This window comes from Rissa tridactyla, chromosome 1, assembly GCF_028500815.1.
Source record: "Rissa tridactyla isolate bRisTri1 chromosome 1, bRisTri1.patW.cur.20221130, whole genome shotgun sequence".
Lineage (NCBI taxonomy): Eukaryota > Metazoa > Chordata > Aves > Charadriiformes > Laridae > Rissa > Rissa tridactyla.
The window spans coordinates 215131958-215274163 of record NC_071466.1 but is presented as its reverse complement, the minus strand read 5'-3'; the positions used below and the strand labels follow the sequence as shown (position 1 = coordinate 215274163).

General features: G+C 46.2%; 3 protein-coding genes and 1 long non-coding RNA gene across 15 annotated transcripts; 3 read left to right on the top strand and 1 right to left on the bottom strand.

Annotated features, from left to right (window-relative positions):
• The first annotated feature begins 38045 nt into the window (after window positions 1-38045).
• LOC128902959 (uncharacterized) lies at window positions 38046-45297 on the top strand. 2 transcript variants are annotated; one of them, XR_008463921.1, is made up of 5 exons: window positions 38046-39064; window positions 39192-40896; window positions 41001-41370; window positions 41601-41798; window positions 42559-45297. It is a non-coding gene; the product is annotated as an uncharacterized LOC128902959 (long non-coding RNA). The 2 variants fall into 2 exon arrangements; XR_008463922.1 differs by lacking the exon at window positions 42559-45297 and having other exon boundaries at window positions 39192-39276; window positions 41601-42545.
• A 43062-nt stretch (window positions 45298-88359) lies between these two features.
• LOC128904325 (endonuclease domain-containing 1 protein-like) lies at window positions 88360-92703 on the top strand. Its single transcript, XM_054188462.1, has 2 exons — window positions 88360-88664; window positions 90789-92703. Exons 1-2 carry the CDS (start codon window positions 88380-88382, stop codon window positions 91332-91334), a joined length of 831 nt encoding a protein of 276 aa, XP_054044437.1. The 5' UTR covers window positions 88360-88379; the 3' UTR covers window positions 91335-92703.
• Window positions 92704-95246: 2543 nt separating this feature from the next.
• LOC128902840 (endonuclease domain-containing 1 protein-like) lies at window positions 95247-117586 on the top strand. 6 transcript variants are annotated; one of them, XM_054186492.1, is made up of 5 exons: window positions 95247-95314; window positions 95390-95477; window positions 100776-101096; window positions 113443-113763; window positions 115838-117586. In XM_054186492.1, exons 3-5 carry the CDS (start codon window positions 100812-100814, stop codon window positions 116381-116383), a joined length of 1152 nt encoding a protein of 383 aa, XP_054042467.1. In that variant the 5' UTR covers window positions 95247-95314; window positions 95390-95477; window positions 100776-100811; the 3' UTR covers window positions 116384-117586. The 6 variants fall into 6 exon arrangements, with proteins under 6 accessions (XP_054042467.1, XP_054042476.1, XP_054042452.1 ...); XM_054186477.1 differs by having other exon boundaries at window positions 95263-95477; XM_054186483.1 differs by lacking the exons at window positions 95247-95314; window positions 95390-95477 and adding an exon at window positions 96922-97009.
• A 5770-nt stretch (window positions 117587-123356) lies between these two features.
• LOC128904194 (interleukin-2 receptor subunit alpha-like) lies at window positions 123357-141770 on the bottom strand. 6 transcript variants are annotated; one of them, XM_054188188.1, is made up of 8 exons: window positions 141446-141770; window positions 131061-131243; window positions 130717-130839; window positions 130081-130299; window positions 128610-128651; window positions 127616-127663; window positions 126632-126695; window positions 123357-125574 (listed from the first exon to the last, which is right to left on the bottom strand). In XM_054188188.1, the coding sequence occupies exons 1-7, from the start codon at window positions 141504-141506 to the stop codon at window positions 126652-126654; spliced, it is 720 nt and encodes a 239-aa protein (XP_054044163.1). In that variant the 5' UTR covers window positions 141507-141770; the 3' UTR covers window positions 123357-125574; window positions 126632-126651. The 6 variants fall into 6 exon arrangements, with proteins under 6 accessions (XP_054044163.1, XP_054044162.1, XP_054044159.1 ...); XM_054188187.1 differs by having other exon boundaries at window positions 123357-123621; window positions 131061-131246; window positions 141446-141767; XM_054188184.1 differs by having other exon boundaries at window positions 123357-125727; window positions 131061-131246; window positions 141446-141766.
• Between the last annotated feature and the right edge of the window lie 436 nt (window positions 141771-142206).

The following is a 142206-nucleotide window of genomic DNA, read 5'->3' as shown; positions in this document are numbered from 1 at the left end:
TGATAGGTCCTTATCTGACAAAGCATTTTAGGCATGTGAGTAATCCACGTGAAATTAAAATGGGGCTTTAATTTTTAGTAACATTTATTTTTTAAATCCCTCTGTGAACTGAAAGAACAACAATAAAACAATTATCCAAATTTTATAGGCCTTCTAAAAAAACACATTTCCTGACTTCATGTTTAGACATAGCAGACTGACTTCAAAAAGCCGTGAGTATTCCCAGTGAAGAGTGAGGGCCATTATTGCTGAATTTGAGTGATACTTGAAATGAAAATAATGTGACTCCAACGATGGACTTGAGAAGGAAGTGGGAGACTGAACTTTTCGTGTACCTCCTGGAGCTAAGGAGGACAGGAGAGAGTAATTCCTGGGTATCTGCTGAGGCTGGTGGAGGGACATGGCTACACTTACTGAAGGAAAGAAATACATGACAAGTCTCAGAAATACCCAGCGAATTTGGAAGAGGAGGAATTCAGATAAGCCCCTTGAAAAGCAGGAAGTTGTGTTTGTTACAATTGGGGCTTGCTGTGAGTTGCAGTTCTCGGCACCGCTTGGCACAGTGGCTCGGCCGAGGAGAATCTTGGCACAAGCTGGGCTTGACCAGGAAATGGTTTTCTCTGCCCCTTCGCACCGAGGGGGAGGCAGCTTCGCTTCCCTTTGAAGGCACACCTGGAGAGGGTGGTATTAAAAATTGTTCTGCTTGAGCAAGTTCATAAAAATTGGTCCGGGTGACAAAAAAATGTTTTTCAGCTTTGCCCTGAGCAGCCTCTTCCTTTGAAGTTATTGTAGCTTCGTTGTACGATGTTTGCATTTCTGGAGTAATGCTGTGATACTGGAGTAATGCTGAGATACTGTGGATCTCCAACACACGCATTTACAAGGCAGCCTCTATGTAAGAGAGAACTCCCAGGAGGTGAGATTCAAAGTTTTATGTAAAAATGAAGACCCCGCTCCCAAAACGAGATGTACAAGGTAGAAAGAATCTTATTTATTCCAATGGGTTTAGTCTGTATTTACCTGTGCAATCTCAGTCACTTTCAAATTTTAATAACTCTTTCTTTCCAATTCAAGCTTGATCTGCAGAGGAGTTTTGCTTCCTGTTCTCTTATCCCATTGCTGGAGTGGAAGGAAAGAGGCTATCTAAAACTCTGGATTATGACTTAATTGTGGGGTCAAATAGGGGCAAAGGGGTGCAGCTGAGACACAATGGAAGGTTTTAACCTTACACTGATTGTCGTGGTAGCTAGTAAAAAGAGGCTCTGAATCAAAGCTTCATTAAAATGTATTTTCAGGTGTTGGTGTAAGTTGGACCTGTAATATGGAGCAAAAGTGACTGAGGGATGAACAGTGTAGAAGAGACTTGAATATCTAATGTCTGAGACTCTCCTAGCCAGCAGAAATACACAGACAGCGTTTCGGTAGCATCTTTTTATTTTGGTTTATTGGATTATTTATTTATTTATTCTTTTTCCTTCTAATTGTATCTCTTTCCCAGCTGTCTGATTTGGGGAAATGTGTCCTATCGTGGAGTTTCATTTGCAGGACAGCGGGGTTTATGTTTATTTAAGGTTTCAGCGCGCAGTACTTATTTATTAGGGAGTGTAGCAATAGGACAAGAGGTGATGGCTTCAAATGGAAAGAGGGTAGATTTAGACCAAGTATTGGGAAGAAATTCTTTACGGTGAGGGTGGTGAGACCCTGGCCCAGTTGCCTGGAGAAGCTGTGGCTGCCCCGTCCCTGGAGGTGTCCAAGGCCAGGCTGGATGGGGCTTTGAGCAACCTGGTCTGGTGGGAGGTGTCCCTGCCCGTGGCAGGGGGTGGGAACTGGATGATCTTTAAAGTCTTTTCCAGCTGAAACCGTTTTGTTATTCAATGACTCTGATCTTCCATGGACAGTTGATCACAGCAGCTTGTTACTTGGCTCAAAGGTACAGCAAGAATAGGGCTGGCTAAAGAGAGTGGTGATGTGGAAACAGGTATCTGCCCTGTAGTTAGAGCAGCTTATACTTCTTACCGTGCAACTGTAGCAGGCAGCTGCAGAAACAGTGCTGGATAATAGCAATGCCGTGTTGTTAACAAGGTGTTCTGCAATTAAAAGGCAAATGTCCCTTCAGACCTCCACGTCTTCCCTGTGAAACTGCTGTTGCCGTTACACAGGAGGTGTTGAGGCACAGGGGGTTTTAGGGAATCCTCTGCGACCTCAGAATAAATGTTCCAACTGCGTGTAGTGGCATTGAGCGGTTGGGGTGGAAAGCCAGCACTCCGGCGACGCGGAGCCCGCGGTTATCTTTGAGAGTTATTCTGTTATTTCAGCACACCACTTGTTTTCTCTGTGCATTAGCCTCCTTTTCTTGCAAAGTAAATCTCAGGGATTCAGTCTATAACTGTGACTGAGGAGAAAAAAAAAAACAACACAAAAAAAAAACCAGCACAGCGATGTCAGGATGGGAAAGTGGGTTCAGCTGAGCCCCGTGTTACTCTTAAATACAAAAGTAGCATGAAAGATTGCTCTCAGATACAAACAGGTGCTGAGAGTCCACCAAGTCCATGTGGCTGTTGGAGACCGGCGTAAAATATAGCTCCTTCAAGCACCTTTGACTCTGAATAACAAGATTTGCCAGAGGTGTCACAGAATTGAATGAAGACTTCAGTTTCTCCTGCGTTGGTGCGGAGGGAGATTGGATGCAGCCGTAGCTGTCAGCTATGGGAAATGCTAAATTAGAATTGCAGGTAGGTAGGTGGATAAACAGGGACAAAAGCTGTAATTGCTGACTGCCGCTGGGAAAGCACCCTGGTGCTCTCCAGGCCTCCTGGTGCAGCGGTGTGATGCCAGCCAACTGCAGAGGAGCCGCAGTTGGGTGCCAGCGATTCATATCCATTTTGCGGAGCAGTGTTGAGATCTGTAGATGATACAACTGCTAAGTGTTGTTATGAATGATTCAGAACTTCTGGCTCCTCTTTCCATACACGGATCATCAGACCGTCTTTCTCTGCCATTTCAAAGTAATTGTCTGAATGACCTGAGTATCTTCGAAGTAGCTTGAATTTTTGTTCAGGCGCTGGCTTTAGAAATGAAATCTTTCATCTGATACACTTAACGTTAATTTTGCTTCTTTAATGGGATTCTCTTTACCCAAATTTACATGATTCAGCTTGCAGTCTGTTGGATATGCTCTTCTCTTCCAGTGATAAATTTGCCTGAGCATCTCCCAGTATGTGTTGAGAAACACGTAGGTAGCTGTTTGTGTGCCATCCACTTCCACAGGCGGATAAACAATGAGGGGTTTGTTTGATTGTCGCTCGAACAATACTCGAGAAAAGCTCCGTCCCGCCTGGCTGTCAGTTCTGTTGTTGTACTTTGCTCTTGGTGACATCATTGGTGGCAGCTAAATGAAGTGTATGAATTGTTAGATGCTCTTTGACCAAGGATGTTGACTTTTCCTGACAACAAATCGTATACAGCCGGTTCTGCAGAAGAAGCCGCTGATATACCGTAATACAGTAATTTAGTTACAAGTATTGGTGAGAGCGGAGTGGATCTGTTCATGTAGATGGGAGGTAAATGATTAAATGACAACTAAAAGCCGTATGAATTATGTTTTCGAGGTCTGAGTCTGCATCGGCAGCAAAGAGCTCTGAAATCAAAAACCCTCTCTTAGCACGGCGAGCAGCGCTGCGTTACGGGATTGCCTCTGCTTGCAGGTCCAGCACAGACAGATTGCAGCTGGCTGTAGCCAGGCTGGTACCATGGCCCCTGGACATACAATCAAGGGTTCTTCCGTAGAAGTGATCTCTTTGGTCTCTCCAGTTTCTTCAGAAAGCTGTTTATATACATGCAGTTGTTCTGCTGAGGAGGAGATGAGCAAGGGCAATGAGGTCAAGGAAGCACTTGGCTGCTAACTCTTCTTCTGCTGAGAACAAGTCTGACTGGTCAGGGAGTTTCCGGATAATGTAACTCAAACGGAGCAATTCTGCAGAGGCCAGAGCAACGTCACAAGTATCAAACTCTACTCATTAATGCCTGCATCCTTGTAGTTGTCCTTGGGACCCATCCTCTTTGCGGTCAGCTTCCCCATAGAGGGAGAGCTTGGCCCGTGATGCTGTGCTCTAGAGGCACTGCTTCAGCAACACCCACTTTATCTTCTTCCCAAGAAGATCTCCTTCCGTGACAGTGTCTTCTCCAGAAATGTAAATCTGAGGCAGTAAACGTGCTGTGTGTGGTATCGAGGTGGAGACTTACTGGTTAACCTAAGTGGGAAATACAGTCCAGAGCTGGTAGTGCACTTTGAACATCTTGCCCTTAACCATAAGATTTATTCTTCCTTCCTCATAAACATCCTTTTATTAAAGTAAAAGGATATTGCATGATGAAATCCACTTTCTGCTCTTTATGTTGCTGGGTTTGCTTTCAAGTTATTTAAGAGTGTGAAAATGGATCAGTTCATTTCCCTTTTGCGCTTTGGCCCAAATTCTTGGTCCACCTCTCAGGTATTAGTCTAGTGCTGCAAAATTTTGTTTGCAAATTTGAACGAGAGGGTTCTTGAATAGGAATGTTAAAAGGCAACACTCTTACTTGTGTTTTTCCACTTCACTAAGTAGATAAAGAAAAGCCCCCACAATAAGTCGTTTTCAAAAAGCTCTCATTTTCCATATTGCTTTTTGCAGTAGCTTAAAGCAGCGTTTGTGAATTGATACCTGTGACAGGGCTGAGAAGTTCCCAGCTTCCCTTCTCTGAGGGAAAACATCACAAGTAACTCTCTGGACTAAGTCAGATGAATCATGTCATGGAAGTGACAGTTTCTTTGCACTGACCGTAAGGGGATTCCCTGTGGCCAACTCGCATTCGAACATCTCTGCTGCAGGTATGTGAATAGAAGTGAGGTGAAATCCCACTTGTCAAGTCTCCTTTGCTCTTCGAGTTGGGACACAGTGTATTGGGGATTTCATTGGCTTAGGAGAAAAATCTAGAACAGAATTCCAAGGATTTTTATTTATAGGTATCTGCCATATTTTTTTCCCCACCACATTTTGCAGTGGAGTTTGTAATTATGCTGAGAAACAAATCCATCTGTGGGAGTACTTGTGGTTCTCATTTAAAAGCTGTCAAAATACACGGCAGGTGCATATTTGGGAGAGGTTCAGTGTCATCCAGTGGAAACGTGCGTTTTGGGACAGCCTACAGCTGTTCCTTCCCATAGCTCCATCAACAGAGCTTAAATGCTGGTAATTGCCGTAGCCCCCCCCCAAACTGCTGCCGTCTCTGCATTGGTGTGTCCTCATAGGAGTAGGAGCTGCATCCAAAGTGCAGGCCCAGAGGGACATAAAAGATTCAGGTTAAGTTATTGCATCATTATGCTTGAGATCAGTTTCTCTGGAGTTGTTTGTACATTGAAAGTAGAGGCCTTGCTGGAATATTTCAGCGGGATACTACTGACGTGCGTTGATGCCTACAGACTCCCCTTGGCAGACTCTGTAGACGTCAACACAGAAGTGTACTCTGGTGCATTTGGAGGAATATTTGCCCAGCAGGTTTATACTATGTAAACATGAATATGTAAATAAACAAATAGTTGCCAGACTGATGGATGGGCAAAGAGCAGAATTCCTAAATAGCAAGCTAGGATGGATGGTGCTACTGCAAGCTTTCTTGTGCTGCCTCAGGAGTGCATTTTGGTCCTCTGGTGAAGCTGGTGATGGTGAGGGCAGTTCAGTGTCTCTCTGACATTTAGTTCAGGGCATCTTTACTGAGCTAAATCCTACAGAAGAGAAGGAAATCGAGGTGCTGGAGCGTGTCCAGAGAAGGGCAGCAGAGCTGGTGAGGGGTCCGGAGCACAAGTCTTGTGAGGAGCGGCTGAGGGAGCTGGGGGTGTTCAGCCTGGAGAGAAGGAGGCTGAGGGGAGACCTTCTCACTCTCTGCAACTACCTGAAAGGAGGGTGTAGCCAGGGGGAGTCGGTCTCTGTTCCCAAGTTAACAGGCGATAGGACACGAGGAAACGGCTGCAAGTTGCACCAGGGGTGGCTTAGATTGGATATTAGGAAAATTTTTTACACTGAAAGGGTTGTCAAGCATTGGAAGAGGCTGCCCAGGGAAGTGGTGGAGTCACCATCCCTGGAGGTATTTAAAAGATGGGTGGATAGGCATAGTGCTTAGAGATACGGTTTAGTGCTGGTTTTTGTCAGAGTTGGGTTGATGGTTGGACTCAATGATCTCGAAGGCCCCTTCCAAACTAGGCAATTTTATGATTATGTGAAAACTTTTTCCCACAGTAAGATTTTCTTTCGTGGGAGGTGGAAGATGGTATTTCTTCTTCCATCCAGACAAGCAGTGCTCTTTGCCATTGCCCTTGGGGTCTGTCAACAGCACTTCTTTCCTCTTCCAGTTTAAATTGACAGTTTTTCCATTGACACTAGTGCCAGGTCCAAGGACTGAGTCGGGTGTTGAAGCGCTCGTAGTAGATTGTTAATCCTCATCTATTGAAATTGCACACACAGGGAATGTGGGGTGCGATGCCATGACAAGTACCGTCTCTGAGCGCCCGCGATCGTTACGTTGGTGCTGAACCGACTTGTTCTTTTTTGAGGGAATGTTGGTTGGGGCGGATACGTGCTTGTGCTAATGCACTTTTAAAGTGGGTCGAGTTAAATTAAGGAACTGGCAGCGAGAACAAGCAAGAAGCCTAAAGGAAGCCGTGCTGCCAAACGCTGGCACCCCTGCCCAGGCCAGTATAACCGGGGCACAGCTAGGTACACTCCAAAACGTGTCCAGCACAGGAGGTGACTTGCCCGTGAAGCTGACTCAGTGGGTCGTGGGCTGCTCCGTGTTTACTTATCTGCCGTGGGATGCAAAGCGCTGGACCTTTTTGGAAAAGCTAGATCTTGCAATGGCGAAACATGATGCTGGGGGTTGGCTAAATCTTCCCCCGTTGCGTGGTTGTGCCCTGAATGCTCTTCCCTCCCGTCACTTCGTGCCAGTGATGGGTTGGAGAGGTTGCGAATGGGTTTTGCGTCTGTTGAGCTCTCGGTGATCCGCAGAGAGCAGAGCATTGCTCAGCTTGCGGTTAAAGGCGGCATCGTGCCTCCGAAGGTTCAGCTCTCACCCTCCTTTCCCATTTTCCTCTTGTCTCCACTCCGCTCCCACAGGAGCTCTCTCCAGGCGTAGTTACCAGGGCTACGCCAGGATTGCAGAAGCGCTGGAGCTCGGGATACCTTGCAGTCCTGCTCTCAGCTCGCTGACTTTCATTACCTTCCCACACGGGCACATTTTTACATGCCGTTGTCCTCGTATCTCCGTTCTTTGGCTCTTGAGATAGCATTTTACCTGTATTTTTCCATCCCAGGCGAGGCTAGCAGGATAAACATGGGGTGATGCAAAGACTTTGCTGTGATTTCACCTAGATGGCAGGAGTTTCAAACGTGCCATCTAGTGGTACGAACTAAGAGCACTCAAAATAAAGGAAATCCCCCCCCCCCCAATCCACCCTCCTCCCAATACTTGTTATTTCTGAAATGCTCCCTTGTTTTCGACAGAAAATGAATATTTATGGGCCCTGCTACCCTGTCGGGTTTTCTGAGTGCTGGGGAACTGAGCTCTTCAAGGATTTGTTAATCAGAAGGAGGAACAGGGAATTTTTTAGTCTGTTCTGTGAAGTATACGCTAAACTTAAGAGGTTGTACCTTCATACCGAGAAAACAGAGTTCATGCTGGTATTGCCTCCCCTTTGAGGAACTGAATCAACTTTGCAAACAAAATAAACCTGAAGGTTAAAACACCTTTGCTTTAGGGAGGAGGGGAGAAGGAAGGCAACAATAACGTGTTTGTCTGTAGCCATGCAACAATTCATCAACAGAGCCCTGCGGTGAGATGCCCTGCATCTGGGGATCAGCGCTGGGACATACACCACCCCAGACGGTAACCTGAAGTACTTCCAGCTTCCTCTCGGCTAAAGAAGCCTGCACCAAAATTGCAGGAAGGATTCAAAATCTTTTTAAAAACCTACATTCATCACCAAGATAAGAATAGGCCTTACAATGAGGAGTGTTAAGAGGCATGAGGTTATACCACGATTTGGCGTGTGTGTGCGGTGAATTACGGTCTGAATTAAATCTGTCTTGGGTGTTTGTCTTTGCTGTTATCTTCAGTTCAAGCTCTGGCACAGAATTTAAGTTGCTCAGGTTGATGTTTATGTGTGCTTGCTGTTCCTAGGATTTTTACCTAGAGGTCATCATGTCCTTTTCTTTTATTACCAAGAAACTTGCTTGCTGTTTGCGCTGGATTATGTGATCCATCTGTTGTAGCTACCAGAGTAAGTCAGGAGAGCAGCTCTGTACTGCCTCGCACGCCCCTCGTGTCATCCTTTTTGTGCCAGCGTTAGAATTCAGCCGTTCCTATCAGCTCCCACAGCTCCGGACCTTCTTCGTGCACGCTGTTTGTGTGCAGGCCCGTGAGACGAAAGCTAAAAAAAACCCTGGAATTGCCAACACTGGAATTACAAACTTAAAAGCAAGACGGAAGATGCCTGTAGAAGGAATAAGAAGAGTTAAACATCTAAGAATGGCCAGCAAGCTAAGTAGGAAGAAAAAAAGCGTGCCAGTATTAAATGCTACAAGTGTAGCTGCTGAAATGCAGAAAGAGGATTAAGAAAAGAAATCGAAACCTCGACTTCCAAATGCCCAGAGAAGTCCTTTCCTCTGTAGGGTAAGGGTCAAGCTGCTCTTGCATATTCGCTCGCTCTGAATCTTTTATGTCTTTGTGAGCAGCGGCATGATTCAGAAAGAGGGATGAGAGGTCACCGCTCGGTTCATAAACGCGTAGTATCAAAATTACAGCACTCTGTAGGCTGTGGGGACGGGAGGAGACAGCAGAATATGTCTCCCACTTCCCCGGTAAGAGCCTCAGCACTTGGAAGATGCAGAAGGGTGAGTGGCATCTCTGACCGTATTTTCCAAGGAAAATCGTGGTGTAGTGCGTTGTGCTGGACTGACGTTGTGGACCCCTCTGAAAAGTGAGGCCGAGGTACCTACACGATCAGTCCTATAATGTTTTAATCTTAAGCGAGAGCAGGTTTGGTTTAGTCCTTGAATTGCCTCTGGGTGGTAGCGCAAAATGGGACGTGGCCGAGGGGGGAAAAGCCCTGGCGTTATCGATGAAGTGCTGTGGGAAGTGCCCATGCTAATCAGGTGGAGACTGATTAATTTATTTGGATGCAGACACCTAAATGACACCGAAGTGGGTGTTTTTTGTCTCACTGGCTCTGCGTGTACTAACTGAGCCCACTCAGGGAGCTGTACTGGTCTCCCAGCCCACGTTAAGATGTTTTTAGCCCCAGCAGGCTCCCTGCACCGACGCCACGTGGCGCTTGGACCACGCCTCTGCCATGTGAAGGTGGTGTTCACAAACCTTTCGTTTTTGTTTGGTGGGGTGGGTTCTTCTTCATTTTAAAGCGCCTGAAGGAAGACCAGCCTGATGCTACGGTTTATCAGTTCGGTGTTTTTATTCCCAGAGTAGCAAGAGCTTGAGTTTTAAGAGCTGGTCACGGCTCTTGGTTCTAAAGGCTGAGTTGGAGGTCGGTGTGGCTTGGTGGTGCCCGGTGGTCCTGGAAAGCGTGGATTGTGCTGGAGCGGTGTCAGAGGGCTGGGTGAGGCTGTGGGAACCAAACCTGGTACGGGCTTACAGGTTCTGCGTCCTCGCGAGGGTTTCTGGAGTGAGTTATCCCTGCAAGGACATCCCTCCCAGCAGAAGCCACAGGAATAAGCTTAACACGGATGTACCGCGGACCACGGTTCAGAAAGCTTCTTATTTATTGGAGTGGATGTACCTGCCAGGGGAGTGATTTGTTCAGAAGGACAAAAATACCAACAACATACTTGGAAAAAAACAGCGTCGAAAAGTTTCCATCATGCATTTGAAAACGGTTGCCTTTTGAGTGTTTGTTGTTCTATTGTTCTGGATTTTGTTTTGTTTTTTTTTTTTTTTTTTAACAGAAGTTAAATCAGACTCAGGCAAGGGAGGCAGATGAGGGATTCCAGCAACTACATGATTTTTCTTTTAAGGAGTGTGATGCTTTTATACCAAAAAAAGGCAGATGCTTTTTACCTGTCATCTTTCCTTTTGGCTGAGTAGGTTTTGATTTTTATGGCAGGAAATATTTGACTGTTTGTACCAGTGGGATGCAGCATTTGACTTTATAGCTGCAAAGCAGGTCTTTTATTAGTAAAACTTAATGTATAACAGGATAATTCCGTTGCACCTACTACTATACGGGCTTGATTTTGTACAAAATAAGTTTCTACTTCCTTGAAGGCCTTATATAAGCCTTTACTGGGAACGAATCCAGCACGTTCGATCACAATAAAGGAGCTGCTTCAGAACGAGCTCATCTTTAGAAATAGTCGTAAACAGGTTTATATATAGGACCTGATGTTACACACAAAACTTGCTGAAGAAACATTTTCCCAAGAACCGGTGGTTTTAATATATGCTGTGGGGAGCCTGCTCGAGCCGATTCATGAGCAAACCTGGTGTTGTAATTCCACGCAAGGTTTAAAAACACGAGAACATCTCTCGAATCCTTATCTGCTGAAGGGGCTGCGTGTTGAATGGCTCTTTGCTGTAAGAAAGGCATTAGATAAAAAGGCTTGGAAACTTCGGCTGGCATCCTACGTATGCAAGTGCAGGTGCCGTACACGTTATATTTGGATTTCGGGGTTTTTTCAGATCCATTTCGAGTCGATGGGTAGCAGCCTTATCTGGTTTGATCCCTGGCTTTCATCACCCGATGATTATACATGAGCTCCATCAGCCCCCTCTCACCCACAGTGCCTGCAGCTGAGCATCAGCGCCTTTGGGAACAATAAAGGGCTGTGGTTCGGGAGTTTCTTTCCTTTCCGAATTGGGCAGGACCCGGAATTATTCCTTCGCAGAGCTCACCCATCAGACTTGTGCCTTGAAGAGATAACACTTAACGTCCGAGCAGCGTGAGGATTGGATTTAGGGAGCTTTGTGTCCGCTTTACATTCAGCGTCCTTGGTCGTGTGCTCTCGTGGAGTTTGGGATAGGTACGGGGCGAAACATGGGAAGACTCCAGCCTTTGTGCTTGATTCTTAAGGATAATTTGCCGTTTTGTTCCTCGCCTCCTTCCTAATGAGCTGAATTGTTAAAATATGTTAATGGCAGGAGACACATGAGAAAGGATGAAGCAATAAACTGACACGTTGAATAATTAGATCATCTCCTGCGCAGGAAAAAAAGTCAAGTACGAAACAGGAACAAGAACTGCCTCCCTCCCCCACTGTAAAGGCACCAGATCTGGCTCTTTCTGCATGCAGAAGCAGGTTAGACAATTAAATCTCTAGCATTAATTAATTTCTGTGGAATTCCGGAAGATTCAAAGTGTCGTGAACATTCCGTGTCTTCTATTCGTCTGCTATTTTTTGGGAGAAGTTGGGAGTCTCGTTTTGGAGGGCTGAATTCATGAGCTGCGTAATTTGTGATGAAACAAAAAAAAAAAAAAAAGACTGTTGCTGGACTGAATTTGTAAATACTGTAGTGGTTAATCGGGTCTTCTCAGGAAAATCCTTGTGAATTTTGTCCTGAATATATAGCTGGATAAAGGGAGTTTCCTAAAGAAGCACAGGACATTGTGAAAGCCTTTCTGGTAATGTTTGGCGTTTTGGCAAAGCAGTGCTGCGTATTTCTTAAAAGATTTATTTCTTTGGAATAATAACTGCTTAATAATCAGTAAGATCCCAGCCCTGCGCGAAGCTGTGCCGGCGGGGGGGGCTGTGACCATGCTCAGCCTTTACTTACATGAGTAAGCATTCCCGGGAGTTAAGTTTACTTGTTTGATAAACATAACACTTCGCTTTTGTTCTCTTATTTAATCACTTCCTTCGAAGAGTTAACTTCCTAAGCAGCCACAGATTAGTTCTCTCAGTTCTTTTAATTATTTTTCTTGTCACGCACAGTGAAGGTCTAGTGTTTGTGAAATGTCTTTTTTTTTTTATTTTTTTTTGTCCCCCCCCCTTCCATGGCAGCTTCAGTGATGCTGGCGTTGAAAACCCAGCCGAAACGCTCTCCGTCTGCGATCCTGTCTCTCTTTTTTTTTTTTTTTTTTAACAGAGTTCCACCTTTTTTGAATGTTAGTGCTACAGAATAGAACAGCTTTCCTTCAGGGTGATTTGCGTCCTCCGGAATTTTGGATTCCTCTACGGGGTACGGGAGAGGCTGGAGCAATGGGCTTCCACGTGCTCGCTGCTGAGTAATTTCCTTTTGTATCGCTGACAGGTGACTCAAAGCAGGAGCCAGCAGATGGCTGCATCGTTACTGGTGGCCACAGCCTTACAAGATGAGTTTTGGAATTCCCATCAAAGTCGGGATTAGGCTCAGGATATGCCAGTGGCACAGAGGAGCCCGGGGGCAGCGTGGAAGAAGAGGAAATCATTCCTAGCGACTCATCTTGTGGTTGGGTGAGTCAGGGGTCTGCTGTTGGTGGTCAGAAAGGCACGTGGCTGACTACACCGTCTTTGTGTGCTCTGCAGGATGCAGACTGTCTCTGAAAATTAATTCTGCCCTTTTGATTTTTGTCCAGTGAGTTATTTCCAGAAAGGAATTACTGTATTTTCTGGAATTAGTATTGTGAAATACTTTTTTTTTTTTTTTTACAGTGGGCAAGTTTTCAGCTGGTGATTTATCAACAAAGTATTTTACAGGATCATTGTTAAAAACTCTTCTTTAAAAAAAAGAAATATATCCTGTGCGATAGGGAAAGTAAAAGCATCTCAGTTTCCAAACGATGAAGGAATAACCGAAAGAGCTAGTTCTTGGAATAGTAGCTCCATTGGCACTCGTTGGTGATTTCCTGTGCATTTGCTGCAAGAATCACTGGGTGATGTGAGTAGGTGGTACTAAAGGGTTATTACGAAACCAATTTTCAACCAGACGTTTTGAGTCATGGATCGGGAAGAGGGATAGCAGCTTCGGAGCTTTCTCTTTGTTCGAGCAGTGCGCCTGAAATGCACACGCAGGATATTCTGTGCTTGCCCGGAACAAGGCAGACTGGGGATAGGTCTGGTATTCCATGTAGTGTCCTCCTTCTTCCCACTCCATCACGGGGATGGGAAACGAGAACATGGGCTGAGAGCCGGCAGCAGCAGCGCAAGGTGCACGAGGAGCAGATTCCTGACTGTTTTTCGATTGTAAGTATTTTCTCCTCGTTTTTCCCCAGACGTGAGAGACAAAATGGAGTTGCGTCAGGACGGATGTCTGTGCCAAGACGAGGTGGTGGTTTGGAGCGGTTTGGTTCTGTTCTGGAAGCAGATGGGCTGCCACTGGCAGGAGACAGTTGGCGTCTCCATCAGAAAAAAAAAAAAAGGGGGTGTTTAAGGGAATTGGTCTGGCTCCTAAACCGAAGGAATTGTTGACCTACTGACTCAGTTATGAAGCATTAGGGAAGTAGTCTTACTGTGGTTTCTTTTGTTGGTGGCAGATTCAGAAGACGTTTGTGAGCGTACGGGTATGACTAGCAAAGAGAGACGGTTCTAGTACCTGCTGCCTGTGGGATTTATTTTGTGCCAGGAAGGAGCTGAGGTGCTGACTGCTGAATTACACCTAAACTTGATTTCTGATGCTTCTCCTGATAATGCATTGGTAAGTTTACGTACTTCTCGTTTTCAGCGCTAAGATGGTATCTGGCTAAATGTAATTGAAAGAAAGCTCTTTAACAGCTGTTAGAATGTGGCACGGTGCGGTTGTTTTTTCACTGAAGCAGCTTTTATAGAAGACACTGGCTGGCCTGCTGCAGTTCAGGAGTCTGTAAATAAGGGGGAAAACTTTGTTGATCGGGTCAACAAAAACAACTGGAAATTGCTGATCTCTCCCGCCTTTAACGTACAAACCTTTACCAACATTGGTACTAAGCAAAGAGGGTGGGCCAGCCCTCCGGCTTTGGGATCCTGTTGTCCTGGAGTCATGGCTACGCTGTGATTTTCCTGTTACACATTGCTGAATGAACAAGGCTTCGCTCTTCTTGAATTTCACATGAAAATCAGATGTCCGTCCCTGGAATTAAATCTAATGATACTTTTCCTAAAATATGCCTAGAATAGAAATGATGTTATTTTTAAGTGGTTCTGTAAATCCCAAGGAGAAAAGCTATCAATTAGTGGTTTCTCAGAAAACCCAGATCATTAACATACTATTGGCTAGAAGGAATCATGTTGGTTGATGGCGCTAGGTCTGGAAGTCGTGCTCCTGAATCTGCTGTCAACTCTGCCACTGGTTTGGGGAGGGATTTTTTGGAGGGGGAGCTTCTTGTGCAAGGCATTTATTCATAGTTGTCGATAAAATGAGGATAGTGATATTTAACTTCCCTTCAGTGCTTTACCAGCATTATCACCCTGTTTTCCTTTTAGAGAGGATGCTGATACGTGATGCTGTGGCTCTTGGATTTCGTTGTTTTGTAGGCGTAGATTATGAGAAGATGGGGAAAGCAGAATAGTGGTTACTGAACAGATCCTACAGGAAGGATGGGGAGGGACTCTCTATCAGGGAGTGTAATGATAGGATACGGGGTAATGGCCGCAGACTGAAAGAGGGTAGATTTAGATTGGATATCAGGAAGAAATTCTTCACGGTAAGGGTGGTGAGGCACTGGAGCAGGTTGCCCAGAGAAGCTGTGGCTGCCCCATCCCTGGAGGTGTTCAGGCCAGGCTGGATGGGGCTTTGAGCAGCCTGGTCTGGTGGGAGGTGTCCCTGCCCAGGGCAGGGGGGTGGAACTGGATGATCTTTAAGGTCCTTTCCAACCTGACCCGTTCTGTGACTTTAGCATGCTCTGTGACAGGTCCCCTCCAGACACCAGCTGTAGGAATTACTGACACTGTGTACTAACCCTCCACCATGAATGCGGGAATTCCCTGCTGCTCTTCTTCCCTGGGTGGGTGACACTGGGATGCAGTGAGATGCTCGCGGATGTTTTTTTTCCCCTCTTTTCCAAAACAGCAACCGAGAAGGCAGTCCGTACACCACGCGTCCCTGCGGAACTACAAATAAACCCGGCGGTTTGAAAAAAAAAAATAATAAATAAATAGGAAGGTTTAGCATTGTACTGGATTTCCTTTCCTTAAGTGCTTCCTTTGGATCTTGGGAGAAGAGCTCGGGAGCGGGGCGACTTTCTAGCGAGCAGTTGTACCAAAAGGCGTGGGAGGCAGGGTCAGGGAAGAGTCACTCGGTTGTTATGTGGGTGTGAAAAGCCTATGAAAAGGAAAGGGCGGAGGAAAATATTTTACTTGAATTAAACAAATAAAGGAGAATGTTCTATGAATTAGATATTTGATGTTAGATTTTTTTTTTGCCACGCATTTATGTGAATTAACTGCGTATCTTCTGAAAATCATTTATTTAACCATAAGCTTATCAAAATGTTCTCAGGAGGGACTTTTTTTAAAAAAAAAAAAAGGCAACAAAAACAAAAAAATCATTGTTTTCTTATCACTTCAGATAAAAAGAAAGGAAGTGGCAAATTTTTATAGCCCCTAGATTGTTAACTGTTAAACCTGTGTTGAAGCGGTGGATCAAATTTCCTCAGGCTTCCACTGGAGCAATTTCATTGACTAAGAAATCACAGGCAGGCCCGGTTGGAGGAGGAGGAGTCTTAGATCTTCATTTCGTAGTTGTGTACCCACCTGTGGGACACGGAAATCCCTGCTCTTGGAAATCACCTGTTTTGGGGAGCGGGCTGTTACCATTGATGCAGCGCACAGGGGTGTTCACACCCAAAATAATTGAAAAAAAAATCGTATTTTGAAATGGGATTACTTTTTTTATTCCATGTGTATGTTTGTAATATCTTCATTTCCTTGCGGTTTTTAAAATGTCGCCTAATACGATAGAATCTAAAATACATGGTGTAGAGGTTACATTTTTCCATGGGTTTTGTGATTATTCTGACAGAAAAGCAGCACATGGAGGCAGGTTTAATAGCAGTTTCTCTCCGAAGCAGAAAACGGCTTATTAAGTTAGTGAAGGACTTGATTTTGTCAAAAAACAAGCCAAAAACCCCTTTTATCACAAATGGTAGCATTTTAAACACAAGCCATAAATTGCATATAAGGAAAACACTTAACACAATCTGAAATCAGATATTGAGGTGCGTAGTATGGTGTTTTCTACTAACCCAACACAATGTTTGTTGGTTTAGGTCTACGCAGCGTCTTCGTAGCGTTCATTTGTGCTGATTTCTGAGGGATTCCCACGTGAAGGTTCGCAGGCAAGCTACAGAGAATTGGTCGGCTTTTTCTCATTGTTTGTTTTGTAAATTTTTCGAAGTTCTTTATGGCCCACAGCTATCCAAAATGCAGACTTTGCAGCTGAGGTTTGCATACAAAATGTTAAGCTCAAAATTGAACCCGGAAAAGAGGAGTGCTTCCTCTTCCGTTGTTCTACTAGAATGGTAATACTAACATATAAAAAAAATAATTTATTGAGCCAAATAAAAATGCGTGTTTTCCAGCAATGTGAGGTATGAATAGAAGCCATATTTGTATGTGTATTTTCAGGATAGAGTTTTGTGTGGTGATCTCTGGTGTCTGATTCGACGGTCTGATGACCATGAGTCAGCAATGTGACCTCGTGGCCAAGAAGGCCAATGGCATCCTGGGCTGCATCAAGAAGAGTGTGGCCAGCAGGTGGAGGGAGGTCATCCTCCCCCTCTACTCTGCCTTGGTGAGGCTGCACCTGGAGTGCTGTGTCCAGTTCTGGGCTCCCTGGTTCAAGAAGGACAGGGAACTGCTGGAGAGGGGACAGCAAAGGGCCACCAAGAGGATGAGGGGACTGGAACAACTCTCTTATGAAGAAAGGCTGAGGGATTTGGGTCTCTTCAGTCTGCAAAAAAGACAACTGAGGGGGGATCTTATCAACACTTATAAATCCTTAAAGGGTGGGTGTCAGGAGGATGGGGCCAGGCTCTTTTCAGTGGTGCCCAGAGACAGGACAAGAGGTAATGGGCACAAACTTGAGCATAGGAAGTTCCACCTAAACACGAGGAGGAACTTCTTTTCTTTGAGGGTGGCAGAACCCTGGCACAGGCTGCCCAGAGAGGTGATGGGGTCTCCGTCTCTGGAGACAATCAAACCCCACCTGGACGCGTTCCTGTGCAACCTGCTCTAAGACAACCCTGCTCTGGCAGGGGGTTGGACTAGATGATCTCCAGAGGTCCCTTCCAATCCTACTGTTCTATGATTCCCTCGCTTGTTTCCCATATGTCTGCTGGCAAACTGGGCTGTCTCTAGGCAGTGCTGCCATGCCAGGCTGGGACTTCAGGGAGTCACTGCTGCAGCAGACGGAAGTTACCAGGCGTTACTAACTTCTAATCAAACTTTGGGCACCCGAGTTGTAACTTTAAGGACCTAAGCGGCTACTGAAATTCCCCATATGACTTGTTATTACAGGCTCCTGTGAGAGAGTATATGCAGTTGTATTGCCAAAACATGAGGTTGGCATAAGTGAGTCATAACTATGAAGATCTCAGCTTTGCTCTTTGATTTACTTTTATCCACCAAAAATAAAGATATTTCCAAGAATACAGGTAGGTATATGCTGTTCTCGTGTTAGGGCAGAGCTCTCACTGGCTCTTAAGTGTATTTACATAGCTCATAAGATGTATTTTTCAAGCTTTAGTATAAAAGGAGCTGTGTATACGTTTTATCTAATCTTCAGTGCAGTAGGCATGAGCAATTCCTGGAGAAGGGACCAGAATATAGGGCTCTACCTGTTCTTCTGGGAATCTCTTTCTCATGGAGTCATACTTGCCCTCCAGTGCTTTCTCTTTATGGCTTTGTGCGTTTTGAATTCCTCCCTGCGCTGGCCCAGTTCCAGTGGGAGGGCAGAAAGCAACCTCAACCCAGGCTCCGCTTGCAGTCTGCTGGTTCCAGGACCTTGCAGGAGATGGGATCTGCAGGGCAGAAGGTGCCCGTCTTCCCAGGTGACCTCTTGCCATTGACTTACTATTTAAAGGTGACGGTATTAGCTTCTGTGGACGTGGTTTTGGATTGCTGTGATTGGTACATGTTGTCTTGCAGTTGACGTTTTAGTGTGACAAGTGCATACCCAGTAAATTGAACTGCTCTGCAGATTTCACATGCTGTTTCAAGGTTTGCTTCTTCAGCGGTCAGTGCTGATGACCATGTGGCCTTGGGGTGAACCAGCTCAATTTTTGCTGATCTTGTTGAAAACTAGATTTTTATTTTTTTTTTCCCTCTGTTTCTTTTCTATTGGGAAAACTAGAAATGACCCAACTCATTGCATAGCTGCTTGACTGTTCGTGTTGATGAGGAAGAAGCAGGAACCCAAGGCCACAAGCAAAGGAGGAGGTGGGACTGTCCCTTTCGGTGACACCTGCATGAAGTTCAGTTCCACTTGTTCGGGAAACCTCCCCTCCCCTCTCTCCTAATCACAGTGGAGCTCAGGGAAGAGCTAAGTTAACCTTGCTCTCCAAAATAAGCAGTCTGTTGGTTTTTAGTCTTCCCTGTTTTCCTTTGGCATCTGTATTTTAGGTGTCTACATTTAACTTAAGGATCTGTGTACGTTGAGTTGTTAGTGCACTACTTTCATATTTCCATTTTCTGTTCAGAGCCTAAGTACTTAAAAGTAGGATTAATATCATTGTATGATGGCAAAGAGGAGTCTGTCCTTTACTAAAATTTCTAGTCATCAATGTAAATAAATAGTATAAAAATAACACTTACAGAGCCTGATAGGCTCATGGCATTTATCAATTTGGCGTTTTTTCAAACGACATCGTGAATTGTTTTCCTGTTCATACTTTCCACAAAATTTGGCTTTGGCTGTAATCCCCCGGATCACACTCCATTCTAATCAGAGGCAGAGTGAAATGTCTTTGGCCAGGAAAAATACTGGCAAAACACCCTCAAACCCAACCTTTCCAGGAAGGTTTCAGGGCAGCAATGGCTCAGGCAGTGGCCTTCCAACAGACACAGCACGGTTCTTTACGTGGGGAAGGATTATCTTCTAAAATGCCTCTCTTTTCTACCCTTCTACTTCGGACTTTTTTTTCCCTTCTCCATTTTTCTTTTAATCTTCCTGATTCTTAAACTTCTTATTGCTGTAGTCCATTCTTCTCGTACTTGTGCTTTAAATGTAAAAGATGTGCTTGTGCCGTACATGTCTTTGCGCTTCCTTCTTTCTGCATGTATGCTTACCTAACAACTTGAAAATAGCAAACAAAGCGCGTGAGCTGAGAAACAATCTGTTTTTTAACCCTAAGGGAGGATTTTCTCAGCACACAAATCAAAAGTAAATAGTTAAAAATGCCGTGTAGTATAGATGCAGCTACACTAACTCTTACTTGCATGTATGAGTAAAGTTATTTGCGTGCATAAATGTTGACAAAGTTGAACTCTGTATTATCAAAAACGCTGTCAAAAGTTGACCCCGGGCGTTTTGCAAGAAGGATGATGATTGTCTCTTTAATTACTTAAACTCTGTTTTGCCTGTTTAGGAGAGCTACCCACAACTCTGTAATTACTGCGCGCCTGCCATTCAGATCAGGCGCTCTACTGGCAACGCAGCACACAACTTGGAGCGAGAGTGGGGTGGCGTAGCTACGGCATCCAGCTCCAAGGGCCTCCTTTTAATTGAACACTTTGATTATCACACAATAATTAGACGATTGAGTTGCTACGAAGGTTTGCCAGCCCTCTGCTAAGCGCTCCTATGGAATTACAGAATCATAGATGTTAGAGATGGAAAGTGCATTAGATCATCCAGACCCTCTTCTTGCCAGTACATGTTTTCTGCTACATTTTTTTTTTTCTCTGCGGTTTATGGCTGGAGATACTCTAAGAACTTGGCCTTCCACTTCGATCTTCTGGAGTCTTTTCCACAAAGTTGGATGGCGAGTTTTTTCTTTGCCTGATATTTGCCCTAAATTTTTCCATTTCTTTGTTTCACCGTATTATTTCGAGTCTACGTTCTCATCTTTCAGTAATTCTCTCTGTGGTGTTAACAGCCTGTAAATATGAGCAGAATAGTATTATGTGCTCTTGAATATTAGATGTATCACTCAAGTGCTGCGACATCGTTTCTTCAGGATTTGGGAAAATTATACTGATTGAAGATAGGTTTTAAACTGAACTGCTAATACTATAATTTCTCAAGACACATATTTTATTCCAGTATAAGAGTGATCTGTTCTGGTGTCACTGGAGAAATTGTTGAAAATTAGCCAGAGAGGCCAGTTTTACTCAGAAATGAAAATGTTTTTATGTGGGGAAGTTATGCCAGTATAACTTAAGGGATTTTTAACTCTATTGTAGCATTTAAACACAGAGAAAGTGATATATGCAGGCGAGTCTGCAGAGGCATTACAGGGAAAATAAAACAATCACAGTTTTCCATTAGTGGTAGAAATAGTGGAAGTTGTAATGTAGTTATTTAAGTCTTTTTTTTTTTTTTTTCTTTCTTACCCAAGCTTTCCATTACCCTATCTTTCTCTCAAAGTTTCTTCACTTTGTAACTCGTTTCTTTTTATAGTTTCACTTGTTTTGGTGGGATTTGGGCGTTGCTTGTTTATTGTTTCTTCTTCAGGGCTTGGTCTTCGCTACCACAAGCCTCAGGCACTCCAGAGTTTTCCTTTTCCTTGACCACAAAGAGCTAAATCAATATCCCCCCAAAACAAATACTCTGTGGCCATAAAGAGGACTCTTTCTGCTGTCACCCCATGAGAAACAGGCTCGTTCACGTGTGAGCTGGCGCATGGCCGTGCTGGCCAGAGCCAGTTCCTTGGGAGCTGCCTATGGTCATGATCCAGCGCCTTTACCCCAGACCTCCTCCAGTGGCTGGAAAGCTGCCTGGTGGAAAAGAACCTGGGAGTGTTGGTCAACAGCTGGCTGAATATGAGCCAGCAGTGTGCCCAGGTGGCCAAGAAGGCCAGCAGCATCCTGGCCTGTGTCAGCAGGACTTAGGGCAGTGATCGTTGCCTCATACTCAGCACTGGTGAGGCCCCACCTCGAGGGCTGTGTCCAGTTTTGGGCCCCTCACTACAAGAAAGTGAGGTGCTGGAGCGTGTCCAGAGAAGGGCAACGGAGCTGGTGAGGGGTCTGGAGCACAAGTCTTGTGAGGAGCAGCTGAGGGAGCTGGGGGTGTTCAGCCTGGAGAGAAGGAGGCTGAGGGGAGACCTTCTCGCCCTCTGCAACTCCCTGAAAGGAGTGTGTAGCCAGGGGAGGTCGGTCTCTTCTCCCAAGGAACAAGCGATAGGACAAGAGGAAACGGCATCAAGTTGCTCCAGAGGAGGTTTAGATTGGATATTAGGAAAAACTTTTACACAGAAAGGGTTACGAAACATTGGAACAGGCTGCCCAGGGAAGTGGTGGAGTCACCATCCCTGGAGGTATTTAAAAGATGGGTAGCCGTGGCACTGAGGGATGCGGTTTAGTGGTGGCTTTGTCAGTGTTAGGTTGATGGTTGGACTTGATGATCTTAAAGGTCCCTTCCAGCCTAGACAATTCTATGATTCTATGGTTTCTGAACTATTACTACTGTCTTGCCTTTCGGAGTGCCACAAAGGATGAGAGGGTTGTGTTGCAAGCCTCCAAAGAAAGGTTTTTGCAGGGTGGGAGCGAGGGCGTGCGTTGCGTGCCTGCCTGGAAGCTGGCAAAGGCAGGGCCAGTGTCTACATTGTGTCAGAAGAAAGTGTTTCAGTCACTCAGAATGGATCCCAGGAGCCCGTTAGCATTGGTGTGGTGCGGAGAACTTGACCTTATGGAGCCTCATGGGCCTTGGAAGCTTGGGACGATAAACTGCCTTCAAGCCACTGGTAAGCTCGATGCAGGGTAGGGATGTTGATGAGAAGAGACAAGGATGGGCGTTTCTTAGGAGGTAAAATTACTATTAGTGAGTGGATTGAAGGTGTTTGAGGATCAAATTGTGTAACTGAACGGGGAGATGAATGAAAAGCATGTAAATGGGTGGGTTACTGAAGTGAGTAAGAGAAAATGTGAGTGGGCGGGTAATTAGACTGGCAAGTGAGAGAGGAGGTAGGAGTGGGTGAGTAGATGGGTAGGTATGTAGCGAAAAAGTTGGAACAGCGTTACAGGCCAACTCTGGGATGATACCTGAAGGACTGGTAACAGCCACCTTCCTCGAGGTGTGCAGAGAGGCCCGATGGTCAGCGCTGTTGCAGGGGCGAGCAGGCAGACCCTCCAGACCTCTGCTGTTCCCCACTGGTCGGTATCCAGCTCGTTTGCGTGGCACGTCGCTTACTTTGCCTAAACTTCAGTCTGTCTCTGCGTACAGTTAACAATAATCTGCACCTTGGCCAGACGATCGCATTTTGCTAATGTTCCTGCAGAAATACGGAAGGCTATAACTATTTTTTGCTGGGCTTTTTGGCTCTAACAAAGTCACAGAGAAAGCAGCTGAAGCACAACAGACACTTTTAGTCTGTCTGGAGTGTTGTGGTTTGTAGTGGGTATTCCCAAGAGGTGAAATGAGCTCAGAGCTGCAGATGGAAGTTTAACTGACAGAAAAAAGGTGCAAAGGTAATGGATACGCTGGGATTACAAATGCACAACATGTCAGAGTAAAGGCATCTCCCAGACTTGAAGATACTTTCATTTTAATGAATGAGACATGAAGGTAAGGTAATTTTAAGTCATTATCAAGTGTTGACTAACTGGGCTTTTATTGGGATCTTTTACTATAACTGCTGTAAGGCTGGACATAGTTCACCGTGATTAATACGTAACTGTTTTTAATTTACTGTGGCAGTTACAACCCTGGCTGTGACCTCTCTCCAGGCAGGTACAGTTGGGCTATTGTTTAAGGTAAAGGCTCTACTGTCCTGTTGAAGTTATATGAAGTTGTGCATGTTTCATTTTCAACGTTTGTTGTAATAGAGCAAGCTATTTTGAAGCCCAAATAGAAATGACTGACTGCTGCAGGAAGTTACAGGCTTTATCTTAGCTGACAAAAAGGAATAACTAATACACGGTGTTGTACTGAAAAATCCTACTTGAGACCAGGCCCTGCAGACTTTTTTTGGGTAAAGTGGGAGTTTTGCCTTGCCGGACCTACTTTTTGATGAAAACTACATTGTTTTGCCTGCACATGGTTATCAGCAGGATGAGGACCTGGTGTAGAGCATGGGGTTGTTCAGCCTGGAGAAGAGAAGGCTCTGGGGAGACCTTTTATAGTAGCCTTCCAGTACCTGAAGGGGGTCTACAGGAGAGATGAGGAGGGACTCTTGATCAGGGAGTGGAGCGATAGGACGAGGGATAACAGTTTTAAACTGAAAGAGGGGAGATTTAGATTGGATATTAGGAAGAAATTCTTTACTGTGAGGGTGGTGAGGCACTGGCCCAGGTTGCCCAGGGAAGTTGTCAATGCCCCATCCCTGGAGGTGTTCAAGGCCAGGCTGGATGGTGTTTTGAGCAGCCTGGTCTAGTGAGAGGTGTCCCTGCCCATGGCAGGGGGGTGGAACGAGATGATCCTTAAGGTCCCTTCCAACTCTAACCATTCTGTGATGCTAGTTTACGATCCTGCTGTGAGGAGCACCTTAACCCCACACTTGCCGTTGCGTTGTACATCGATGTGTTGTGTCAGTTGGGATGGTTGCACCTACATCATGCTCTGGAAGGAGATGTGAGATGCCAGCCCAGTGTTCCGGCATGTTTAATACCTCCTACCAACCCTGTGGTGTTCACGGCAGGTTTTCATTGCCAGGCAGAAGCCTGTAACACTGGGTTACGCGGCTGTCTGGAAAATCTGTCACAGTATTGGTAACTTCTAAAAGAATCTGTAACCCCTGAGTGAAATCTTCCTCATCTTGAATGTTGTCACCTGTTGCAAACTAAAATTCCTATAAGGCTTTGAATTGTAGCCAAGCCAGCTCATACAGTAGTCAGCATGTACTCTTATTTATCTGGGACAAATCCAGAAATCATTTGCTGTATTTAGGCAGATGTTTCCTACCGTTAAAGCAGAGCAAATCTCTTGCTGATGTTCAAATTCTGCAGTGAGTGTGCGAGGTAAGGCGCGGAGGAGCGTGTGGTTCTGTTTAATCCAAGCCTGTTGGGTTGTAGATCTGTCAAAGCCCCACATTTGCATTTCTTGCATAAGCCGAAATCCCGGTGGTGTTTACACAAGCTTTGTCGGTGCTGTAGGAGCTGCAGGAAGGGAATTGCTGCGTCAAAAACACCGCTCTTAGTTGCCATCTGTGGGATTGCACAGACACTGTGAGAATCTTTACAATTGCAATTCTAACTAGAAGTTTGTTGCTTGATATTAAAACATATCACAGCGGAGGGGCAGCATGCGTCCTCGATGGAAGTGCCGACGGTCGTAAGGTTCTGAGAATACACAGGAAAGAAAACCTTGAAGTTTCTCTTTTAATTAATTGTTTGCTTTTTGTCGGTGACGAGGTTACAAAGCATTCGTAATAAGCATGCTTCGTCTTTTTGCCATTTTTTTCCATATGGGTGTGTGCTTCCTTTTCATTATGTTGTTTTTCTTTCCTTTTTTTTTTTTTTAAAACACAGCCACTCCTTTCATTTTAAGAATAAGAAATGAGCTGCCTGCTGAGCAGAAAAAAAAAAAGTTTCCTAAACATTGCAATTCTGATCCTTTTAATCCTTTATTACCTGTAGGGGCAGGTGCAGGAAGCTACTACAGGAGAGGAGGTTCACTAACTTTTTCAAGGCTTGGGATTACACAATGGTGCAGTATGTTTAGACGCTACGGATAAAAGTTCAGAACAACATGGTCGAAAGGTGCGTTGCTCAGAAGTACCTCCCTTTTGCTTTCTTTCACTCCAGTTCTGCCCCAGAGAGTTCTCAGCCCTTCAGCTGGCATTTTAAACACAAAATTGAAACGGGCCGTCTGAAGTCTATACGTATTCTCTTATTTGTTTCCTGCTGTTTTAAAATAGATTTTATTTCTGGAGATACTTATCTACCTGGGCTGCTTCTGTTTGTTTGCTTGCTCAAGAGAAAGTGAAGGGAAAAACTCAATCTCAGTAAAGAGAAAGCAATTAATGCCGTTAGCTGTATTAGCTGTGTAATGCTGAGATAGCGTCTGTAGGAAAACAACCAGACGGCTTAAAGAAGAAGTAAGACTTTTTTTTTTATTTGGGTTGTTGGTTTTTTTTTTTTTTTTAGCATGCTGAAACCGTTTAAAATGCTGAAATGGGGGTAGGGCAAGGAGGGTGGTAAAAAATACATCACCCATCCCTTGTGATTCTGTGGTTTTGTCTGAAGGTCTTTTATTTTCCTCTCCCTACAATCAGCCATGCGTTTCGGTTGTGATCGCTGCCCTAAGACTGTAGCTGCCTGCAAGATGTCTCATTTGCCTAATGTTAAAAATACGTGTGTGTAATAACATTTTTGTAATGCTTCCCATCTGGAAGACATGTCACACACCTTTGTTTTGAGATTCATGGCACCCTTTTTAGTTTTATGGATGGAGATTCCTATACGTGGACTTGTTAGTGCACGGTTCTGGTCTGAAAAATAGTTCAAAGCAGCTTGTGATGTATTGTCAAAAATAAGTTTTCACTATTGGTCTGTCTTGCTCAGTCTAGTAGGACCAGTCCATTTGTGAGAGAATCATTTGTCTGCTTAAAAAAAGTTGTGGTTCATTTACTGGAAGAATAGCTAATCAGCTAATGCATAGGGAAGGATCTGAGGACCTTCTTCCTCCGATGGTTCAGGAGATATCTGGAAGCTTTAAGATTTTGATCTACAATTACATATACAGACCAAATCATGGCCGTATCATAGAGTGAGAATTTCTGTCAAAAATTATCTAAAAATAGTGCATCTATTAAAAAGTATGTACAAGTAATTGTCGTACTGCCATTCTTATTAGCAAAGCTACATTCTTTCTTGAATAAAGTTAATAAAATTGTGTCAAAGACCGGGATAACAATGGTATGAAGTAACCAGAGATTAACTTTTTCGCTCTCCAGATTTGTAACAGAAGTATTACTGCATAAGGAAGAAAAATAGCAGCTTTATGTGCTAGCGTGACTTTGGAAAAGGGACAGGGATTTACTGGGTTTACAGTATGTAGGAAAGCAGGCTTCTGAGCCGCTTGTGTACTTCAGTTATGTTTGATTATACTGCTTATATTTGCTGATATGTACCGATTAATAAATTTCCATTTTAAGTGTATAACCATCCTTTAAAAAATCAGATTTTTTTCAAAGTGCCAGGCAGCAGGCAGCACCTGTGTGCTTCGTTCCCGCTGGTGGTGACACCCTCTGGATGCTGAGCGCTTGGAAAATTTCACCCGCCCTTTGGGTAATTGATTGAAAGCTGAGTTTTTCCCATGATCCACGGTCAGCGGTGTAGAATAGGAGAAAACAGTCCAAATCTGCTATCTTCCAGGCTTGTTTTCTAAACTGTTACAAAATGTTTTCTTTTCGAATTGCTTCTAAAACACGACGATGCAAATTTGAACGCTCTCTGCAAATCTGACCCGTATTTATATCTGCGTGTTTGGAAGAAGCCCATGAAATTATTTCCATATTGTTTTCAGCAAATCTCCAGTTTATTATTCTGAGAAAATTTGATGCATCTGCAGCGTGCGCGATCTGGCTTTCTGATATGCAGATGCACAGCCTTGCATATCTAGTGAAATCAGTGTAGCAACTGCTTTTACAAACTACGTGACAATGTACAACCTCCTATCTGAGAAGCAGATCAGACTGAAATTGGGACTCGGTCCAAAAAATAAAATACTGCAATCAATCTACTTACTGTGTCAGCATTCAGATTCCTTTCTGTTCTATACACTGCAGGGAAAGGAAGTGGAAAATACACGCCAGCATCCAGAAACAGATTCCTGAGTCATGGAGGATGGCCGAGATGGGCGTTGTTAATAGGAGTTGCTTAAAGGTTCCCACTTTTGCGGACTCTGTATGGGGTAATAAGTGTTAAAGGCGATGTTCTAAGCCTGAGTGACACCAAGGAAGTCAGTAAGTGACACCGCGGATGCCATGTGACTTCCCTGTTTACGCTTAGCCCAGCTGTAAATGTATATGAAATAACAATGGCAGAATGAGCTGCTCATGTCGCAACATGGTCTATGATCCGCAGCCTTTAGAGCTGCCCCTTGGTACCAGCGGCGATTTGCAGTGTTCAGTCCCTCGGAAAACAATATTTAAACGCTGATGTGGTCAAACTGGGTTGACCTCTTGCTTAAGACCATGTGTTTACTTCCCCCCTGCCCTGCTGCTATTCTCAGCTGCTGGCTGGCACTTCTCATCTGGAATGGGTCCAGCAGAGGGCCACGAAGATGATCAGGGGAGCTGGAGCACCTCTGCTGTGAGGACAGGCTGAGAGAGTTGGGGTTGTTCAGCCTGGAGAAGAGAAGGCTCCGGGGAGACCTTACAGCGGCCTTTCCAGTACCTAAAGAGGGCTATAAAAAGGATGGGGAGGGACTCTATAAGGGAGTGGAGACATAGGATGAGGAGTAATGGTTTTAACTGAAAGAGGGGAGATTTAGATTAGGACATTAGGAAGAAATTCTTTACTGCGAGGGTGATGAGGCACTGGAACAGGTTGCCTGGAGAAGCTGTGGCTGCCCCATCCCTGGAGGTGTTCAAGACCAGGCTGGATGGGGCTTGGAGCAGCCTGGTCTAGTGGGAGGTGTCCCTGCCCATGGCAGGGGAGTTGGAACTAGATGATCTTTAAGGTCCCTTCCAACATAAACCGTTCCGTGATTGTATATCTCCAGTGAGCATCTCCTCCTCGGGCATGCTGCTGGTGGGCAGATGGGCTTCCTGATGCCTCCCTTTCACAGCTGCCTGGACTTACCCTTCTGTCCTAAGATTTGCTCGATCTCAAGAAAATTGCCCACCCATGCTACTGGGAGAGGAGGACCTGTACGCCCATGTAATGCTTCTCGCATCGCTGTAGGCAGCACTCAAGTGTTTAGCGTATACTGCGTAGCAGCAGGGTCATTTTGGGGTTATAACAGTAAATCTTTTAAAGGTAATCACACTTTAGAAGTGATTTAAGGACTCAAGTTTCTGGGTGAAAGCCAACTGCCGAGGTCTAATCTGCACCCTAAGGCTGGGCTGGTAAATCTGATGTGGCAGTTCTGCCTGCCTGTGGGTAGAGACACGGATATCAAAATACCTTTTCTGATAAAGAGCAGTGGGACCTTTAATATCCACAGTAAAACCAAAAGCATTTTAAAGGGTTTTAAAAATCATTATCGCACTGTAGATGTGCAGCAGACTCCATGGGTGGGATTTGGCTCTGATACAGAGATCCGACAGCATAATATATGTGCTCGTACATGTCTGCAAGTGCGTGAGGATGGGATTGAGTTGCCAGCACGTGGGTTTCTGCTGCCTTTGAGACACCTTAAGTTATTTGTGACATTCCCAAGAGGAGTTTTATGGGAGTTTTATGTGGGTCAGGCAGGATCCTGAACATCACCTAAAATGATGGGAGGCATAGGTGCTGTGTTCAGGCAACTAAATTTTCACGTAAGCATCCAAGCTCCTGTTGTAATTGCTGGAAATTCAATTTATCGCTGAAGTCCCGAGAGGATTCTGCTTACCCAGCAGCGGGCATTTACATTTGGTGGGCTGAAATGCTCTCTGGATGCTACTGCATCTCTAGCGATTAAATCACTGTTTCTTTTTTTCTCTGACACGTGAGGTGAAACAAATATGAATAATAAATAGTTTGAAATACAAACCAGCTTACATTCTTGCAGTGAACTTCTCAGAACTTGTAATAGTAAATGGAGATACCAAGAAACTTAATATTTCTGTGCAGCTGGAACCCTGTGCATCACATAAAATCATGAGACCCAAAGCCAGTAAGTTTTGATGAGTGTGATTACAACTTATTGCTTATACTTCCCATATATGTTTCAGTGTCATGAGCACATTTATTTACCCATTAAGCGTTTTTTTGGTAAATTAGAATTTTTGGTTATGTTTTGCCATGATTAACTAGTAAGTAGTGAGTTATTCTTTTAGGTAAGTAGGGGACAATTTATATTTTGAGCTAAAATACTAAGAAAATTGGGTTTCTGTTCTTAATTGCCAGTTTCTTTCTGTCTTTTATTGCATCTTCATTTAAAAAAATAATCAACAAGCCCATTGTGATGCTTTTGATTAGGCTTCAACAGAGATAATAAAAGTATAGTGTCCCTTTGTGAAAGGAGTTTTTAATTATTGTTAATTGTACTTGCTAGCTTTGTTTCTGAAGGGAAACGGAGGTGACCTCATCCTGAAAGTTGTCAGTCTCATGCTGGTGTCATTCACTGCCTGGAAAAGAGGTTGGTTTTTTGTTTCTTGTTGCTTTTTTTAATGAGGAGCTATCAGCTGGCCTGATGGGGCCCTGCAGCTCTGGAAACGCTGCCCAAACTCTGTGTCAGTGTAGCATGCTTGTTTCTGAAATCACAGAATGGTAGGGTTGGAAGGGACCTCTGGAGATCATCTAGTCCAACCCCCTGCCAGAACAGGGTCACCCAGAGCAGGTGGCACAGGAACATGTCCAGGCGGGTTTGGAATGTCTCCAGAGACGGAGACTCCACCACCTCTCTGGGCAGCCTGTGCCAGGGCTCTGCCACCCTCAAAGTAAAGAAGTTCTTTCTCATGGTTAGGTGGAACTTCCTATGCTCAAGTTTGTGCCCATTACCTCTTGTCCTGTTGCCGCGCATCACTGTGAAAGGATCCTGGCCCCATCCTCCTGACACCCACCTTCTAAGTATTTATAAGTGTTGATAAGGTCCCCCCTCAGTCGTCTCTTTTGCAGACTGAAGAGACCCAAATCCCTCAGCCTTTCTTCATAAGAGAGGTGTTCCAGTCCCCTAATCATCTTGGTGGCCCTCTGCTGTCCCCTCTCCAGCAGTTCCCTGTCCTTCTTGAACCAGGGAGCCCAGAACTGGACACAGCACTCCAGGTGCGGCCTCACCAGGGCAGAGTAGAGGGGGAGGATGACCTCCCTCCACCTGCTGGCCACACTCTTCTTGATGCACCGTAGGATGCCATTGGCCTTCTTGGCCACGAGGGCACAAAATGTTAAGCTCCAGAGCTGAGTTATATCTTAGGAGCTGGGGATGGGCAGAGTCCCCCACCTGTGGTCCATCTCCCCAGCACCAAAGACTTCGGGGAGAGGTGATGGAGTCCTTATAGAAGACAATTACCAAAGATTTGAGGGCTTATTCCTACTCTTTCATACTAACTAATCTAATAATCTTAGATGTTTTCATTGTCTATCCAAAGACTTGATTTCTTAACCCTTCACAGGCCTTGGCTTTGGCGTGTTCTTGTGAGGCCTGTGCTTCGTCTGTGCCTGGCTTTTAAAGAAATGCAAAGAGAATATTCCCTCACCCTCTGGAGTGCAAACTCTGCAGGGCAGTGGTGGCTTTAGGTGTGTTTGTGCAGGTGCCAACGTATTAGGACCAAGTGGTATTCAGTTGTGACCATAATGTAAAAGCCAAAATATTTATAATTGTTTCAGTTCATGGAACATCTCCATATGTCAGGAGAAGGATGAATAGGAGCGCTTTTTTGTCTCTCTTTACTATTTCGTACTTTTTAAGCTGTTACCTTGTTTAGTCTTACGTGTACCTTCTCTAAAATACTCTGAACTTTCCCGTTCCATTTCGGTTCATCCCGTGCCATCTGCCACGCTGTCTGCTACGTATTTCAGTCCTGACGAAAGTCCCCATTTCTCATCGTTTCCTCCGCACTCTTTCATAAGGATGATGTGACAAGCAAAGCTGGCAAGTTGTTCCCACCTTTGTTGCCAATTTTGTAGCAATGTAAAGAGGCAAATGCTGACACCCTGTGTCCTTAGAGGTATTTGAATACCTAAATCCCCGTGAAATTGTTAGCAGCGAGGCTCTTGAACATTCCTGAGGCTCTGGGCTGGGGTCTCCATTCAACTTTTGCTCAACCAGTCTCTCACTGACTTTAATTACTGCTTTTTTGTCTGTCTCAGATGTGTATTTAGAGCTGCGGATTCTTTCTTGGTGTTAAAACCATTGACTTGGAGGTAGACAGAGAGCAGAGTGCCAGAGTTCCCTCGACAAGGGAATAAGCATTCGGCTGTTTTGTTTTCCAGCCCTGGCCTGGAGAAGTCTTGTGAGGTCGATGGGCTTGGTGCATTTAATGGGGCTCCTCACCACTCGGCCAAAGGCGTTGGGAACCGTGGTCTGGAGCTCCCAGTTTTATCTCATTCCTTCGTTTTCTGCTGCTCATTATAAGACAGAATTCACATCTCGGTCATGTGAGATGTTACGGCTGTCTGAAATGGTTTTCATTCCGCGGCTCCCAGATTTTGTTTAGACAAAAGGAGTGGAAGTTTTCCTCAAGCAAGCCACATTTTTCAGTAAAAGCACTGAACACTGAACTCGGTTCACCTTACACCAACCTCATTCAGTCCTTCCTTTGCTATCTGTAATGTGGGAGTTACAAGCGCACCTTAATGTTCTGAAAACTGCAGTAGTTTATTAGCATTTCTGCAGTCTTACCGAAACACTTCTTAAATATAAATATACTCAAACCTGTTTATCTCCCAGGGATGAGTTTGGTACCTTGTTCTGCTGTGTTGTTTTTGTTTTTCCTTCTCCTTTTAAAAATTTGGGACTGTTCTCATCTTTGTATATTCTCCAAATCTGAGTTACCATACGAGATACTCAGCCTTCTGGTGGTGGACACAAAAAGGCATTTATAGGATGTAGTTTCTGAAATGGTGGGTACCGTGTTGGGTAGGAAGGTACGTCTGTATCGGCACTGAGTACAAGCTTCTTCATCCTGAACAGAAACGCAGGAGACTGAGTCTTGTATCTCATCCTCACAGACTACTTGTAGAAATTGTGGCCTTTCATAGTACTCCTTGAATCGTCGGACTGTGTGTTGTGTAGTTTAACTGCCGGATTTCAAAATGGGATAAAGAACCTGTTACCTGCCGATGTCAAAGGCGCTCCAGAAACGCAGATACCCACCTCTATTCAGAAGAAGAGAGTGGTTTCTTACAGAATCCGAGAATGGTTTGGGTTTGAAGGGACCTTAAAGATCATCTAGTTCCAACCCCCCTGCCCTGGCAGGGACACCTCCCACTAGACCAGGTTGCTCAAAACCCCATCCAGCCTGGCCTTGAACCCCTCCAGGGATGGGGCAGCCACAGCTTCTCTGGGCAACGTGTTGCAGTGCCTCATCATCCTCAGAGTAAAGAATTTCTTCCTAAAATCTCACCTAAATCTCCCCTCTTTCAGTTTAAAACTGTTACCCCTCGTTCTATCATTACGCTCCCTGATCAAGAGTCCCTCCCCAGCTTGCTGTAGATGTTGTTTAGGGACTGAAGGGGCTCTAAGGTCTCCCCAGAGCCTTCTCTTCCCCAGCTGAACGCCCCCAACTCTCTCAGCCTGTTCTCACAGCAGAGGGGCTCCAGTCCTCTGATCATCTTTGTGGCCTCCTCTGGGCCTGCTCCAACACGGCCATGTCCTTCCTGTGCTCAGGACTCCAAAGCTGGATGCAGTGCTCCAGGTGAGGTCTCGCCAGAGTGGAGTTAAAGGGGTAGAATCATCACCTCCCTTGCCCTGCTGTCCACCCATCTTTTGATGCAGCCCAGGATGCAGTTGGCTCTCTGTGCTGTGAGCACACGTTGCCGGCTCGCGTTGAGCTTCTCAGCACAAACCTGCCCCGTGGCAAACGCAGTGCAAAGCTGCATTCCCAAGTTTCTGCTAAATACCTTGTTTCCCTAGGGAGGACCGTTTTTTCAAGCGCAGGAGGAGCAGCAAGCGTGGCTGCTGGGGCAGCAGACGCAAAGCCCTGCCATGGGAGAGCAGGGTTTGTTTCTTGTCTTTCACATCTTCTCGACTTCCCGCGGCGCACCACCCTGCTTCTCGGCTGTGGGCACCGACAGCGTTTGGCATGAAGACAAAAGACATTCCAAGGACTGCCAGGCAGCGGCAAACCTAGCGCAGCTCCTTCTCTCGTTCCAGACAAGCTTTAGATGGCGGAGTTTGGGGGCACAGATTTCACATGGGCACAGCAAAGTCTTGATTTTAAAAAATAAAACAACTTACCCTGGGGCAGAAATAAATGACTGCAAGAATACCAGAGGATTGAGCAACATGCTAAAGACATGTTGTTTCCTTTAAGGATTCTGACTAGAAATGACGTCACTTAGATAGTTTGGATGTTTGTGAGCACTACAGGGCTTGGAAAGGGAAAGCAAATCGGAAAAACACTGGGAAGCTGAACAATTTGTTTTGTTTTATGACTCCCTGGTAGTTTAATGAGGGAGCTATTACTCATGCACTGTCACTGCACATCTAGAAAATTCCTCTGGGTTTAAAAACTGGCAGGAAAAAGTAGTTTCCTAAAAACCACTGAATTAATGAGATAAAGCCCATCGCTCAGGAGTCCCTAACAGGAAGGGTCAGAGGCGGAGTTGTGCAGGACTCACGGTGTGTTGGAAATCTTCTCCGCGGGGCGTTTCAAAGAGCAGATAGCGCCGGCGGGGGTTCAGAGAAGTGATGCAGGAGATGTGCTCAGCATCTCTCTTTCTGGATGCAGCTGTACGCATTTGGGGAGCGAAGAAAAGACGGGTTTGATGTGAGCATTGCAGACAGTCCTTCCCCTCCATTCCCTTGCATCCGAAAATATCTGGGACCGGGCTACTGCACCCCTCCTAAAGAGATGAGATTTAAAGAAAGGTTTTCTTACTCGTGGGCAATGGTACAAGGAAATATATTAGTAATATTGATACTTGAAGTGAGGGGAGATATGTATAACGAGAAGTAAGAGAGGTATTCATTGTGTGGGCGTAATTATACAGTTTTAAATTAATTTTCACAGTTTCATAATCTGTATTCCTCTGTCTGTCAGACTTCTGACTTCCTGCTTTGTGGGCCCACATTATTTTATAGGTCCGCGCTGTGCGGTTTACATATTTACTTCAGTTATTTTAGGTGTTTTAACCTATCCTGTCATATCCATACAGGATACAGATGATTCCTTATCTTAACTGGAAACCTAATAAAACTTCTGTGGCCCTCGGAAGCAGGGTGAATGAGACGAGTGCTGTTTCAGTTTGATGGTTTAGAGAGTACAGTGAAGAGAGGAACGCTCCAGTCTGGAAACGCAAGTGAATATATTCCTCACCAACCCCCTGACACAATTACCCCCTTGTAGCATAAGTTACTGTAATTTCTTTTGCAAAAAATGCAGATAAAGCAGAGGCTCTTAGGAGGGAAATGTGTAAGGAGTCTGTAATGTGTGATGTAATGATTACTAATAGAATTATCAAGCCACTGTAACAGTTCTGCTACAGTTTGTCTTAAATTACAGCACCTCAAATGTAATTCTAGACATTCCTTGTTTTATTTCAATGCTACGCTGTAATCTGAACCAACTTCGTCTTCTCTGTGTTACTGTCTTTGTAAGCACTTCCAAAATGCTTTTAATTATTCTTTTTTTCCCCCCCCCATGCGCAAACTTTAATCCAGAATATTACCAATTTTCCGGGGAAATACAGCAGCAGCACAGCAGAGGTTGTGTATTTTAAACTTCACATCAACGGGATGCTTAGCTGTGTCCCCCTGTACATGCAACGTAGTCTCTCTTTTGAAATACCCAGTATCAAGCTGGTTTTTAGGTTGGTTTTTTTTTTGGTTTTTTTTGGTTTTTTTTTTTTTAGAGCACTGGATGCCCAGTTTATGTCTCCATACTGGATTTTTGCCCTTGGGTGTGGAACTCACTGCCTGGGCCAGAATTAGGAAATACATCCTACATCTGCTGTGAAAAAGTGTTGGATTGCAAAGTAGAGCTTGGTTTTCAGCAGAGTGGGAATGGGACAGAATGAGGCTTGTATTGTGAAGGTGGCAGGGGTGCAAATGTGGTGTAATTTTCATTATTTCGGAGTTGATATAACCAGGATAGAGGGAGGCACTTCAGAGGGACCCCGTTTGCGATGCAGTAGACCGGGATTTGGACATCAGTCATTCTAAGGGCATGCACACTTGGCAGCAAGCAGAGGGGATCATAGAATCATAATAGAATCATAGAACGGTTTGGACTGGGAGGGACCTTAAAGATCATCTAGTTCCAACACCTCCCACTAGACCAGGTTGCTCAAAGCCACATCTAACCTGTTCTTGAACGCCTCCAGGGATGGGGCAGCCACGGCTTCTCTGGGAAACCTGGGCCAGTGTCTCACCACCCTCACAGTAAAGAATTTCTTCCTAATGTCCTAATCTAAATCTCCCCTCTTCCAGTTTAAAACTGTTCCCCCTCATCCTATCATTACACTCCCTGATCCAAGAGTCCCTCCCCAGCTTTCCTGTAGCCCCTTTACGTACTGGAAGGGGCTCTGAGGTCTCCCTGGAGCCTTCTCTTCTCCAGGCTGAACCCCCCCAACTCTCTCAGCCTGTCCTCACAGCCCAGGGGCTCCAGCCCTCGGATGCTCAGGTTATCTCTGAAAGAGCCTGTTGGGGTACCAGGAGCAGCGCGACAGTTGCAGAGGGGTGTTCAGCCTCACATGTTGGATCTCTGCTGCTTCAGTGGTCCAGGATGGTGTAAAGCTGAAGGCTGAGAAGACATAAAAAGGGGCTCTTCTGCTTTCTGGGTGGGTGCTTGAGCGTCCAGACTCTGATGGTGAAAACACTGGGAGATTCACGGTGCAACCTTGTTCTGGAAGGAGTGCTGAAGTTGGTACGGATTTTGGTGGGTTTTGAGCTCTCTGAGAGGACTTACCGTGTTCTTGGGTTGCTTTTTGCCTAAATGGATTTCAGCAGAGTCTAGGTGAGAAGCATGTTCCCTCGCTCCAGGTGGGACACCTTTGATTGCGAACAGCAGGTATCTAATATGGCATGTGCTGATGCCTAGGCAGCTCCTGAGTTGAGAGTTTTATCACTCTGGGCTCCAGGCACCTAAATTCTGCCAAAATTCAGGCAGAACAAAGACAGGCCGTATGCCTGGCACCTGCAGCCTCCCAGTCTCGTGGCACAGGACGCTCATTGGACATCCGTCTGCGGAGACAGCCATGTCGCGCTTGCTCAGCTGCGTCATCTGTCGTACAGAAAGGCTCCAGTCATGTGTGTTTTATGCTGATACAAGAAAAAAATTGGCTTGTTATTGATAGAACCCTAACTTAATTTTCCTGTTAATGAGGGCTTAATAGTAGTCTATTAACGTTATCATGGTTCAGCTGATTTCCCTTCTTGGCGAAGTGCGTGTCTGCCGCTGTTTTCTCTCCGTGCTGAAAGGAAGCCGCTCCAAGAGTCGGCGTTGCTGAGAGGCAGATCGTGTCTAAGAGGGTGCTACTCCCATCTTTGCACCTGTGTGCAGGTATACGTACGTAGTGCCTTCACATGACTATCAGGTTTTACATTTAAACGCTCTCCTTGGTTTTTTTTAAACCTTGTTTTGTCAAGGCCTTTGCAGCTGGCCTTATATAGCACATGTTTTATTATCCCAGTCATCACTTTGACCATTTTATCGTAGAATCATAGAATGATTTGGGTTGGAAGGGACCTTAAAGATCATCTTGTTCCAACCGCCTTCTGACCTTCACAGGTTATCCTTCTAACCTTCACAGTAGACAATTACGGGGATAATCCCGAGTGAATGTCCTTGGCCGGCGTTAAAACCTGAAAGAAATCCAAAGTAGTTCTGTGAAAGAGGAATCTCTTGATGAAACTATTTGCAAGGGACGGAAAGGGGGAGTACAAAGTGAAAACCCAGGCCAACTGCAGGGAAATGGCTGTGGGGACGCCATCGCGGGCTGGCAGCTGCCGCGTTCCTGCACGTGTCCTCTCGGACCTGTTTTACCCACAAAATTGTCGATGCAGAATGGTCAGCAGCGCTGAGCGGGGACCAGACCTCGCTGGCGCATCCTTGTTGCTATTTATGCTGTGTGTTATCTCAGCAAGTTCTGCATCTGACCGCGTTAGAATTTTATTTTCTGCCTTCACGTTCCCCTTTTCTCATCATGTCCAATAAATTAAATTGAATTCGCCAAATATTACAAAGTGACATCAGGATGTGCCTGTTAACAGAGTAGAATAAATGAATTATGTGCTGTGAACTAACTGAACCCATTTACTAATTGATGAATTAATTAAGTCGTGTCTGTTACAAATAGGAGAACTCGAATGCTGGCAGAATATCGAGCTAACTCTCTTCTTCCCTAACTCACTGGGGATTCTTTGGTTTTAGTTTTCTTTAGTCTAGTAACAGCCACATTTTTAAAAGCGGCAAGTTCCACCATTCATTTGTAATTCGGGGTTCTCCTCTGTGATTTTGTCCTACACCACTTCCAGGCTAACTTCTGCCTCTTTAAATTCAATTGAAAAGTTTCTAGTTGCTTTTTCTCAGCCAAATATTAGCCCCATGTCTTCATGCTGAACTTCCCCCCCACCCCCACTGGTCAAGCAATTGTCAGTCACGTTGTCGAGCTTGAGTTTTTATCTGACTGGGTGTCCATAATTCTGGTGGGGTTTTTTTGTGGTCTCTGTTAATCGTGCTCTTTAATGCACTTGTCAAAAGGTCTTTTACACAACGGCATCGTCTCTTAGCACGTTCTGCATCTTGTGTCTTCCAGATTTCCTCTGCAAGCGCATATTTGTGGCTGCCTCTGTGCAGTCGAGTTCCAGATCTGCGCCTCTGCGTGTGCATCATTTTCTTTCTCTCCTGCGATGTTTGCCTGACGTGTGCACGTGTGAATTGATAGCAATCAGCCGCAGCTCGGTACAGTTGCAACAGAAAGGAGCTTTCTCCCGTGCCAACCCTCTGTAAATACCACAAAAAATGCCTTTTTATTTAAGCCTCTATTTTAAAGCGATACCTTCCTGCAATGCCTGGAGTAGATAGGCCATCAGGCTGTTAATGTGCCTTTATATCAGGTTTTTATTGTCTCTTTATTCCTTATGTTTCCTCTTCCTTTATGTCTCTTCACTCTTCCTTGCCACAGGCAGTAAACTAGAAACCAGACCTCTCTTTTATTCTTCTTTCTTTTATTCTTTTTTTATACTTCTTTTTTTTTTTTATATGAAGCTCCTGGATCGATGTGTCTTGGTCCGTGACCAGGACTCTGCCCCGCTGATGTAGCTTTACGATACCTCCTTTGGAAATCACTGGGAAGGTAAATTTGTTCATAGCTTTAAATTTTCCACAGTTTCTCAGGTCCCAAAGAAAATCAGACTAGAAACAGAGCTTGACCCTTCTTGGTTTTAATGCTCAAATTCTGAGATACTGACCTCACCTCCTTCAAAAGATGGAGCCAATTATGGAGAGGAGACTAATAAAATCACAAGTAAGTTGCAGCAAAACGGATGTATGTATGTTAGATTTTTCTGATAGACAGGGACATATGCAACTAGAGTTGTTCAATAGCTGAGTAAATTAAAGCAAAAGCAACTCTGCAAAACAAAATTATTTTCAAAATCCAATAGCGAGTTTTCCCCAGCTCTTGCTTGGCTGTGTTTAATATGTGGAGCATGATGTTGTGGTCCTCTAATCAGTTCTATAATTGTCGCAGCGTATGCCGGCATCAGTATTTATTATTGAAGCACAATGTCTGGTTTTATCCTGACGATGCATTTTGTCCTGTAACAGTAGCCGAATACGCGAACTGAGTAGTAGAAGGAGTAAGGATCAGTAAATACTCAAAGCCGGGCATGGTCGGGTGGATGTAATCAATTCCAGCACTGCCAGACGCTCGCTGCTGGATCCAGATGGCAGAGAACCATCCTTGTCCATGGTCACCTTCACCATGCAGTGAAGGTCCCTCTCATCTCCCGGCTCTTCCAGTCTCCACCACGACTTACGGGCCGTTGTTCATTCCGTAAAATCTTTACGTAAATCTCTCGTCCCTCTCTCTTCAAAGCCGGGAGAAACAAGCTCTGTAATTAGGTGACATGGCCTGGCCTGGCCGAAAGATGCAGAAATGGGGGAGGATGTGTGACTGCTGGGAGAGGAACCCAGGGGAGCTGCGGCGGAGGCCTCCTGTGCAGCAGTGGCAAGCGTGGACCGGCTGCGTTCCTGTAACGCTCTTCCATTCTGTACTAAAAAGAGGTGGTGCAAAACGGTACCAAACTGGTAAAAATGTACCATAGCCGTGTGACCTTGTCCTGCTTTTATAAGGTGAAGCTAAAGGGGAAACGCAAACGTGCATTTAAACAAACCGTTTTATAAATTCCAGGTGCTGATCTCATGAGAGCGCCTTGCCAAAGGAAGAACACGTTGTTTGAGAGAGAAGCTATTTATAAACATGTGCAAACTGAAAGGTAAATCATTTCTGTAAACCGATTCATGAAGTGTGCTCTCTGCATCGATGATGTATCCTGATGTGAAGTACGTAGTGTAAGTGCATCTGGCCTGTATTGTATTTGTCGCTGTGCAGCACCGCTATCTGGGAAGTGGGTATCTTGAAAAACTCAATTTCTGATTCTGTGCTTCTTCAGCACAACAAAGAAGGGTTCAAAGGTGGTTTGTTTTGCTCTGAAAATATTTCTGGCTTGGGTTTGGGTGTTTTTTGCAGTGCTGTACGTGATGGGAGGAGTAAAGAGTATTTGTCTTCAGCTAAAAGATCCGCTGCAGTCTGTTTGTCAGGCGTGGGAATTCAGTTGGGATTAAAAACAATCGCACGTGGAGCGGTCTGATTGAATTTCCTCTCCTTCTTAATTGCTGTCTTTTTTTTTTTTTTTTTAATGTGCGATGATTTTAATTTCGCTTCCTTTGCAGTAATTGTGGAGTCTTTCAAAGCAGTCAGAATTTGAGTTTGTATTATACCGGGAAAGAAAGAAAAGAATACAGGAAAACAAATATTTTCATGTGTGGTTATTGTTAATTTTAAAAGACATGCAAGAACAATTCTTTCCAGGTCACCTTTCATCCTTTAACAGACAAACCAGCACGATTGTTTACGTAGCGATTTAAGTGAATCCAGTGCTGAAGATAAGCAGAGGGGCAAAAGAGTTACGAGCGCCTGGTTTTAAGAGCTCGCTTTTAGAGCCGTAAGTGGCCGCGATACGATGCGTGGCACAGGAATATCAACAGTAGGTGTCGTTTTTGAGCGCTTCATGACAGGGGCATTTCTGTTGAGCGCCGGGATTAGCGCTGCTATTGAAACTTTTATGTAACAGCAACGTTGCCAGGGTGGTTTCTAAAAATGATGCTCGTCGCTCTTCAGATTCCAAAAGCTTTAAGTCAGAAGAAATGTATTAAGCTGAAGAAATTTTTATTTTTTTTTTCCCTAATGATCATCGGTTTTCTCCCAGATCCCGGTGAGATACTTTTACATATATAAGATGGCAGTGGGAATGGAAAAAAATGGTTTTATAATGTAAGGATGTGGACAAGCAACAGTGAGTTCTATTGTGGGTGGCTACTTTGTTAGCGTACCTTAGAAAACAGCAGGGAATTATTATGTTGTTCATTATGGTTGTCCTGTACAGTTTCTAAAGCATAACATCTGATGCTTTTATCCAGCAAATTGTGATGCCTTGAAAGAAAAAAACAGTATTTCTGCCTCTGTTGCCCCAAAGTTCATTGTTTGACGGAAGAGCAGGCAGCTGCTCTGGTGATGGGCACGAGATGGGAACATGGACAGACATTGAGTAGCCGGGCTGGAGCCAGACTATTCCTGCTCCCCTACTGTGTCCCCATCGGAATTTGCCCCATCGGAATTTGGTGATGACCGATTTCAAGGGGTTAATGGGTTATTTTGTTGGGTTTTGGCCCAGATTCTCACAAATAAAGCAAAATAATCCTCGGGCAAAAAGGAGTGAGATACTCAAATTGCTGGTGTTCGTACAGGACTGCATCGGATTCTCTGCAGTGCAGCTTGCGCCTGTTGTGCTTGAATTTGGATGCACAGAAATCTCCCTCCTCCCGTACAAATTGAAGTCAGTTTTCAGTAATGCATAATTCATATACTAAAGCCTTTTGTTCACAAAAACATCTTACTGTTTTTTCCCCTAGCTTGATAAGCCTGCTTTTGTATTTTTAGGATTTCTGTTTCCTGCTAATCCCCAAAATCAGCCTGAAAAGGTTTTAAAACGGAGCTTTGGACAACTGAGACAACTTAGGCATCAAGGATATTGCTCTCTGCAGTAGGTGATTCTCCTGCACCTGATACTTCCCGATCCTTCCTCCACAAAGAATTATTTCCCGGTGGCATGGGGCGCACACCACTGCTGTGGGGTCTGCGTGTAGGTGGTCCGGGGCTCAAGGTAATCTGTCAGGAGGTTTGTAGACCAACTTAGATGTATCTTCCAAGGAGCGTCTACACACATCCTTCAGCATGAAACAGAGACAGCACTTTCTTTCGATGAATTTTGAAGCTCTAATCGAAAATTCATCCTTCCATAGGGAATGTGGTACGTGTATTCTAATGATGGAGTTAGTGATAAACCTTGATTGCCTGTTTTGACTGTAAATACACTCAAGTTCAGATTTTGAGGAGCAGTAACTTGGCTAAAAGCCCCTGTTAGAGGCTGGAGGAAGAGAAGAACGATTATGAAGTTGCATTTTAATTTATCTCTTTGAAGAATGCCACAAAGAGAGGACTAATTCAAACAGCTTTTGATATTTTTTTTTTTTCTTCCAGATTCTGAGGACAAACCTGTCAGTAACGAATTGTTCCAAAAATACATGGAGAAAATTGTACGTGGTGGAGGCTGGTTTTTCTGAGGTATATAGCGCATTGGTGTCCCTCCTTGGTATCAGCCAATGGTGTAAATACCTCACGTACCTTTCCTGTTAGAGGCTTTGAGAAGCTTCTGAAATTAAAACACGTACGTAACAGGTATGGATGTTTCACTAGTGGAAAATAATGCAAATAACGGTCTTTATTTGAGGGCTCTTTGCTTGTTCCAGAAAAATGTTCCCCAAATCGCTTCCTTGGTAGCTCTTTTCAGTACAGTGAACCAAAGCACAGGAAGGAAAGTGGAATCTGTGCAGTACTGTCATCAGTGTAGGGAATTTTGACAGTAATGGTTTGTCATGTCATTAATTTTCTTCTCCAAATGACCCCAATGCTTTTTCTTCTTACCTGTTTATGTCAAGTCCAGTGCAAACCTTCTGATCATATTAAACTCCAGCTGTGGAGGCTTTGTTTCTTGCACATTGTCAATTCCAAGATAACAGAATTGTTCAGCGAGAAAAATTTAACTGGAAAAATTCATGCAGCAGGCCAGCGGGGAAAGCTGGACCTTTTACAAAAACCTAGTAAAACTTGAGTAAGAATCTCAAAGTTTGGTGTATCGATTTTCTTGGGAAGGTTCAAGATCTCTGTTTCGTTGCAGGCTGAAACTTGTCTCAACTCCTCATGACCAGCTGAGCAAGGGAGATGAGATTTGATGCTACCTGAGGTGTAATTCCACAGTTCATGTCTTTTGCTAGTGCCAGCTTAATAAGCTTCTGCCTACCCCCGGCCATCATTTCCAGCCCAGCAGCAATGCGGTGCCATCGCTTTCCTCACCGTGTGGAAAACCAGATGACTGAAAATATCTCAGTCAAGAAAAGAAAACACTTTTTTTTTTTCTTTTTTTTTTTCTTTGAATTAGAATCATTTGAGTGAACTTGTTTATAGCCTGGCCTGCGGGCAGTTGTATGGGTGCGACTGGAGGTGACATGAGCTGAAGCATGGGAGGCAGCAGCGAGTGCTGGAGGGTGTCCCAACGTTAAATGATGTTGCTGTCAACAAAAGATCTGCTCTGGGACTATATCGTGGGTGAAGGAGTTTTCACTAGCCACAGTATTATTTATTGAACTGTTGCTTTTCATTTTATTGTATTTTATTAAGAAAGATTAACATCTTGCTTGGGCAGGTTGTTTTGTTTTTTTTCTTGAGGAGATAAACCCTGTCTGTGAGAAGTCAGTCAGCTCTGTGGACAGCCGTGAATGACAATAAAGTCTTGGCAAACACAGTAGGTATTTATTCAGCCTTGCAAATTAAAAACATTTTTCCTGCTTGTTTAGTGAAGGGAACAAAAAAAGACAAATTACATAGCGGATGAGCTCCCTTGATAGTTGGAATTCATTAAGCTGGTGGTGAAAACGCCGGGGGATTGATGGTGCAGAAAAATAAAAGATGAAGCAGCTTTTCCCCAATAGCTGTGGTTTAAGTTCAAGTTGAAAATGCCCAGGAAAAAAAAAAAAAAAAAATCCCTTAAAGACATCTGTAACTGACTTCACAGTCTCAATTTCTATCTTGGTAGGCAGTTCTTCCTCGCTGCAGTTAGCATTAATTGGTTTTTCACCTGACAGACAATTTCTTAATGGTTCCTCGATCTTCATCGTGCCATGGGGTACCTGCAGCAGCTCAGAAATGAGATACGTGGCCCAGCGCTAAGTAGGAAGTTCGCACAGTCGCTTCCCATGCTATAGCCCTTCCGTGAACAGAGGCTTTCCGCGGAGTTGTCAATCTGTCGTCTTTCCTCGGCTCTGTGTTTTATTAAAAAAAAAAAAAAAAAGGGGGAATTAAAGTTACAATAAGTTGAGCTGTTTGTCAGACGTACCGTACTCCCAGGCTATTGTCTGCAAATTACAGGCTGACTCGGGCTTTCAGCCTGTCGTAGATGGGTCGTAAAGCTGTCACAAGTAAAGCTCTACCAAAACCCATTTACACGGCTGCTGTTATGTCAGAGCACGAAAGGAAGCAAGAAGACTTTATTTTTTCACAATTTTCCCGTACAGTATCATTAGTCCAGTTGGAAGGCATTCCAGAGCGTTCCCAGAGATACTTTCTCTGGTTATCCCTGGGTTCATGGGATAAAGTGCCCACAGTTGTCACTTGCAGTGAACGCTGGGACCACAGTTCATGCGTTATTCTGAGCATTTAACGGCAGGAATTCATCGCTGGGAGAGAGGGGGTTACCTGATACGTGTCTGAATGCAGCTAAACCACCTGTAAATCACTAGAATTAATCGCCAGCAAAATAAAGGCATCGTACTCTAGTTTTGCAGTGGTTTAATCGCAGGCAAAACTTTACTCCTGTAACTAATCCCATTCATGTTAAATAAAAACAGGTGAATTATAAAGTATTTAAGATGAGGGCTTAAGCCCCTGACATGTCATTCCCATAATTTTCTCTGGAAGATTACAGAACAGCGTTAGTTTGTAACTACAGAAACAAAATGCAGTCAGAAACTCTTCCATCTAAAATGTCCATCTAAGTCTCTGAGTTCTGGGCTTGCTTTTCCTGTTTCCCAAGCTCTTGCTTTTCTGCTAAGTAGATGCATAAATGTAAAGACGTTATCTCCTCTTTCCTCTTCTTCCTTCCCAGTTAAACGAGACAATTGCTCTCAGCTTTTCTCATCATTAAATCTAGGAAGGACAGAATAGTCTGAGATCTGAAAGTGTTTTAAAACTTACAGGACCTAATTAGGAGGAGGCATCTTGGAGAAGTACAATAGCGCTCTATCCGCAGCTCATTTGTGTTTCCAGTTTAGACATGACACTTTACAGCCCTGATGCGAGAGTGTTTCTCATTATCTGTGTTCCAGAAACACGCGGAGTTATTACAAGTTTTGAAAGATGCTTTCTTCAAAAGTGCAAATGATAGTAAAGGGAAGAGTTTGCTCTCCGGATGGTCAGATGGGGAGATGCTGTGGTCGGTGCCCATTCTCGGGCTAATGGGAAAGGCCGAGCCGCGCGGCTGGACCTCAGCTTCAAATCCCGTCTATGTCACGACTGTAACTGTAAAAGATGCTGTAGCATGGTTTAGCCTTGCCGTGTCCAGGGAAGATGACGATTGTGAAGTGTTGCTGCTTTTTTTTGTTTCCCAGATGGACTGTCTCATGAAGATTTTCTTGGAGAGGAGCGTGTTAGTGATGCTGTTGACAGACACCCTCGTGGGAACTGTCCACACTAATCCGAGATTTCTCTCCTCTCTCTTCAGCCATCGAGAAGTTGGGTTTCTAGTCTGAACTAGTTGTTTTGGTTGTCGTTCTGGTAAACGAAGAGAGCGATGTATCTCTGGAGGTGATTAAACCTTAGAAACAGATGTAATAAATTAGGTTAAGGTTTTGACATGGTTTCCTGCCCCCTGAAGAGAAGGAGTTTAAGAATATTTGGCTGTCCTTAGGAGACGGCAGACGGGTTCATCTTGGGTGATGGTTGTTACGAAGTACAGTGAGCTTTCTCAGAACTTCCAGAGGCAGGTACAGTGCACACCGCGTGTCTTACACTGCAGGAGGGACCACGTGAGATGCTTCGCTCGTCTTGAATTACGCTACATCAAGGCAAAGAGTGATGCTTTTCCATGCCTTGAGGGAACAGTTTGGTCCTGCCTACACTTCAAAACTGCCTTTTTTTTTTTTTTTTTTTTTTTTTTTTTTTTTTTTTTTTCAACCGTGCTAATGCTTTGGCCTTTCTTGCTCCTGCATGGAAGGTTCCCAGCCAGCTGCGAGCCCGGGGAGACAGGCAGGAGCACAGCGCAGTCCTGCTGTTCCCAGCCAAGCTGCTTCCCGACTGCTCTGCTCCACGCAGACGCTTTCTGGACAGAAAATCTGCATAATAAATCCAACGCTGATGTGGCCTGGCATAGTTATAACTCTTCCAGTAACTAAAGCGACTGCCCAGCCTACACCATTTGGTTATTTTCCTTAAAACAATGTTGTCTTACGCCCGCACGGTGCGCGTTGTCTCGTGTGTCCCTTCTGCCCTGCCATCGAAACAAACTGTGCCCGTTGCGCCAGCACTGGTGCTTCAGGTAATTTCGTAGAATCATGGGATCATAGATTTGTTCTTTGCTGAGGGGCTGTGTTCTACCTATTGAACATTTCCCAGAACGTGTCACTGCGAGCACGGCTGAGCCTCGTAGTCTGTGCAAAGACTCCAACTTGCTTGACATGATTCTGCAGATGCGATTCGGCTATGTTTGTTCTGCCAGCTGAGATGAGAAGTTGCAGACAGGTTATAAAAAAATACATCTGTTTTGAAGGGAATAAATTGTCTAGAACACACTTCGGTAGCAGACTTCCAGGAAAAAACCCTGTGTCAGACTTCTTAGAAGTAGTGCTGGGACCAGGTGGTAAATGCCAGATCTGAATAGCCTGTAATTAATGAAATCCTTAAAGTTTAGGTTTGGGCACACGCCTTTTCTCTAACGCTGCAAATGCCACCTTAGGGAGAGCTGGCAGACAGGAGGGCTGATTTTCAGACTGTCCGCATGACCTTTTGAATGAATCTTCAACATTTAGGTATTAATACATAGCTTCTGTCACTCACCGCTATTTCTGCTGCTGCTGCTGTTAAAAGTAAGACCTATTAACATCTTGCAGGAGGCCTTTCGCACGCTGTTCTGCTGTCACTAGAGGGAGTTTGCAACAGTGATTTGTTTGGTGGTAGTTGAGCTCTGGACAGGCCTTAGCAGACACCATGTTTTAACAGAAGACGGTAACGAAAGTAGGATGGAGGTCCTTCTTTCCTGGTTAAACCCTCGTACGTGGTGTCCAAGCATGACTAAGAAAAATTCTTCAGAGCGACACTGCTGTAAGCAATTCTTTTTCTGTTGGTAGCACTATAACAGAAAACAGAAATGAACATTTGGTGACTCAAGCCAAAATCAAGGGTAAGAATAAGAAAAAAGCATCAAATATTTAATAGGAGGGGGAAAAAAAAAGATAAACCCCCAACTTGGACAGGTATTCTTCTGTGGCTCTTCCAATTTATTGTTACAGGAATATCATCCCAGTTAGAAACAAGCTCCCTCAGGAAGCTGGTTTCATATGGTGGTTTAGATTTAACTATTCATTGTCTAGCACCATTTGAAATCAGTGTTCTTGGAGGAAGAATGCCTGCCTTCTTCAGTGAAACAGATCCTCGGAAACCTCGGTGGAAAAGAAGAGAAGGTCAGGATCTTCTTTGCATGCTTCTGCTGCTGCTACAATTAGCTCCACCGCCCAACAAAGTCCCTCAGTGGGCTGGGGCTGCAGGGTCTGTGGCCCGGGTGACCCCTGGGAGAGCAATGCAATGTCTGATTTCAAAGGCAGAAATTTTGCTGTAACGCTGCCGGGCCGCAGCGTGTTCGTAGTATTTGTAGGTGGTGAACCAGAACGGCGGAAACAGAAGGGCTTGCGAGACAATAAACAATGCCAAAAAGCGTAATACGGAATTGCAGCACAATATTGACGGTGTTGATGGTAATGCACTGACGAGGAAATCTAGTCCAAACAACTAGTTTGTACGACATGATGAGGAATAAGGAAAGGAACGTCATTTACTCCACTTTCTTTTCAGCTCAAAGCCTGTTTGAGCCTTACGTAGATACGTTTTTATTAGTTCTTTACTGCCCTTGTATAAATATCATGCATCGTACAAGACATGCAGTAGAATTTAAAGCGGATAATTTTAAATTGAAGCACTAGAAGTTTTAGATGCTGTTTGCATCCCTGCTGTGTGTTTGCTTCTTCGTTGTGGCATGTTTGGCAGATCCGAATATGCATATTTATTTTGCGTGACTTAACTTTCCAGTGTTCGGGTTGCAAGTCGATAGCCTGATACGCCGGTTGTAGTTACTGGAAATGGCCGGCCCAGCCTCTGTGAGAATTGGACCACGCGGGGTAGGTCACGTTCTCCGAGGCTGCTGGAATTTGGAGAACTGGAAGCGTTTTAAGATTAGTTTTACAATATTAAAAGATGTGTGTAGCTCATGATTGATTTTGAAAGTTATCACCACCTAAATCTTTGTCGTCTTGTCAGCGTTTTAATAATATTTATAACATTTTTTTAGCAAATAATGTCACAGGTAATTAGCATTTATCACATATTTGGGGATACTCCAATGTGAAATACCATTCAGTACCACCCGGCATTTAACTCGTCATCCTTGCAGATCGCAGTAACCCCTTTAGAGGATGACTGATTTCTTTTGGTGTTCAGAGTCAATAATATTTTCTAGCACCATTTGAAATCGGTTATAGTGATTGGGGAATTGCTCCTTGTGAATCTTATACAAGAGGCTCCAAAGAGAATCTTTAATGGTATTGTCTGGGATCAAAAACCGGGAAGTGTATTATTTTAGTGAAGGGAATTGCTGAACGCAGAAATACTCCACGTTTAAGCTGTAGCGTTGTTAGGTGCTTTTGTATAGCTGGAGATTTTTTTAATATGAATATACAATGTCTATGAGATGGAGTATGTAAAATATGTAATATGAGGTCTTGATGTAGGTCGTCTGTGTAAAGGTGATGCTCAGAATGGTTTGGAAAGCCTTACAGCGCTGAGAGTGGAGATAAAGGGAGATGGTTTTCCCAATGTGAATAATCAGTATGGGCTTCAGACAGACAAAAAAAACCGCCCTGTTGGCTTAGTGACCTGGCTGTGAGGTATGAGGAAATAAAAAGCCAGCAGCAGGAGCCTTTCCAATCTCCAGTTCCTGTGCTCTGGACGTGCTGAAAGCGAGATCCTGTGAAAGATTTCATTGCCAGCCTGAGAGCTTTTTGCGTTCTCTCTTACACTGTTAACAGCCTAAGCCACAGAACTGAGTCATCTTCCCAAGGACGTTATAATATCGAAGAAGTTTTCTCTGAAAATTCAGCTCTTCAGAGAAACGGAACGAGCGAAGCAGAGCGGGACAGAGACGGAGAGTGGAAGCGTGGGTCGTGTCCTCAGTTGCAGCCGGATCTTATTATCCGTGAAGATAATTTCTGAAGATCATTCTTCAACCAGCTCGTCATACTACGTCCAGTTTTTTGGATCTAATTTTTGGAGCTAATAACACAGACCAACCTACAGCAAGCGCATCCCTGTAGCAGGGGATATTTTCCTAGATATACTGGGGAAAACAGGAATATACTGCTTTTCTCCACTTTTCTGTATGGGGAAACTAAAAAACCAGCTTCAGCCTGTAAACAACTGGAGCAGCTGTTGCATATTCAGAGGCGTTTCTAAGGTTCTTGGCAGCAAATTTATCTTTCTCTCCCCTCCCCCCCATTTCTCTGTGTTTCCATCACTGTATGCTCCCGTTACTTCTATTTCTTCGTAATTATGAAAGGATCAGACAATCACAAACCAAAAGAGACTTTATATGAAAAGTGGCTTCTTTCCAGTCTCTCACTTCCATCCCGTCGTGAAATCCACCCTCGTGATTTGGCTTTTTTAGGTTAGTGGGCGGTACTGTGTTTTAGTACAAAAGACTCTAGGTTAGCCCTTAAATTAATATAAAAATGATAAAAATACTGAAAATATAGAATGGCTAGCAGCGTATTTTTTGCAATACGATGCAGAGAGCTGATGTCTGCCCACATACGTATTTTGGCGGGGGGGGGGACAGATGTTCTTGTCGAGGTTAAAGCTATACAGAATAAAGTATTGCACTTTGGAAATGTGGTTTACAAGTAATCAGTGTGCTTTAAGTACATCCACAGCTTAAGTTGCTCCTGTACGGTCTGCAAAGTCCTCGAATGAGCAGATGGATCCCTGTGGAGTTCAGCTGCTCGGGCTGGGCTTGTCAAGGTAGGATCTAAACATCAAGACTGATTTAGAGAGAAAGGAAACTTGTTGGCACAAAATCTAATCTTAAAGTAAGAATCAATTACAAAGTAATACGAAGCGATCACACAAAAACAGATGAAGGAGATGATTGAAGTTTTAATTATTTCTGTTGAAAGGTAAGAGGTCTCTAAGCTGTCGTAGTTTTCTCTGTTTGCGCCACGTAGTGAGGAAAAAAAGGGAGGTGGCACGTGCTTGGGTCTGGTGAAGGGCTTTTCAGACGTGAGCCCTGTCGCTGGTGTGCCCGTGTGCTTACAGGGTTGTGTCCTCTGCCTTGTGGGGTCTTCCATCCAGCAGCAGGGAAAGAAAGGATGGAAGAAGGAAAGAAGGTGGGAAAGAATGAAGAAAAATACTTTGTGAAAACAGAAACATTGTACTGTAATATGTATGTGTAACGCGTTTCCTTTTTTTGGATGCTGTTTGCTCTCAGGACTTGGCCTTTTTAAAAAGTGAAGCTACTAGAAGACCGTCTTCCCTGTCACACAGCCAGATTTAGATACGAAACAGTGCTTCGGGAAATTGCACCGGTCTCTAAGTGCTAATCAGGTACCACAGTATGTAAGTTCACCTGTTTTTTTGCAAGTCGGGTCCATCCTGCTGCTTGATACCCTGCGGCAATTGTAAAATGTGATGTGCAAGGAGATTACTTGGTGGTCAGCAAAGTTTGTCTAGTTGCCAGTCTTCTGGAATGATGTTAAAATGAAATAAACACTTGGACTAAGCCAAAAATAGTGCGCGAAGTCAGCCGCTGCTCTAACTAAAAGGTCACTGATGGTGGGCTGAGAGGGGGAGAAGGATGATGTATACTGGGAAAGTTTTAATACAAAAATATTTTGGAAACGTCATGTAGTGTACCCTTTTTTGTTAATGAGGCATTAAACCAATTCATTTTACTACACCGAGCCTAAATTTCAATTGTCACATTAATTTGGCTCAAAATTCTGTGATCTTGCATCATAATCTCGAACTGTCTGGCTTCTGTGTAAGGGAGTTCTGTGAAATCCGTTGTATATTGGGAATCTGGGGAGCAAATACCCTGATCGTGTTGAATAGGAACTTGGGGTGATGGTGGAGAACTGCTTTGTCTTCGCAGCAAATAAATTGGGAGTCAGAACTAATTTGCAGCAGCTTCATCTTTATGTTAATTGATGAAACGCGCAGGCATGAAATGCTTATGAAAGAGTGGAACGGGAAGTAAGACAAAATTGAGATATTCTACAAGATGCTTCCTGATTTCTTCAAGCCAGTTTGAGACTTGGTCGCCAAAAATACCCTTGTGTGGGAGCTGTCGTGTCCTGAGCACACATTTCCAGTGCCACCATGGACAGCCGAGGTACAAGTAGAATAAATCCGAGCAGCGTGGCTTTTACTGCGGGCTGGCTGAGTCCAGCTGGGACCTTTGCTGAGTATGAAACAGCAGAGGCTTATGTTGGCAGAGCTTTGCTATGCTGTAAAACAGACTATTAAAGCTCACAGCGATTTAAAGATGCCAGGAGAGCAAATTCTTACTTGTTTGGGTAATCCTGACAAAAATAGCGTTATAATTTCCAGATATCTTCTTGGGTAAATCAGATGCGGTGAGGACAGCGAAGCAAACTTCAGCAAAGCAACCTTAGTGAAGCTGCCTTCGTGCATGAGAGGTTTTCGCTTCACAACGTGTCATTCCAGACAGCTGTACCCTTTGCAGAGAGCCGTCCTGTTTTCTGACAATGGTTCATCAAACTGGTGGCTCCTGTTCTGCAGTGGTGCCCGTCAGATGCTGCAAGTGCGTCTCTCCTTGAAAACATCCAGAGCTTTTGGGTTCCAGGTATAAAAGCTGGACCAGTTACATGCTCCCAGCTCTGCCGCTAAACAGGCAAGAGGATGCTCTAGATGTTCATACCGGTCAGTGTAGTGGTTGCAGACCTTTGCTCAGAAGCTATTCCCCATTCAGCTCCTTGAAATAAGAGGCAAGAAATTTTTTTTCCCCTCTGTCTTTCTCACCCTTCTCCTTTTGCTTTCCTACAACAGTCTATGGTGGGACGTGTGGCTGCCTTCTCTGCTACCCAGATTGACGTGTGTTTGAGTTGTTTTCTTTGCAGCTTTTATCTGTGCTGCCTTCTGGGATTCATGGTGTGTCTCGTCTCAAGATTTCCTCTCTGGAGAACCTCTTATGGCAGGAGGTGGGCTCCTCTTATGGCTTCAGTCCTGGGGGGGGTGTCCATAAAACCGGTTTCTCCTTGTGTCAAATAACTTTTTTTTTTAATGGGCACTTGCCATAAAAAGGAGAGGTGAGCCTTGGAATCACGAGGATTTGAGTTCAGTAGTTTGGTGCTAGCGGTGTTCACATGATTGCTGCAGAGGAGAGATTTTCTTGGGCTCTACCTTCCAAAGCAATTAATATCTCAAGGCCTACACATCTCACAGGCTGGATGCCAGTCCCTGAAGCCAGACGCTTGCGCTGCTTTGGAGCATCACAGCCTGCGATAAAGTGGTGGGAAGGGATGTCCAAGCATGATCTCCAAGCTCTGGAGGAGCCACCTACGGTCCAGTTTTTCAAGCAGTGCATTGCGGTGTAGAGCATAGGCATCACCAGGGAGCGTAAGGCATTTCTCTCGAATTCCTCGTTTCTTCAGATATCGTTACTTTTTGTACTACCGTAACATTACTGCATGCGGGGGCGTTAGCATAGAACCCAGTAGGATTTCATTATAATTAATGATTTTACTTGGAAGATACTCGAATGCCACTGTGCAGGATAACATTCTAAAACAGATCAGCAGCTGTAAAAGCCATAAGCACAGGTGAGTTAGCCAATCTTTTAATAGCCTCCAGAGGACTACAAAGTGATTTTTCTCAACTAGATTTGGCCGTTATTTAATCTTCAGTCTTGTCTGTCCTTAATGTGGAACAAATTAAGAGAAGAACGGCTTGATAGTCTCCCAAATCATTTTTCATTACTAGGAATAGCTTGGGCTGATGGGATTACCTGCTGAAAGGTGTCCAAATCCTTACAGATCAGAACCTGCTCAAAATCACAGCTGGGAAAACTTAAATTTCTCAGGAAATTCATGGAAATTATCACGGATTCCCAGGCTTTCAAATAAGCTGTCATGTAAAAGACTCTCCCATTGCATTTCCAGTGTGAGAACTGAAATCACAGCTGAAGCGTTCATGAAAGAAAGAGAAATTACCTTCAGTGCAAGTAAATTTGCGGATTTCACTGTGCAAATCAGAATGCCAGTTGGAGAACTTTTGAGTGAAATGATGGTGTTAAAAAAAAAAAAAAAAAAAAAAAAAAAAAAAAACGCTTTTTAGTTGAGATTAGCCTGGAAAAGACACTCATGAATAATTTATAAACCAGCCTGCCCACGGATGAGCGGCCGTACAGGAGCATGGCTACGTTTGTCACTGTATTGAGATGTTTTCTGGTAATCTTGGAAATTTTATGGAGTTCTTGTTCATAATGGAGTGGTTGCTTAAGCTTTTAATTTCCCGAATGTAAACAGATCTGAGGAAGCAGATCGTTAAAAACGTTTGGAAAGGGCGAGTGAAAAAGCGAAGTACTTATGCGCTGTGTTCTGAGCAAAGCATATAAATCACCGGCGTCGGAACTAGGCTGCCAGCCCAGAAATGGCACCAGGAGGAATAGTCAAAAGATTAATTTTTAAAACCATGGCAAATCAGAAAGAGCAGAGGGAAGAACCCAAGAGGCTTGAGAACCTGTCCTGCACTCTGTTTTGAATTTTAATACTCTGTTCTAACACATACAATTCCAAAATCTGAATCAAACCTGCTTTGCGGTGTGCCATTTAGCTCTGCAGTCTCCGAAGCTGTGGGACCAGTTGACTTCACTGTCTGATGCTCCTGTGTTCGCAAAGGCTGGGAATGCCTGGATCCACGCAAAGTTTTTTTGAATAGGAGTAACTAAAAGAAAAAGCCAGTTTTCATTTGGTATTGAATCCGCAAAGCTGTTTTCTGAACTTAAGTTTGTGTTTGCAGTGTCCTTTGAGCCTTCAAAGGTCACTTCAGTAACCTGTCGTCGTCTCCTGGGAGGAAAGCTGGTGGGTAGGGAGGCTGGAGATGCCCACCCTGGAAAGTGCTAGGAGAAAGGGGGTAAGTGGGGGCTCGCACCCCCAGCGAGTTGTTCCTTGGCTCCCTTTTCTCTTCCCCAGCCAGCCCACCAGATGTGAGATGCCGCCTTTGGCCCAGGGAAGCAGCAGGAGCTGCGTGGTTTGCTTCAACGGGAGAGGCCGTGGGTGGAGAGAAGCTGGCAGAGATCCCGGCAGCCGTTGTGAAGAGGCTGCTCGCGGGGGAGAGTGAACTCACCACCCACTTGGGATGAAATCATGGAATGGGCAAATTTGAGTAAAGGGGTGAAGAAGGTGTTAGGTCTAAAAAAAGGGGAATGAGAGAGGAAGGATGCTGGACCAGCGTGGAGGGCAGTTCCTGTGCTGGTGGGTTCCAGGAGGATCTGGTTTTCACGGGAGTGCAGTGTGCTTGTAACGGATACAAAGCCGGTATAAAGGGAGGAATTTGTCACAGGAAGGTTTGCTTTAGTAGCATAGAAAAGTAGAGCTTTGATACATGAGCCATTTGATGGAAATTTATTAATACGTGTCTGAACGGAGGTGTGATTGCTCCCAGACAAGCTGCTGCTTTCCCAGTTGAACCTCTAACCAAACTTGGACCAAAGAAGATGCGTTTCTGGAGTAAGGAGACATAGATAGGAAAGATCTCCTCTGCAGCTGGCTTTAAAACAGTGTTTTTAAGGTCAGCTGGCAAAGAGAGGCTGCATTGCCACTTTTCTTACCCGAGAAGTGGGTTCCCTTGCTGTTACCAGCTGGATGGACGCATTGTCTCCAGCAGAGAAGTATCGGTCCTCACCGTACAAACCAAGAAAAACCTCCAGCGTGGCTTCTTGTTGCACTCTGCTCTGAGACTAAACATCACCCAGTGTGAACTCATAGGATTTTTTTTTCCCGTATTATTACCTAATTTATGATAAAATACATCACTCGTGAGAGCAGCTGTTTAATCATAAAGAGAAGACCTCCCGTGTCAGTGTTTTCCACCTGGATTTCTTTCCAAGCCTTCTCGCTGCAGTTCATCCCGCATCATTTCTGGAGAGCTCGGGCAGGCGGAGAGCCAACTGAAGGAGCAGACGCGGTCCCTGGAGCGCGTCAGTGTGAGGTTTTGTCCGGTGCAGCCGCTGAAGACAGCCTGAATCTTCTGGTGGGTTTTGTTACATCCTTTTTTGCTCTTGGAAACACAGTTAAGGACATTGGCATCATGGTCTGGCTTTGAGGAATGGGCTTCTCAGCGCTCCTCTGCTCCAGCAGGCAAAAAGCGACGTGCAAAACTCCTTCCCCTCTGTCAGCTCCAGCGGGTGCAAAGTTGCAATCGTTTGAGGAGAGATGCAGCCAAAAAAAAAAAAAAAAAAAAAAAAAAAGAAAAAAAAAGAAAAAACATTTCTCTAGCTCATTTTCTTTTCCCAGAAAACCAGATGGATGAATCATTATAACAGCAGCTATGACAAGGGACCAGACAACAGACTGAGCCCGAAGCCCAGCCCAGTCGAGGCAAGATGAAAAACCGTCCAAGGATTTACCAGTCCTCCCTCCCTCCCATGTGTGTTTAAAGGAGCGAGGCTCCACAAACAGGGCATGCCGCTCTCCTGTGGGTTTTAACCTTCCTCTTACGTCCTGGTGTAGCAGCAAGGCCAGCTAGTGCGGAGACGGCAATAGAATAAATCCAATAGCACATTGGCAGCGAGGTCCACACCCCGTGATGATCGCCAAAATCTGAAGCTCCTTACGCCAGAGTTACCAGCCTCGCTGCTTCGTTTGTGAAGACATGCCGGGCTTCCCGCTGCTCGGAGAGTTATTTGCAAGACACATAGATGCACTCTTCGTGCAGTAGAGCAACACTCTGCATAAAATACTTCAAAATAACATCAGAAGTGACAAGGTTGAAAAAGCATTTAAAAATTGGGAGACGCCTGTCTTCAGCCTGCCCACATACCCGCTGTGGGTGCTTGCACCGTGGCACAGTCCTTAATTACATGATGGGAAGTTATGTTTTTTCCACAGGACGCTGCCCGGCTCCGGGCACGCGATGGTGGTACTCACTTGGTGAACAGCCGTATAGAGGGGTTTTTATCCTTTTTCGTGCGCATCTCTGCAGCATCCAAGTGCTTTGGCCGAAGCAATTGCTGTGATGACATCTGCTTTTTTAAGTGAGGCTCTATTGTCATAATCTGCTTTACAAATAATGAACTGGAGCACAGGAATATGAAGGTCGAAGGATCGATTAATTTTGGGTGCCCAATTTGAAGTTGCCAGCACAAGATATTCAGGACTCTCTGTTCAAAGCGCAGATTCCTCTCATGCCTGCCTTTGTTTTCTTCCAACCTCCTGCTTCGTTTATTGCCCTCCTCCAACTTCTGCCTGTTGGGCACTCTAATTATGATTTTTTAAATTCAAATGCTGCTCTTACATTTCAAGTGTTTTGATCGCTGGCTGAAAAGCTGTAGCTGAACTCCACTGCGCAGTAAAGTGTTCCCTTATTCTGCAAGGTAAACAAGGAGTCAGGGAAGGTCACTGCAGGTAAAAAGCCACAGGTCTGGGAGGAAATAACAGGACATCATTAAAGCCAGAGTACACGTGAGTGATGTGGAGATCTCTTCACCTCTTCTGCCCTCCGTGACTTCCATGGACCCCATCACAGAGCAAGGACAGCACAAAGAAGCTGCATCTCTAATAGAAAAACTTGCTTTTTACCCCCACAGTGGACTCGGTGCTTGGGTCCATCGTTGCTTTAGCAGAGACGGCTATGGAAGAATTGTGTGTAGAGGAGGAGAGAGCAGACCCAGGGGAGGGATGGGAAGGCAGAGGGAAACAGGGGTGAGCAGTGCCAGCTGTACCGAACATGTATTTATTGCGATGGGAACAGCTTGTACTTGTGGGAGCTGGTTAAATGCCAGGAAAACCATGAGGGTGAGGCTACAATGCTCCTCATGAGGTGTTACCAAGACCCTGGAGTTGTGGTGGACCAGCAGTGCTGAACACTGTGTGCTCCCAGCTGCCCCAAGCACGGCCGTACCCATCCACACAAGGACACAACATGTCCTGGGCTCCATCCAAGCAGGAGCTCCCAGCACATTCTGCTCACAGAATCCTCTCTCCAGGCAGGCTTAGGGTGACCACGTCCTGTGTCCCACATCTAGAAATACGGTCTAGCCCGAGGACCTCGCGTTTGACTTTGGCAGAAGAAAGCTATGGGATGGTGATGTCCCAGGCTGGCACCGGGGGCTGCATTAACCAGTGGCTTGTGAACGTGCAAAGGATGTATCCCACATGTAGGACAGGAGCAAAGGAGATGAGCACAACTCAGTGCTGAGACCTTGGAAGGCCCCCGGGCTGTGGGTTTGAGTAGGAGGGAGCTGAGAAGGACTTGGGGGCCATAGAGATGGTGAGTCACCACAGAGCAATGCCTGGATGTCTCCGAGGGGGACCTCCCACACATCTGTCCAGGCTTTTCCCACTGCCACACGGGATTCCTGCACTCCTCCTTGCTGCTTCCTTCACCTCCAGAGCTCTTGTCTCACTGTTGCTGTTGGAAACATCATCATTTCATAAGCAAAAATGCAGGAGAGCTCTGCTCTGCCGAGACACCAGGGAAGCAGCTTGAGGACACTCAGAAGCAGGAAAACCAGTTATTTTTAACCAAACTCACATAGAAATGTTGGGTCAGGACTAATTTATTTTTCAGTAATTTTATTTTTCAGTAAAGTATCTTTTAATGCTTGGGAAAACTGCACTTTTAGAAGACTCTAGTGTCTGAATTTGTGAAAATATTTATTTATAGCTAGCTATGTTATGTAGGTTTCAAGGTCTCAGTGTTTTCTAGCTCACCAGGTGCAGGGATGAGGAGGAGCAAGACCCGGGCACTTGACCCAAGCTCTCAACAGGATTATTTCATATTGTGAATGTCACACTCAATATAAATTAGAAAGTTTGCTGAGGAGTTTTCTCTCTCCCATGATGGCTGTGATCCTGAGAACTTCTTGCCCTGGTGCCGGAGCCCTGAGCCCTTCCCTTCCTCCCGAAGCCACCGCGCTCACAGTGTCCCCCATTTGCTGTCCCTGCTGGGAGTGCACGGCTTCCTGCTGGTGGAATGGGCTGGGTATGATCCTTCTATATTGTATGTTGGTATTGGGATCAGTACTGGTTCTTTATTATTATTAATTATTTAGTCTTAGTCTGTTAAATCTGTTTATAGCTCAACCCTTGGGTTTCCTTGTTTTGTCCCCGATTCCCCTTCCCAGGTGAGGGAGGGGTCATCGGGTGAGAGGATAATTGTCTAAACGACAACAAATTGCTGTGGGTTCCTCAGACCATAACAAACAGACATCTCAAATCCAGCCTCCGGCTCAGAGCAGGACTGTAGCCACGCTGCCAGCCAGGACTTTGTCCAGCAAAGTCCTAAACTCCCCAAGGATGGAGGGTGCACCAGCTCGGGGGACTCTCCGTCCCATGGCAGCGGTTCCTTGCAGTGAGAGCCTTTCCTCCATCCAGCCTGAGCCTCCCACGCCCCCAGCCTTTTGTTACAGACTGGCATGATGGAGAGGACTTCGGCTGTGTCCCTGCAACGACGTTTCGCGTGTTTATAGCCAGCGCTTGGCTCGCCCATCAGCCTCCTCGGGACTGCCCAGGGCTTTCTCCTTGCTATTTGCACCCCTTGGTCATAACAAAAGCATGGAAACCCACCACAGCAGCTTTCTCCTTTCAAACCCTGCTCTCTCCCAATACCAGGGCAGCAGCCAGAGCACCCGTGGGTGCACCTGCGGGGATGAGTCACCCCACCGTGAGCACCTCCCGTGGGACTCAGCACAGACTCCTGCCATGGTGACTCTCTGCACACGTGGAGGACCCCAGACAGCAGCTTCCACCACTCCCCAGACCAGACACCTCCAGGCTGCTGAACTGGGGTGAGATGAAGCCCCAGAGTGGGCAGCTATAGCCGGGGTGCCCTGGTAGACCCAGCTCCATCCAGGAGAGAGCATCCAGAGCATCACATCCTGCCCTCACAGCTGGGCATGGGGACGGGGGCGGGGGGCACCAGGGCTGGGCCAGGGGAAGGAGTTGGAAATACCACACATGTTGTTCCTTTCTGGAAACCATCCCATGTCCCAGTTCATTCACACGCAGTTTTGCAAAGGTACATTTGATCCGGGCAGTCGCCAGCCCTGGTTCAACTCACAGGCGCGTTTGTGGCCAAGCCGCGACAGACCACAAGTAACTTCCCACCGATGTCCCGGTGGTGACACTGCACGTAGCATAAAATCCCCAGTATCACCCCAGTGGCCTTTCTGTTTTTGATCATGTTTGGCACAACCTTAATGAGATCTTTGAAGCGTCAGAACGAAAAATGAGGCTGAAGTTGTAAATCGGCAGCAACAACTTCACGCTCATCACCATCGACACTGAAGGACACCAAAGGAGAGGTGGCAGGCGTTCGTTGGCGGTCTTTCATCTGACCCCTTGCTTCATGCTAGCGGTCTAATTATTCCTTATTATTTTTTTCACTTTTAATTTCACAATGAATATGAGCAGGGCGAGCCCATATGCAAATAGGAACCGAGACAGTTTTTCAGGGACCCCAGGGGAGTCTCTCCAGCCACCCCACTGCCAGCACTGAGTCACCAGCAGCCCCCTGGAGCCCTGTGCGGGGGCCAGGAGGGCACAGAGGGGGGACAAGACAGAGCTGCCTATTAAAAAAAAAAAAAAAAAAAAAAAAAAAGGCTGCAGTTTCTTGGTTGGATAAGGATAGAAAAATAAAAGTTAATGCTGCAACCTAGTGGAGAAAAACCAGCCGTGCAGATTTACGGCGGAGCTAATTCAGGCTTGGGGAAAGCGGAAGGTGATGCGATTTCTGCCTTGTAGCACCGGCTGGCGGAGACCGCACCGTGGAGAGCTGAGGGTGGTGTAGCTTATCTGTGTCGGATCCCAAACCTGAGAGCATGTTCCATAACATACTCAGCTTTCTGGAAGGTGCTTGGCTTAGTCCTAAATTATATTGTCGTGAAAATGCTGTGGACATCCCTGGGGCCCACATTAAACCTAGCACAGCAGAAATAGGACTGCAAAGAAGGTGCAAAAGGGTCTGCTGCCAGCAGTGTCCCCTTGGGATCCGATCTGTGCTATTTCATGCAGCCCCAGGAGGAATGGAAATCACAACAGAACTGTTCGCTGGGTGAAACGGGGGGGGGAAAAAACCCAGGTCATTGGTGTGGGTGAGATGAATTGCCTGGTGCCTGCAGCTGTGTAAGCCTGAGCTTTGCAGGGCTGCACAACGGACATGGCGGTACAGTCTGGGACTAGCTCTGGGGTTGGAGCTCCTGGACCTGGGAAGTGGAAAATCCCCCAAACACGTAAGAGTTTGGGTCAATAATCATCCGAATGGGAGACCCAAGCACCATACGAGCTGAGGGCTGGTGTGAGGGAGGCCAGCTGGAGTGGGGAGAGCGTATTGTGAGAGGCACGGGGATGCTGTGCCCAGGTTTGGGGTCCACACTGCAAAAAGGAAGCTGGAAAATGGGAAAGATTTCCAAGGGGAGCCCTGAGAGTGAGGAAAAGATGGAAAAGCAACTCTCGGAGGGGTAAACCCGAGCTCAGTGTGTTACCCAAGGGAGGAGGGTTGATCTCTGCCCTCCGCCACCGAGTCCTATGTCGAAGGGACCCCAGTCCTGGGCTTGGTTCCTGTGGGTGGGTGGCCTGGAGAGCACCCAGACACTGAACCTCTCTGCCGAGACCCTGCGTGAGGTTGTACCCCCAGGAGGGTTTGACCCAGGGGGGACCAGGCTTGAGGAACTCCCCAGCACTGCCTGGGTCATGGCTTTCTGCCTGGCCAGCAGCACCCTCACACCGAGGGCATCTGCAGAACTGAGACGCCTCTGGGGTTAAATAACAGCTGAGTTGGGGATTTACAGACCCACGTTTTGGCTTTAGGCGCCGCAGTTGGTATCAAGCTGCCGAAATCCCCCTTCACATCTGTGACTGCAATGGTTTCACTGACCCAAAGACTGTGGATCTAGTGGGGTCCTTCTCCGAGGCTGATGCTCAAAGCCACGCTGGCACCCAGGAGACCTTCTGCACGCGGTGACAGGTCCGTTAAATGGCAGCTGCTGACTTTTATCCTTTCTGAACTCAATATGAACACAGAGGAGACAAGGGAGAGAATAAAAATGGCAAAGGAGGCTATTGAGTGCTAACCCGTGCGTGAATACTTGCAGATGGGCTTGAACCCCCTGTCCCGTGTGCTCAGCCTGGATCAGGGAACTGGTGGCAGCCCTTAAACCTGGTACCCAGAGGCTAGCAGCATCTGGCCCCAAAGCCCTGTTCACTGTACTTGTTCCCCCTCTAGATTTTGCCGGCTCCCTGACATTGCTGCTGTCCTCTGGTTTGTGTTTAGCATCAGTGGAGCACACTCCGGTCATTAAAAAATAACTGAGCGTTGTGCGGAGGAGAAAGCAGGGATGGAGGATGAAGTAGTACGGTCAGGAGTAGCAGCAGGAGAAAAACAAGGAGGAGGAGAGACGTGGCGCTGGGGGAGCAGAGGGGAACATGCCAGCTCGAGGCAGCTGCGAGGAGCCCGACAGCTGGAAGCCAAAAATAAACCTCAACGGTGAATCAGTTTGCTCCGAGGAATGGGTAAATTGGGGGAAGCAGCAACAAAGGGGAGGGGACAGGGCAAACAATGAACTGAATATACAGGAAAGCCCACAGAGCAATGAATCACCTCCCTGCAAAGACCCTTTTCCCGAAACAAGGCAATGATGAAGCAGAAAATTAAGTGGAGACAGAACAATCAATTATGGGGCAAAGGGAAGTCGTCTCTGAATAAATATGCGGGAGCAGCTGACCAAAAGGCAGGGATTCAATCTGAGCAAACAGATAAATCACTGGTGAGCAAGCCGTGATGGTGGGGCCCAGCTACGAGAGGCACCAGGAACAATGATTCGTGAATGTGTCCACCAAGCAAAGGTGCGGCAGGATTGCCATGGGGACGTGGAACATCTGGAGATGCTCCCTCCAGATCTGGATGCCTGTGCCCAAGTGATGGGAGGACAAGGAGTTTCAGGCAAGAAAAAGTGGGCTGCAAATGTTGAGCTACCCTGGGCAGAGGAGCCAGTGTTGGGCACTGCCATGTGATGGGGGGTGGGTCCCAGGGACCAGGATACAAAGCCCCCTAAGCTCCAAAAAACATTTTTTGGGGATAGGATGAGGCATGCTTGGAGGATCACAGAGCCAATTGACATTGGGATCATGGTTTGGGTCATGGAGCAACCTTGAACAGTGGCTAAAATTTAATAGAAAGTATGTTCAAATCTCCTTGAGGAGCAGTCTAGATGATACAGCTGTGAACAGGTAATGTAAAGCGTTGGGGAGAGCCTAGAATAAGTGTGGAGAGCAAGAGGTTTCTTGAGGAAAATGCACAGAAGCTTTGGCGTAAAAAAATCTAGAGAGAGATTGTGTTTTGCAGAAAGCACGGAGGGGAGCTGTTTGTTATGAGGACATGGCTGCTGCTGGCCACTGTAAGAGAGACCCTACATGGAGGCCCAAAACAGTAATGGCCCGTGATTTGGAAATGAGTTTTGGGTGTTCTATCAAAAGAGAAGGAATTTGGGAGTGCTTCTTCACAGCTGAATGCTCCAGCCACTGGACTGGAGTCCAGCTCTGACCCTGCTTCATCCTAACGCATCTCCTTATAGCTGCTCCGTGATGCCGTTTTAGGAAAAGGACTACGGCCATAAATGGTTGAAGGACTTCGTTTGGAGGTGGGCTCATGTTTCTGTGTGAAGGGGTCACATCTCCCACCAACTGTCCCCTGTCCAGCTCCTCTCACAGTCAACATCTCCTGATTTACGTCCCCAGGGGACAATAGCATCCCAGCACTGTGCACTGTGCTGGGGGAGAGACTGCCCACAAGCAGGCAGGGGCAGAGGGCATGGACAGACAAAGAAAGATTATTCATGTGGACTTGGAATCATCCTTCATGCCAAGCTCTACCCAACTCGGTGGAGACAGAGGTGCTCCCATCCCACATCCTTGGGATATCCAACAGGGGCTCCAGCCCCAAGGGCCACGTCTCCACAGGCCGAGGGGAAGAGCATCCTCTCTGCAGATGGAGCTGTGCCTCAGCCTTTGCTTCTGCTGATGTGAGGCCACCTTGTCACTAGAGGGAAGCAGAACCATGTGCATGGAGCTGGTCCGACATGGCTGGCATCACCAGAGCTGCTCTGGGCCGGCGGCATGGGGACAGGAGCAGAAGCACCCACCCAGGGCATCTTTGACTGCTGGAGAAAGGGGACGCCTTCCTCACCTTGGGCTGGCAGAGCTCCAGCGAAGGGTGGTGGATGAAAGCCACAGGGAAAGGGAGTAGCTAAAATGCTGCTGGGCCATGTTGACCACTTATTACCCCTGAGGGGCATCCCATGTCCCCTCTCTGCGGTGCCTCTCACCGGTGGTGAGCTGGCATTGGGGGCTGAAGCGGGGCTCAAGGACACCCCATGGTGCAAGATCCTGGACAACAGGGTTGGCTGGGGACTTTGAGCACCTGCGGAGGAGATGCTCGATGCTCCTGGAGACAGTGTGCTTATATTAGGCAGAACATTACTCTGCCATGACCCTGCCCGGAGTGTAACCCTTCTGGGATGGGTCAATGAGCAGCACTGGGTGTGTGGGACACAGGTAGGGGTCAGGGGAGGCAGGAAGGGGACAGGATCCCGAATTGCCCTTGGAGGGATGGCCCTGGTGTCTGGCTGAGCATTGGTGGTGCTGCTGGTCAGTGCACCCCTGGGGACATGTAGAACATGCTCATGGAAACCACACCACCCACGGAGGAGGCTGGTCTGCAAAGCAGCTGCTCCGGGACCTGGAGATTTTCTTCTCTATCAAGATGAGCAACCAAAAAAGTAATTTCCCTCTTGGGCCCTGGAGATGTGGAGGATTCCCCTCCTGTCCCTGTGTTCTGGGCTTGCCTCCACTTACAGCCTGAGCTCTCCCGTGGGGCTGGCTTGGCCACAGCCCACCTTCACGCTCATCTACATCTCTGGGGAAGGCTCCCCCCAGCTGTTTGTCAGCTGCAGATCAGGATAATTTCCCAGAATTTTTGGAAATAAATGCGTCCTGCAAATTTCTCCCATTGTCCACTGCTTCTGAGAGGTTTTTGAGACAAAGTCCACCTATTCACCGGCAGCTGCCAGGAGTTTAGTTCAATAACAAATCTTGCCGCCGGAGCTCTGCCCATGTCAGTACAAGCCTCAATCGTTGCAGTTCTCCCGTAGCGGGTCATGCAGCCAGGAAATGCCAGGGCTTGCTGCTTTGGCTGGCGTGAGACTATAGCTCTCTGCCAACCTGACAGAATAGAGGTGAATTTCCTGGTTTTTTTTCAATTCCATCTCTCCTGCGGAGAAATTTCTGGGCATTTTGTTAGCTAGACCATGCCAGAGGGTCTCGGTCATGGGAAATTGCAGTGATCCCTTTGCAGGGGACAGGGCAGAAGGACGCACGTGGTGCCTCTGGGTTTCTGGGGGAAGGCGGGACATCAGTAGAAGACATAGGACAACGATCAATATCAGCTTGGATGGTCAGAAACAATGTTTTTCAGATAACGGAAGGAACACGCTTCCTCTGGTCCCAGCACATCACACAGCAGCCATTGCCCAGGGCCGTGTAAGCCACGGGACAGGCACAGCCATGGATGCATCTTGAGAACATCTCCATGGGGAGTCACCAGGAAGATTATTCCCATGCACCGTTCCCATGCTGTTGGGTTAAATACTTAACAGAAACCTTATAACGACGGAAACATTAATTCTGTCAGGCTGTGAAATAAATAATTGTGGTTTGGGGTTTTATACCTCCAGATCTTTCTCTTGATGGTTAGCGTCAGAGCCGTGCTGCTAGTGTTTGTTCAGCTCGTTATTAGGTGCAAAGAACGAAGCGGAGCCGTGCAGCTCTGGGGTCAGGGGCTCGATGGTTATTTGTTGGGCTGAAGGTGGTGATGCCATGGGTAGGGAGAGCTGGAAGACAGCCCAGGCACTTTTAGCCCAAGGTGATGAATTTGCATCAGAGACACCCAAACTGGTCCTTTCTAGTGGCACTTTCAAATGTGTGGCCAACGTAGAGAGAATTGTGAGAGCAGCTAAGCATGGAGGGGAAGGAATATCACCAGCAAAGGGGGTGTGAGAGCAGGTTCATGGTACATAAAACAACATTACAATGAAATCGGTTTGTCTGTCTGGTCTTAAATGCTGATTTGGAAACAGGAGATAAAATGTTATGGATCTTTAGCTCAACAGCTAAAAATTATTGCCAGCAGTAGTAATTTGGGTGAGGAAGGAGAGACATCTAGGCAAAATTACTCACACAGGGGGACAGAGAAGAGAAAAAAAAATGACTGGAAGAAAAAAATAGTGTTGTAATTTTGTTTCTGAGAAGTGGAGGTCCCTGTAACTCTGGAGGGTATTATTGTCCACTGGAGCAGCAGCAGGACCGATTACAGGCACAAAAAAGGATGCAATATTGTGATGGCTCCAGTGGTGACTGCAAAGCGAAGAACAAGAAGTGCTAATGAATGCCTTGTTTTTAAAAGGAACTTCTTTTCTCCCCATTAGTGAGAACTTCCTGCAGCAAAAACAAGTGCAGCTGCTTTTTTTTTTGGTTTTTTTTTTTTTTTTTGCAGAAAGAGGCGTCTGAGCCCTTTCGCTCTTTGAGGATGCGCAGGTCAAAAACTGGCTCTGCAGTACCATACTGTACCAACAACTACCGACAAACTCCTGTAGGAGGGGCACATCGCAAGGGCTGTGTCACCCGGGCTGACAGACCCAAGCCACCAGCCAAACCAAACCCTTGGGGTCTCTTGGTCCCCATGCTGAGTACCCCATGGGGCCTGGGACAGCAGGCAGGACTGCTGTTGGAAAGTCTCTTGCTCTTCTGGTTGCTACCAGAGAAGATTTAAGGACAGAAATGTCAGTCAGAGAACGCCCTTGCTTTCTACTCCAACGTAAGAGCCCTCTTGGTCCACCTCAGTTTGGGAAGGGTTGTCCGCAGGTAACAGAAGGTTGGTCCTGTTGGTCCACCTCAATTCGGGAAGGGTTGTCCGCAGGTAACAGGAAGGACAAAGGCCTACTAAACAGGTAGCTCCATGCCTCACTAAATTCAGGAGAGGCCACATGTGTGCGATTGAACTGCCTATATGCAGGTGTCTTGTGCCATTTTAGATGTGTCTGGTCTCCTTCTGCCAGTAGAGAAGGGCATGAGCTTCCATACAAGCTGTGTTGTATGTGCTGGGCTTGTGTGGAATTCTCAGCTGTCCTGAGGCAACTCAGGGAACTCCAGACACCTGCGTGTGGTCAGCTGTGCCATTACATTTTTGCCAGCTGAATCACATCCACTGACCAGATCTTCTCTGGTCATCGTGGGAACTCAGACACTTGGCTGACATGGAGACACCTACATATAGACACACAGCAGGTTTTAATCCCAGCTGAGTCCCAACCTTAATGCCTTTATTCATGAAGAAAGGTGTTTTCTTTCAGACATCCAACCTCCTCGTTGCTGCACCTTCATCTGCTTTGCTCCAGTACAGACATTCTCCTTTCCCATTCTTTGTCTTCTCCTTGAAGTCCATCTACCGTGTGGATGATGGTGACGTCTGTAGAAGCCAACTCACAAAATAAAACCATCCTCCTGGTTCCCACAGTATCTCAGTGACTGTGATCCTTCCTCTGGCACCACTCTGAAAGGTGGGGACACTGCCCAAAGAAGTCCCCCTTGGGGCAGGTAGAAGAGCATGGATCTCTCATGCTAGCATTATAACATGGCTCTCAGACACCACGTATGAAGTCCATGGATTTTGACTAGACAGGAGAAAATCAGTGCACCAAGCAAAAAGAACCCAAAACCCAATCAAGCCCCAGTAAAGGAGATGTTTCTGTTGCCTTTGACACCATAAATGGTTAAATGCAACATGATTGAGGCATGTTCTGCTGAACCCAGAAGAAAAGAACATCTTCAACCCCCAATCTGACATGAGGTCTGACCCCACACCTGCCCTTGACCCTATTTAAAACAGCCAAAATCTGTAAAACAGGCAGTTAGAGAGAGAATTACCTGCAAATATGCCAGACCACTGGTTATTATCCAACACTAGCTCTCCCAGTCCCTCTCACGCTCAGCTGCTGGGCAACATTTGTTCCCATCAACAGTAACCCTCCAGCTCATGGAGATTCTTCTGCATTTATATTCTACAGCAGAAGAATGATGAACCGACACCACATCATCTTCACCTGCTTTACTCCCACCCGTGCTCACCCCATGCAGCTTTCTCCATGCTCTGTGGAGCAGATGTTTCAAGAGCTGCATGGGAAGAGATCAGAACAAGGAATGTATGCCCAGATTTTTTTCCGAAGTGCCTGGAAACCTTCACCAGCAGGAGAGCAGGGATGGAGGCAGGAAGGGAAGGGGAGGAAGATGAACTGGAGAAGAAACAAACAAGCTTGAAACCCAAGGCCTAGGAAGAACAAATTGGTTCTTATGGTTCCTACCAAATCTTGACATGCTGCACAGTAGAAATCAATGCCATATAATGCCATGACAACAGATGCCTCCTGTATCTCAGATGGATTCATGTCTCCCTATATCTGGAGCTCTCAGTAAAGTTCAAAACAGCTTACAATTGGTCTTAAAAGCCAAGTAGACCAAGTGCTTCACTGTATACTGGCCACATCGCTGGCCACTTACTCCTACCAGGGTTATGGACCCTGGCTCGGGCCAGAGGAGTTGATATGGACAGCTTTTTGGTCATGTTAATGTGCCCTCTGCACCCACAGACTGTGCCCTGGGACTTGTTCTCTGTTTTTACATTGCCTGTGGAGCTGGTCCCCTGTGGCATTACCCCAGGAATGATGAACCCTCTGAAGATTGAGGAGTTGGACCAGATATTCTCCAGAGTTCCCTTCCAACCTCAACCATTCTGTGAGTCTGAGACACGGGTTCACTAGCTGTCCCCTTGAGTTCCTGCATCGACTCCTTTGGGTTTGCCACTCCTCTGCTCATCTTGTTTGGTTGATTGTTTTCTTTTTTTTTTAACAAGGTTTCTGGGCTCCCCGTAGCAGCAGAACTAAACGTCCTGCCTTCACACGTTCAGCTCCACTGTTTTGTTTCGTTGCTGGGACCCCAGCTTGCAGCAGCAGCTCTGAATTGAAGTGTGAGCACACTTTAATCCAAGCAATGAAATGTAAATGAGGTTCATTTTGCAGAGAGCTGTAAGAACTAGCTGCAGGAATGCTTTTTTTTTTTGTCCTCTACTCTTTGTCTGGGTCTTGTTCTCCTGTTATCCAGGGCTGAGCAGGAGGATCTTGCAAGGGTAAGACGACGTGAAAATTCAGCCAGAACTGTGCTGATAGACCTAGTGCTAGATGGCTCCACTTGGACAAGTCTGCTCAGACATCCTTTTTACATGGGGAAAAAGGAAGAAAAATTAGTCCAATGGGTCATTTTTTAGGTGAAGAGCTGCAGTTCATGCTCTTTCATGCACAGTGCTCGTTTGTGTTGGTAGCTGCAGTTAAGGTCCTTTGGATTTAAACACATACCTTATAGCCTGGCAGAAGCCTGTAGACACTCATTCCCATGGATGGTTATGGACAACCAGACCCAGACCCTGCCCAGCCCCAGGCCCCCCAGGCATCCCTTGGTACCTCCAGAGACCACCGTAGGGACCGGAAGGATGCAGTGATGAGAATGCTGCCGCCTGCCTGGGACAAACCTCAAGGGCAGGCATCCACCCAGCCCTTCTTCTCTGCCAGGTCCTCGTTAAAAGAAGCAAAAGGTATTTCTGGCCAGAGAGGTGTTTGGAGGGGAAGTATCTCTTTGGGGTTTGTCAGTGGACCTAGCTGATGTTGCATGGGTTTGCCCATCACCGACACTGCTGCAGGACAAAGCTGCTACCAGGGAATGATGGACAACAACGCTTGGCATGCCGGGTGTGCTGCAGGGCTAATACATGCCTACAAGTTCATCTTCCATCTCCAGGAAATAAGGCTTTTTATCTGTTCCCCCCAGATCTCCCCACAGTGCCCGCAAGGGTTCATCCGCCCCACACCCTGATAAAATTGACCACTGCTTCTTCCTCCCTGCAATGGTAGCCCCTCAAAGGGTCAGAATTGCACTGAGGTTCCTCCCAAGAGGGATTATGGATGTGGAGCAGCCTGGCAAAGATCTCACCCCACACCAGGCAGGGCTCTGACTAGTAGGAGGTGGTCGGGTGCGATGCCCGGGAGCTGCTCGCTCAGTGGCAGCACTGGGCAGATCAGAACAGCTTATGGAGGAACCGTGCTACTCCCATCCCCTGACTGCATGGGGGCACCTGTTTAAAAGGAGAATTTGCTGTTCTTTCACACCCAGGGGTAAAAAATGGTCGTGTGACCTTCTCGGCGTCTGCTTTTCACTTTCTCATCGTAAGCGTCTGTGCTGACAACCCCACATGCTCCCCGTCAGCAAGTTTCCCATGCATGACTAAAGCTCTTTCTAGCTCAGAGAACACGGGAGGGAAAACTTCCCTCTGCTTCCCATCCATGGCCAATATTTGCTCTTGGGAGTTGCGTTGGCCATTGAACAAGAGTTAAGTGTTTAGAGTCCTAATCCTTCTACTTCAGGGACAGACATGTTTGACAAATACTACCTATCAAAAGTCACCCTCTTCTCATGTGCACAAGCCAGCCTGCCAAGCAAGCCCAGCTATCCCAGACCTTTGTCACAGCCTGGAGCGACCAGCTGCATGCATGTGGGATGTTAGTCATGTCTTTGTGTTTTGCATGGAAACATATCCCTCTTTTCACAGTGCAAAAAGCCTCCCAAAATTCCCTTGGGTGCTGAGTTGGTGTCCTGTCAGTCAGTCAGAGACCCTGTTGTGGTCCTGTAATATCTGGAGATGGTCAACTTCGTAGTCTACTTTGGGAATGACTGGGGTAAGAGAGATTTTTTTGAATTCCAACCCCCTTCTCCACCCTGGACAGGCTGTGTTTGCAGGGGCTCCCACTGTGAAAAGGCACTTGAGGCTGCTGGTGGAGCTTTGAGCACAATTTCTAGGCACGTCTGCAGAAAATGAATGGCTCCAAGGCCATGCCCTGACCTCCTCCACCCTGGGCAAGATGTGGGCTGTGTGGAGAGGAGTGTCCTTTCCTCAAAAAGATGTGCACGGGCAGTGTCTCTCTCTTGGAAAGAAGAAGAGAGAATAAGCCCTACTTCCCCTTTATTCCAGGAGTCAGAAACGAGTCCATTTCTTCCTCCCCCACCCCAGAAGTGGGGGATCAGCAGCCTGAATCCCCATGCCTGGGCAGCTGGGAAAATCCTCCCAGCAGCAGCAGATTAGCCCCAGTCACACAAGTAACTCTGTGCCACTCCCTGTGAAGGAGGTGACTGACACTCCCTGCCCAGCAAGTGATCTGCAACCGTATGTTTCCAACACCTCTGAGTGAGAAACCACCTAACACAGATGCAGTAATTTCCCTTTCACACGCTCCAGCCCCTGCAGAGCTTCGTGTGTTCCCTCCCTTCTGTTCCTCCGTGAGGGTTTTGTCTTCAAATCTCAGCATCTTCTGAACCTCACCTCCATCATGCATGTGCTCACCGGTGCCCCATGGAGCTTTAATCAATCACCATGGAATGAGGACACCCAGGACCAGAGGTGTCCAACAAGCGCTGCTGTCCAGGAACTGCCACTTTGTGCAAGCTCTCTGGATTTGAAGGCCAAATATTATCAGGAATGCACAGGTCTGGTTGCGCTCAAATGCTGCACAGTGTGTCCTACAACATGATGTTACCCATTACTCAAGTGGAGTCAGGGATAATTCAGGGAATATAGGGATTGTGTGCCATCTTGCCTGGACACCCGAGCTGTGAGCTTGCCTTCATTCTAGTCCACCCTTTCACCTTTGCCATTGTTCAGTACTTTCAAGTGTAGGATGGGAGAGAAGTGTCAGTATCTCCTGAACCATCCCATCCTGTGCGCTGGAGGAAAGCTTTCTCTCCCGGTGGCCCAGTCTTTGGGACTCTGCTTTCATTCACAGCATCCACCCTTGTCTCCTCCTCCAAAACCTCCTTCCTGAAGGTCTTTGCTGTGGTTTTTGCATCACCAATGTTGCTGCTTTGTTTCCTCAAAACGTTGACAAAGTGCAACCACCTCCCAGTCTTCTTCCTCAATAGTTGTCCCCAAAACACAGCTGCCCTTCTTCCCCGTTCATGCCCTCCCTGAACTTTTGTCTTTTGCCTTTCTCATTGCCCTCTTTCATTTAAATTAATTTAAGTTGAAACAAGCACTCAGGAAGGGGTTAGAACTTATGCTGTGCCGTTAAAAGACTCTTGATTTTTTTGGGACTGGGCTCACTCCAGGAAAGCTGGAGCCCAAATCTGCTTATGCTGTCCCACCACGAAGAGAACAACCATGGTCTGCTAGTCCCATAGACCTTCCGCCTCTGTAGGAGTTAATGCTGAAACTGAAAGAAGAATGGTGTGAATGAATTCTGCAGGTCTATCAAGGTAGCTGTTTCAGATTCACGAACTGCTCATAAATTGGATGTTCTCTGAAGTGCTGCTTTACTCCCACAAGGTCTATGTTGAAGAGGGTCATTTCTGGCAGGACAGGCAGTTAGATGCAAAAGGAATAATATCTGGGCTGCTGATACTGGGACAAGTCAAACCCCTAAACACATCCCTGAAAGTCAGATGGGAGATATGTCTGGAGGCCAAAGATGACCCACAGTGCCCATGACCTTGTCTCTGCCCAGTGAGGAGTGGGGCTCAGAGAAATGGCCTATGTTGGATGTCCCATTTGGGGGAAAGCCAAAAATCACTTCTATTGCAGTAGAGATTCTGTTCAGAGAGAAGAACCTTCATTTCCCTTCCATCTGACAGTACAAAGCTGTGCCTGGTAGGAAGCAGGTGGTCTAGTGCTTAGAAAATTGCTGTTGACACAAGAAAGACGGGAGACCAGACAGGACCACAAGTACCAGGAGATCAGATATTATGCAGCTAATGATGTTTTTGAACCTTCTGAAACTGTAGATGATATATATGATTAAGTCAGTGATCTGCCTATCGTGTATACGATATACTGCATGAATACTACATGAATAGATAGTATATAAAAGGATATCTCTCTATGTTGTCTGCTATATATATATTTCTGATATAAAAATACATTTATATTAATAGTATATTTAATATAGGAGTAAACGTATGGTGAGGTTAAAGATAGTGAAACTGAAGCCAAGGTTGTAGGGATCTGGGGCAGGGACTGAGGAAGGGAGGAGGGCAGCACCATGAGGTCCAGGGGAGTCAGGAGGGGAAGAGAAGCAGAATAGTGAGATTCAAAGGGAAGAAGAGAAGGCTGGATGGGGACCAAGGGGGAATTTAAAGACAGGTGAAGGTCTGTGTCTCATGGTGTTCCTGTGGCTCCCAGACGTTCTGCAGAGTCTCAGCCTCAGCTGAAGAGGAAGATGGACACTGTCTTCTGTGCTCTTCTCTAGTGCCACTGTGGGCACATCACTGGGGGATGCTGAGCTGGGCTCAGGTGCAGATGGCACGAGCATCCAGATTACCACATCCTAGGGCCTAAAGTCCCCCAGGTACCTCCTGCCTTGTGATGATACCTGCTATGAGTTTGGTAATTGGCTTGTGGATTGTGGCTCCATTTGCCAGGTGTGTTTTGACTGTAAGCATTGCCCCTTCCACCCAGAGCTACTGAATGATGTGGTTTGACTGTTGACAGCTGCCTAAAAATGGCCATCCCTCTTTCACCGGGTCCTGTTTATTTTCCTCTCGCCCTTTGCAACAAGAGGAACCCACTGGAGGCCTCTGGGCTATAATGATAGTTTTCCCAGAAACTCTCTAGCTGAGACCTCCAGCTACCTCCAGTTACAGGTGCATCTTTTTTAGGTGTCCCAGTCAAATTTTGATGAGACTTGAATAGCTGATTGGAAAGGAGAACTTGAGCAAGAGGGGCTCACCCGCAAATGGGGGTGTCTTCCTCACCCACCGTGGTGAGGAAGCATATCAGATGTTTAATCAGGCAGTTACCAGATACCAGAAGCATATCAGATGTTGTTTAATCAGGCAGTTGTGGAGTCTTTCATGCCTTCAGGGCATGTTTTCACTAGATACTAATTTTCAGGGTGACTGGGCAAGATTCAGTTTTATGGCTTACTGATGGGAGGAAAAAGTCTCCAAAAACCTGAGTAATTTGATCTCAGGTACACAGTAAACCAACAGCAAACTCAAGAACAATTATAAGGCTAGAGATAGAGACATGAATCTGACCTCAAAGGTCCCATGCCTTTCCCAACCAAATCCCATCAGTAGTTATGCTTGTGGTTTTCTTGAAGGACATCCCATAATGGAGACCCCCATTACCTCCCCAGAGAGCATATTCCAGTCCCTGAAAAGTTAGAGAAAGCTTCCTGATGCCTAATCTAAACTGCACTGAGACTTGCTTAGTTTAATCCATGGTTGACTCATCCAGCATGGGCAAGGAGAGCAGAAACCATGTGTGTACCTGAAGGCTGCTCCCCAGCCCCTCAAATTCTTCTTCTAAAAAGTTGAAAAGTTTTCAGTTGTTCATCACAAGTCGCTTTTTTTCAGAATAGAGATCTCTCACTCCTGGGTTCCTCCTGGCTGACTCATTTTATTGACATGAGGTGCCCAAAACTCGATCTGCCACTCTAGCTGGGGCCTCACTGGTGTTGGTGTTTGGGATGGCATTTGAATCTTTAAGGAAGCTCATGCCAAAATATCATTTCTTGATGCCATTGTGTACTGTGCCATGGTGGACTATAGAATTCACCATCATCACAGCCAGCATCACATCACCACCAGAAACCAACAGCTTTAGGCACTGCAACTTTCAGATTAGTGCTGATATCTACAATATCGGTCTTGTGCTCTACCCTCCAACGGCTGCCCAGGCTGCTCTGACCTCACAGTACCTCTGTCTCTATCCGATCTGTTCCCCTTCTCAGATCTTTGTTGACTCAAATTGTGGGTTGGGGATAGCAGTGCAGGATGAAGTGGAACAATTACTTGATATGTCTTGAAGGCTCTTCTACCATGCATATGAATGTCAAGGTATTGGGATTTTTTCCCCCCAGAATATTTCTCTAATTTGTTTTGATCACTTTGAATAATAGTCCCACCCCTCCATGCCCTTGGACTCCTTTCCTCCTTGGAACAGTCCGTGAATTTAATAAGAATATGGTCTCCTCCATCAGCTGAGCTACCAATGAAGACGTTGAAGAGGACCTTGGACAGTCTGTGGAAACCTGTGCCTCTGTTCTTCCACTCTGCTGTGGACCATTAAAGGCAGGTCCCTGGGACCGCTCTCCAGTGCTTCCCACGTGTATCCACAGGTATCCCAACGCATTGCATCAGCCTCCGGTCTCTCAAATACTGCCACGGGAGACATGATCCAAAGTCTTTGTAAAGAGAAGCTATCTGAAATCATCTGCCTCTGTTACTAGGTCACAAGAGGAAATCAGACCAGGTTGAGACAACCTGCTCTTGACAACCCCCTCTCTCCTGTTACTTTGCAGGTGCTTGCAGAAAGTTGGTCTCAGCAGTCACTCTGGAATGAAATGAAATTCATCATCCCGGTCTATAGGTTCCAGGATCTATCTTTTCCTCCCAATCCTTTTTTTTTAAAGATAAGCATGATGTCTCCCCTTTCTTAATCTGAAAGTATCTTCTCACCCTGCTCAAGTTCCCCAAGACAACTTCTCGTGGCTATTTTTTAAGTATCTCAGAAGAGTCCCTGAGACCCAGGCAAGCTGAAGGTATCTGCTGCTTCTGGGTATTTTCAGCTTTGTAGGTATCACACAAATAACCTACTCTTTGCACAGATCAAAGTTCCTCCTGGTCATGTTATGATGGTCAGAGCGCGTAAAAAGGGATTTTCCATTGCCCCAGATCACTTTTCGGTTGTATTTTGGCCTTTCTGATTTAGTCCCAGCATGCTCAATACAAGGAGGCTCATCTTTTTGAAGCTGACCTAGTTTCTGTTTTCTCTGTGCCACCTCCTGACACTGAGGTCAATGAAGAGCTCGAGATTTACTGCACCTACAATGAAGCTTCTTTCCGTCACTTTAGCGAACCTTGTACTTGAGATCTCATTATCTTTTATTTTAAATTGAGAAACAAGTCAAGCACAAAGGCACACTTGTGTTCAGCTACAAGCATTTGCAAATCTAAATTTCAAAACTCTTCCAAAACCAGGCACTTTTAAAGAATAAAAATAACGGATAGTCATAAAATCATTCACTGAGGGAAAGAGCAGACTTTGGGACCTAAAATAAAGAGTGAATTCATGTGTTATTTCTCCTGTTGCCTGTCTCATGTAAAAAAAACCTTTTCAATCATGAAACTGTGGAGCTGGCCTCAATTGGAGCTTGTAGTACGGGAAGGCTGACCACCTCCTCTTTGAAGTGCTGAGCCACTGAAGGTTAAACCAACCTGTCAGCAATTTCAATAATAAACATGCTTAGGATTTACAATATGAAAAAAATGAAATAAATCCATCAGCAAGGGCAGCCAGTGCAGTTGAGCAATGCAGGTAGGCAGGCATTGCCCAGGCATGCGGCAGAGTCTACAATAAGTTTTTTGTGTGTAGATGGCACAGGCAGCTGCCAGGAATGGTGTACTCTGAATGGAACCTGTCTGGAGGCTGGTGATGAACTAAATGTCCTTTCCATGTCCATCTGCAGTCCCGTTTGGGACACTCGCGAGCTCCCAAGTGGTTTATGTTGGTCATGTCAAGGTAGATTTAGGAGGGGATTTAGGAGTTTGCAAGAGTGCTTTGGGTAGTCCCTGTCAAAGCTGAGGTTGGAGCTCCGGAAATCCTGGCTCCTGTTCCTGCAGCCGGCGGGGTGTTTTTCATAGCAGCAGAGACAAGTCAAAGGAGGACCAGGTCTGACATTTCTCATAAAGAATTTCCCCTGTGTTTGCAAGTTAAGTGAACCCCGTCCTGTTTTGCCAACGAAACCAGGTTGCAGTTCAGCTCTTGCTGACTTGGGTAAGCTGGGTTCACAGATAAAGAGCGTTTCTGCTTTGGGGGAAGGATCCAAAACGTCTGGTTTGCTGCGCTCGTGTCGGTCCACAGCCGAAACCAAGGTGCTGCGGTCTCAGTAACTGCTGTGTTAAAGCATTGCACCACTTCCTACGTGCAATAGCTGAATGCTATCTAGCACACAAACCCCTTTCCTGTATCGGGGCTGTTGACACCGAGCAGGGCAGCTTTGCTTCTCCTAAAAAAAAACAGAACAGAAGACCGAAAAATGTCCCAGCTCTGCTTTCCCCTTTTGCAAAGCAGGGCAGAGGGATGGTGTCTCCTGGAGAAAGCCCCTTCCCCAGTGAGACGTCCGGGCACCACACAGAGCTGGTTTCCTTCTCCCCTGTGACATCTTCAGAGTATCCTGGATGGAATGGAGTGAGATGCACGTATTAAATGTAGTTGGGTTTGGTTTTTTTTGGAAAGCAACACCTGGTTGCCTTGCATTTGGTTGCTGATCTCTGAGAGCCTGACAGCTTTCGGGCTAGGAAGGTGGGACTTTCAGGATGGGTTTTGTTCAAACAGCGTAGTCAGGAAACGCAAAAGTCCAGAGTTTTTTTAATACCTTGTGTCTGTGTGTGTTTTGCCCTTGAATTTCACTGGGCAGAAGGTAGATAAAGAAATTCTCCGTACTGGCTTTTTTTCTTTTTTTTAATCAAGAATGTTATCATTACTGTTTTTTATCAATAATTTATCAATAATTTTAACTAACCTTATTGCAATTAATTGCAATTAATTGCAATAATGACACTAAAAAATATTAATTGCAATGTTTGTAACTTGCACTGAAATTCATCTTCTACTAGAAAGTCAGTCCGTGACTGGCCGAGTAACCAATAAAGCTGTGAGGTTTTACCTGCCATTAGTAAATGTTATCTACTTATCTTCGGGGACAGATTGTTCCTGCAGACCAATTTGTTTGGATGACTGAGGATAAACAACATTCAGCCTTTTAAAGGCTACCGGGATGAGCTGCCTGAATGGATGCTAAATGAAAATAATTTGGAGCACGAAGGAGTAGTTTGAGAGTAAATAATATCTTTAAGGCTGTTCCTCTATTTCCTCTTCTGAACGTTTGAGTGATTTCCAAGGGCAAAAAGAAAAGTTCAGTATACAGCATGACACGCGGAGAAAGAATCTCGGATGAGCAGACGACTTCATGTTATAAGCACTGACAAATAACACCCAAATAGCTGGAGGGCACCTGTGATCTTTAGGAGAGATGAACTCTGTAATGGAATAATCTGGCTGAGCAGTTGCCCTAGGTTACAATAAAGAGGGGTGTTACCTGGTTTAATCCTGCAGAACTATCTTTTGAAAGGTTTATATTAATTAAATGCGTGGATTTTAATGGCAAGTTTGTGTTACTAACCCCAACGTGCTTTCCAAATAAAGAATCCGTCAGTGTCCACGGGGAATATCCAGGAGTAAGTGTGAGAGTCGTACAAAAAGAGAGGCACGTTCTCAGCGCTGTGTTTCCTGTAGCACACCTCCCAGGATACCACCTTGGGGCTGGTGGTAACAGCTTTGCATTTATCAGAAACTTTTCTTGCCACCGAAAAAAAATGAAAAGTATCAGCCAATGCATTTTGTGCTGATTTCTGTGATTTAGGTCTGCGGCTGACTTGAAAACAAGAACCAGGACATAGAAACCAAGCTCTAAACCTGGTGTTTTCTACCTTACCCGCATTGACCTGTATTTCAGTCTTATTTTGAATAACTCTCCAGATCTTTTTCGTAATCCCCATGGTTTTATGAAGACTTGCCTTTTGATGTTTGAGGTTGGACATGAATCCACGCTGACTCCTTTTCCCCCCACCTTCTTTGGGTGGCGTAGCGACCTCTGTAACCATAGGAAGGTGTGTTTTTTTTAACGGAGACTTATAGTTTTTGCAGATATGGGAGTTAAGGGAGGAAAAAAAAGAGATATAGGTGGCAAATTCCAAGTCAATCTCCTCATTCATTGCTCCCATGGGGTCAGCATCCACATGCTGAGCATGAGCGACACAGTTTTGGCTTCTGCTGAAGCCAAAACACCTCACATCTGGTGCAGCCCAGGCAAGAACAAAAAGTTCATCATGGAAAGACTGCGGTTGGAAGGGAGCTGTGAAGAGTCCAGCCTTTTGCTTGCAGCAGATCTAACATCGACGCTAGATCAGGCTGCTCAAGGTTGATTCCATCCTGAGTTTTACTGTGTCTCCAAGTGTTGACATTGGACAGTTTGAGCAAGCCCACCACTTTGCATCCAGTATCTCCACCGTGAGGTTGTTGTGCTTCTGGGTTAGGGTCCCCACTCCCAAATGCCACTGGTGGCATTTGGTCTTGTTTCGCCCAGGCACCAGAACTGTTGATTCTGACTTTTTCTACCAAGGCAACCTAGAGATCCAGTGGGATCAACATGCGGAAACACCTAAAAAAACCTCCAAAGATTTATTACTAATGGGATCTGCCTCTTATCAGCCAGTCTGGATTTCAAATGTATCTCCTATAAAACAGTTTTGCTGGGCTGGTTTCCTCGCTGGTGTCAGCAGATACTTCTACTTTTGCTTTTCAAGAGCAAAACAGCCTCTGGTTAGACCCGTATGGTGGACTGCAGGTCAACTGCCGTTGCAGCTTGCCTAGACACAAGGCTGCTGCTGCCCAACGTTTCTCTAACCTCATCAGCTACCTTCTCTGCCCCAGCAAATATCCCCAGCTGAGAGATGGATCCTGGAAGCCGGTCCTTGCTGTCAATTTTGTGTTCTAGGGAAGCGCCTTCATCTTCAGAAAGGCATCAGAGAGCCAGCTGAGGTGAGGTCTGAGCTGGCTGCGTGCAGGTTTCTGCATTTCCCTGCTGGGTTCCTGTCTGCTTCTGTTTGAGGAAAATCTTTCTTCATCCCTGAAGAATTTGCCCATTGTTATGGCTCACCCTGCTTGAGTTAGACCTGCAGACCCGCCAGCCTTCCATGTTCCCATTCCTCTCTCTTCTACTTGGAAAGATGGGTGCTGACCATATAAAACACTTTCAAAACCATGTCGGTGCAGAAACCCACAAAACAAAGGAAATGCTGAGTTTAGCTTACCACAGTTCGTGACTCACTGTATCTTGTTGACATACTCCTGGAAATACCCATTTCAAATTTCCCCACTTGCTTATTATGGACACAGGTATATTTTTATAGTAAACTTGTCCTCTGCGTTCTTATAGTGAAAACGAGCATTGAATTCTGCATCCCCAATGTCGAAACTCAGGATTTTCTCATGCATCCTCTCTTGGCAATGGCCATGTTCCACGAAGTGGGATCTCCAGCAGAAAACTAAGCCACAAAGGAAGCATCACTGGTCCTCTTGGGTTGTGCTTGGCCCTCTGAGGTCATCCATTTGGGCAGAAAGGGAATGGTAACAGGGTAAGGCTGCATTATGAGGGGAAGAGTCAGCCTAGACTGGGCATAAGCTGACTCCTGACTTGCTTCATTACATCCATGAGCTGGCTTTTGGGGTACGAGGAGGTCTGACTCAGAGTGAGTCACCTGCACAAACAGCTTTTGACTTCACTTCTCAAGCACCCCAAATTTGCATCTAGCCCATAGCTAGTTTAGCATGAGCTCATCCTCATGCTAGGTGATTTCTGATGCTAACAGCAATTTTGGGCTTGAGTAACATGCAGAGCATTACTCTGAACCCAGGCAACCCTGCCAAGAAGTAAGAAAAAAATGTCTGGTCCTCACCCTGTGTTGGCTTCTCCAGCCACATCAAACGACTGGATCTAAGAACACAAAGACTGAGTTGCACGCAGTGCATCCTTCATCCTGTTCCTTGATTATTTTTCTGTTTTTCTCCCAAGAGAGCATCCTGACATATCAGAAAGGTGCTGGTGAATGCAGCAGAACCTCCCAGAAGGTTACAAAACTCCCCTGAAATTCCTGCTGGATTGACATGCCAAGGTGACGAGCATGAACAAGGAGGGGTTGTTTGCATCAGAGGTCTGTCCATAAGGAAAGGGATTTGGAAAAGGATAACTTCTGTTAACCCCAAGCAACGCTACAGGCTTGGGGAACAGTGGCTGGAAAGCTGCCTGGCAGAAAAGGACCTGGGGGTGCTGGTGGTCGGCCAGCTTAACATGAGCCAGCAGTGTGCTCAGGTGGCCAAGAAGGCCAACAGCATTCTGGCCTGTATCAGGAATAGTGTGGCCAGCAGGAGCAGGGAAGTGACTGTGCCTCTGTACTCGGCACTGGTGAGGCCTCACCTCGAGTGCTGTGTTCAGTTCTGGGCCCCTCTGTACAGGAGGGACATTGAGGTGCTGGAGCGTGTCCAGAGGAGAGCTACCAGGCTGGTGAGGGCTCTGGAGACCAGGGCACATGAGGGGAGGCTGAGGGAGCTGGGCATGTTTAGCCTGGAGAAGAGGAGGCTGAGGGGAGACCTCATTGCCCTCTACAACTCCCTGAAAGGAGGGTGGAGAGAGGTGGGTGTTGGCCTCTTCTCCCAGGTGAATAATGACAGGACCAGAGGAAATGGTCTGAAGTTGTGGCAGGGGAGGTTTAGATTAGATATTAGGAAGAATTACTTTACTGAAAGAGTGGTCAGGCACTGGAACAGCCTGCCCAGGGAGGTGGTTGAGTCTCCATCCCTAGAGGTGTTTAAGAAACGTGTAGATGTGGCACTTCAGGGCATGCTTTGGTGGCAGAGATTGTAGGTTAGTTGGTTGGACTCGGTGATCTTAAGGGTCCTTTCCAACCATGAAGACTCTGTGATTCTGTGATTCTGTATTTTTATGTTATGCTTCAGCTAAGTAAGTATTATAAAAATGGAATCATGTATATAGGGATGTGAACATAAAGTGGGACTCATCTCGTGTCATTTTAGAGGTGTAAATCGGAGCTTGTCACCCTGGGAACCCTTGTAGTCATCAGAGAGAAATAAGCATTTTTATAGCGTAATTCACTTCATCTGCCTGGTGTGAACTGTGCCCTGGAAACACGTATTCATTTTTCATTGACTCTAGAGGGGATGCTGAGGGTTAGCTCTTCAACAGGGACCATCCTTCTTAGCCATCAACAGAGCTCCAGAAGCAAATCTGGTAGTGATTTGCTGGGGGGGGTGGTGTTTGTCTGTGTTAGTTTGGCTTCATCAAGGGCCGTTTTCTTGTGAATACAGCTTAATTAGGAAATGTTCCTGGCCAGGATTTGAGTCCTGGCTACGTTCTTCACCCATGCATCGTGATGCAGCACCGAGCTTCTGCATCTGAGCACCGTCTTTCTATTCCCACTTGTCCTCACCTCTTCTGGCTGCAAATTTTAAGTAGCAGGTAGTAGCGAGCAGAATTTGTTGATTTTAGATTTAGTCACAATCTTTAACATGAAATGCACTTGGAAAGCATACACTTCTTATGTCTCAGGCAATCAACAGAGGGTCTCACACTGACCATACGCACTTCAGATAAGCGCTTGGCTTGTGCTCCTTGTCTGTGGTAAGAAAAAACTCCATCCTGCTGTTGAGAACAGCAGGCTGTTTGCTTATGCTCTCTTAAACACAAATCCTAACTTAAACTTTAGATTGTTGAATGAACTCCTAAAATCAACCTCCTAATGGCATTTTAGCGCCTAATACCCAGTGGTTTTATCACCTTTCCAAACGCTAAGTGTTACATCTGAATCCTTTTATCACAAATACGTTCAGGAATGAATGAGCGTGAGCGCTGAGTAAGATTTATGAACGAAGGATCTGTTTACTTAGAATGCTGGATTTGTCAGTAATGGCAAGAAAGTCACAAATACATAAAATTACAAAGCACAAAGTTAAGATTATACTTAAGAGAAATGAGGTCTCTCTTGGCAGCTTCAGCATCTCCAAGGGCTTTCTCTTAAATCACACCTTCTGTCTCTTAACAGAAGATGATGCCTGTATTTCGGCAGGATCTGTGACCCTCCTGCGGTGCAGCGTTACCACGTCTCTTCTGGCTAGAGGCAGGGCAGCGGCCACTGACCGACTAGAGCTGACACCTTCCGAGGTGACGTGAAGATCAGGGTTGCCTGCCATGGCCCTCCCTGCCATGCCACATCCAGGGGCTTTAGGGGATGCCAAGTCTGGCAGAGACAACCCACAGCACAACCCCTGAGCAAAGGGGGTTCCTAATCACTTCCTAATTAGTGATGAGGCTTCTCCTTTGGAATTTGGTCTGACATATTTCCGCTGACAATCGGCAACCTCATTTCCAGATAGAGTGAGCCAGCAGCCTCACTGGAAATCTTCATGTTGATGTAACTGCTAATTACCCTCGGCGTAATTAATATGCAGTGGCACAGCCTGTATTTATTGCAGAGAGGGCCAACCTGGGGCTCCTGAGCAGCTGAAGCGCGGTTCTCACAGTGCGGTGATTTTCAATGGATAGCAGAGGAGCTGGGTTGGTGCAGAGACCATTGGATATCATCAGTCTCTCCTTGTGGGGCCAGATGAGCTGATGAGGTCTCCTCTGGTTGGCATCTATCCCCCAGAGGAGTCTGAACCAGGGATCTGAACCAGGGATCTGGAAATGTGCCCTCCTCTTGGCTCTCTGAGGTACGTGGTGTGTCTTTGTGGCTTTGGGCTGTGGAAACACTTTAATGTACAACTCTCAGGGCCAGGGAATTTGGCCATCTGCTGCCTTGTTATAATTTTCCAGACAATATCTGAGTGTGTCCCTGCAGGGTGTTGGGGGGAGAAGATGGGAGATGCATCTACCGTAGGGTCATAGAAATGTTAGTTGGAAAGATGAACTGGAGGACTCTAATTCAACCTCCTGCCTGAAGCAGAAGCACTGACAGCTCTAAACCGGCTTACCTGTGGTTTCATCCAGCTAAGCATTGAGTCATCTCTGCAATTCATCATTTGTCATTTCCCAACAACCTGTCACAGAGCTGTACTACCTACCTAGAGATGTTTTTTTATCCTGCTGCCCAACCTGCACCTCCCAAGCCACAGTCTGTGGCTGCTGCCCTTTGTGGTACTGTCTGGCTCTACCACAAAGAGCTTGACTTCGTTATCTTTGCTCTCCGGAGTAGTTCCAGGCATCTATTGGGCTGCCCTTCAGCCTCCCCTTTGCCAGACTCAACAAGACTGAATCCCTCAACCTATTTTCCTAAGACATGTGCCCCATGCCTCTGACCACCTTGATAGCATCTCTCAGAGCAGCTCCAGACCAGTCAAGTCTCAACAGGATTTGAGAGACCACGTACCTGGTGAAATCCTACTCCTAATATTGTCTTCCAGGAAGAGAAATCAACAGAGGCTTAATAAACAGGTTGTATCAGTAATTAAAGATATTTCATCCTTGTAAAAATATATCTGTATGCAACCACAGTGTGGATTAGTTTCCATACAGACCAACCTGTTCATGAAATCAAAGCGCAGTTGCGAGTGTTGCTATCTATATCTTATGGAAAAGTGTGCTTTTATCGCTGCATGGTGGAAGGAAGGAAATCCCACAAATCCAGGCTCCAGAGTTGCTTTAATGTCTTGGGACTTCCATTTTACCTAAGGAACAACGGCGGGATGTGAGATACTTTCCAGTCCAACCTACTACCCTTTGATTTCCCTTGCTGTCAGCGAGACCAGCAGTCAACTGTAGCAGCGCATCAGCTTGGTGCTGCTGCTTTCCTCCAGATAAAGTTTGCACCTCACTGGAGGTGCGAGACCCGCTGCCCATAAAGGTGAGAAAAGCCTGGAGGTAGGGGAATGGGACGTGACCCAAGCTTGAAGGAAAAGTGCATTTCTTCACCAAATCGCCTTGGCAGGCTGTGCTGAAGGCAGGGGTGGACTATTTTGGGTATAGCATTGAAGCCACCGTGCTGCTAAGTTGAACGAGGGAGCCCTTTGAGGGAGAAGCAAACTGGAGGGATGGAAGAAAGGGGTCTCACAAGCCCCAGAAAATGCAAAAGGACAGATCCCACATCTATCTAGACCTCCCCTTTGGTGCTAATCTTTCACCACCCAGGCCATGTGAGGAGGCATCGCAAGGAAGGTGTAGTCAGGAGCGATCTGTGCTTACTGACCCGAATGTGCGTGGTGCCTCCTTTTCCTCTCGTGAGTATGCACCTCCTCCATCCCTGACCCCAGCCCTGACCTCACTGGCGGGATTTCCCCATCAATTCAACACTCGCCTTTTTCAGTGCAGCACCATAAAATCAGCAAGAAGCCAGCCCTCCCCACCCTGAGTCATGGGGTTGAGGTTCTTGAACTTTGAGTAAACAGGTTTTTTTCCGTGGGGAAACCCATCTGTCTGACATAATGTAGACTGCCTCTGCAACCACTTCTAGTCCACAAAAGGTATTAAGATGCAGAAGTTCTGATTTTCATACCACAGTGCAAGAACTGAGCTTCTTCCTGGGTACGTGGGAAAAAAGCTGCTTCAAAACCTGGAGCTGTGACCCCAGTGATGGCGTGAATTGCCCTGCAATGCTTTTCCAGATATACCCTAAAACCAGAGACACCAAGAGAGGGGGTGGATTTATTGCACAAGGCTTTGTATATCTAAAAGTCAGACATCTGTGACCGAGCTATCAGCTTAGACTGCCTTTATACTCAACACAGAATAAACACTTCAATTTGAACTATTTTACACAGTTTCACATTTTACATTTGCCAAATTTGGGCCAACACGAACTCATCTCTGGAGACACCTTTTTCTCTCCATTGACTATAAAGGAGAGATTTGGAAATCTGTTTTTCAAATGCCTGAATTAGGATGAATGAATCCCATACAGAGAGATCTTGAGAATAGGTATCTTATTATTTCTCCCTTTGTAAGATTTTTATGTAAGATTATTTTAAGATTTCCATGTGCTAGAAGATAGATACAAACACAGCGTTCTTATTTTCCTTCTACATCAATATTACTTCACTGCTTTTAGCCGTCTGCATTTTACCTCTGCTCCCAGGCAAATATCCTTCTTTTTCCTTGCCACCATCACTTCATCCATCAACACCCATCCTGCAGAAGTACTGGCGCACATCTGTGGCAAAGGGTTTCGGTTATCGCCTAACCCTCCCCAGCGGACCCCATGCTCCTGCATGAGAATCAGAAAGTGAAAATAACGGACTGATTTTTGGTCTCCAAAGCTGAACGAGACTGAAAGAGTGAAAGTAACCACACGCAACCCAACAGCTCTCAGCTGGTGAGTATTTGTAGCAGGGTGATACTTCACCGGTGACAAGAAGGACACCCCGCTGTCCCCAGGTGTTACCTGCTCTGTGTGCACAGAGAGAGTCTGGTGGAGTTAATATAACTAAAGTTACCCAAATCACGTGCCACCTTTTTCAGCTGAGTTGTAATTTTTCAAAAACACTGCTTGATCCTTATGGGGAGAGGATGGATTGAATACATTTGTCTCCAAAATGCAAGGATTGCCATAAGTCAGCATTTAGGAGAATAGCTCACGATAATTGTTTAAAAATAATAATATACACCCGTTCTCCTTGAAGGCATTAGGCAACCTAGTAAATCTTTTACATCTTTAGCTTTTTTCCTGAATTTTTTTCCATAAATGTGATATTTTTTACATGGCCACGGATAAGGGTTGTGTTGTTTGTATGGGAGATGGGCCATGCATGTCAGGGCTGCTTTGAGGGCACTTGTGGGACACTGGGGAGGGACAGAAGAAGCAGTTGCTGCCTCTGCTGGGCACCTTAAATCTTTGGTCTGGTCTGGGTCAGCTTTTCAACCTTCATTTGAAGCTCATGCTCATCCAAACACCTGACAAGTAGGAACACACTCGGCATAGTGGTAGGGTGAGTCGTTCATGTCTCAGCATCCTGGTTGTTGCAAAAGAGTGCGCTGGCCTTGAGGTTTCTACCCTTCCCCTCTGCCCTCGCTCACATCCACAGAGTACTTCCCAAAAACAGAGGTGACACACAGGTCAATGAGGCTGGCGTATCCAGCATCCGGACATCTTAATGTCCTGCCTGTGGCCATGGGATACCGGGGATCTTTGCTGCCCTCTAAGGAGAATGGCTCAGAACAGCATGCATCTCCTCGGTTCACATGTCCAAGCGATGTTTCTCTTCCTTGCATTTTGTTTTCTCTGGACCATTTGGCTTCTGCTGCTGGGATTTACTCCTTGCTGAAGACCCGCACTGCTCAATCTACTTAGCATCTCTTTGGCTATTCATTTGTTCTTCCATGGGGACCGACACCTCAAGAGAAGGCTTTGGTGGCACCTCTTTTTCTGAAGTAGAAATAGTGCCCTCCTCTGACACTGCTGGTTCAAAATCTCCTTCTTCCTGCAGTGCAGTCACTAGAGGGATTTGCGTCTCGTTGCATTAGGACAGCTACCTCATAGCTTGCCCTGCTTTGAGCAGGAGGTTGGACTGTGGTTGTAAGCATCTGATAGAAAGAAAGCTGAGGTAGATATCAGGAGAACATCCTCATGGGGAAGTCAGGTCTGGACTTTGATACACTTTCCCTAGAAAAGTGCTGCAAGTCCTGTTTCTTTTCAACCATGACATGGAAAAATTATTGGAAGTACTTCATCGACAGATCTCTGGGCTCCCAACTGGGAGAAGACTGGAGGATCCAATAGGATTTTTTCCATCTCTGACCTTTAAAAGTGGAAGAAATAGAGGTTTGTCTTACAGGGCAGACCAGGTGGGAGCTGGCTTGCAGGAAACCTTGTTCAACATCACTCACATCACCTCTCCATCCAGAAAATGCACAGCTCTGGACAACATGTAGGCACTGCCTACACTGACATGAAAGGCAGAATAGTGCCAGCTATTGAGCATTGGAGCATAGTCTTCATAAAAATCAGTGAAATGCCAAAGCATGATCTCTTAGGAGTAGGATGAGAGGTTTATGGCTTCTTCTAGTTATTTCTGGTTATAACAACCAGCTTGTTGTTACAGTATTCCTGGACTGTTGTCTGTATTTTAGAAAGAGTACATTTTTGTATATACTCAGGGAAGTTTGCCCACATTAATTAAGACTGTGGAGAAGTGGAAGAGTTTGGTTTCCTTCCCACTGCTCATTTGTTCACAACTCAACTGCACTTGTTTTCTTCCACTTCCAAAAGCAGAGTGCCCACATAAGGATTTTAAACAGCTTCACTGGTGCACCGCAAGAGTTAACCCAGGCTAGCTTTTGCTGATACCAGTTACATGGAAACACTTTTTGCCATCCAAGGCTGCCTTGCTGCAAATTGCCCTGCGTGGGATTTCACCATCAGGTTTTTGAAATCTTGACCTAAGTTTCCATTGCATTTTTGATATCACAGCTGGGTATATTGATTCTGTTACCTAAGCTGGTATCTGTTTTGGCTGCTTACTGTTTCACTATGGATATTATAAGTCCTTTTTGAAAAAAGAAGGAACTTGGTGTTGACTGGCTGTCCTCTTCCTTTCTCTGTACATAACAACTTTTGGTGAGCGGCAGCACTCCAGCCATGACCATATACTTTACTGAGTTAAAAGCAGAGGACCAGCAAGGATTGCCTGGACATCAAGCTCAGCACTTTGCTATTCTGCTTCAGAAGTGTCGTCAAATGCTGTTTTAGAGTCCCAGAATCCCATTGCTCCAATACCTCGAGACGTGCGTTCAATGGCCAATCTCTTAAACTGAAAAAATGTACAGGATTAGACCTGCCAGCATCGGAGGGAATTTTGGAGCACTTTTCTCCAAATAGAAAAATCTTGCTGTCTGCTGAAAATCACGTCAACATCCGAGTAAGACAAAATAGGACCTGTTTCTGTTCAAGAAATAGAAATTCCCGCACCAGCGCCTTTTACTGTGCAGGAAAAACAATCAGGAAAGCTAAAGATGTGGGTCAGCAGGAATCCTGTGCCCCTCAGTATTGCTATAGCAGCAGCCAGGGTGCTGGTGAGACAGAGACGTCACCCCTTGTGCTTGCTGCTACCATCTGCTCGGCCTCTTCTTGCTCTGTAAGCTCATTGTCTGGAGTTGGACGCCTCAAAAATGCAAGCTGAGCAGCAGGGCACAGCTTTCCCAATGTCAGCTGTCTGAGAGCCAGGACCTCAAGCTGGATCACTTTGGGGTAAACATCTGATCTAACTTCAGCAGAGGTTAATCCTGCTGCGAGCACAGAGGAGCTATGGAAGAGCTGCACGTCTGTGTGAACTTGGATGGGGACAGGGCTATATAGGAAGCACAGCATCGCTGTTATCTCCCTTCCAAATCCCCTGCAAGGCTGAAGCCCAGTGCAGCATTGCAGGTGGTTGGGCAAAGCATGGGCCCACCTGCAGGTCCGCTGCTGTGGGAAGGTCCTCAGAGCAGAATGGAGGAACCCCTGGGTTGCTGCAGGCTTTTTTCTCCAGTGCCAATGAAAAAAACTCCAAACTCCAAACCAAAACCAAAACCAACCCTGTTGGTTCTGGCATTCAGGACTCTGCCTTCCTGCTGAGCTCATGGCCAACACAGGTAGGCTGGAAAAGGTGGCCTTGCCAACAGCATGCCTCTGTTCCAAGAAAACTTTGCTGTGTGAGCTGATTAGACATGGGATGGGTTTGGATCACTCCTCAGAGGGGCTGATTTCTCCCACTGCCGCCTTCTCTAGGCACCTCAAACCTATTTTAGGTCTCACCTTTATTCCCCTGTTGATTTTTCCATATCCAGGAGGACTGAAGTTGTCCCCTCCTTGGTCTCTCATAGTGCCCTCCTCTGCCAGCCTTGTCCCACAAGCACAAAAAGGACTCCAGGCCATGATGAGCTTTCTCCAAGATAAGTGTCTCTCTACACTTGCTCTACAGGTGAGCAAGAGCCCTTCACGTGAAATCCTCCCTGCGATGCTGTTGCTGCTGCTTCTGCAGGTCTCGGCGACCTGCCTCTGGCTGGGACGCAGCGAGGTGGTGACATCCTTTCAAGGTTCATGCCCTCAGTTTTTCTTCCGGCAAACCCCCCCAAATCAAGCCCTGGAACCACAGAACCCAGCCTGGATCTGCCAGCATTACGGGAACCAGTATTACTTTGCCACCCTGTACGACAGGACCCGGCGTATTCCCGTATACTCCGCTTACGTCTACAATCCCACATCTTGTCCGAGAACTGACCCATGGATGATTGAGCCCCAGGTGAGTGTCCTCTTCTACAGCGCATCACCCTCCAGTCATTAAAAGATGAGCTGCAGCCTTTTAGCAAATACTTCTTTTTCCTCCCACCCCACCCCACCCATGCAAATGGACCCACTGGATGAGATTCGTCTCATCTAAATTCAAGCACCTTCAGCACACGAGTCCTCTGATGCGTTTGAGACATCAGCAGGAGGATGAGATGAGTCATATCCTAAAGGTGCCCATATTTCTGCATTGACCTTACAGGAACATTATTCTACATTACATTAATTGACATTCCATTAAGTCCAATGACACCCCTCCCTGTCCCATGCTGTGGTGGGGGACCAAACGATGGGGAAAAGACATCCAACTGCAGGTAAATTTGAGGGACCAGCTGTGCTGGGCTCTGATCTCCACCCTGAGCTGTTTTGTGTCCTTGACATAGCTTATTTGCTCCCAAGTAAGAGTCAATTTGGCCTTGTAAGCGGCATGAGAGAAGTGAAACAGTCCAGGTGAAGGCACGCAGTGATGAGAGGGTTGGATTAACACAGTAAATTTGTTGAGTGACATTTCAGGCAGTGAAAAGTGAGTAGGACCAGTACCAGCCAAGTCAGAAGTACGTGATCTCCATCCACCTGCATCACCCCTTACCACCGTTGCCTCCGGCTTGGTTCAGAAGGATCCACCAGACACACAGACCTCTGCAAGCTACAGGGCCCTCCCACACGTCCTTCTGACAAACTTCAGACCATCAGTAAAAGAGGCCGAGTGAATCATGGGACAGGTGAAGAGGAAATTCAGGTCATTGCTAGGGACACAGTAGCAGCGGGGAATGTAGGTGAAAATGCAGCACAGGAGAAAGCCATATGCCCTGTTCCAGAGGAAGGCTAAATACGTTTCCCTAAAAATGAAAAGAAAGGTGTCATAGGTATGAAAACCCCTTGTAATTCATAGGAACTCAGGCAACTAGTTTGGTGTTGCACTGCTGCAGCCTCCGTGTTTAGAGGGGACAGAAACTTCTGTTTTCCTCCTGGACCATGGACCCAGGGCACCTGAGAAATCTGTGGGTTTGTTAACATTTTTCAGAGGTCTTTTGGCAGTATTTAGGTTCCCCAGGTCTCTGGGCATTCTGAGCTCCTTGAAGAAGCCAATCATTTCTAACGTCTCTGCAGTGGTGGCACAGAAGGAACACACCTGTGCTCCTTGGCACAGATCAGCTCTGAGACACATTATTAGCACTGCAACAGCCGATCCCACTTGCATTGAGGTATTTTTGCTCACTCAGCAAAAAGCTTCATCCTCACAATGAACTACAGCCCTCCCAGGGAAAAATCACCTTGAGGACCAGTTTCCCAGCACATCTGCCATGAGATTAGAGGAGGCAAACACTGGTGTTTCAGGAGTGTGATACACCTGCACCAACCACACAAACTTCTTCCCGAGAGAGGGGTGAAGCAGGAGAAGGGCAGAAGGGTCTGAGTCCTCCTCATCTCCTCCTGGTAGGGCTCCATGGCTCTTCTGCTCATCCTCATCTCACCCTGGACACCTTCAAGGACTCCTTAAGACCTTCAAAGAGGATATCTGTGTGCTTGTTTTCCCTAAGCTTGTAAAACACAAGGCTGTTGTCAGATTGGATTAACAAAGGCATGAAAATCTTCCATGGAGACTGAGAGAGCTCTTGTGAAAATGGGGCTGAATGGAGCAAAGGCCAGGGCTGATGATAACATGCTTAGATGCAGGTGGGATGATTAGGGAGAGCCCTGGGCAGATGTGAGATGTGGAGAAGTGGGAAAGGGAACCAGATGTGGCAGGGGAGGTGTCTCACCAGAGTCACCTTTCAAACCTGAGAGTGGAAAATGCTCATTGTCTCATGCGTCCACCCACATTCCCACTGCAGGCTGGGTTTCAAAGGTCACAACTCAAATTGACACCAGCCAAATTCTGAGCTTTTTATTTTGATTTTTTTTAACTTGTGTGCATCTGGGAGGAGCAGCTTTAGAATTTCTCTCCGATTCATGCATTTTCATAAACTGAGACGACAAAAAATGGTTTCTCAGCACTCAGAGACTTCTGCTTCAGGGAAGCCTGCTCCTTTACTCTTATCCCCAATCCTAACACCTTTTCCTCTTCTTACCTGTCAAGCTGGTGGGTCTAAATTATAACAAAAGTATGGAAAAAACAAGGACCTTCTTAAAAGAAGGCAACGTTACCTTAAAGCAACTCGGCGACAGCCAAGCTATCCTCAAAGACTACAAGAGCCTGAAGGGTTTGCACCGTGGCCATTTGAACCCCTGTGGACATCACAACGACTCCAGCAGCATGAACGCTACCTTCACCCTCACCAACATAGTCCCCCAGGATGAGAATCTCAACATTGGTGCCTGGAAAAACTATGAGCAGCAAACGATGAAGAATAAGACCCAGGGGTGTAAGACCACCTACGTCGTCGTGGGCGCCGTGCCTGGGAACAACTATATCTCCAATGGGAGGGTTAATAAACCCAGCTACATCTGGTCGAGTGCCTGCTGCGAGGTGGACAACAACCACAGGAAGGCTTGGGCAGTCATTGCTGAGAACGACAAGAATGGGGTCACGCTCCTCACGCTGGGGGGGCTGGAGAACAGGTTGACCCAACTCTACAGGGGGAACCCGGTTTCTCTGTTTGACAGCGCCTGTCCCCGGCAATAAGCCCCACTTCGCATCCTGGGTGTAAAAGGCTCAGGAGCCTTCACCGCTAGCAGCATCACCACGTGTCCTGTGCAGTGTCCGTCCTGCTTCCTTCTCTAGTTGTTTTCCAGCTCTGTCCCTCAGAGCACCTTCTCCTCTGATTAAAGGGAGAAAGAGGCCAGCAGAGCCTCCAGCTGGTTTACTCTCCAGGGCAGTTTACTGTCCAGGGCAAGGGAGTCCTTGCCCTGGCCACTGTGAGGGGCAGGTTGGATAACAGCCCATGGGCAAGGAAATCAGAGCTTGTCGCTGAGAGTAGAGGAGCTTTGCTTCTTTTTTTTCCTTTTCTCCATGCCCATATGCAGATGGTAGCTCCTTCCTCTCCTTGTTAGATGTCACTGATAACGTGCTGCTGACTTGTCTTTCACCTCCTCAGGAAGGGTGTTGGTCTAGGGTGGCTCAGGTTGCCCAGAGAGGTTGTGGAGTCTCCATCTCTGGAGATACTCCAAACCCAACTGGACTTAGTCCTGGACAACCTGCCCTAGCTGACCCTCCTTGAGCAGGGGTCTGGACTAGAGGACCTCGAGAGGTCCCTCCCAACCTCAGCCATTTGGTGATGCTGTGATTTATGCTGGGGCCAGGAAAGCAAAGAGCCCAAGGATTGCTGAGAGTCTGTGAGGATTAGCCTACAAATACGCTCTGACCAACACAGCCAATGACCGCAGCAAAGGATAAAGGGAGAGAGGAAGGTGGAAAGGAGGAAGACAACTAAGCACAGGAGGAACATCCCAGCTCTCCTGAAGTCTGTAGACAGGTAAAAGAGGGAGAAGGAAGGCAATAACCTACATTAATCACTAAGCTCTCTATCCCTGAGCTTACATGAAGACGTGCTTATGTGAATTTGCTAGCAGGTTTTTGTTTGCTTGCTTTTGGCCACGCACCTTGAGAGCAGGAGCTGAGGTATCAGACAACCAGGCTCAGGGATCAGATATATGGCAGGCTTTGACCAGCCAAAGATAGATTTCTGCAACACGCTGGTTGGATTTCATTCTCTGCTCTACTTCTGAACCTTTTCTGCAGATTTATGTTCAACTGATTTTGTGAAATATATTCAGTGGGTGCAAAAGATCAATGTATGCCACAGAGCTTAGTTTCTGAGTAGTTTTCAAAATAAACTATTTGCTGCAGCGCTGCATTGTAGGGTCACCTTACATGTGAATCGGAATTTGCTTCCCACTGGAATTTCCACTACTACTAATGCCCTAGTACCTATACATCCTTGCAGGAGGTAGGCTGTCCAAATCCCATCTGAAGATGCCGTAACACCTACAACAGTGTCACCATCCGACTCCAGTTACTTTTCCTATGAACGTGCATGAACAGAGTGGATCACGGTGCAAAGAGCTCATACAAACCGTCTCACTTACAGAGATACCAGCCTTAACCTGCCCCAGCCCCACGGTCCCCAGCTGCAGGAGCATCCTCCCAGGCAGCTTTTGTCTGTGATTTACTCTGGTTTCTGCTGCCCCTGTCTATGAACGGGGAATAGGGATACAGCCCTTCGGTGAGCCCATTGCTGGTCCATGCATGGGGCGTGTGCCCCTGGTGTGGTGGGACGTTCCTCTGTCCACTGGGAAGATACTCCTGCACTGAGATGGGAAGATAATTTCACAGTTTGCTCTGTGTCCATCTGTCTTTGGGGAGAGCTCTGGGCACTAGTGGGTGGCTGGCATTTTAGAGACAAAGGAAAAAGGATTTTGCCCAGGAACTGTGAGGGGATGCTGGCAGCTAAAGGCCGTTAGCCCTGTGGCTCATTGCATCGCCCGCTGGGGTGGTTTGAACACGCACACAGCTCGCAGAGGGCCCTGCCACTTCCCTGCAAAGGGCTGGATCGTGGAGTTTGCTTAGTCCTTTTCCAAAAGCACCGATGGTTCAAACTCCTTGAACTGAACGTGTTGTCACTTCCTGTCCCGAAAAAGAAGGAAACAAGAAAATGAAGAACGTGGCATCATCTGGCCTCTGCTGGAGAAAGCACCTGGGCAAAACTCCTTTGATGCATCCAGATTTTGAGCAGCTATAGCATTTTGCAAGTGTAAATACAATATGCTTGTTTGTAAAGCTCTCCAGGAGCGTCTCTGGCTGCCACGTGGGGAAGGCAGTCTGGGAGCACCTCGCTGGGGCTTTGCCATCTTCTGGGCAAGGGAGATGCCATCTCCATCTGCTGAGTCAGACACACTGAAGCTGTTGGATTTGCCTGTCTCTTCCATGGTGGCAGGAAATGTCTCATGCGTGGTACATTTAATTAAAACTGTGGAGAAGTGGAAGAGTTTGGTTTCCTTCCCACTGCTCATTCGTTCACAACTCAACTGCACTCGTTTTCTTCCACTTCCAAAAGCAGAGTGCCCACATAAGGATTTTAAACAGCTTCACTGGTGCACCGCAAGAGTTAACCCAGGCTAGCTTTTGCTGATACCAGTTACATGGAAACACTTTTTGCCATCCAAGGCTGCCTTGCTGCAAATTGCCCTGCGTGGGATTTCACCATCAGGTTTTTGAAATCTTGACCTAAGTTTCCATTGCATTTTTGATATCACAGCTGGGTATATTGATTCTGTTACCTAAGCTGGTATCTGTTTTGGCTGCTTACTGTTTCACTATGGATATTATAAGTCCTTTTTGAAAAAAGAAGGAACTTGGTGTTGACTGGCTGTCCTCTTCCTTTCTCTGTACATAACAACTTTTGGTGAGCGGCAGCACTCCAGCCATGACCATATACTTTACTGAGTTAAAAGCAGAGGACCAGCAAGGATTGCCTGGACATCAAGCTCAGCACTTTGCTATTCTGCTTCAGAAGTGTCGTCAAATGCTGTTTTAGAGTCCCAGAATCCCATTGCTCCAATACCTCGAGAGATGCATTCAATGGCCAAGCTCTTGCACTGACAAAACGTATAGGCTCAGACCCAAAGGGCAAGGGCAGAACTCAGGGAGTGAAATCTACTGTGAGGAGCTACTTCCCATAGGTGCTTTTACTGGGCTGCAGGAGGGAGCATTTGCTAAATCAGAGAAACTGAGCCCTTGGGGTTCAGAGATATATGGAGTCAGACACTCAGCATGTGGCCTGGGGACTAGGGGTCTAATAGAAATGAAAAAAATAACGTAAAATAGTCATGCTCCCTGCAGCTTTTAATCCAAATTTATACAAAATATTGCCAGACCCCTTTAACGCTGCTCCAACGTGTAGCTCAGGACAAAGCACCCTTCCTAGAGTCCCTGACTTTTGTCTTACTCATTTCTGATGACTCTTGGTCATAATCATTAACAATCTTTAGTCCCATTTCCCCCTCACTAATAATGTGGGAAACCAGCATCTTTCCTCCATCTGTCCTTGGAGAGACCATAGGAGCCAACCCTTCTCATTCCCTCCCCTCTCTGAGGTCAAGCGAGTACAGCCTACCAAACCTTATTTTCTGTGTCCATCCTCCCAGATCCCTTTTATCCACCCATAAGGGGAGAAAACCGTCTCCACCAGCTGCCTTTCTGGTCAGATTGGGATCCTATTTGAACACAGGCTCAGCAGTGGCTGTAAGGCAGCAAACAGAGACCAAGGTGTGCCCCCAGTATCTGTGGGATGGCATGAATAAGTGCTGTTACAAAGACTTTGCAATCAGGGAAGGGAAAATACATAGCCTGACCATATTAATTATATTCTGAGGGGCTGAAGAAGAGCAGACGATGAACATCTGCATGTACTCAGAGAGGTTGGTTGGTCTGATGCCACCAGACATGGTCTGCTGGGAACAGAAACGCGTGTAGGTGCTGCAGCAGCAGCGGCAGAGACCCACAGGGAATGAGGAAATGGAAAGGGAAACCACCAGACCCAGTTGTGCTGTGACAGACACGTGATGCTGCAAGTCAGCAAACTTGGGAGAAATCCTGAGGAAACAGCAAATAGCAACTGTCACCTCATTTCTGGGCAGGCATGAACAAATCTTCCCTGAATAACGGTAGAAATCGTCTCTTTTCTGTGAGTTTCTCTCTTTACAAAAAGGGTCAGATTTATGACTGCCTATATATTGCAGTGGGACTCTTGAGGGAACAGACGACCATTTCTCCAGGAAGAAGAGTGAAGGAACGGTTCAGCTCCTTGTTCTGAGATTCTGCTTTAAGGTAAGTTCTTGCTCCCTTCTCACCATTGACTGCAATATTTATTTTAAAGTTTTTCCTTAAGCTTCAGAATAAATACAGCTGACAAAGGGTGGGCTGCAGTTACTGAGCTCTAACATTCCCCTTCCAAGGAGAAAATTCGAGTTGATGCATGCACTGTATTTTGCAGCTCTTTATATTCTCTATTAGGGAGGGCAAAGAGAGAAGGAATGACTTGGGAAAGCATAGAAAAGTAAAGAACCAGAGAGTATGAGAGAGACACTTAGAGGCAGAAGAGACTGGAAGAAGCTGGGAAATTGTCACCACATGAGCTAATCCCTGGTCTTTGAAAAAATAAAATCAGGTGTGCTCCAGGAAAAAAATTCACTTGTGGTGGTGCTCAGATCAAAATCTCAGAAAAGGAATGCTATTCCCAAAGGGAATAAACTACCCCACTATGAACTGGCACTCCCAGGAGCTGATCTCCCAGATCCCGTTAGATCTGAAGGCCTCGGCAGTGCTGGCAACGTGTCACCCATCTGGAAAACTCACTAAAACCTGGTGGGTGGTGGCAGTGTTGCTGCTGCTCACCTGCTGCCCAAGCCAAATGTTGGACGTGGCCAAGGATGCTTGAGGGAAACACTAAGTATGGGAAGCCTTGGGAACAGATGCACAAGGAGATGCCTGATGGTGAACTGAGATGTCCAATTGTAGGAAAACAGATTCTGTCTTGGTTTTTTTAAATTATTCATCTTGATGATTGCAATTTCTCCTGCCTGTCTTGGACGTCTCTTTGAGGATGAATTATTCCCTAGGCTCCAGCAAGGTCTTGGTTATCTTAGAGCCAACACCAGGCACCGGGTTGTATCTGAATGCCCCTGTCTGCTACACAGGCATCTGACAAAGGTTGTACAAGATGCCTTGAAGATGTTGGGTGCAGAGTCCCCTCCTGACCTGAGAGCGGCGAGTGCAGACAGGCACTCCTTTACACCTGATCTGGCAACACCACTCATCTTATGAATTATTGCCTGTTGATTATGACATGCACCACGCAGATGAGCGCTGGGTTTGTACCCTCTTCCACGTGCAACGTTGGGGAAGGGTAGATTCACGGTCTTGCTTTGGCACACTGACAGAGTTTGGCTCACAACTGGAGGGAACGCTTGATTCAAGGTTATCAGAAATACCATAAAACACCTTGCATAGTTAAGCTTCTGTTGCCAAGTCACCTGGAAAATTCACATCGAACTGTTGAATAAGAGAGTTGGGGAGCTTGCTGGGTGCCATAACTCTGCCCATGACCTCGCAAAAGAGCTCTGCAAAAACAGAGGTCCTGGCTCCACCCCTGGACAAACTTCCTCTAAATCCCATTTGAGAAATCTAACAAAACAGAATTATGTGCATTTCCGCCTTCCTGGAAATCTTATATAAACTGCCCCAAGGTCACGGCCAGTTTCAGGCTGCAGCGGAGGCATTTGAAAATCCTCTACCACTTTGGGGCTGCTGAGCGGAGTCCTGTGCATAAAAATACTATTTGTGTGCTGCTCCTTCACACGGTAGGTTGGTTTCTATATATCTGAAATTAAGTTAGATATATTTTAAGCTCATGAAGGGAGTGGTGCAAAAGAAGGACTTTTCAGTAACTTTTCTGCCTGAGCCGGGGCAGATGCTGTCACGCTCTGGAGAGTACTGGAAAAAGTCACTTTTTATGGTTCACTCTTCTCAGTTTTCAGCTTACAGGTCACCACATTCCGGATCCAGCGCTGGTAAAGAGATAACGAATGAGATGTCTTGGGTCAGAGCAAGGGCATCCCTAGGTCAACACCCTGAATCCAATGGAAACAAATACATGAGGGTCAGGGACAAGCATAAGAAAAGGGCAAATGTGCAGGGTGACTTTCCAAGTCTCCAGTGGTCCTCAGCTCAGACATTTCCCCAGCTAAAGGTGGGTTTGTGTTTTAGAGGCCATAACAGCTTTCTCTCCCATGAATCCTTTTAGCTGCTTGTCCTGCCTGCCTTATTTTAAATGCCAGATATTTCAAAACCCATCCGCCCCAACAGCTAGCAATGAAAATGGAAATCCACTGCTACCCCAAAGCCTGCGGTGCATCTGAAAGAAGATATAGCACTCTGCGTTGCTGCCAGCATCGCAGGGAATTTTGGAGCACTTTTCTCCAAATAGAAAGATCTCGCTGTCTGCTGAAAATCACGTCAACAGCCGAGTAAGACAAAATAGGACCTGTTTCTGTTCAAGAAATAGCAATTCCCGCACCAGCGCCTTTTACTGTGCAGGAAAAACAATCAGGAAAGCTAAAGATGTGGGTCAGCAGGAATCCTGTGCCCCTCAGTATTGCTATAGCAGCAGCCAGGGTGCTGGTGAGACAGAGACGTCACCCCTTGTGCTTGCTGCTACCATCTGCTCGGCCTCTTCTTGCTCTGTAAGCTCATTGTCTGGAGTTGGACGCCTCAAAAATGCAAGCTGAGCAGCAGGGCACAGCTTTCCCAATGTCAGCTGTCTGAGAGCCAGGACCTCAAGCTGGATCACTTTGGGGTAAACATCTGATCTAACTTAATCATAGAATCATAGGGTTGGAAGGGACCTCTGGATATCAGCTAGTCTGACCCCCCTGCCAGGGCAGGGTCACCTAGAGCACGTTGCACAGGAATTCGTCCAGGTGGGTTTGGTATGTCTCCGGAGTTGGAGACTCCACCACCTCTCTGGGCAGCCTGTGCCAGGGCTCTGCCACCCTCACAGCAAAGAAGTTCCTTCTCATGTTTAGGTGGAACTTCCTATGCTCAAGTTTGTGCCTGTTACCTCTTGTCCTGTTGCTGGGCATCACTGTGAAAGGATCCTGGCCCCATCCTCCTGACACCCACCCTTTAAGTATTTATAAGTGTTGGTAAGATCCCCCCTCAGTCGTCTTTTTTGCAGACTGAAGAGACCCAAATCCCTCAGTCTTTCTTCATAAGAGAGATGCTCCAGTCCCCTCATCATCTTGGTGGCCCTCTGCTGCACCCTCTCCAGCAGTTCCCTGGCCTTCTTGAACTGGGGAGCCCAGAACTGGACACAGGACTCCAGGTGCGGCCTCACCAAGGCAGAGTAGAGGGGGAGGATGACCTCCCTCCACCTGCTGGCCACACTCTTCTTGATGCACCCCAGGATGCCATTGGCCTTCTTGGCTACGAGGGCACACGGCTGGCTCATGGTCATCCTGTTGTCCACCAGGACTCCAAGGTCTCTTTCAGCTGAGCTGCTCTCCAGCAGGTCACCCCCAACCTGTCCTGGTACATGGGGTTATTCCTCCCCAGGTGCAGCGCCCTACACTTGCTCTTATTGAATTTCATAAGGTTCCTCTCTGCCCAAATCTCCAGCCTGTCCAGGTCTCTCTGTACAGCGGCACAGCCTTCTGGTGTGTCAGCCACCCCCCCCAGCTTTGTGTCATCGGCAAACTTGCTGAGGGTGCACTCTATCCCGTCATCCAGGTCATTGATGAATATATTGAAGAGGACTGGACCCAGTACTGACCTCTGGGGAACACCACTCCTCACTGACCTCCAACTAGACTCTGTGCCCCTAATCGCGACCCTCTGAGCTCTGTCTTTCAACCAGTTTTCTGTCCACCTTACTGTCCATTCATCAAGCCCACTCTTCCTAAGCTTCCCTATGAGGATACTGGGGGAGACCACGTCGAACGCCTTGCTTAAGTCAAGGTAGACCACATCTACTGGCCTCCCCTCATCTATCCATCCAGTCATGTCATCATAGAAGGCTATCAGATTAGTCAGACATGATTTTCCCTTGGTGAATCCATGTTGAGTATTTCTGATAGCTTTCTTTTCCTCCACATGCCTTGAGATGATGCCCAGAATGAGCTGTTCCATCATCTTTCCAGGGATGGAGGTGAGGCTGACCAGCCTGTAGTTCCTCGGCTCCTCCTTCTTGCCTTTTTTGAAGACTGGAGTGACATTGGCTTTCCTCCAGTCCTCAGGCACCCCGCCTGTTCTCCAGGACCTTTCGAAGATGATGGAAAGCGACCCAGCAATGACTTCCACCAGCTTCCTCAGCACTCTCAGGTGCATCCCATCGGGGCCCATGGATTTGTGAATATCTAATTGATCTAACTGATCCCTCACTCGATCCTCCTCAACCCAAGGGAAGTCGTCTTCTTTCCCCATTAATTCCCCCAATGCCTGGGACTCCTGAGTGTTGGGCCAAGATGTAAAGACCGAAGCAAAGAAGGCATTCAGTCACTCCACCTTCTCCGCATCCTCTGTCACCATGGCTCCTGTTTCATTCAACAGTGGGCCCACAATTTCTCTGGTCTTCCTTTTGCTTCCAGTATACTTGTAGAAGCCCTTCCTGTTGAGCTTGACATCCCTAGCCAGGTGTAATTCCAAGGCAGCCTTGGCTTTCCTTGTTTCATCCCTGCATGCTCTGGCAGCATTCTTGTAATCCTCCCAAGGGGTTAGTCCTTTCTTCCACTTATTGTAACTTTCTTCTTCTACTTGAGCTTTTTCAGAAGCTCCCTGCTCAACCATGCAGGTCACCTGCGTCCCTTGGCCGATTTCTTTCTCTTAGGGATGCACCGATCCTGAGCTTACAGGAAGTGGTCTTTGAATACCAACCAGGTTCCTTGAGCTCCTTTGCCTTCCAGAGCCAGAGGTTAATCCTGTTGTGAGCACAGAGGAGTTATGGAAGAGCTGCACATCTGTGTGAACTTGGATGGGGACAGAGATATGTAGGAAGCACAGCATCGCTGTTATCTCCCTTCCAAATCCCCTGCAAGGCTAAAGCCTAGTGCAGCATTGCAGGTGGTTGGGCAAAGCATGGGCCCACCTGCAGGTCCGCTGCTGTAGTGAAACAGGGGCTTCCAGCCCCTGGGTTGCTGCAGGCTTTTTTCTCCAGTGCCAATGAAAAAAACTCCAAAACAAAACCAAAACCAACCCTGTTGGTTCTGGCATTCAGGACTCTGTCTTCCTGCTGAGCTCGTGGCCAACACAGGTAGGCTGGAAAAGGTGGCCTTGCCCAACAGCATGCCTCTGTTCCAAGAAAACTTTGCTGTGTGAGCTGATTAGACATGGGGTGGGTTTGGGTCACTCCTCAGAGGGGCTGATTTCTCCCACTGCTGCCTCCTCTGGGCTATTTTAGATCTCACCTTTATTCCCCTGTTGATTTTTCCATATCCAGGAGGACTGAAGTTGTCCCCTCCTTGGTCTCTAATACTCCCCTCCTCTGCTGGCCTTGTCCCACAAGCACAAAAAGGACTCCAGGCCATGATGAGCTTTCTCCAAGATAAGTGTCTCTCTGCATTTGCTCTACAGGTGAGCAAGAGCCCTTCACGTGAAATCCTCCCTGCGATGCTGTTGCTGCTGCTTCTGCAGGTCTCGGCGACCTGCCTCTGGCTGGGACGCAGCGAGGTGGTGACATCCTTTCAAGGTTCATGCCCTCAGTTTTTCTTCCGGCAAACCCCCCCAAATCAAGCCCTGGAACCACAGAACCCAGCCTGGATCTGCCAGCGTTACGGGAACCAGTATTACTTTGCCACCCTGTACGACAGGACCCGGCGTATTCCCGTATACTCCGCTTACGTCTACCATCCTGCACCTGGCAAGAGACCTAAAACATGGCTGGTTGAACCTCAGGTGAGTGTCTTTTCTCACAGTGCATCACCCTCCAGTCATTAAAAATGAGCTGCAGCCTTTAAGCAAACACTTCTTTTGCCTCCCACCCCCCACACACATGCAAATGGACCCACTGGATGAGATTCGTCTCATCTAACTTCAAGCACCTTCAGCACACGAGTCCTCTGATGCGTTTGAGACATCAGCAGGAGGATGAGATGAGTCATATCCTAAAGGTGCCCATATTTCCGCATTGACCTTACAGGAACATTATTCTACATTACATTAATTGACATTCCATTAAGTCCAAGTCCAGTCCCCTCCCTGTCCCATGCTGTGGTGGGGGACCAAACGATGGGGAAAAGACATCCAACTGCAGGTAAATTTGAGGGACCAGCTGTGCTGGGCTCTGATCTCCACCCTGAGCTGTTTTGTATCCTTGACATAGCTTATTTGCTCCCAGATAAGAGTCAATCACTGGTGTTTCAGGAGTGTGATACACCTGCACCAACCACACAAACTTCTTCCCGAGAGAGGGGTGAAGCAGGAGAAGGGCAGAAGGGTCTGAGTCCTCCTCATCTCCTCCTGGTAGGGCTCCATGGCTCTTCTGCTCATCCTCATCTCACCCTGGACACCTTCAAAGACTCCTTCAGACACCCAACCTTCAAAGAGGATATCTGTGTGCTTGTTTTCCCTAAGCTTGTAAAACACAAGGCTGTTGTCAGATTGGATTAACAAAGGCATGAAAATCTTCCATGGAGACTGAGAGAGCTCTTGTGAAAATGGGGCTGAATGGAGCAAAGGCCAGGGCTGATGATAACATGCTTAGATGCAGGTGGGATGATTAGGGAGAGCCCTGGGCAGATGTGAGATGTGGAGAAGTGGGAAAGGGAACCAGATGTGGCAGGGGAGGTGTCTCACCAGAGTCACCTTTCAAACCTGAGAGTGGAAAATGCTCATTGTCTCATGCGTCCACCCACATTCCCACTGCAGGCTGGGTTTCAAAGGTCACAACTCAAATCGACAGCAGTCAAATTCTGAGCTTTTTATTTTGATTTTTTTTAACTTGTGTGCATCTGGGAGGAGCAGCTTTAGAATTTCTCTCTGATTCATGCATTTTCATAAACTGAGACGACAAAAAATGGTTTCTCAGCACTCAGAGACTTCTGCTCCAGGGAAGCCTGATCCTTTACTCTTATCCCCAATCCTAACACCTTTTCCTCTTCTTACCTGTCAAGCTGGTGGGTCCAACTTATCCCAAAACTATGGAAAGAGAGTGGACCCTCTTAAATAATTTCCACATCAGCTTAGAGCAACTCAGCGACAGCCAAGCTATCCTCAAAGACTTCAAGAACCTAACGGGTCTGAACCGTGGCCATTTGAACCCCAGTAGCCATCACAATGACTCCAACAGCAGGACAGCTACCTTCACCCTCACCAACATAATCCCCCAGGATGAGAAACTCAACGGCGGTGCCTGGAACAACTATGAGCAACAAACGATGATCAAGAAGACCCAGGGCTGTAAGACCACCTACGTCGTCGTGGGCGCCGTGCCTGGGAACAACTATATTGCCAAGGGGAGGGTTAATAAACCCAGCTACATCTGGTCGAGTGCCTGCTGCGAGGTGGACAATAACCACAGGAAGGCTTGGGCAGTCATTGCTGAGAACGACAAGAATGCGGTCACGCTCCTCACGCTGGGGGGGCTGGAGAACAGGTTGACCCAACTCTACAGGGGGAACCCGGTTTCTCTGTTTGACAGCGCCTGTCCCCGGCAATAAGCCCCACTTCGCATCCTGGGTGTAAAAGGCTCAGGAGCCTTCACCGCTAGCAGCATCACCACGTGTCCTGTGCAGTGTCCGTCCTGCTTCCTTCTCTAGTTGTTTTCCAGCTCTGTCCCTCAGAGCACCTTCTCCTCTGATTAAAGGGAGAAAGAGGCCAGCAGAGCCTCCAGCTGGTTTACTCTCCAGGGCAGTTTACTGTCCAGGGCAAGGGAGTCCTTGCCCTGGCCACTGTGAGGGGCAGGTTGGATAACAGCCCATGGGCAAGGAAATCAGAGCTTGTCGCTGAGAGTAGAGGAGCTTTGCTTCTTTTTTTTCCTTTTCTCCATGCCCATATGCAGATGGTAGCTCCTTCCTCTCCTTGTTAGATGTCACTGATAACGTGCTGCTGACTTGTCTTTCACCTCCTCAGGAAGGGTGTTGGTCTAGGGTGGCTCAGGTTGCCCAGAGAGGTTGTGGAGTCTCCATCTCTGGAGATACTCCAAAGCCAACTGGACTTAGTCCTGGACAACCTGCCCTAGCTGACCCTCCTTGAGCAGGGGTCTGGACTAGAGGACCTCGAGAGGTCCCTCCCAACCTCAGCCATTTGGTGATGCTGTGATTTATGCTGGGGCCAGGAAAGCAAAGAGCCCAAGGATTGCTGAGAGTCTGTGAGGATTAGCCTACAAATACGCTCTGACCAACACAGCCAATGACCGCAGCAAAGGATAAAGGGAGAGAGGAAGGTGGAAAGGAGGAAGACAACTAAGCACAGGAGGAACATCCCAGCTCTCCTGAAGTCTGTAGACAGGTAAAAGAGGGAGAAGGAAGGCAATAACCTACATTAATCACTAAGCTCTCTATCCCTGAGCTTACATGAAGACGTGCTTATGTGAATTTGCTAGCAGGTTTTTGTTTGCTTGCTTTTGGCCACGCACCTTGAGAGCAGGAGCTGAGGTATCAGACAACCAGGCTCAGGGATCAGATATATGGCAGGCTTTGACCAGCCAAAGATAGATTTCTGCAACACGCTGGTTGGATTTCATTCTCTGCTCTACTTCTGAACCTTTTCTGCAGATTTATGTTCAACTGATTTTGTGAAATATATTCAGTGGGTGCAAAAGATCAATGTATGCCACAGAGCTTAGTTTCTGAGTAGTTTTCAAAATAAACTATTTGCTGCAGCGCTGCATTGTAGGGTCACCTTACATGTGAATCGGAATTTGCTTCCCACTGGAATTTCCACTACTACTAATGCCCTAGTACCTATACATCCTTGCAGGAGGTAGGCTGTCCAAATCCCATCTGAAGATGCCGTAACACCTACAACAGTGTCACCATCCGACTCCAGTTACTTTTCCTATGAACGTGCATGAACAGAGTGGATCACGGTGCAAAGAGCTCATACAAACCGTCTCACTTACAGAGATACCAGCCTTAACCTGCCCCAGCCCCATGGTCCCCAGCTCCAGGAGCATCCTCCCAGGCATCCGAGAAAGGGTGTGCTACATCCAGGTCCAACTACATTGGGCCCGGGAGAGGTTCGCAATGATTCCAAGTGTGAAATTTAGACGCGAACGATGTCAGATGCCGCTCACTGCAGGTTTATCGTTATTCCCCAGCAAAAGTCACTAACACAAGCAACAGAGTAAAGGCAGAAGTAGAGGAAAGGCAGAAAAGAGAAGCAGTATTACAGAGCAAAGCAAGAGTATAGTCACCACCACAGGCCCGACGACATCTCGGCAGTCCTCCAGAATTTCAGCGGCATCCCGTTGATCCATGATTGATGGGGTTGGGGGGCGGTCTCGGTCCCAATTCCCAAATTGTGGTGGGTCGCCGTGCCAGTTATAGTCCAGGTAGCCCAGGTCGGTCCATAGGTTGACCAACCAGCGTGACGGTGGCCTTTGCCCAGCTAATTGTCGTTTTACACGGTTGCCATATAATCTTTTCCTGCTCCCTTGCTGTTTGGGCAGTGCTTGGCTTCAGCAATTTTGGAGTTAACAACACAGGCTCAGGTGGGCCCCAGGCTAGGCAGAGTCTGGCCACTCTGATAGCCAGAGGGCTACAGCCTCTCCAGCTGGGGGAGCAACACACCCTCTTCAGCTGATGGCAATTTTGGGTGGTGACTGGCTAGCAAGATGGTCTGCAGAAGGTGCTAAATAGACACAAGCAAGCTTCTTATTGGCCTGCAAGCCTGCCGTGGATTTGCAGAAGCTTAAGCAAGCTTTGAGACAATTATTTTAAAGTTCCAGTCTTTCACACCACCCCGTGGCTCAAACGTTGCTGTTGCTGTCTTCAGGGTCTGAGGTGGTGATAGAGAGAGAGGATAATAAAGGAAGAAAAAAGCATTTGGTCACACAATTTCTACAACCAAACACTTTGGCTGGTACACTGCACGGATATATTTGACACCGTCTGGTGATGGAGCGGCTACAAACTGCATATTGGTTACAATGCGCTGAATTAATTGTATCAAACACGGAACAATGCATGGTAAAAAGAACAACATTGCTATACCACACAACGTATAAAACAGGACATTCTTAACCCACGGGGTACCTGGAAGCCATGAGAAGGGATTAAATTCCCAGCCTTTCCAGGTTTGAACATGGACATGGGCCAATTTCCTTATTCCAGAGGTTATTTGTTTAACAACTTGACCATTATCATCAATTTTTAAACAACAGTTCGAATCATTTAATTTACCGCAAACACCTCCTTCCTCGGCTAGCAGGTAATCGAGAACCATGCGGTGTTGCAAAATGGCAGTTCGCATTTGCGTGGTCTGGTCTGCCAATAGTCCAGGGCGTGAGCAGTTTCATTAGTAATAAATTCTAAACCAGCTTGGAGTCGAATTATACGGTTTAGATTATAAATAGGTTCTCGAGCACCGCTAATCCACTCATGGGGGTTCCAGGTGGCTGGCCTGTAACGTTCAATGATTCGCCAGGGGGGCCACTCATCTTTCCCCCACTTTTGTCCACTTCCCGCAGTCAGACCTGTATTAATAGACCACTTACTCCATGTGAGATCATCATACAGTTTAACGCCTAAATTATCACCACCATCTTCAGGGAGTAAGAAAAACAAGGGGCGAATTATTCCAACATAACGTACTCCAGTCCAATTTGCTGGCAGCACTTTATATGCGCGATGTCTGCAAATCCAATAGTGGCCTTTTAGAGCTTTAGTGCCGTTTTCAAATAAACCAGTGGGAGTGGAGGGCACTTGAAAATAAGTTGAATTGCCCATCCCTAGAGGGTTGAAGACTGTCAGATTTAGCCATGGCCCGTATGAATCGAGGAAAAAGGCACGGCCCACAACATGACATGACCAGGTACCTGTGTTATTCCTCCATTTACATGTTACTTTTAGTTTTATAGTAAATGGCCACTCTCCATGAGTTTCATTTGTGGTCATATTAGTAGGGGACCAGAAGCCAGAAAATAATTTCTCATGCCCTGCTTCATTCACCCAGGCCCATTGAGCACCCGTGGCTACACCATCGACTGCGAGGCCATGGGCTTGTTGTGCGGACACCACATAAGTACTATTAGGAGGCACCCACCTGGCTGGGTGCGGTTCAGGCAATATTGGCCTTGGGCTGGGTATCGTACTGGCCAAGGAGATGCATACTTTCTTCTTTCCAGTAGGTATTATTTCCAACTTCACTATAATTGCTCACTAGCCATTTGGGGGAAAAGGGGACGGAGGTCCACAGCCAGCTTTCCATGCTAAACGGTCCTCCACACACCCAACAGTTAGTAAGATTAAACACACTGCCTACGGGTTTTCCTAAGGTTACAAACTCATTTTCCCATTTGAGGTTAGTACTTGAGGAGCTGAAGCTTCCCCAGGGATTCAGGGCAAAGAGAATGATTGCCCAAAGCCATTTCTGTGGTAATATGCAATACATCCTAAAAACACAAACACAGCAATTGTTACAAATACAATGCAAAATATTGATATCCACGTGTATCTCCAATATAGCCTGCGATGGAGTCTCCAGCGGGCAGCTCCTAAAACAAAAAAGAAAAACTGTCCTCGGTTCGGCTCAAGAACCGGGTTTAACTGTTACTAAAAAGATGGGACAATCCATCTTGTATTGATTTTATGTTCTTTGCCTAGGGCATCCTTTGCTACCCAGGCATACTTATTAAGAGGCGTGCTTAACACTAGGGGAACTGCCGCTATAGTAGGTAGCTCTACCAGGACTGGTTGTGCAGGGTAATGTGAAGGTTTAGTGGGGTGGTCCAGGCCACATGTAGCTGGGACTATTGCAGGGCCTTGTGGGCAGAAGGCTGTAATTTTCGGACACCCGTTTGTCCCCCATTGACTATTGACATGTGTAACAGCTTCCCAAAGACGCTCGTCCCATCCTGACTCATGGGGCTTGAAGAATCGTTTGAGAAGACCATTAGTGCGTTCCACTATTCCATTGGCTTGAGGATAACACGGAGTGTGGAACATCCATTGAATTCCTTTCTCTTTTGCCCAATCTTGTACGACCTTGGCAGTAAAGTGAGAGCCATTGTCTGACTGAATAGACTGTGGCTTAGGGAAAGTACTGAACCACCGTTGCAAGGCCTTAACAGTGCTTTCTCCCGTGGCACGGGAAAAAGCCTCAGCTTGCACCAGGCCTGACACAATTTCCACCCCTACTAGTACATAATATTTCCCGTTAGACCTTCGGAATGGGCCAACGTAGTCTATTTGCCAGGCATCCCATAGTCCTTTACCTGTTCGGACATGTAACGGGTCATCTTTAAGAGGGTGTTTTTCTAACTGCATATGGCACTGGCCACAAGCTGAGATACAAGTCTGGCAGTGTTCTCGGGTGACCAGCCAACCTCGTGACTGAGCTTCCCGATACAGGTCTTTAACCCCTGAGTGCCCTCTTTTCACATGTAACCACTCTAAGAGTCGTTCCCAATTCTCCACCACTGGTTCGTTCCGCAAAGGGGCAAGTCAGGCCAGCTCGTCGGCTCTGTTATTCCATCGGCTAGCTGGAGTTTCATTCGCCTGGTGGGAGGCGACCCATGCTATTGCGAAATTCCCTTGTTTAGCAATAGTTAGAATGTCTTGCCACTTTTCTTTTTGCCACATGGGCACCTGATTGACCTCCCACCCGTTCTGTTCCCAGAATGGAAGCCACTCAGCGCACCCTTTAAAAACAGCAAAGGAATCAGTGTAGATATAGACAGGAGAGGTAGACTGAGCTTCATGCTGAGAAACACTCCGCACAGCCACGAATTCTCCCACTTTGTGCACTGCGTTCCCCTTCAGTGACTATTTTTTGATCGGTGTCTATCTGTAGTGCAACTGCATGATATTTCCATCTCTTGCCTTCTCGTTTGGCAGAAGCATCTGTAAACCAGACATTTTGCAATTGTTCTGAAAATGGGGGGGCTACTTCCATGACAGGAGCGGGTGTGTTATCTTCCCGATCTGAGGCTACTTCCTCTTGAATAACCAAATTCTTGATAGTGCCTTCAGATACCTTAAGGATGTCACAATAACGTTCTATTTGTGCATACCATTTTTGTACTGAAGCTCTTTGTGGCACCCCGTCAGGGGGAGGTGTTCCAGCTAAAACAGTGTTAATTACCTTAAAAGGGCCTCTAAGCACTGTCGGCTGTTGGTGGATGGTACGTTCTGCCTCCCGCAATGCTAAGCTAACCACAAACAGTCCCTTTTCCCATACGGTATGCCGTTTCTCTGCATCCTTAAAGCTGCGGGAGTAAAACCCGATGGGATGAGGGGGTCCTTCAGGGCCTTTTTGCCAGAAGTGCGTCGACCATCCCGACTGGGCAAACCCCCACTCAATTTGCAGGGGGTCAGTAGGGTGTATTGGGCCAAGGGCCTGGTGATGAGCTGCCTCAAATACCAAAAGCTGCAAAGCTTCCTTGTGGACTGGAGTCCAGTCCCAGGACGCGCCTTTTTGCAATAAATCATATAGTGGTCTTGCAATGATAGAAAAGTCTGGGATATGTTTTCTTCAGAATACAAGTAACCCTAATGCATGCTGCAGTTCCTTCTTTGACTCAGGCATCTTTACCTGATCTAGTGTGGAAAGGGTATCCTTAGGGATGCATGTCATTCCCCCTTTCCACCAAATTCCTAAGTATTTGACCTCATTAGACCTCATTAGAGGGGGTCTGGATTTTTTCAGGTGGGATTTTTAATCCCAAATTCTCCAGATAAACAATAATATCATTTTGTGGTTTTTGAACCTTTTCCACCTGTCTCCCTCCTATTAACACATCATCTATATACTGGTAAACTCTAACTCCTGCCTCTGGTGAGATTTGTTCTAATTCTCTTGCTAAAGCATGATGGGCTAACGTGGGAGAATGCTCGTATCCTTGAGGGAGTCGTGTAAAAGTAAACAGATGTCCTTCCCAGGTAAAAGCAAAACTATTTTGGTCCTCAGGTTGCAAAGGGACCGTAAAAAACATATCCTTAACATCAGTGGTTGCCACAATAGGGTGTGCTTGCTCCTGAATAGTGGCTATGAGATCAGCAACATTTGGCACCGCAGCGGCTAGTGGGCCAGTATATGCATTTTGTCTCCGATAGTCTATTGTCAGCCTCCATTTGCCATTTGGTTTTCGGACAGGCCATACTGGGGAATTAAAAGGGGAGTGAGTAGGAACCACAATTCCTTGTTCTTTTAAGTCTTCTAGCACTGGCGCTATTCCCTCCCATGCTCCAAGAGGTAAATAGTAGGGTTTGATATTTGTTAGTTTTGAAGGGGGAAGTAACGGCGCAGTTTTTAAGAGCCTTATCTCTATCAGTGGGGCACCAAAAGACCAGCTTCCTCCCTTATCATCTATCCATGCTTTGCCTTTCAGGATATCAAGTCCTAAGAGATTAAATGGAAATAATCCCACGGCCATCAACACCGAAGCTGCTGCCTCTTCCCCTGGTAGCTGTAAACTGACCATAGCCATTGCTTGTGCCTGAACGTTACCGAATGCACCTGCCACAAACAAATGTCGCTTAGACAATGATATACCGCTGTGTTCTGCATCTTTTATGCTAATAGCTGAAATGTGGGCACCGGTATCTACTACAAACGTTATTGGGATTTGCTTAGGTCCTACAAAACAAGTAATCACAAGGGTCGCCTTGCTTATTAATAGTGAGCTGTTTAACATGTACCCATCCTCTGCCCCCCCGCCCACTACAGGGGAGTGAAGGCGTTAGTTTGCCGCCAGCACTGGCGGTTTCCCATCAGTTAAATCCATGAGGGGCACCAGGGGAGCACTGGGGATGACATCGCTATCCCAAGGTTCTTTTGACTTCCCTAAATCAATTAAATCTCGAGGGACCACCAGTTTCTTTGGCCATCCCCTAATTAACCTCTCTAGCTTGTCTGTTTGTAGCCCATCCATAAGATCTCAGGGGATTCCTTTTCTCCATGCCATGGTCCATAGCACACTCTGCCTATTTGGTATATCCCTCCCATCTGGTGGTTTAGTGAGTGGTGCCACCTGCTCATGATTAGGGTGCAGGAGGGTTTTCAATTCTGCCCGCCGTAACCCTTTCGGGTCTTGTTTGGCAGAAGGGACATTAACAGGACCATATTTCTGCCCCTAATTGATTAATTCCATGGCAACTTCTCCCCAGGTCCACACTTTCAAGTTTTGCTGTTTGCCATTAGGGGTTAGCAAGCCTTCCAGTGCAGCCATGACCCTTTCACTGTGGGTCACAGCTCTTTATATTCTGTATTAGGGAGGGCAAAGATAGAAGGAATGACTTGGGAAAGCATAGAAAAGTAAAGAACTAGAGAGTATGAGAGAGACACTTAGAGGCAGAAGAGACTGGAAGAAGCTGGGAAATTGTCACCACATGAGCTAATCCCTGGTCTGTGAAAAAATAAAATCAGGTGTGCTCCAGGAAAAAAATTCACTTGTGGTGGTGCTCAGATCAAAATCTCAGAAAAGGAATGCTATTCCCAAAGGGAACAAACTACCCCACTATGAGGGGAAACACTAAGTATGGGAAGCCTTGGGAACAGATGCACAAGGAGATGCCTGATGGTGAACTGAGATGTTCAATTGTAGGAAAACAGATTCTGTCTTGGTTTTTTTAAATTATTTATCTTGATGATTGCAATTTCTCCTGCCTGTCTTGGACGTCTCTTTGAGGATGAATTATTCCCTAGGCTCCAGCAAGGTCTTGGTTATCTTAGAGCCAACACCAGGCACCGGGTTGTATCTGAATGCCCCTGTCTGCTACACAGGCATCTGACAAAGGTTGTACAAGATGCCTTGAAGATGTTGGGTGCAGAGTCCCCTCCTGACCTGAGAGCGGCGAGTGCAGACAGGCACTCCTTTACACCTGATCTGGCAACACCACTCATCTTATGAATTATTGCCTGTTGATTATGACATGCACCACGCAGATGAGCGCTGGGTTTGTACCCTCTTCCACGTGCAACGTTGGGAAAGGGTAGATTCACGGTCTTGCTTTGGCACACTGACAGAGTTTGGCTCACAACTGGAGGGAACGCTTGATTCAAGGTTATCAGAAATACCATAAAACACCTTGCATAGTTAAGCTTCTGTTGCCAAGTCACCTGGAAAATTCACATCGAACTGTTGAATAAGAGAGTTGGGGAGCTTGCTGGGTGCCATAACTCTGCCCATGACCTCGCAAAAGAGCTCTGCAAAAACAGAGGTCCTGGCTCCACCCCTGGACAAACTTCCTCTAAACCCCGTTTGAGAAATCTAACAAAACAGAATTATGTGCATTTCCGCCTTCCTGGAAATCTTATATAAACTGCCCCAAGGTCACGGCCAGTTTCAGGCTGGGCTGCAGCGGAGGCATTTGAAAATCCTCTACCACTTTGGGGCTGCTGAGCGGAGTCCTGTGCATAAAAATACTATTTGTGTGCTGCTCCTTCACACGGTAGGTTGGTTTCTATATATCTGAAATTAAGTTAGATATATTTTAAGCTCATGAAGGGAGTGGTGCAAAAGAAGGATTTTTCAGTAACTTTTCTGCCTGAGCCGGGGCAGATGCTGTCACGCTCTGGAGAGTACTGGAAAAAGTCACTTTTTATGGTTCACACTTCTCAGTTTTCAGCTTACAGGTCACCATATTCCGGATCCAGCGCTGGTAAAGAGATAACGAATGAGATGTCTTGGGTCAGAGCAAGGGCATCCCTAGGTCAACACCCTGAATCCAATGGAAACAAATACATGAGGGTCAGGGACAAGCATAAGAAAAGGGCAAATGTGCAGGGTGACTTTCCAAGTCTCCAGTGGTCCTCAGCTCAGACATTTCCCCAGCTAAAGGTGGGTTTGTGTTTTAGAGGCCATAACAGCTTTCTCTCCCATGAATCCTTTTAGCTGCTTGTCCTGCCTGCCTTATTTTAAATGCCAGATATTTCAAAACCCGTCCGCCCCAACAGCTAGCAATGAAAATGGAAATCCACTGCTACCCCAAAGCCTGCGGTGCATCTGAAAGAAGATATAGCACTCTGCGTTGCTGCCAGCATCGCAGGGAATTTTGGAGCACTTTTCTCCAAATAGAAAGATCTCGCTGTCTGCTGAAAATCACGTCAACAGCCGAGTAAGACAAAATAGGACCTGTTTCTGTTCAAGAAATAGCAATTCCCGCACCAGCGCCTTTTACTGTGCAGGAAAAACAATCAGGAAAGCTAAAGATGTGGGTCAGCAGGAATCCTGTGCCCCTCAGTATTGCTATAGCAGCAGCCAGGGTGCTGATGAGACAGAGACGTCACCCCTTGTGCTTGCTGCTACCATCTGCTCGGCCTCTTCTTGCTCTGTAAGCTCATTGTCTGGAGTTGGACACCCCAAAAATGCAAGCTGAGCAGCAGGGCACAGCTTTCCCAATGTCAGCTGTCTGAGAGCCAGGACCTCAAGCTGGATCACTTTGGGGTAAACATCTGATCTAACTTCAGCAGAGGTTAATCCTGCTGCGAGCACAGAGGAGTTATGGAAGAGCTGCACGTCTGTGTGAACTTGGATGGGGACAGGGCTATATAGGAAGCACAGCATCGCTGTTATCTCCCTTCCAAATCCCCTGCAAGGCTAAAGCCCAGTGCAGCATTGCAGGTGGTTGGGCAAAGCATGGGCCCACCTGCAGGTCCGCTGCTGTGGGAAGGTCCTCAGAGCAGAATGGAGGAACCCCAGGGTTGCTGCAGGCTTTTTTCTCCAGTGCCAATGAAAAAAACTCCAAAACAAAACCAAAACCAACCCTGTTGGTGCTGGCATTCAGGACTCTGTCTTCCTGCTGAGCTCGTGGCCAACACAGGTAGGCTGGAAAAGGTGGCCTTGCCCAACAGCATGCCTCTGTTCCAAGAAAACTTTGCTGTGTGAGCTGATTAGACATGGGGTGGGTTTGGGTCACTCCTCAGAGGGGCTGATTTCTCCCACTGCCGCCTTCTCTAGGCACCTCAAACCTATTTTAGATCTCACCTTTATTCCCCTGTTGATTTTTCCATATCCAGGAGGACTGAAGTTGTCCCCTCCTTGGTCTCTCATAGTGCCCTCCTCTGCCAGCCTTGTCCCACAAGCACAAAAATGACGAACTTTCTCCAAGATAAGTGTCTCTCTGCATTTGCTCTACAGGTGAGCAAGAGCCCTTCACGTGAAATCCTCCCTGCGATGCTGTTGCTGCTGCTTCTGCAGGTCTCGGCGACCTGCCTCTGGCTGGGACGCAGCGAGGTGGTGACATCCTTTCAAGGTTCATGCCCTCAGTTTTTCTTCGGGCAAACCCCCCCAAATCAAGCCCTGGAACCACAGAAACCAGCCCGGATCTGCCAGCGTTACGGGAACCAGTATTACTTTGCCACCCTGTACGACAGGACCCGGCGTATTCCCGTATACTCCGCTTACATCTACAATCCCACATCTTGTCCGAGAACTAACCCATGGATGATTGAGCCCCAGGTGAGTGTCCTCTTCTACAGCGCATCACCCTCCAGTCATTAAAAGATGAGCTGCAGCCTTTTAGCAAATACTTCTTTTGCCTCCCACCCCACCCCACACATGCAAATGGACTCACTGGATGGGATTCGTCTCATCTAACTTCAAGCACCTTCAGCACACGAGTCCTCTGATGCGTTTGAGACATCAGCAGGAGGATGAGATGAGTCATATCCTAAAGGTGCCCATATTTCTGCATTGACCTTACAGGAACATTATTCTACATTACATTAATTGACATTCCATTAAGTCCAAGTCCAGTCCCCTCCCTGTCCCATGCTGTGGTGGGGGACCAAACGATGGGGAAAAGACATCCAACTGCAGGTAAATTTGAGGGACCAGCTGTGCTGGGCTCTGATCTCCACCCTGAGCTGTTTTGTGTCCTTGACATAGCTTATTTGCTCCCAAGTAAGAGTCAATTTGGCCTTGTAAGCGGCATGAGAGAAGTGAAACAGTCCAGGTGAAGGCACGCAGTGATGAGAGGGTTGGATTAACACAGTAAATTTGTTGAGTGACATTTCAGGCAGTGAAAAGTGAATAGGACCAGTACCAGCCAAGTCAGAAGTATGTGATCTCCATCCACCTGCATCACCCCTTACCACCGTTGCCTCCGGCTTGGTTCAGAAGGATCCACCAGACACACAGACCTCTGCAAGCTACAGGGCCCTCCCACACGTCCTTCTGACAAACTTCAGACCATCAGTAAAAGAGGCCGAGTGAATCATGGGACAGGTGAAGAGGAAATTCAGGTCATTGCTAGGGACACAGTAGCAGCGGGGAATGTAGGTGAAAATGCAGCACAGGAGAAAGCCATATGCCCTGTTCCAGAGGAAGGCTAAATACGTTTCCCTAAAAATGAAAAGAAAGGTGTCATAGGTATGAAAACCCCTTGTAATTCATAGGAACTCAGGCAACTAGTTTGGTGTTGCACTGCTGCAGCCTCCGTGTTTAGAGGGGACAGAAACTTCTGTTTTCCTCCTGGACCATGGACCCAGGGCACCTGAGAAATCTGTGGGTTTGTTAACATTTTTCAGAGGTCTTTTGGCAGTATTTAGGTTCCCCAGGTCTCTGGGCATTCTGAGCTCCTTGAAGAAGCCAATCATTTCTAACGTCTCTGCAGTGGTGGCACAGAAGGAACACACCTGTGCTCCTTGGCACAGATCAGCTCTGAGACACATTATTAGCACTGCAACAGCCGATCCCACTTGCATTGAGGTATTTTTGCTCACTCAGCAAAAAGCTTCATCCTCACAATGAACTACAGCCCTCCCAGGGAAAAATCACCTTGAGGACCAGTTTCCCAGCACATCTGCCATGAGATTAGAGGAGGCAAACACTGGTGTTTCAGGAGTGTGATACACCTGCACCAACCACACAAACTTCTTCCCGAGAGAGGGGTGAAGCAGGAGAAGGGCAGAAGGGTCTGAGTCCTCCTCATCTCCTCCTGGTAGGGCTCCATGGCTCTTCTGCTCATCCTCATCTCACCCTGGACACCTTCAAGGACTCCTTAAGACCTTCAAAGAGGATATCTGTGTGCTTGTTTTCCCTAAGCTTGTAAAACACAAGGCTGTTGTCAGATTGGATTAACAAAGGCATGAAAACCTTCCATGGAGACTGAGAGAGCTCTTGTGGAAATGGGGCTGAATGGAGCAAAGGCCAGGGCTGATGATAACATGCTTAGATGCAGGTGGGACGATTAGGGAGAGCCCTGGGCAGATGTGAGATGTGGAGAAGGGGGAAAGGGAACCAGATGTGGCAGGGGAGGTGTCTCACCAGAGTCACCTTTCAAACCTGAGAGTGGAAAATGCTCATTGTCTCATGCGTCCACCCACATTCCCACTGCAGGCTGGGTTTCAAAGGTCACAACTCAAATCGACAGCAGTCAAATTCTGAGCTTTTTATTTTTATTTTTTTTTAACTTGTGTGCATCTGGGAGGAGCAGCTTTAGAATTGCACTCAGAGACTTCTGCTCCAGGGAAGCCTGATCCTTTACTCCCATCCCCAACACTAACACCTTTTCCTCTTCTTACCTGTCAAGCTGGTGGGTCTAAATTATCCCAAAACTATGGAAAAAACAAGTGCCTTCTTAAAAGATTTCAACGTTACCTTAGAGCAACTCGGCGACAGCCAAGCTATCCTCAAAGACTACAAGAGCCTGAAGGGTTTGCACCGTGGCCATTTGAACCCCTGTGGACATCACAACGACTCCAACAGCATGAACGCTACCTTCACCCTCACCAACATAGTCCCCCAGGATGAGAAACTCAACATTGGTGCCTGGAAAAACTATGAGCAGCGAACGATGAAGAATAAGACCCAGGGCTGTAAGACCACCTACGTCGTCGTGGGCGCCGTGCCTGGGAACAACTATATCTCCAAGGGGAGGGTTAATAAACCCAGCTACATCTGGTCAAGTGCCTGCTGCGAGGTGGACAACAACCACAGGAAGGCTTGGGCAGTCATTGCTGAGAACGACAAGAATGCGGTCAAGCTCCTCACGCTGGGGGGGCTGGAGAACAGGTTGACCCAACTCTACGGGGGGAACCAGGTTTCTCTGTTTGACAGCGCCTGTCCCCGGCAATAAGCCCCACTTCACATCCTGGGTGTAAGAGGCTCAGGAGCCTTCACTGCTAGCAGCATCACCACGTGTCCTGTGCAGTGTCCGTCCTGCTTCCTTCTCTAGTTGTTTTCCAGCTCTGTCCCTCAGAGCACCTTCTCCTCTGATTAAAGGGAGAAAGAGGCCAGCAGAGCCTCCAGCTGGTTTACTCTCCAGGGCAGTTTACTGTCCAGGGCAAGGGAGTCCTCGCCCTGGCCACTGTGAGGGGCAGGTTGGATAACAGCCCATGGGCAAGGAAATCAGAGCTTGTCGCTGAGAGTAGAGGAGCTTTGCTTCTTTTTTTTCCTTTTCTCCATGCCCATATGCAGATGGTAGCTCCTTCCTCTCCTTGTTAGATGTCACTGATAACGTGCTGCTGACTTGTCTTTCACCTCCTCAGGAAGGGTGTTGGTCTAGGGTGGCTCAGGTTGCCCAGAGAGGTTGTGGAGTCTCCATCTCTGGAGATACTCCAAACCCAACTGGACTTAGTCCTGGACAACCTGCCCTAGCTGACCCTCCTTGAGCAGGGGTCTGGACTAGAGGACCTCGAGAGGTCCCTCCCAACCTCAGCCATTTGGTGATGCTGTGATTTATGCTGGGGCCAGGAAAGCAAAGAGCCCAAGGATTGCTGAGAGTCTGTGAGGATTAGCCTACAAATACGCTCTGACCAACACAGCCAATGACCGCAGCAAAGGATAAAGGGAGAGAGGAAGGTGGAAAGGAGGAAGACAACTAAGCACAGGAGGAACATCCCAGCTCTCCTGAAGTCTGTAGACAGGTAAAAGAGGGAGAAGGAAGGCAATAACCTACATTAATCACTAAGCTCTCTATCCCTGAGCTTACATGAAGACGTGCTTATGTGAATTTGCTAGCAGGTTTTTGTTTGCTTGCTTTTGGCCACGCACCTTGAGAGCAGGAGCTGAGGTATCAGACAACCAGGCTCAGGGATCAGATATATGGCAGGCTTTGACCAGCCAAAGATAGATTTCTGCAACACGCTGGTTGGATTTCATTCTCTGCTCTACTTCTGAACCTTTTCTGCAGATTTATGTTCAACTGATTTTGTGAAATATATTCAGTGGGTGCAAAAGATCAATGTATGCCACAGAGCTTAGTTTCTGAGTAGTTTTCAAAATAAACTATTTGCTGCAGCGCTGCATTGTAGGGTCACCTTACATGTGAATCGGAATTTGCTTCCCACTGGAATTTCCACTACTACTAATGCCCTAGTACCTATACATCCTTGCAGGAGGTAGGCTGTCCAAATCCCATCTGAAGATGCCGTAACACCTACAACAGTGTCACCATCCAACTCCAGTTACTCTTCCTATGAATGTGCATGAACAGAGTGGATCACGGTGCAAAGAGCTCATACAAACCATCTCACTTACAGAGATACCAGCTTGAGCCTGAATGTCTCAGCTCAGGAGCTGCTCATCAGCCTACTCAGTCTCCTCTCACCCCACACAAATCTCTTTGGAGGCTGCACAGAAACATGGGGTGGGGCTCAGGTCCAAAATCAGATATTTCCATGCAAGTGTCTCCATGTCTGCTGGTTGTCTGAGCTCTGATTGCAGCCATCAGAAATCCAGGCATGGTTAAACTTCATAAATAGAGGCATCCTGGGCCACTTGAGATGCCCTGATATATGCAAGATATCCAGTGGGGCTGGCTGATCTGCTGCAGGATCCTCGGGGACACCTGCACCCATATGGGCCAGCAGCCAGAGGCCAGGCAAGTTCCCCAAGGGCATCTCTACTGGCTCTGGACACCCGAGCCCAGGCAACCAGATCCCACCGCAGACCAGTGGGCAGTGCCCTGTAGCATTATGGACTTCTGCTCCTGTTGTCTCCAGCTGCAATAGCATTTGCTTGTGCCAGCTGTGTTGCTCAGTGAGCTGGGACAATAATTTGCTTTTTAGGAGGACAAGATGGGAACATCACTCACAGCCCCCTTTGCTGGATAGCCCCTGCAGTCCCAGGTCCCCTACCCCAATGGGTTTTTGCTCCTTGGTTCAAATGCTGACACAGACAGTTGATGGGGTGAAACCGCCAGTGCTATTTCACATTGAGGGACCTCTGCAGACACCTCTAGGCTTGCTCATGGGGCTTCCTCTGACTCACTCAACCACCTCCTCACACCCGCTGGGGCTTGAAACCACACTCATCCTCGCCACTGCCCGTCCCATGCCCTGCCACCCCTGCTTTCCAGGCTCTGCTGGAATCTCCCACTCCCTGACCACCCCGGTGAGTCACCCCTCCGTCAGCTCCCTGGGCTGTCCCCAGGACCTCTTCCCCAGGCAGTACCCAGAAATGTTCTCCCCTCCACAGCAAGTGTGTAAAATACATAGGAAGCCAAAAAATTAAATGAGTCAGCTGGGAGGCTGCCTTCCAGCAGATATCAGAGGTACCTCACACAGCACCCTAGCTTGTAGTTGAGCAGGGGGGTGCCCCAGCCCCACGGTCCCCAGCTGCAGGAGCATCCTCCCAGGCAGCTTTTGTCTGTGATTTACTCTGGTTTCTGCTGCCCCTGTCTATGAACGGGGAATAGGGATACAGCCCTTCGGTGAGCCCATTGCTGGTCCATGCATGGGGCGTGTGCCCCTGGTGTGGTGGGACGTTCCTCTGTCCACTGGGAAGATACTCCTGCACTGAGATGGGAAGATAATTTCACAGTTTGCTCTGTGTCCATCTGTCTTTGGGGAGAGCTCTGGGCACTAGTGGGTGGCTGGCATTTTAGAGACAAAGGAAAAAGGATTTTGCCCAGGAGCTGTGAGGGGATGCTGGCAGCTAAAGGCCGTTAGCCCTGTGGCTCATTGCATCGCTCGCTGGGGTGGTTTGAACACGCACACAGCTCGCAGAGGGCCCTGCCACTTCCCTGCAAAGGGCTGGATTGTGGAGTTTGCTTAGTCCTTTTCCAAAAGCACCGATGGTTCAAACTCCTTGAACTGAACGTGTTGTCACTTCCTGTCCCGAAAAAGAAGGAAACAAGAAAATGAAGAACGTGGCATCATCTGGCCTCTGCTGGAGAAAGCACCTGGGCAAAACTCCTTTGATGCATCCAGATTTTGAGCAGCTATAGCATTTTGCAAGTGTAAATACAATATGCTTGTTTGTAAAGCTCTCCAGGAGCGTCTCTGGCTGCCACATGGGGAAGGCAGTCTGGGAGCACCTCGCTGGGGCTTTGCCATCTTCTGGGCAAGGGAGATGCCATCTCCATCTGCTGAGTCAGACACACTGAAGCTGTTGGATTTGCCTGTCTCTTCCGTGGTGGCAGCAAAGGTACCATGTGTGGTTCTGAGCAAAACATGTGCTGTTTGTATCTCTCCCAAGCTGCCCTCCTAGCTGTTTGTCCAGGGGGAGTGCACATCTCTTGATCTCACCCTGCAGGAACAGGGTTTTTTTCTGGGGAATGAGTCTCAAAGCCATAGAGGGTGTTTTCTGAGTCTCATAGGAGGTCCCATTGGGAATTTCCTGTCTTCACTTAAACATGGATCTATAAAAAAAAAAAAAAATCATTCCACTAACCTAACTGCTTTATCTTGCCGGGAGCTATTAGAAGAGAGGAATGTTCAGTTTATTGAAAAACAAACAACCTCTCTGTTTTCACATGATATGCATTGCTGTTGCAAGGTCACCAAATAATCTGGAAATCCTGGAGACTTGAAAAACAATCCTTCTTGATTCTTCATCTAAATATGTGAAATATTATTGTTGGCCAGTTAAATGGAGGAACAATGACTCATAGATCTTTGCATCTCTGCAGCATCTTCTGTTCGATTTTTAGTGCCCTTTCTTGAATGATGAGGGGACTGGAACACCTCTTTTATGAAGCAAGACTGAGGGATTTGGGTCTCTTCAGTCTGCAAAAAAGACAACTGAGGGGGGATCTTATCAACGCTTATAAACACTTAAAGGGTGGGTGTCAGGAGGATGGGGCCAGGCTCTTTTCAGTGGTGCCCAGTGACAGGACAAGAGGGAACGGGCACAAACTTGAACATAGGAAGTTCCACCTAAACATGAGGAGGAACTTCTTTGCTGTGAGGGTGGCAGAGCCCTGGTGCAGGCTGCCCAGAGAGGTGGTGGAGTCTCCATCTCTGGAGACATTCCAAACCCCCCTGGACGCGTTCCTGTGCCACCTGCTCTGGGTGACCCTGCTCTGGCACAGGACTAGATGATCTCCAGAGGTCCCTACGATTCTGTGATTCTGTGTGATTCTGTGAATCAAAGGGCTAAAATCATGGTCAGCAAGTCCTAGAGCAGAACCCTGTGTGGGATAGACAGAAGGGACCTGAATGTATGAACTAAAGGTTTGAGACTGCAGAAAAGTCTGCCAAGAGCTTATAAAAGGGGGGTGGCACCATCAAAACAACTGGGACATTGAACATGTTTACATAGAGTTAGCAAATGAGTAGACAGGGAAGAGGGAAAACTTATGCCAGATCAGCCTTAAACTGGGCTTGGAGGAAACCTTCCACAGGAGGGAAAATGGAGATTACAGATCTGATGTGGAGGAATTAATAAGATTTTAAACCGGGGAAGAGGAAAAACATGTGTTAACATTGCACGTGCTGAGTTCATACTGAAAGGCTTTATGCTGTGTCTGTATGATTTTACATAACTCCTGGGATATTTGCTGGGAAGGCTTTTTTTTTTTTCCACACGCCATAATGATATTAGTCAGATTAATATGGTCAGACCCAAGTTGCCAGGTCTCCTGCTATGAACTACTGTTTGCTTTCTAAGCATCATGTTGGCTTCTGTAAAGTACTTATAATGTAAATTTGCACTCTGTTTCTGACAAATTACGCAACCACATCTCTTCCACCGGTTGTGTTACCTGAATCTAATCTCTTTCTGAGTAACCTGCTCACATTTTCTTCGTTCAGTTAATGAAGACTTGTTTTAACAAATTGCTATGTGCATAAATGCTAAATAGTAATTTACTCCCGGGGCTTTGAGATCTTACTCTGAATGTTGGGAGCACTGGATCGGGACTGAGACTGGTTTACAAATTCACCTCAGTGCCTCCGTTTCAGATCCATAAAACAAAGATAGAATTATTTTCATTTTACTCTGCACTGTGAGTTAAGGCTAAAAAGGGGAGTATAAACCTCTTTGTTTTGTTGTTTTCCTCTTACTCTGCCTTAGATCAGAACTTTACCAAGGATGAGGGAGGTTGAGCAGCAGAAAAACACTACAAATTGGAGAAAAGAGAAACCTCTGGTTTTGAGCAGAGCAAGCTGGAAAACAGGTCTACTCGTGCACAGGAAATTTTGTCACTTCAAAATATGGTTTCAGTCTGAATCAGAACAAAACCCCAAGAGTTTCCAAATTCCCCTTGAAATGGAAATTCTGAGAATTTCGGTCTGGAAACGCTGAAGCAGGGTGTTTCTGATACCCACCTCCAGCCCCGGGCCTGCTGAGTGAAATCAGCTTTCTTGTCAGCTCGTGATGGTGCCGCCACCAGCTTCCCTGAGGAGGTGGGAGGTTTCGTGGGGACACCTACGGTGACATCTCCCCAGGCGCCTCTCCAAGGGACACTGGGATCTGAGCATTGCTCTGGGAGCCCTCAACCCTGCTGGACTTCTTGGGTGCTGCACAGCCTGGTCCTGGTGGTACGTCAGGTGGTGGAAAGGGCTGTGTTAGGAAGACATGGGAAAGTGGAGGCTGTTGGCAGGGTAGAAGAACCAGTTTCATTCCTGGCAAAAGACACAAACCATTTACGCAGCAGCACTTTGCCCTGCAGCCATGGACTGCACCCTCCTACCACATGGACCTCCCAACGGTTGGGATGACACCCTCCCACGTGTACTTCCAAGTGGTTGGGATGACACCTCTGGAGTCCCTTGACAGAAAGGGTCACATTTGGTATGAACATGAATGCCGCAGCTTTAAAAATGCAATTTATTTAGAGAATATCTTCTTCCAGTTTCTTCCTCAGAAACACTGGAGGAGAAAATAATTAGAGAATTAGAGACCTGGAAATAACTGGTAGAGATGGTGTCCTGAAGTCTTTGCTCACATGCCTTCATGCTCCCCAGGTGAGCAGATATTTGCCCTGCCACACTGTTATTCTTATAGAAAAAGTAAAAACTAATCTAGAAAATGCATAGGTAGCTGCAGTGTTAAGGCTGTGACTGAGAGGCTGATCTGTACGGTTTCACTGCCTCCTTGCACTCTTTCTCAACCTTACCTTATGTCTACTGTCTAAGTTGTCAGCTACCAGTGCAGAGGAGGAGAGGCCTCCCATAGGTCCTGTGTTGTAGCTTCCAGCCCTATGTAGATGTCTCTGACACCCCTGAGTGTCTCTGATACCCATCTTCAGGCAACAAGATCAATCTGTAGGGATTTCCATGTGAGCTGCTGTCTGAGCTCCCAGTAGAGTCAATGGAGACCTAGTTGACGCAGTACACGGGGCCTGGAAAACTGTTCAACCAGGGTGGACACCTGCATTTGATACCTGAGTCTCTCTTGTCTCCACTGTGATGGGACCCGCTCATGTACAGACACCTATATGAAGGCACACACGATCACGTGTTGCAATATGCAAACTGACTCGTACACTGCAGATTTACGGAAAAACATTTTCTCACACTTGGGTTTCTGGTCGTGGTACAGGAGTACGTGTATTTCCATCCCTCAGGGAGGGCTACTGGAGCTCCACTGCCCTTAGACTGTAAAAATCTATTAGTTGCTTCCATTATCTATTTTGGGGACTATGTTGCCAGAGATTCTCTTGCCCAAATATTTTTAGTTTCCTCCTGCATTTTAAAGGTTATCTGCGATAGTACATGTATGATGTAAGCTTTAGCACAGCTCTTTAGAAAAAACCTTCCTGTGACACGTTTCTGAGTTTGTCACACCTTTTGTTAAAAAGAGAGGGTAGCGGAAAATAAATCATGTATTTTTCAAAGTTTGGATCAATAGCAAGAAGAACAAGCTGCCTTTCAAACATCCAGAACAATTTATTATCGTAGTTTATTAGTTGTATCCATGCTGAGAAAGCCAAAGTCTACAAAATAAAAATATCAACCAGCACTTCTCGTAAAACGAGAGAGAGTGGCCATGAAGAAAGCACAACAGTGATGGTGCTCCTTTGGCCACGGCCTTCTCCAGTGGCGGTGTTTTGCTCCCAGGATGGCTCCTACTGGCTTCCATGTGCTCTCCGTTGTGTTGAAGGCTCAAACCTCAGACACAAATGCTTCCCCAGAGGGCAAACAAGCCCTACTGAGAGGTAAAGTACAGCTCAAGTGTGAGTTATAGTTTCCCAATAAAGTAAGTATACAGCTCTGTGCTGGAGGTGACCTGGGTTCAGACTCTTTATGTGGACATCAATAGCTCAAAAACCTAAACTCTGTAATAGTTGTCCAGTCTGGAACCCACTGTTGCTTACAGGTCCCTTACCAGCAGTGTGTCTCCCCGAATTTCCAAGAAACAAAGACAAGATATGGAGATAGAGCCCCTGAGCCAACCTGGCTAGGGAAAGGAGGAAAAAACAGTGGAGCAGTAAGAGACGTATGATTCTGCTCTTGTTATCTGCATAAAAATGTGCGTGTTAGGAGAAATTCAAATATTTAGCCTTTTTGAGTGTAATTCCCTGAGCAGGACAAGTCATGCCAGCCTAACCGCAGCACTTAACAGAGGTATGATAGCAATAAGTAATGTGCATCAGCCAAATGAAGCAGAAGAGTTTAGAACCACTGCTTGCAGCCTTCAAAACAGCTGACAGGTGTGAAAACCTATCATCTATTGCGTAAATACAGATTGTTGTTCGCTCCCATACAAAATAACACCATGTCATAGACCATTACACATCCATTTTTATAAAGATATGTAGTACAAAAAAGTCCTATTCCAACAGGAATAAAAAAAGCCATGGGAAGTATAAATATCAGGGCTATGGAGTGAGAATAACTCAACAGGAATACAACTCAGTAAAGCAATGACACATACACACTGTAACAAAACAGAAAACACACTAAGAGCTCATGCCTTCTGAATTATAAGAATCATAGAATGATATAAGGGATGGATTCATCCCATTTTGCTTTTGACAGATGCCATGTAAATATCTGTAGCTCACCTGGTCAATCTGGGCACCATTTAGAGTCAATGCAGAGAATCAGGTGCCTTTAGACCATAAGTCATTTGGCCTGTGTGTGTGTGTGTATATATATATATATGGCATTAATAAATAAATACACACATATACCCACATATATAGACAATGGGGTGAGATGAACTGTTCTCTGATGGGACTTGTTTCTTCCCATTTTCAAACATGGATACTTGCATTTTGTCAGATAAACCCCATCCTACCAGGCTGAACATGGCTAAAAAGTGGCAGAAGACTATTCAAACTTCACAAATTCACAATAATATAAGCACATGTCAAGTATCCTGCATGCTTGAGTCTTTCCTCAAATGCCTTTGCGCTTGGTTCTTTGGTGCTCTGCATCTACGAAAGGAACTGTCAAATTAATCAACTGCCACAATCTGCAGCATCCTTCTCTGAGCTGGAGGAATAATGTAGTAACTGTTGTGGAAGGGGCTCGTCTAAAATAATTGGGAAGAGGGGAAGATGACAAATGCATGCGTATACTGAACCATGAGGGAGTCCAGTAAGATTCTCAGCTTATGGGTAGAGGGTAAATGGGTTTAATTTCCTTTTCCAAAAGAAACAGTGTGAGGAGGAGAAAAGTGTGACTGGGTTTGACCCATCTGAGTAGGGAAGGGGGACATAAGGTGTCCAGCATCTCTCTTTGTGGGGAAGGTGGTGTGTGGGCTGTAATGACAGTGCCATCATCTAACGTGCTTGGGTGAGCGGTCCATATGTACGCCTGGTCGCTTGGGAGAGGCTGCAGTTATATTAGCAATGCATCTGCTATATGGTAGGAGGAGAAGTGTTTCTGGGAAGCAGTTTCAGGCAGGGCATCTGTCAATGATGGGGTGTGCTCCCTACATCCGTACTCTGTAGGTGGAAAGTCACTCTGTCCCCATAAGAATTAAGCCATAATATTTTCTGCCTCCTTCATGCATTGGATTTGAGTGTCCAGGCTTTCTCCTTGTTTGTCACTGCTGGTCTTGGAGTCACTGGTGCAACCTGGTTTCTTCTGTGGCAAGGCATCGGTTTCATGAGTTTGAATCTGAGCACCGCAATTCCTCGAGAAGTCTTCTCTACAGCAGGAAAAAGACTTTACTACAGTGGGGAGAGGCAGGTTTTCTATAGCTTCTTCTGTGGTTACTGTGAGAAACTACGCAGTACTTTCTGCAGAAGACACCACTTAGGATCTCAGTTACTATGTCATCTGGTATTGGCTACTTCATCACCTGTTCCACCACAGGGACAGTGAAACATAGATCATTCTTGCCAATTTTTTACCAATCATATTCTCAGAAATCCCACAATGGCCAAGGCAATCTGCACCATGGTTGACCATCTTCATTAAAACAAGTTTCAAAGCGTTGTCTACACTTTCTATGGCTTTATCCTATCGTGAACTCACAAAAAAAGCACTGCTGATGTGGTTTCACAAGGTCCTCCTCCTTTTTGAGAAAAATCACTATTCAGCAGAGAACCAGAGCCCATCAGTAATTAGCAAGGAATGTGAAGAGAAATGGGGATGAGGATTAGCAAAGAGAGAGAAGAAAAGGAGAACTCCCAAGTGTCAAATAGGGACATCTTAGATTAACTAGGCTGGGGAGCCTGTGAACAGGATCAGCCTTTGTGCATCTCAGTGTAGTAATAGAAACAGCGAGGAGGCCAGACTGAAAGAAGTCTGAAGTACAAAGTTGCCATGACACAACTGAGAAATCAGGGGGATGAAGGAAAACAAATTACGTGGTTGTTGTGACAGATGCTCCACCAGACTTCCCACAGGTTAGCCAAAGAGAAAAAGACTGATTGTGTAATCTATCTGAAACCAACATATTTGCATAATTAACCTTAATTTCCCCAAGGGATTCATTTTACACACATTATTTGAACTGTCATTCTCAGTTCCACTATGGCTGGGACAAAGCGTGCTTTTTGATTTCAAAAGCTCTAACTCCTTTTCTTGTGCCAGTATTTAATAGCTGAACCAGACAACCCAAAATCCAGGGTCATTCATTTAATACCAAAGAAGGCATTCAGAAATCTAAGCAGTGTAATAGTGCAATGGCTGATCCAGTTGGTAGGTCTTCCAATTTTTTTTTTTTAGATTTCACTCTTTCCTGGTTCCTTCCCACTTACCGTATTCTCTGCTTGGTGAGTCACACAAAGAGAGCAGGAATGATAAGCAGAACCAAAAAGACAGCTGTTAAAACAGAAAATCAACATGGTTAGCACCTGGAGTTATCTTAATTATTGCAGTTACTCCAGCTGGGAGAAACAGGCAAGACCTGGGAATAGGGGCTCATCTTGCCCCTAAGCCCAGAGGCAAGAGTTCTTCCATGTCACCCCATTGCTTTGCTCCCTTCGGCAAACAGGACCCAGTCAGAGAGGATCTGGGCAACTAGAGGGCAACCGTGGCCAAATAACCAGGGGCTACTGATGCTGCGGTCTTTGGCATAGTTTGCAATATTCCTCCTTCCCTTCCTTTATCCCACTCCATTACTCTTCCTTATTATGATGTGTGCTACAGTTGTCAGCAGACTCCAGCTGGAATCGACAGCCCTTGTACAAAGTCTTGAGTACATGCACAGTAAGAGACAATTTCTATTTTAGAAGCTAATTGTTGAATTGAAGATGGGGAAAGGGGAGAAGAAAATCTCTTCAGACTGATCTAAATGCATCAGTATAGCTGTGAGAAAATATTTCATTTGCCCATCCTATTTTTACTCCTTTGAAAATATCAAAGAAACACATAATCTAAATGTTTACATTTTTCCTGTTTTTTTTCTAGTTGAAGTTATTCACTGAATTCACAGAAAGTCCCAGAGAAAGAATCTGAAAATTGCTTCATTTAAAAACTAGACTTTTGGTTGATCTATTTTCTTTTACATCCCTTATGAATCCTTTAAATCCTCTTTATAAAAAGCTTAAGTGGTTAAACAGTCTCTATTTACACTTCTTTACTGACATTTCACCCAATACATGGGCATAGATGTGTCTTGCAGTATATTTATTAGCTCTTATGACAGAGATGGATCTCTTCGGTATAACAACAAATTGAAAGGCAAAGTAACTGCTCTGGGGGATCGGTCAAGTCTGAGTCCAATTAACAAAACGGCATACCTGTCATTGGCAGTATCACAGATGAGGAAAAGGATGGACGAGTCGAACCTACGAAGAGAGAGAAATTCTTGATTTTCTATCGATTTGCTCTTCTGGTGAAGAGCATCAAAGCAATGACAAGGACAGAGTCAGGCTGGGTCTGACAGCTCTCCCGCTGCACAGCAGACTTAATAATTGCCATGTTTGTTTCTTGGCCATCAATAGATGTCTCCAGACTGGATATCCACATATGCGCTGATCTGATGTCTGTTAATTGTGAGCATGAAGTGAACTGTATCTTGCGGGGAATGGGATCCAGCAAAGATCTGCATTTCATGTGAGATTGGGAAGGGTGACTTTCAAGGTGCCAAGATAGGATTTAGAAAGATGGCTTCAAACAGGAACTCTTTTCCCCCCAGAAATGTAACCCAAAACTTCCCTGGTGCAAGAAATTCATTTAATTTCTCCCTTAACCTGAATAGGAAGCTCCGAACTTGAGCCAGCATGAGATATGGGCAGGTTTTTAACAAGAGGTCTTGTAAGAGTAGTCTCTTGATAAATCTCTTTGTGCTGAATGCTGGGGCAAGAACTGGGAAGGGGAGGGGTATTCCTTTTCCATCCCCATTAAAGGCATCACATCATAACAAAGATAAAGGCAACACTTTAAGGGAATAAATCTTTGGTGTTTCAATTACAAAGACTGACCTTGCTCAGGTGTGAGTGTACATTTGCAGGAAACTGGAATTACTGTTCTGTTGAATTAAAGGTCTAGATGGTTTATTTCATCATCCAATCTCATGTTTTTCATAATCCTAATTTTAAAGTTTCAAATATTTGTAATCTCTAGTTGTTCAATAGGTTGTACAATTTTCTAGGACTGGTATGTTAATGGGTTATTTCCATCATAGCAAGAAGTTCTTTCATCCCAATAGTACCAAGTGAAATTATCCATGGAAAAAAATTGACTTTTCTGAAGGAGGAGGAAAGGCCAAACAACAAATTGTGACTACTGTACCTGAAACACTCTGAACTGGGCACCACAGGGAAACAGATGGATCTATGAAGAAGGGGAGAAGGTCCTGGGTTAATGTTGAAATAGTGTGTCCAGTGAGTAAGGTGATTCATTTTTACAGTCAGAGCAGCAACGAGAGGCAACAATGGTCAAGTGTCAGCTGAGAGGTCACTCTGCAGGCAAAAGGGCCTGCCGAACCATCCTGCTCTACCACGTGGCCTGGGATGGGTCACAAGGGCTGGCATTCATCTGACCTACCATTACATAGATGTGGCCTCTGAGATAATCATCTCGGCTCTGCTACAGTCAGTGGGGAGAAAAAAGCCTTTAAAGGGTGCAATTCATCTCACACTAAAAGAGACTTGTGAAATAGGGCAGCTAACATCAACACCTAATCCCCTCTGACAGTTATAAAGGCAGTTGAACTCAGATGTGGGCATCTATGCAGTAGACATCTACACTTCCGCAAGATTAATTTCCCCTTAAAGGCCCAACTACTGGTGAAAACCATTTTTTTCCACTCTCCGTTGGTAGGAAAAGTCCTCTCATGTTGACCTTACACTGGCTTCCGCCTCTGTAAAATTCAGCCCACAGCACTCCCCTAGCTCAGAGGAGGTTGGGAGGGTAATGAAAGACTAAGGGCTGTAGAGACGATGGACAGCTGTGTCCTTCCACCTACAATAGTTCTGCCTGCCACCCAGAGAGAGCCCAAGACCCTCAGTGCTATCACAGACACTTGGGAAAGGGGCTCTGTTTTCTCCCTGCATATTGAACTCCATGATTATAGAGTTTGGAAAGATGCCATCGAAAAAGGTAGGGAATTTGGGTGGAGCAGAGGCCATGAAAGTCTTTTTGGTTTCTTTCATTAACACATCTGAAGGCATAAAATCATGAGGCAGAGGTTCTGCAGCCTCACTTGAAAGCCCTGCTGGCTCCCTGAGCAGTGAAACTCAAGTTGCTAGACCACAATGGTGCATGTCCTGCTCAATCTGGGTTCATAAACAGCATTCTGAGTATTAAATTAAGAACCGAGCCACATTACTTAGGTTTAGCTGTCGACTAGCTAAATTCTGGATCCTAAAACCCTGAGCAATCAAGAGTGATGCTTAGATATACCTTCTGGAGTACCTTACTATGAAGTGACAATAGATAACCTATAGCTGCCAGGAGGAAGGAGAAAAAGAAAGGCTTATTCTACTATTTTCTTCCCAGTATGTGACAGTGTGGCTCTATCTGCTCACAAATTCCTGCAATTTTGCAGTCAGTATGAAAGGACACCCAAGACAAAGTAGGATGCAGCTATGTCCTCCCCAGACATGTCATCTCCATCAGTCAAAGATAACATCTCCATCAGAGTCAGAGCCCTGAGGTCGCTGAGGTCTCCATCCCAAACCCCAAGCAAGACTGATGTGCTGAGCTGGGGGGTCTGGACCCTGTGTGAACAGGTCATGACACTGATGTGCAACCATCTTACCTGGCCACTCATCTCTAGAGCTGCTGTCATTGGTGCATCGCATGTCAAGGGGGGTCCAGATGATTTTGCCATTCACTTTCTTGCACGTGCGGTTGCCAGAGGTGGGGAATTGCTTATCGTAACCACTCTGGCATTTGAAATGTAATACTTGCCCCACGTAATACCGTTTGGTCAGGATTAAAGAGGCATGTGGAATAGTCTTGGGAGGACCACAAAAATCTGTGGGATCACAACACAACACACAGTTAAAGCAGATAGATTTTACCTACTGCTTTTGTTCTTGAAACAACATGATTTGTTGGATGGGGCTTTGAGCAACCCGGTCTAGTGGAAGATGTCACTGCCCAGGGTAGGTGGGCTGGAACAAGATGATCTTTATGGTCCCTTCCAACCCAAACCATTCTATGATTCTATGATTTGTATTCTTACAAAATATACATAAGCAGGATATACCAAGCCTTCCTAATTTTTTGTTAGGATATAAATACTCATTTACACCATATCACTTGTAGCCAAGATATTATAGCAATTGTTTCTTTCTCTGTCTGTCAAAATAATTAAAAATTATCTTTCTTACATTGCTTCCATGGAAATCAGTGGAAGAAGTGTTACAGTAATGAATGGGCTCTTACTGACCTTTCTGGTCAAAGTCTGAAAGGTTTTCTTGCTTCTGGGGTGCAGGGCTCTGTGTTTTTCTTTCTGGCTTCTGTGTTACATTTAGTTTCACCATGGGCACCATTGACAACAAAATTTTGTCATCTGTGGGAAAAGTTGTATTTGCTGAATTAGAGCAGGATGAATAGCAGAGCAAACCAAAGCACACAGACTTTTAGAGGCAGGATAGAATTGGTGCAAGCTCTAATTTGCAAAGATAAGTGCAAAAGATCATTTGTTAGAGCAATGCCCAGATGTGTCGTATACTGCCTAACTCATTGGAAAAGCACCCCTGAAAGTGTAGAAAAAGGACAATAATCACTTACCAATGCATTCAAATTCCCTGTAGACCCAAGAAGCAACCTGCTGTGTACTCCGACACTGAATTCCCGGCTTCTGGCCACCTCTTCTCCTGTAGCCATTGTCACATTCGTAATGCAGTCTGGTCCCCACTGGATACGTTTCAGCAGTAACATCAGCAAATTTCATCCTCGGAAGAGCTGGGCATTCTTCTGCAAACAGAAAGCCTGAGAATTAGGACAGCCTGTACATCTGCCTTATTCACCAAGGACTTCCCACATCTCTCTGTCTTATCAATCCAGGTCACGCTCACAGCATGGTTAAGTGAGCCTAATTCTGCTCCCAGCCACAGGGCTAAAATCACAGCTGAGAGATGAAATGGGATGTCATGAAGGGAACATGAGAGTAGCAAAGCTTTTTTTTATTTGATTATCTGTAAACCAAGGAGAGGCTCCGAGTGCCTGGTGAAACTATTAGCTATTTTAAGTGAACATTTTTTTAATTTAATTTTAGAACAATCTCACCATCCAAAGCCTTCTTCACATTGGAGTTAGTTGTTGCCATTGATTTTATAAGTATAGATTTGTTCAGGATGCAGAAAAATCCCTTGGGAGTGTCTCCACCAAGTGATGTGAAGCATGTACTTGTCTACGCCTTTTTAATTAGGAGGGGCTGATTTGAATCCCTTGTGTTTCTTCTAGAGGAGAAAGGATGCTGGAGCAAGGATGTTCTGCAGGAGTTGGGGGGGGGGGGGTGGCACCAGGCCTATCTGCCTGCTCCTGCCCCCTCTACCTAAAGCAGCAATTGAGCCCTTTCTTTTTGTACCCAGCAGATGGGCAACGTGAAACGCTACCAACATTTTCTTAATGAAGCTGTACACGATCACCTCGTAGAGCTGCTGCCTGCAGCAGAGTGTGCAGCCCTGAATCTATGGAGTGAGGCATGATAAGCAAAACAAAGTCATTAAGAGTTGCAGTCATCTATAAGAAAAATATCTATAAACATCTATAAGAAAGGGGAGTAGACTCTCAGTTCTGTCTGAGCACACCAAAGAGCAGCTTACTGTGAAATAAGTTTGCAAACCTAAATATAACTTGTCCCAAAACAAGGACGTGAAGTGCTGTGTCATCAGCAAATCACATCTAAATATACTTCTCAATCAGTTGGAATGAATTAAGTTAGATCATTTTAGTGCACTTGAAAAGCCCACTGAAGCTGAGCTGGAGAAGTTGACAAAGGCACTACTTAATGATTATTTAAAGCCTAAAGGCTGAGAAATTCAAACACAAAACAGGCTGGTCGCATCAGGGCTGGCATTCGGGATCTTTGGGTGCATGATCTGTGGCCCTTTATGCTTACGCATAATAGTAACAGCGATTACGAGTAAAATTTCTTAGTCACGGTGTCTTCATATGTTCTGCAGCCATGGTTAATGCAGCCTTGGCAACCAGCAAGAATGACTGAGAGACGGCCTTGAATCCCTGATGGTTGTTCATCATTTGGCATCTGCCCTTGAATCCTAAAGTGCCGCCTTCTTGAAACAAAGCCATGCCTTGCTGACAGCAACCCAATCAGCGACTCCCAGACCCAGTCCTGCAATGCCCTTTTCTTTCAGAGCCACCCGTCATTTTCTTGCTTTGATATTTTCTGCCCTTTTTACTTTTCATTATCTTGCCACTTAGTAAAAGTCACAAAGTTTGAGGAAGGCGACAATGAAAAGTATTGTGAGCAGCTTAACAGCTGAGATGTGTAGGGGATATTTTAATCCCCTTGTATCTTTGTGTTATCAAAGGATTTGCTTTGTAAACTACATCAGACTGTGGCTTCGAGAAAAGCTACTGTACCCGAAATAGTTAACCACATGGTTTACCACAGACTGTCAGGGTGATTAAAATTAAAGAGTTATCAGATTAGCAGCAAGTTGAGATCATGTACTCTCACTTTCCCTGAAAGCTAAAAGCATGTTTCCCTCAAGACTTCAAAAGCCTCTTTGAAGCAGACTGCAGATCTGAATCTCAGCACGAGGCTCTCAAACCTACAACTCTTTAGTCTCTTCTTAAGAAAACCCACAGCATTTAGCCTACTCATCATAAAGGGCAACTGTTGTTTTAATTGATGATCAAATGAAGTTAGGGTTCTTCTGAACTTGCACGTGCCAGATAAGGATTGTGCAGAAATGGTGCACAGGGGGAATGGAGAGAGATACCCACCAGGCTGGCGCTCTTGTATCAACTCATCCATGTTGCAGCTGGACATCATGCAACACTCCTAGGATCCAGCCTTTGCCTTTCATCCACATCACTCAAATACTCTTGTTTTCTCACATCTGAATCACTGCGGTATCTACTTCTTTGGCTTTTACAACCACATTCCTGCCTCTGATCCAGAAAGCATTTGGGAAGATGAGTTTCCTAGGTCTCATTGTGGCCTTCTGTTTGCTTCCCTCTGTTGACTTCTAACTGCTTCACTGTCACATCAAATATTTTACTTCCACTTTCAATAACTTTTTTCTTTATCAACCATCCTATCCTTTCTTCCCATGCTAGACCTCACCATCATGTCTGATATCAAAGTCATCGGCTGTTGGGTTTATTGTCGTACCAGTTCTCACACTGGGAGGAGCCTTGCATGAATATGGACATTTCAAATCACCATTATTCCTCTTCACTGTCTCTAAGTATCTTAGATATCTTCAAAGGTGCTTTTTTTTAAGTAGTCTTTTAGCCATCTTTCAAAAACAGGTAGGCACCCTACATGCTGATCAGTATTACTTCTGTACTTGCTTGCCTTATATTTGGATCCTGAACTTCTTGTGTTGGTCAGCTGTTTGTACCATGCCTAACAGAAATGAGTCCTAATTATCAGCCAGGACTCCAGGCATTGTGGCAGTAGATGTGATAATAACTCAGGATAATGACTATACACTCAGTAAAGTCTATCTGAGAATGGAAGATATAGTTTGGCCCAGAAGAGCTCCCAGTGCTTTGACGTTTAGCAGCACCACAGGTTCAAGATAATTGCTGTATTCAAATGAAGAATAAGTATCCCCCAAAGCTGCGGAGGCCATAGGTGGTGGCACATAGGTGTGCAGGGGTGTTTCATGGCCTGGCATACTGTGGGAAGACTGTACAGACAGGAAACAAACCTGGTGAGGTCTGGATCAAATTGCCTACACAGAATGACCTCTGGAGTGAATCATCCCTAGAATTTCTTTCAATCTTTATGCCCGAGGAAGCTGCGTGGTTTGACCCTAAAATATCAACATCCTTACTGTGTGGGTGATAAAAGAGTCAAGGGACAGGAAGAAACCAGGAAACCAGGGAATGGCAGTGTAGATTTACTCCTTGACTAGATTTCTGAATTTTTACATTTTTACTTTGTTATTTTGCTGGTTTGCACTTGGCTGGGAATTAGTCTGTCAATTTGTTTGAGTTGGTGTGATATGAAAATATAAATCATTGAAAGGCCAGCACACCTAGGCGTAACCTGCTTCGTAGCCTCTGGTGGCCCAGTTTTGCACAGCCCAGCTTTCATAGAATCACAGAATCACAGAATCATAGGGTTGGAAGGGACCTCTGGAGATCATCTAGTCCAACCCCCCTGCCAGAGCAGGGTCACACAGAGCAGGTGGCACAGGAACGCGTCCAGGCGGGTTTGGAATGTCTCCAGAGTTGGAGACTCCACCACCTCTCTGGGCAGCCTGTGCCAGGGCTCTGCCACCCTCAAAGCAAAGAAGTTCCTTCTCATGTTTAGGTGGAACTTCCAATGCTCAAGTTTGTGCCCATTACCTCTTGTCCTGTTGCCAGGCACCACTGAAAAGATCCTGGCCCCATCCTCCTGACACCCACCCTTTAAGTACTTATAAGTGTTGATAAGTGTTCCTCTGGATTCTGCTCCCCTAACAGCTGCTCCAGGGCTACACTCCTGCTAGGATTGGTTTCAAAGACTGCCCTCAGATCACCTTCAAATCTCTTGTGGTTTTGTTTGCGTCCTCATTCCCCCTCCCCAAATCCTTTAATTCTCCATCCCTGTGACAAGGTTCTGTGTGTCCCCATCTCCTTCTCTTTTGAGCCCGATGTCCTCTGTCCTCCCTTTTCTTCTTTGACAAGCTTCATCAGCTCCCACCTGCAATTCTCATCTCCTAGATTGCAAAAGTGCCCTGTGACTCCATTCCTTTGCCCTTAGAGGTACTAACACGATGTATTGAAATGGGCCAAACAGAGAGGATGGTGAAATTGTGTTCGTGGGATTTAGCACTGTTATTGGTTGCAGAATTGCTAGAACATGTAGCTCTCCTAAGGCAGCTGGGAATCCACATTTCTCCCCGTATTAGTGCATTTTTGGTGCCTACAGCATTTCTGGAAATTTTGGAACTGGTTTCAAATATCGACACGTAGTGGATGTACACGTTCCCTTGGAATTAGAAGGAGACTAGTGAATTCAGATAATAGACACCTGTGAAACATAAACATTAAAAAGTAGTTATTGCGTCTTCTGGTGCACTCCCAAAATTAAGTTTGACAAGTTTTCTGAGACCTGGAAGCCACTCCTTGTGATCTGAGCCACAAGATAGGGGGGATTCCTGCTATTCCTGCTTAAGAAACGGTGCCTGATGCCATTTGAAGTGTCTTAGGGCATCTGGGACCTCCATATAAACTGTCAGATATCATCACATAGGAGTTATTGGAGGCTGGTGCCAAGTAGAATAGACTGCCATGCCCTGTCTTTTGCGAGTTCATTGCTATGTACTAAATAAAGCTTAACTGCCTTTGCTTGCCCTCAGCATCTAGCATCATTATTTGTGCTCAGGGGAAAGAAACCCACTAGCTAAATCACCATCAGGTTTTTCGGTACTGAGGTTTCTTCCCTGAGGCTTCCCATTCAAATACGTTACTGACCCAACACAAAACTGCTATTAGTAGACGTGCTGGCAGAATTATGATTTATGAAGTTCTCCTGCCTATCTCTCTTCCATTTCTGAGTTGTTACAGCAGTGTCCAGAAGTGAATGAGGAAAAATTCTGACAGGTATTTTTAGTTTTAGGTAAAGACAGACAATGAGTCATGCCACAATAACTCAGAATTTCCTCTGTCATGCGGCTGTGTGTCACCAGCACTGACATTATTCTGGTGTCAAGTTAAAACGGCAAGGTGCAAAAATAGGACAATTTTCCCCTAAATACAAAGGCGGTAAGATGGGATGGGTAGGAAACCGGCTGTTCTGAAGATCTGGGTAGAAGCAATGGAAGAAACCAGGCAGTTCACACACCTGCCCAGTTCAGAGATGAAGAGAGCCTTTCCCTAGAGATACCAAGAAATCAAAGCATGCAAAAAAGAAGACATTTCCCCTGATGTGCCTGAAAAGCTAATTCAGCCCTGGGGGTTCATATGCTGTCTGAAACTATGTGCTCTCCAAATAGAACAGGTCTCTTGAAGATGAAACTGGTATGGGTGAAGAGAAGGAATTGATACCAACAACTGGACCAAAATGGTAATGAACTTTTTCTAACTTCAAAACTTTTTCCCAAAGGGTCAGTTAACAAGCTAGCTACAGCTCTGCCTGCTTCTCTCCCTTCTGATTAATGTCGTTTATTGTCTTTGTGGATTTGTAAGCTGGCAACAGATCCCAGCTCGGGGGCTAGGGTGCAGACCTGAAGTTTACGGTAATTTGCCTGTGAGATTTTGTTAGCTATACGGTAGAGCTTATCTTACAAAGTCATCTTAGTAGTAATGAATCTGCAATTAAAGTGACAGAAACGCAATGCAGATGAAATCAGCAGGCACAAGATTTAATGCCAACAGCGATGGAGGAAAGATCAGCCTTATGGGGCTTGGAAGATGGGTTTTAATATTCCTAGCAGTGGAGAAGAGACATGTCCTATTCTAAGGATTAGGCAGTTCAATGGCTGCTGAGTTTGCTGTACTAGTAGATGTCTCTGTTGGAAAGACATGAACCGGCAGGAGCTGTCTATTAACTTTTTGTAGGATCATAGGCAATTAGGTTTGGGAGAGATGCACTTCTTTTATCTCTTGGCTTAATCATGCTAACCAGCTGTGTGTCATTGACCCAGGCAGTGGAATCTAATGCAAAAAGATATTTCCATATACAGCAAGGCTAGAGTTGGTTTGACAGTGGACTAATCTTTCTCATGCTAAGCATAATTTGGCCTCAGGAACTTGCCTCCTGAGCTCCTTCTGTAAGGAGTGGAGCTGGGCAGACCTCTCTAGAGAACAACAGACTCCTAACTTAAGTTCCCGAAAGCAATGCTTACAGGCGCTTCTCTCTGTTGGCTACAGTGGCGGAATAATGCTCTTACATCAGTAATTAGTGTGGTTTAGTTAATGCATTGATATCATTTTAAAGCTCAATTTGCTGTAAGTTCCCAGCAAAGCAGCTTGCAGAGGTTGTTGTGTCTTCCGCTAACTGTTTCTTGACTGAATATATGTCTGTCCTCTTCCTATTAATCCCGGTTAATCACTGATTTACTCCTGTTTTAAGGCATGGACTGAGTGCCACCCAGCCGACCAAACCCAGACATTTCAATTCCCTGTGTAGTCACTGCAAAGAAACTTACAGGACATGACTCACTGCAACCCTATCTGCAATCTGGTAGATGAATCGCGTCCTGAAAGTGCTACTTTCTCTCTCCTGGCTACACATGGGGTCCGCATGTCCGGCTCGGTGGAAACGTTGATGCTGCAGACGGCTGAAGTTAAGTGAGATGAATCCCTGGCAGGGAGGCTGGGCTGGGAACTTGGACTGAAAGTGCGGAATTGGAAAAGGGAGCATTAGGAAAGAGGGAGAGTGTTTCCTAAGGAAAAGAGAGGGGAAAAAAACTAGCTGTAGCACAGTGCACTGCATAGAAAATGTACGAAGTGAAGAATGAGGAACTTCTGTTTCTCTTATTCTGTTGTTTCTGGGTGTTTATAACCTTCTTGGTTCTGTGGTAAAGCCACAGAGCTCAAACTCTTTAAGGGCAACCACTGCACATGGTATGGCAGCAGAACACAGTGTCTGCTTTTGAGAATATCATATGTGAAAGCCTTGTTTTGGTGTGTGACATTTGGGTTTTGAATAGGTTTGGCTACATTTTTGCTTAAATCTGTGACTTCAGTAACACCCACCTCTTCAGTATTTTCATCTACAGGGAAAAAACATTGCTGAGAAACAAAATTGGCTTTTTAAATGGCAGCAGAAATACAGATCCTTTCCCTTGGCTAGAAATTTCCTAGCCTTGCCGTTTGTTGGGTTGTAAGGGCAGTAGAGAATAACCTCCCTGAAAATAACAGAACTGGATGACAAGCATGTGTCCCAATCTTGGATAACAGTGAAAAAAGGTCTGGTGGGACTCTTGATTTCAAATGTGGCTTTAGGACTCATCTCATTTGACTTGTGGTCTTAGCATGGTCATTGAGCTTTTTAGTGGAGGTCTCACGAGTGGGATGGAAATTATTTGTTAGTGTTGATGATTTTTATGACCTGTAATGCATCAAATATTTTTCCTAGTAAAGAGGGCTGTATATTCTTTGTCTTGGGGCTTGCACTTTACAAGTGGAGAACAAGAAAAAGAAGCAGCAGATAACAGAGTGCTGCTACTCTGGCAGGGCTGAGGAACAGGAAGAAAGTCATGGAAGAACATGGGAAATGTGAGTTTTGGAGAAGCATTGGAGGAGATGGAGCAAGGACTCAGTAAGCCAGGTTGTTCCAAGATTCAGGACCAGGGTCAGGAGATGGAAACCATAGGTAGAAAACATCCAAAAGCTGGGTTTTGAAGATACAATTAATGCAACAGGAAAAAACAGAGAGACAAAGCTGAATATCGAGGAAGAAAGGGGGAAGACCAAAATTGCAACACTATGAAGGCAGTAGCTAGAGTGGAGTTTTTGCCGTCATGAAAGGGAAGGACATAACGTCTCATATCTGATGAGGTGGGGAGAAGATTTCTCCATCTGACGGCAGAAGCAGATATCACAGGATCTCTGTCTGTAACATCTGCTTTTCCTCAGCAGATCACAATTCTAGTAATTATTTTTTTTTTTTATTGTAGCTGTATGTTGGGCACTTTGCTGCTGGGGGCCACTGTAGCTGGAAGGTTTCTAAAAGTATTTGCTCTCTGGTTGACCTTACAAAAACCACTTGTATGTGTTTGACAACTTTAATTTATTCTGCATTGCATTTCAAATCCATGGGAGCGAGCGCTAATATGCAAGTATAATGGGCGAGAAATTCCTCTCATTTAAATGACTGAGATCTGGTACCCATCTTGTGTGAATGAAATTCAGTTGAATGAAATTCTTTCTTTTGTGAGTTTCAATCCTTTCCAGGTTTAACTTGCAAATCTATTCAGTGTATTCCTGTAAGACAAATAGCAAGATGGAAAGGTCGTAGGAGCACAGACCAGCTTTTATCCTGTATTTGACCTGCACCTAGCATACTTCAAGCCTCCAGCTCGTAGGCACTGCTGCTGTGCAGAGTAAATGAGATAAACGCGGTGCTCTTCATGAGAAAATCGACATTTCTCTTATCCTCTTTAGCACTAAGGTGTAGTTTTAATTTTTACTAAATGAATGATCATCCCATGCCTTAGTTTCCCCATATATATATCAGAGGACTTTGCCCTCTCAAAGCACTTTGAGATCTATCAATGAAACTATTCCATAAAACAAAGGCTTTTTATTTTATTTTTCTCATAATTGTATTTATTCCTGATGGCGCATTTTGCCAGAAACCCTCTTGCAAACAACATCTATGGCAGGATCTGTTTACAAAGCTGAACTTGCAGTGCTGGGACAAGCTGAAAAGACTCTGGCAAAATAATATGAATATCATTGTATGAAAAGATAGTTGATTTTTGAACAGTTTGACCTAGCCTCTTTCCCTTTTCTTTGCTTATATCCCAGGTCTCCTTGTTGATCCTCCTAAGGAATTAAAAACAATGGGTCTTACAGCCACAATGCTTCAGGCATCTCTATAATAAACCCCCCTGATTTGGTAAAAGGTGGGTGTTTCTACCTTAGCATATTATTTGCAGGGAGAAATTTTTTAAAAATATATAAATATTATGTTTAAACATTGGGAGAGACATTGAAAATAATTACAGGAAGCTGAGGAAAGAAGAGCTTAGTGATACAGCGAAGAATGCAATGCTATGCATTTATTCACTCATCAGAGAAATAAATCGCACCAAATAGCATAAAATGCAACTGCTCTAACACCCCTCACTTTTTTCCAAAAAACAGAAAGGTTTCTGATAAACGAGACTTGCCAGCAAGAAACCTCACAACATGTCCCAGGCACAGTAATACAGAAAGCGTGATTTAGGGAACCTGACTCATCCCAGAACCGATCCGATTTACATAGCTCTGGCTGAACGTCTCGCAGTGATGCTCTTGCACGCAGCACTTAAACGCTTGCCGTGGGCACTGGCGCTTCATTTGGCAATGAAAATGCTCCGTGAAGGAAAAGGTACAGCGTTTACTGGCAAAATACTTTCACGAGAATAAAATCACCTGGGGGTTAAATGCTTGTGAAGGTACTTCCTGCATTAATGAGTTGGGTTATAAGCAACACAATTTTCCCGCGAGATGCCCTGCCCCTAGTAAAATTCGTGGCTCTGCTAGAGATGATCCATTAACAGTTACAGCACCATTGTATCTGAGAACCTGCCTTAGGCTGCATCTGTTCGTACCTCTCAACCTGGACATCATCAGCAGCTACAGAAGGAAATATTACATTTATGGAGCACTGAGATATAAGATATTTTTTTCCCCTCTGAACAAAGTAATTTAAATTCAAATACGCTAATATATCACAAGACCATTTCTCAACGCAAGCACTTGTCGCAATAAATAAGCCAAATATAAGCAGTATCACAATTTATAAATGTGTAGAATTGTGCTGAATGAATTACCTGCCTCTGTTCACAGTTTATAGGCACTGCTGGTTGGGAGGCATGGCTGAAAGAATACTTGGTATCTATAGTACCCACAGCAAACTTGGATGACACCTTTTAAATAATAGCCTTGCTATCAATGTTACCTACAGACGTCCTGACATTTCAGTGTCTATTTTTATATTTCCTAAATTTACATGCAAAATGGAAAAAACCAAATTCAAAGAGGTACCTAAGGTGCAGAAGGCTGCTTTGATCTGCCCACTGTGCCAGTGATGGGTTGGAGGATACATACATTACTCAGAAGAAAAATATCCTTCAGTGCTCTGGATTGTCTGCAGTTGATGGTTTGTGGGCACAAAACCCATGTCTCTCATTTCCTTAGAATCACAAATTCCTTAAGATCTTAACAACTTTCCTTACCTGAAAGGAGTCAGGCTGTTGCGAACATCCTCCAGCAGCCACCACAAAAAAGCAAATCATTTTTTCCCTCCCCAAAACACAGAAATAGTCTTTTACCTGGCTTGTTCCCCTTGATGGATCCAAACAAGAGCCACATCAAAAGACGCTTGAGCTCCATGGGACTTATTCACATCCTTTATCCGCAAAGCTGAGTGAGGATGGTGAAGTTTCTCAGAAGCAACGGGTTGGTGCCGACCAAGCCAAAGAGTTGTCTACTGCCTGGTTAGACCGGTGGGGAGTGTCACCCTGTGTGTGTGGCAAGGACTTTGCTCTTTGGTCAGCAAATCGTCATTTCACTGGCTGGCTCTGCGAGAGAGAATAAAGGCTGCTCTCTGTTCAGGTATTAGTAGCTTTTACCCAGGAAATCAAACTTAATGCTCAGTGTGGCGGAGCGTGCCGTCGTGTGTAGGAAGTGGTTTGACACATCAGAGCTACTGACTCCAGAGCTGTTCCACTACAGCTGAGGTCAGTACAAAGGGGCAAGATTTTAATGGGTTTGTGCAGCCACTCGACCCCAAATCTGTGGCTGGACAGGTCTTTGAGAGGGACCATCGCTGTGCAATAGTCATCCAGTGTATGACAACGGATGTCAGACACCGTATATGGGCTCTGCCTACAAAGTCCCATGGGGTATTGTTTTGGCTTTTTAGAGGTCTTCTGCTAATGATGATAAAGGCACGCTCCATTCATTTTTTGATATCTGCATGTCTGCAGTTTCTCTGAGTGACAGCTGAGCTTCCGAAGCATGGACAGTCTGGTCAAAAAAAAAATCCACAAAGATAAGGCTGGCAGGTTTGGAAAGGGTTTCTCTTGCTCCT

Coding starts and splice junctions, on each gene's coding strand:
- LOC128904325 (XM_054188462.1), top strand. CDS start 88,380: ATGCTGTTGCTGCTGCTTCTGCAGGTCTCGGCGACCTGCCTCTGGCTG. Junction 88,665..90,788: donor CATGGATGATTGAGCCCCAG/GTGAGTGTCCTC, acceptor TTACCTGTCAAG/CTGGTGGGTCTAAATTATAA.
- LOC128902840 (XM_054186492.1), top strand. CDS start 100,812: ATGCTGTTGCTGCTGCTTCTGCAGGTCTCGGCGACCTGCCTCTGGCTG. Junction 101,097..113,442: donor CATGGCTGGTTGAACCTCAG/GTGAGTGTCTTT, acceptor TTTGCTCTACAG/GTGAGCAAGAGCCCTTCACG. Junction 113,764..115,837: donor CATGGATGATTGAGCCCCAG/GTGAGTGTCCTC, acceptor TTACCTGTCAAG/CTGGTGGGTCTAAATTATCC.
- LOC128904194 (XM_054188187.1), bottom strand. CDS start 141,506: ATGGAGCTCAAGCGTCTTTTGATGTGGCTCTTGTTTGGATCCATCAAG. Junction 127,664..128,609: donor CCCAGTTCAGAGTGTTTCAG/GTACAGTAGTCA, acceptor CTCTCTTCGTAG/GTTCGACTCGTCCATCCTTT. Junction 126,696..127,615: donor TGTGATACTGCCAATGACAG/GTATGCCGTTTT, acceptor CTGTTTTAACAG/CTGTCTTTTTGGTTCTGCTT.